This window comes from Anolis carolinensis, unplaced genomic scaffold (assembly GCF_035594765.1).
Source record: "Anolis carolinensis isolate JA03-04 unplaced genomic scaffold, rAnoCar3.1.pri scaffold_15, whole genome shotgun sequence".
Classification (NCBI taxonomy): domain Eukaryota; kingdom Metazoa; phylum Chordata; class Lepidosauria; order Squamata; family Dactyloidae; genus Anolis; species Anolis carolinensis.
In genome coordinates, this window is record NW_026943826.1 from 474486 (window position 1) to 618664 (window position 144179).

The following is a 144179-nucleotide window of genomic DNA, read 5'->3' on the forward strand; positions in this document are numbered from 1 at the left end:
TGGGGGAGAGCAAGGGGCCCAGCCCTGGCACCGTGGGGAACACTGAGGACCAAGAGGCTGCTCTCAGGACACCTTAGGGGCCTTTTGCAATGTCCTTCCATGGGGGCCCTTTTATGGGGGGCCAGGAGGCCCCCTCCCTTCCCAGCTTGGTTCTTGCCATCAGGCAGAACACAGTCCTATTTAAAAGGGCAGGGTACCCTATTTAGAATGGTGTTAGTAGGATGTTAGTAAGTGAGTTAAGGTATTGATATTTTTATTTCTAAGTTGCAAGGACATCTTAAAATGCCCGTAACGTGTGCTGCCCCCCGCGATGCCAGGGCGGGCCCCCCCGCTGACCCCCAAGCTGTGACCCCTACGGCCCGTATAGGAAGACCCATCATCTGCCTAGAACAAAGGGAGGACCCGTCCGTTCCCGAGTGGGACTTCTTCGATGCCACACGCGAGGGGAACCGTGTGCAAAGGTAACCCTTTTTTTAATGCAAAGATAGACATTAAATGCCTACCCTTACACCAATTACCCTGAAAACGACCTTTTTTGGGAGGCAGGCGGTGTCCTTGCGAGGGTGTCTTCAAGCATCTTCCGTCCTCTGTCTCTCGACCTTTTGTTTCTTTCTTCACGTTGACTTGAATTCAGCGCTGGGAGAAGAGTGAGTGGGAAGAAAGCATTCAGAAAAAAAACCAGGCATTGTCTTCTATCTATTTTGCAAGGCCAGGAAGGCAGTTCCCATCTTGCCTCCTGTACCTGTAACATGCTATGCTAATAATATAATATGTATTATGTATATATAGTATATCGTATATAATATACAATATAATAGACAATGATATATAATAATATATTGAATATACATACAATATATTATATTATTATTATAATATTATATGATAATATAATATTATTATTAATATATAATAGTATTATTAATATAGTATATTATTAATATAATATTATTATTAATATATTATATTCAATATAATATATTGAATATACATACAATATAATACAATATAATATTAATTATGTTATGTATTACCTGTAATATTTCTAATAACATTACAGTATGATAGTGTAGTACAATATAGTTATATATATTGCTATTATTGTGAATGCTAATACTTTCTATGTACATATAAAATTATATATAATATATAATCAATATCATTATATTGTGTTATTATTATATTTTATTACATTACAATATTATTATCAATATTATATGTATATACATTAAATCATATTATTATAAATTACATTGTCCATTATATACAAATATATACACACACACACACACACACACACATATATATATATAAAATTTTCAGCATAGCATGTTATGGGTCTTAAGGCTGGAAATAAATCAGATTGGTAAAAAAATGCAATTATTATTCTACTCCTTTCCTCTAGAAAGCTGTCTGAATTTTCAAAAATGTTGCCATGTGTTGTCAAAGGCTTTCATGGGTTGTTGTGAGTTTCTGGGCTGCCACCTCAAAAAGCAGGGCCTGCTAACACCTCCAAACTCAGGATTCCCCCAGGCAGGAAGCAGCCAGGCCTTGAAACTGCAGGCCATTCAATGCTAATCAAGGTGGTCAATAACAGCATTCACATTTGCCTGCAACAGACAAGGGTTCTTTCTCCCACCCTGGACATTTTGCAGACATATAAAAGCCTCACCACTCCCTTAGTTTCCAGCCATAGATGTGGGCAAAACGTCAGGAGAGAATGCTTCTGGAACAGCCCGGAAAACTCACAACAACCCAAAAATTAAGCCTTTTTTTTCTTCTCTGGAAAAGACCTTGTAATTTATTTATTTTTTGATATAATATATATTATATATTAATATAGTACAATGTAAGAAATAATAATGGGTTTCCAGAAGCATTCTCTCCTGACGTTTCACCCACATCTCTGGCAGGCATCCTCAGAGGTTGTGAGGTCTGTTGGAAACGAGGCCAGTTATATATAAAAGCCTCACCACTCTATCTATGGTTTCCTGCCATAGATGTGGGCGAAACGTCAGGAGAGAATGCTTCTGGGGCATAGCCATACAACCTAGAAAACTCACAACAACGCAAAATTTTAGCCTTTTTCTTCTTCTCTGGAAAAATCTTGTAATTATTATTTTTTTTGGTTGGATATAATAAAATATATTAAAATATTAATACATAAAATAGAAGTGAAAAGAAATGATCTGGATAAGAAATAAATCAGATTATAATAAATAAAAAAGAACAATATTCACCTGGTCCCTTTAGAAAAAGCTGTGGAAATTTTCAAAAATTTTGCCTTTATTTCTTCCATCCGTTTCACAAGGCTTTGCCATTTCTGAGGGAATAATAAGAAGAGATTAAGGAAAAGCCTATTAAACATTAAATTAGGTTATGATTTTACAAATTAAGCACCAAAACATCATGTTATACAACAAATTTGACAGAAATAGTTCAATACGCAGTAATACTATGTAGTAATTACTGTATTTAAGAATTTAGCACCAAAATATCACGATGCATTGAAAACATTGACTACAAAAATGCGTTGGATAATCCAGAACGTTGGATAAGTGAGACTACTGTATTTGTAAATATTTTTTCCAAATATTTTCCTTATTTTTGGCAAATATTTCCACAAATATTTGTATGATTTTTTGGGTGAATATTTTGTGAATATTTTATTTCAATGTTTGTGAATGTTTTCATGATTGATTTTTTCTGAATGTATTTGTGAATATTTTTATGAATATTTCTGCAAATATTTTTCCCCAAATACTTTGCTTATTTTTGGCAAATATTTCTGCAAATATTTTTTTATTTTATTAATATTTTTATGATTTTGTAAATATTTCAGTGAACATTTTTTCCCCTGAATATTTAACTGTACAGTAGAGTCTCGCTTCTCCAAGTTTCTGGATTATCCAACCCATTTTTGTTTTCAATATATCGTGATATTTTGGTGCTAAATTCGTAAATACAGTAATTACAACATAACATTACTGCATATTGAACTACTTTTTCTGTCAAATTTGTTGTAAAACATGATGTTTTGGTGCTTAATTGGTAAAATCATAACCTAATTTGATATTTAATAGGCTTTTCCTTAATCCCTCCTTATTATCCAAGATATTCGCTTATCCAAGCTTTAGCTTGAATAAATGAGACTCTACTGTATTTTCTATTTCAAGGCTTTGTGACATGAGACGATTTGAGGCAAAAAATAATGAAATATTAATAAATGAAATAGTTTTCTTCTTTCTGTTTCACAAAGCCTTTATCCACCCTTATCTTGTGCTATTTGATGCCATTTTTGATAAAATTAAGATAAGACTAATATATAAAATAGGCATTTTCCTCTTTGTATTTCAATTTTGAGGAGATTCCTGAGGTAAAGAATCCCCAAAATAACAAGGAAAGCGACATAAAATGAAGTGGGATTGGAAGAGAAGCCTTTCCTGAGGTAAAAGTGATTCCCAAAAGGAAAGGCGTCTCTTTAAACTCCAGATTCATTTCAAAGGAAGTCAAATGAACCAGGTGAGCCTGGAAAAAGGGGCCCTTATTCACCCGCTTCAGAAACGGAGCCTGTCTCTTCGGGCCTTCTAGCCGCGGCTGCCTTTTCTTTCTTTCTTTCTTTCTTCCGACCCAGGTCTTCAGAATGGCTCCCAAGCCAAGCTGCCTTCTCTCTCGGCGTCCCGAGATTGTCTGAGGCAAATTTTACAATTTACAGCCTCCAAAACGGCCGGTTTTTTTTTTTAGCCTTGGTCCCACCCCTTCGCCATGTGTCGCCGCCCGATTGGACGATTCTCCTGCTCGCCAATTTGGGCGCGAAAACAGGGCGCTGCTTGACGCATGCGCACTCCGTTGTGATTTAAAATATATGTTAGCCTCCCAATCCGGCCGCCTTTTTAGCCTTGGTCCCACCCCTTCGCCATGTGTCGCCGCCCGATTGGACGATTCTCCTGCTCGCCAATTTGGGCGCGAAAACAGGGCGCTGCTTGATGCATGCGCACTCCGTTGTGATTTAAAATATATGTTAGCCTCCCAATCCGGCCGCCTTTTTGGCCTTGGTCCCACCCCTTCGCCATGTGTCGCCGCCCGATTGGACGATTCCCCTGCTCGCCAATTTGGGCGCGAAAACAGGGCGCTGCTTGACGCATGCGCACTCCGTTGTGATTTAAAATATATATTAGCCTCCCATTCCGGCCGCCTTTTTGGCCTTGGTCCCACCCCTTCGCCATGTGGCGCCGCCCGATTGGACAGTTCTCCCGCACGTCACAGGCTGAGACAGGTCAAATTGGGCGGGAAAGAAATAACTATTGGTTTTCCAGAAGCATTCTCTCCTGACGTTTCGCCCACATCTCTTATGCAACTTATCATTTAGCACTGGTATGTGACAGAATACGAATAATATAACATGCTAGTGGTGTATTATAGACATTGTGGTATATGATTAATATAGAACAATCTAAGAAATAATAATTGGTTTCCAGAAGCATTCTCTCCTGACGTTTCACCCACATCTCTTATGCAACTTATGATTTAGCACTGGTATGTGAGATAATACTAATAATATAATATACTCGCGGTGTATTATAGATATTGTGGTATATGATTAATATAGTACAATCTGAGAAATAATAATTGGTTTTCCAGAAGCATTCTCTCCTGACGTTTCGCCCACATCTCTTATGCAACTTATGATTTAGCACTGGTATGTGAGATAATACTAATAATATAATATACTCGCGGTGTATTATAGATATTGTGGTATATGATTAATATAGTACAATCTGAGAAATAATAATTGGTTTTCCAGAAGCATTCTCTCCTGACGTTTCGCCCACATCTCTTATGCAACTTATGATTTAGCACTGGTATGTGAGATAATACTAATAATATAATATACTCGCGGTGTATTATAGATATTGTGGTATATGATTAATATAGTACAATCTGAGAAATAATAATTGGTTTCCCAGAAGCATTCTCTCCTGACGTTTCGCTCACATCTCTTACGCAACTTATGATTTAGCACGGGTATGTTACATAATACTAATAATATAACATACTAGGGGTGTATTATAGACAATGTGGTATATGATTAATATAGTACAATCTAAGAAATAATAATTGGTTTCCCAGAAGCATTCTCTCCTGACGTTTCGCCCACATCTCTTATGCAACTTATGATTTAGCACTGGTATGTGAGATAATACTAATAATATAATATACTCGCGGTGTATTATAGATATTGTGGTATATGATTAATATAGTACAATCTGAGAAATAATAATTGCTTTCCCAGAAGCATTCTCTCCTGACGTTTCGCCCACATCTCTTACGCAACTTATGATTTAGCACGAGTATGTTACATAATACTAATAATATAACATACTAGGGGTGTATTATAGACAATGTGGTATATGATTAATATAGTACAATCTGAGAAATAATAATTGGTTTCCCAGAAGCATTCTCTCCTGATGTTTCGCCCACATCTCTTACGCAACTTATGATTTAGCACGAGTATGTTACATAATACTAATAATATAATATACTAGTGGTGTATTATAGACATTGTGGTATATGATTAATATAGTACAATCTAAGAAATAATAATTGGTTTTCCAGAAGCATTCTCCCCTGACGTTTCGCCCACATCTCTTATGCAACTTATGATTTAGCACTAGTTAGATTATGTAATACTAATAATATAACATACTAGGGGTGTATTATAGACATTGTGGTATATGATTAACATAGTACAATCTAAGAAATAATAATTGGTTTCCCAGAAGCATTCTCTCCTGACGTTTCGCCCACATCTCTTATGCAACTTATGATTTAGCACTAGTTAGATTATGTAATACTAATAATATAATATACTAGGGGTGTATTATAGACAATGTGGTATATGATTAATATAGTACAATCTGAGAAATAATAATTGGTTTCCCAGAAGCATTCTCTCCTGATGTTTCGCCCACATCTCTTACGCAACTTATGATTTAGCACGAGTATGTTACATAATACTAATAATATAATATACTTGGGGTGTATTATAGACATTGTGGTATATGATTAATATAGTACTATCTAAGAAATAATAATTGGTTTTCCAGAAGCATTCTCCCCTGACGTTTCGCCCACATCTCTTATGCAACTTATGATTTAGCACGAGTATGTTACATAATTCTAATAATATAACATACTAGGGGTGTATTATAGACATTGTGGTATATGATTAATAGAGTACAATCTAAGAAATAATAATTGGTTTCCCAGAAGCATTCTCTCCTGACGTTTCGCCCACATCTCTTATGCAACTTATGATTTAGCACGAGTATGTTACATAATACTAATAATATAATATACTTGGGGTGTATTATAGACATTGTGGTATATGATTAATATAGTACTATCTAAGAAATAATAATTGGTTTTCCAGAAGCATTCTCCCCTGACGTTTCGCCCACATCTCTTATGCAACTTATGATTTAGCACGAGTATGTTACATAATTCTAATAATATAACATACTAGGGGTGTATTATAGACATTGTGGTATATGATTAATAGAGTACAATCTAAGAAATAATAATTGGTTTCCCAGAAGCATTCTCTCCTGACGTTTCGCCCACATCTCTTATGCAACTTATGATTTAGCACGAGTATGTTACATAATACTAATAATATAACATACTAGGGGTGTATTATAGACATTGTGGTATATGATTAATGTAATAAATAATAATTGGTTTCCAGAAGCATTCTCTCCTGACATTTCGCCCACAATGTAACTTTATTGGTATCTATTTTTATTTCTGAAATTTCCCACCCTCGACTTATACTGGAGTCAATGATTTCCCAGTTTTTTGGGGTTTTTTTGGTGGTAAAATTAGATGCCTCGGTTTATATTCGGGTCGGCTTATACTCGAGTACATACGGTAATGTAATTTTATTGGTATCTTTTTTTATTTCTGAAATTTCCCACCCTCGGCTTATACTGGAGTCAATGATTTCCCAGGTTTTTGTGGTAAAATTAGATGCCTCGGCTTATATTCGGGTCGGCTTATATCCGAGTATATAGGGTATTTGAAGAATATTCCATGGAGAGGCCTTCGTCCTCATCCTCCTCCTCCTCATCCTCCTCCTCCCTCTGCATTGAGGGCAATGCGGGGAATTTTCCAGTCCGTCTGCAATGCGCGCATTTCACCACTGGATGGAGACAAACACACACAGCGGCTTTTTCCTCATTCACTTTCTCTCCGCCTGCAATGCGCGCATCTCACCACTGGATGGAGACAAACACACACAGCGGCTTATTCCCATTCATTTTCTCTTCGCCTGCAATGCGCACATTTCACCACTGGATGGAGACAAACACACACAGCGGCTTTTTCCTCATTCACTTTCTCTCCGCCTGCAATGCGCGCATCTCACCACTGGATGGAGACAAACACACACAGCGGCTTATTCCCTATTCATTTTCTCTCCGCCTGCAATGCGCGCATCTCACCACTGGATGGAGACAAACACACACAGCGGCTTATTCCCTATTCATTTTCTCTCCGCCTGCAATGCGCGCATCTCACCACTGGATGGAGACAAACACACACAGCGGCTTATTCCCTATTCATTTTCTCTCCGCCTGCAATGCGCGCATCTCACCACTGGATGGAGACAAACACACACAGCGGCTTATTCCCTATTCATTTTCTCTCCGCCTGCAATGCGCGCATCTCACCACTGGATGGAGACAAACACACACAGCGGCTTATTCCCTATTCATTTTCTCTCCGCCTGCAATGCGCGCATCTCACCACTGGATGGAGACAAACACACACAGCGGCTTATTCCCTATTCATTTTCTCTCCGCCTGCAATGCGCACATTTCACCACTGGATGGAGACAAACACACACAGCAGCTTCTTCCCCATTCACTCTCTATTGAACTACAGTAGAGTCTCACTTATCTAACACTCGCTTATCCAACGTTCTGGATTATCCAACGCATTTTCGTAGTCAATGTTTTCAATACATTGTGATATTTTGGTGCTAAATTCGTAAATACAGTAATTACTACATAGCATTACTGCATATTGAACTACAGTAGAGTCTCACTTATCCAACGTTCTGGATTATCCAATGCATTTTTGTAGTCAATGTTTTCAATGCATCGTGATATTTTGGTGCTAAAGTCATAAATACAGTAATTACTACATAGCATTACTGCATATTGAACTACAGTAGAGTCTCGCTTATCCAACGTTCTGGATTATCCAACGCATTTTTGTATTCAATATTTTCAATGCATCATGATATTTTGGTGCTAAATTCGTAAACACAGTAATTACTACATAGCATTACTGCGTATTGAACTACAGTAGAGTCTCACTTATCCAACACTTGCTTATCCAACGTTCTGGATTATCCAACGTATTTTTAGTTAATGTTTTCAATGCATCGTGATATTTTGGTGTTAAATTCGTAAATACAGTAATTACCACATAGCATTACTGCATATTGAACTACTTTTTCTGTCAAATTTGTTGTCTAACATGATGTTTTGGTGATTAATTTGTAAAATCATAACCTAATTCAATGATGGGCAAGCTTTTGCGCTTGGTGTGTCAAAATTCACCAAAAAACCTTGCATGACTTGGGTGGTGTGTCACTTCGAGAAAAAAAACACCATAATTTCACAATATGTATAGTTTAAATAACAAAAATATATAATTGTAATATATAACTGTATTTAATAAATTTTTAAAAAAATCAGATACATTCGCAAAAATGACAATTACAATATTGACAAAATAATCAAAATATTCACAAAAATAATTATAAAAAATATTAAGTCAGAAAGGAGTTCACTCAGTTTTGATTGTGAAACTCAGCTTTACTTGGCATCAAACACGCAACATACATCGGCTCTAAAACTGAAGGATGTGCAAATATAAATGGACTGGCATATTTGCTGGGTAAGAAGAAGAAAAGTTCTATGCCTGCCATAGATGTGGGCGAAACGTCAGGAGAGAATGCTTCTGGAACATGGCCACACAGCCCGGGGCAACTTTGGGCTTCCCTCCAGCTGTTTGAACTATTTCTACAAATATTTTTGAGTATTTAAATGAATATTTTTGAGAATATTTTTTAAAAAAGGTTTGTTATTCCTGAAATTATTTTTGAAAATATTTCAGCAAATATTATTGTGATTATTTTTGCAAATATTTAAATAATATTTGAGCATTTTTATGATTGTGAAAATTTTATTATTATTATTACAGTAGAGTCTCACTTATCCAAGCTAAAAAAAAACTTGGTTATGATTACAGTGGAGTCTCACTTATCCAAGCTAAACGGGCCGGCAGAAGCTTGGATAAGCGAATATCTTGGATAATATGGAGGGATTAAGGAGAAGCCTATTAAACATCAAATTAGGTTATGATTTTACAAATGAAGCACCAAAACATCATGTTATACAACAAATTTGACAGAAAAAATAGTTCAATACTCAGTAATGTTATGTTGTAATTTACGAATTTAACACCAAAATATCACGATATATTGAAAACATTGACTACAAAAATGGCTTGGATAATCCAGAAGCTTGGATAAGCGAGGCTTGGATAAGTGAGACTCTACTGTATTTCTGAATCATTTATTATTATTTTAATGAATATTTGTTTTATTTATTTTATTTCCAATATTTATATCACGCCCTTCTCACCCGAAGGGACTCAGGGCAGCTTACAACACTGGCACCATTAGATGCCTATTCAAAACCAATCAGCAATACATAAAATCAGTTAAAAGCAATGAAATACAATATAAAATTACAGTATATAAATTTTAAAAATATATATGCTCAGCTCCGTTCATCCAAAAACCTTGTGCCTTATCCATAGGTCAGTCTGTGTCATCTTTATCGTTTATTTGTTAAAAGCCATGTATTTAGGGCTCTTCTAAAGCCCAAAAGAGTTGGGACTTGACTGATCTCTCTGGAGAGGGTGTTCCACATATTTCTCTATTTTGTAAATATTTTAATTATTTCTGTGAATGTTTTCATGATTGTTCTACTGGGTGTTTCATTATTTTTTTGAATATTTTTGTGTTTTATATTTTTGTCAATATCTTTACGAATACAGTAGAGTCTCACTTATCCAAGCCTTGCTTATCCAAGTATCTGGATTATCCAAGCCATTTTTGTAGTCAATGTTTTCAATATATCATGATATTTTGGTGGTAAATTAGTCAATACAGTAATTACGACATAACATTACTGCATATTGAACTGCTTTTTCTGTCAAATTTGTTGTAAAACATGATGTTTTGGTGCTTCATTTGTAAAATCATAATCTAATTTGATGTTTAGTAGGCTTTTTCTTAATCCCTCCTTATTATCCAAGATATTTGCTTATCCAAGCTTCTGCCGGCCCGTTTAGTTTGGATAAGTGAGACTCCACTGTAATCATAACCATATTTGCAAAAATATAAAATATTCATCAATATATTCACAATTTTTTTTTGCAGAAAGGATTTTGAAATTTTTAAAAAATTAATTTTTTTAGAAACTGCAAAAATGAATTTTAAAATATGTGAAAACCAGGATTTTAGAAATGACGCTGTTGTGGTCCTCCGTCCATAGGTAACCTGTGGTACCGGCAAGGCATCAGGCCCAGCTCATGGTACCCGCAAGGCTCATGGTGGATGAGTGGGAGTGAGAGAGAAAGACCTATCATAGAATCATAGAATCGTAGAGTTGGAAGAGACCACATGGGCCATCTAGTCCAACCCTCTGCTAAGAAGCAGGAAATCGCATTCAAAGCACCCCCGACAGATGGCCATCCAGCCTCTGCTTAAAAGCCTCCAAGGAAGGAGCCTCCACCACGGCCCCGGGGAGAGAGTTCCACTGTCGAACAGCCCTTCTCACAGTGAGGAAGTTCTTCCTGATGTTCAGGTGGAATCTCCTTCCTTTCCTGTAGTTTGAAGCCCTTGTTCCCTTGTGTCCTAGTCTGCAGGGCAGCAGAAAGGAAGCTCCCTCCCTCCTCCCTAGGACTTCCCTTCACGTATTTGTACATGGCTATCATGTCTCCTCTCAGCCTTCTCTTCTGCAGGCTAAACATGCCCAGCTCTTTCAGCCGCTCCTCATAGGGCTTGTTCTCCAGACCCTTCATCATTTTAGTCGCCCTCCTCTGGACGCTCTCCAGCTTGTCAACATCTCCCTTCAACTGTGGTGCCCAAAACTGGACACAGTGTGATTCCAGGTGTGGTCTGACCAAGGCAGAATAGAATAAGGGGGAGCAGGACTTCCCTGGATCTAGACGCTATTCCCCTCTTGATGCAGGACAGAATCCCGTTGGCTTTTTTGCCGCCGCATCACATTCCTGGCTCATGTTCCCCTTCCTCCCCACGAGGACTCCAAGGTCTTTTTCGCACACACTGCTGTCAAGCCAGGCATCGTCCCCCATTCTGTATCTTTGATTTCCATTTTTTCTGCCGAAGTGAAGTCTCTTGCATTTGTAAGATGCTCTCCACTGTTGGAGGCAGGGGTGCGAATCATGTCATTGGCCCGCCTTGATTAGCACTGAACGGCTTTGCAGCTTTAAGGCCTGGCTGCTTCCTGCCTGGCTGTGGATTAATGCCCAGGGTGGATGAGTGGGAGTGAGAGAGAAAGACCTCTCCTCTGTTGGAGGCAGGGGTGCGAATCATGCCATTGGCCCACCTTGGTTAGGACTGAACAGCTTTGCAGCTTTAAGGCCTGGCTGCTTCCTGCCTGGCTGTGGATTAATGCCCAGGGTGGGTGGGTGGGAGTGAGAGAGAAAGACCTCTCCTCTGTTGGAGGCAGGGGTGCGAATCATGTCATTGGCCCGCCTTGGTTAGCACTGAACAGCTTTGCAGCTTTAAGGCCTGGCTGCTTCCTGCCTGGCTGTGGATTAATGCCCAGGGTGGGTGGGTGGGAGTGAGAGAGAAAGACCTCTCCTCTGTTGGAGGCAGGGGTGCGGATCTTGCCATTGGCCCGCCTTGGTTAGGACTGAACAGCTTTGCAGCTGCAAGGCCTGGCTGCTTCCTGCCCGGGTGTGGATTATTGCCGATGGTGGGTGGGTGGGAGTGAGATGGAAAGATCTCTCGTCTGTTGGAGGCAAGGTTGTGTTTCTTGCCATTAGCCCGCCTTGGTTAGCACTGAACGGCCTTGCACATCCACATCTCTCATCCTAGACATCATTCCACAAGGATATATATAAACCCCTCCGAACAAAGGATTCCCCTATGCAGGGAGCAGCCAGGCATTGAAGCTCCAAGGCCATTCAATGCTAACCATGTTGGCCAATGGCAACATTCCCATTGTTGCCTCCAGTAGAGAAGAGTTCTTTCTCCCTCCCGCTCACCACATCCATGCAAGGAGCAGCCAGCCTTTGCAGCTGCAAGGCCGTTCATTGCTCACCAAGATGGGCCAATGGCAACATCCTCACCCTGGCCTCCCACAGACAAGAATTCATTCTCTCTCCCACCCTGGACATCAGGGATATAAACCCCACCCAACAACGGATTCCCCCAGGTAGGGAGCAGCCAGCCTTTGCAGCTGCAAGGCCATTCTGTGCTCACCAAGTTCGCCAGTGGCAACATTCCCATTCTTGCCTCCAACGTTCAGGTGCAAGCCTCCAAATCCTCTGCAACCTCCAACCTTCCAACTCCTTCTTCCTTGTCAATATTTATGCTCCTAACAATGCAAAAGCCCCTTTCTTTGAACAACTTTGGAAAGAGATGGAAGATATTGACTACAAATCTTTTTAATACTGTATATATATTACCGTAGCTTGGGGACCCGGCAGTGCCTGGGTTATTAGGCGGCCTTGTTTGTTTTAGGATGATAGGTCATATCACTGAAGTTTGGTCCAGATCCGTCATTGCCTGGGTTCAGTGTTGTTTGGATAAGGGCGAACTACAACTCCCAGATTCCCAGGACAGGCAGCCCCAAACCCTTGCACCCCCCAACCCTTGGTTTGTGTGCCAAGTTTAGTCCAGAACCGTCGTTGGCTGAGTTCAGTGCTCTCTGGATTAGGGTGAACTACAACTCACAAAATCAAGGTCCAGTACCACAAACCATGGGGTTTCTCTGTGCCAAGTTTCGTCCTAGGCCATTGTCAGTGGGGGTCACAGTATAAGTACTGCAAGTCCCATCATCTGTGGCAAGTGTGGCCCGGATCCATCATTGGTTGGGTCCACAGTGCTCTCTGGATGGAAGTCAAGTACAACTCCTGTAAATCATGGTGAATTCTCCCCAAACCTCTTGTTCCTCTGTTAACCGTGTGCCATAAGAAAGGGTAGGAAAGGGTAAAGGGAGAAGCAGTGGGAGGGGTCATGCAAATTATGGAACTCCTGGCTGTCCATTCAGGAGGAAAAACGTCTAGGGTGAAATGGTCCCTGCATGATCGCCTTGCCTTGGGTTCCAAAAACTTCTGGAATAGGGTAGTAGAGCTTTCAATCGTAGCTTTCTGGAGGTTCTTTCCCCCAGAAGAAAACGACTATACCTTCTTCTCTGATCGACACAAGAGATTAAATCATTCTTTCAGATAAATACCCATCCAGAAAAGACAGCAAAAAATGAATGAATTACAGGAGATTAAAGAAAAGGAAAGACAATTTAATAAAAGTTGTAACAAATGTAAAACTCCCAACATGAGACAAACAACTTCATCAACAAGGCTTCTTCCCAGTGTGTGTCCTTTGATGTGAACGCAGACTTCCACTCTCAGTGAAGCTCTGTCCACACTCCAGACATGTGTAAGGTTTCTCCCCAGTGTGAGTCCTCTGATGTGAAAGTAGATATCCACTTCTAGTGAAGCTCTGTCCACATTCCAGGCATTTATAGGGTTTCTCCCCAGTGTGAATCCTTTGATGTGAAACTAGATTTCCCCTCTGAGTGAAGCTTATTCCACACTCCTGGCATGTATAGGGCTTCTCCCCAGTGTGAGTCATTTGATGCGAGCGTAGACTTCCATTCTCAATGAAGCTCTTTCCACACTCCAAGCATGTGTAGGGTTTCTCTCCAGTGTGAGTCCTTTGATGTGAACGTAGATGTCCCCTCTGAGTGAAGCTCATCCCACACTCCTGGCATGTATAGGGTTTCTCTCCAGTGTGCGTTCTTTGATGTCTATGTAGACTCCCACTCTCAGTGAAACACATTCCACACTCCATACACTTATAGGGTTTCTCCCCAGTGTGAGTCCTTTGATGTGAACGCAGATTTACATTCTGACTGAAGCTCTTTCCACACTCCAGGCATTTATAAGGTTTCTCCCCAGTGTGAGTCCTTTGATGTGAACGCAGACTTCCACTCTCAATGAAACTCTGTCCACACTCCAGGCATATATAGGGTTTCTCCCCGGTGTGAGTCCTTTGATGTGAAAGCAGATGTCCGCTCCTAGTGAAGCTCTGTTCACATTCCAGGCATTTATAGGGTTTCTCCCCGGTGTGAGTCCTTTGATGTGAAAGTAGATTTCGCCTCTGAGTGAAGCTTATGCCACACTCCAAACACTTATAGGGTTTCTCCCCAGTGTGGGTCCTTTGATGTGTCTTCAGATGTCCAAGCTGACTAAAGTTCTTTCCACATTCAATTCCGTTATAATCTTTGTTCTCCATTTTTACAGTGTTATGTACATATATATAATTGTAATATGGACACTTGACTCTTGTTTTTTCCCTTTCTGATCTAAAGAGAGATCAGCACCTTGAGAGGATTTATTTTTCCTATAGGACTGTTTTTCTTATTGCTCTTTGGTTTCCAAATTCCTCAATATCCACTAGAAGCTGGTTTGTTTCTCATCACGCCAGAGGACCCTCATGTTCTGGTCAAGAAAGAAGAAATAAAAAGTTAAACATGAAGCCTCAAACCTTCAACATTATCCTCTTTCCCCTTTATGGATCATGCAGAAAATGCAAATACCAAGAAATAGAGGCATTAAGTGTCTGAAGGACATATACTGAAACCAGCAAAAGCAATGAACACGACAGAGACAAAAGTCGATCCTGGTTCAAAGGTGATTCAGCAAACACAGAGCAAGGAAGGAAGGAAGGACGAAGGGAATGAATGGTGGCTGGAAGGTATGTGGGAAGGACACAAGACATGAAGGAATAAAAGAATGACAAGAGTGGAGAGAAGGAAATGAAGGAAAGAGTGAAGGAAGGCAGGCAAAAAAGAACAGAAGAAAGAAAGGCAATAGGGAAGAAAAGGGAGGGAGGGGAACTGCTTTCTATGTTAGAGGGTTACACCAATTTCATTGGGTCAATCCCAAATGTGGTGAAAGGAATGGAAGAAAGAATGTGTTTCAGTGAATAACCAGCACGTGATCAATGCTAATTTCATAACAGTAGAGTCTCGCTTATTCAACACTAGCTTGGGTACCCGGTGTTGCCCGGATGATTTGAAAGGAGCCTTGTTTGCTGTTGGATGTTCGGTAATATCAGTTTGATCATATGTTCCACTATGTATTTGCATCCCAGATTCCCAGGGCAATCTTAATAATAATAATAATAATAATAAAACTTTATTTATACCCCGCCACCATCTCCCCATGGGGACTCGGGGCGGCTCACAACGTTACAAAAGTAACAGCATTAAACAATATACACAGTTTAAAACACAAGAAGATGATAAAACAGAAGTTAAAACAAAGGTTTATATAATAGTAATAATATCAAACAACCACCAATGCAAATCCGTCAACTTCAAAGGTGGGGGGGGGGGGGGGGGCGCTATAGCAGCAATATAAGATAAAATCATTAGATTAAAATACCCCGATGAAAGGAGCCTAATAACATTCAGGACAGAATTATAATGAGGCTGGTCTTCTTCTTGAAACACCTGGCAGGATTTACAGTTGGTCATGTTGAGTCCGTGTGGCAAGTGTGGGGTTCAGAGTGCTCTTAGATTGCAAGTGAACTATACATCCCAGTCCCTGCAAGTCCTCTAAATCATGGTGAATTCTCCCCAAGTATCTCTAGTATGTTTAGTTGCTGATAAATTCCTCTGTTTCATATGTGCCATAGGAAAGGGTAGGAAAGGGGATGAATCCAGACATGGAAGAGGAAGAAGAGGAGGAGGAAGATGGAGATCAGACTTTACTCAAATAATGTTAACGGGCTAAACTCACCACAGAAAAGAAAAAAAATATTTAATATCATTAAGAAAGGAAGATATGACATATTGGCATTGCAAGAAACGCTCATCTCCCAAAAACATGTATCACATCTGACTCAAAAATCAATTGGACAAGAATATTACTCCTCAGCCGTCGAAAAAAAACGTGGAGTACTAATTTATGCAAATCCAAGACTCAATACACAATTAGCATTTAAAGATGAAGATGGAAGAATAGTAGGAATTATATTACAACTTGATAGCCAAAAGATTCTAATCTGTAACATATATACGCCAAATGGTCCCAAAACAGCATTCACAACAAAACTTTCAGAATTAATTATGAATCAAGAATACGACGAATCGATAATGGGAGACTTTCATGGAATAATGGATAAGAATTGGGACAAAAAAGATAAGGAGAAGAAAAGGAGGGCTTACAAGTTATATGTACATACAATACATTATACTATTAGCATAGCACAATACAAGTACTATATATTAATTTATTTATTATTTATTTATTTACAGCATTTATATTCCGCCTTTCTCACCCCGAAGGGGACTCAGGGCGGATCACATTACACATATTAGGCAAACATTGAATGCCTTTTAACATAGGACAAAGACAAACAACAACATAGCTCCGAGCGGGCCTCGAACTTATGACCTCCTGGTCAGTGATCCATTGCAGTTAATTGCAATGGCTTGCTCTCCCATCTGCGCCACAGCCCCGGTATAGTACAATATATTGTACTATAGTGGTATAGTACTATAGTGGTATAGTACAATATACTGTACTATACCACTATACTATTATATTATTAGTAATATTACATATAATATATTATATTGAATTGGATCATTATTATATTATATTGTATTACATTACAACACTATTATCAATATTATATGTATATATATGACATTATATATTATTGTATATTATATTGCATATTATATACAATATAATATGTGTGTGTGTGTATATATATTATCGGCATAGCATGTTGCTCGGGAGAAGGGCCCCCAACTGATGTCGCAGGAGACAAGGTGGAACTGTCTTCCTGGCTCCCATTCTTCTCTCTGGCCTCAGAGCGTGAGTTGGTGATGAGATGAGCGGCCTCCAACTAACAGACAGATTTTGTACCGATAGAATATATATAGATATCTTAGGCAGAGAGAGATTGAGCAGACGTATTCCATCTGCACAATTGTGAGTAGAACGTGAGTAGATCAATAGGTACAGCTCCTACCGTGTTTCCCCAAAAATAAGACAGTGTCTTATATTATTTTTTGCTTCCAAAGATGCGCTAGGTCTTATTTTCAGGGGATGTCTTATTTTTCCATGAAGAAGAATTCACATTTATTGTTGAACAAAAAAAATGAACATTTATTATATACAGTAGAGTCTCACTTATCCAACACTTGCTTATCCAACATTCTGGATTATCCAATGCATTTTTGTAGTCAATGTTTTCAATATATAATGATATTTTGGTACGAAATTCGTAAATACAGTAATTACTACGTAGCATTACTGCGTATTGAACTACTTTTTCTGCCAGATTTGTTGTATAACATGATGTTTTGGTGCTCAATTTGTAAAATCATAACCTAATTTGATGTTTAATAGGCTTCTCCTTAGCCTCTCCTTATTATCCAACATATTCGCTTATCCAACGTTCTGCTGGCCCGTTTATGTTGGATAAGTGAGACTCTACTGTACTGTACAGTAGTTTTCATCACAAACCAACATAACCAAACCAGACAAACTGTGACTCCTGTCAAGAATTTCTTGTTATTACCATTATTTCCATGTACAACTGGTATGTATATTTACCAATCTTACATGCTCTGGTGTTTTGTTTTGCGGGCGCCAGGCATGCTTCCAAACAAAAACTTTGTGAGGTCTTATTTTCGGGGGAGGCCTTATATTTAGCAATTCAGCAAAACCTCTGCTAGGTCTTATTTTTGGGGGATGTCTTATTTTCGGGGGGGGGGGGGGAAGGGTATTGGCGGGAAGGTAACCTTGGCGCTCCATGCCGTCCTGCCCGTGGCCATGTGCCCTTGGAGACGTCTACGGACAAAGCCGGCTCTTGGGCTTAGAAGGGGAGACGCCCCCCCCCCCCCCCCCGAGTCGGACACATAGGAGCAGGCACGGGCCCTCTTCGGCCTTCCCCCTTCGCTCCCTCCCTTCAGGCGTTTTGACTTCAACTCCCACAATTCCTAGCAGCCTACCGACCGCAAGGAACTGTGGGAGTTGAAGTCCAAAACGCCTGAAGGAAGCGAGGGAGGGGAGGCCGAAGAGGGCCGGTGCCTGAGCGAGGCCGTTCCTGGCTTGGCTCCTCTTCCCTCCCGACCCGAAGACGAAGCCTCACCTGGCGCCCCTTCCCGTCCCTTCGGAGCTTCGCAGGCGGGAAGGAAGGAACGGAGAGAACCGAGGGGAGCCGGCCGGGCCTCCGCGTCCTCTCTCCGCCAAGAGCGAGCCGGCGGGAGGGGGCACTTCCGGCTCCGAAGGCGGAGTCTGCCCGGCAACAGGGAGGGGCGGGACCCGGATGGCGCCCCAGTCCCTGATTGGCGGTATACGAATCCTTCATTGGTCAAATTAAAATATTGGTAGGGTTTCTACTAAAAACTCCCAGTGTTCAGTGCCATGGCCCCAAAATATGTTTGTATGCATGCAGTGTTCATATGTGGCCACAGGAGGGCGACTATAGATCCCAGCAACTGCAACTCCCAAATGTCATGGTCTATTTTTCCCAAACTCCACCAGTGTTCACATTGGGGCTTATTGAGTATTCGTGCCAAGTTTGGTCCAGATCCATCATTGTTTGCGTCCACCACAGTTCTCTCTGGATGTAGGTGAACTACAACTCCCAAACTCAAGGTCAATGCCCAACAAACCCAGTATTTCCTGTTGGTCCTGGGAGTTCTGTGTGCCAAGTTTGGTTCAATTCTAGCGTTGGTGGAGTTCAGAATGCTCTTTGTTTATAGGTGAACTATAAATCCCAGCAATTACAACTCCCAAATGTCATGGTCTATTTTTCCCAAACTCCACCAGTGTTCACATTGGGGCATATTGAGTATTCGTGCCAAGTTTGGTCCAGATCCATCATTGTTTGCGTCCACCACAGTTCTCTCTGGATGTAGGTGAACTACAACTCCCAAACTCAAGGTCAATGCCCACCAAACCCAGTATTTCCTGTTGGCCATGGGAGTTCTGTGTGGGAAGTTTAATTCAGTTCCATCGTTGGTGGAGTTCAGGGTGCTCTTTGATTGTAGGTTAAATATAAATCCCAGTAACTACAACTCCCAAATGGCAAAATCAATTCCCCCCTTGCATGTCAGATATTTCATAACAACAGCAAAATAATAATAATAATAACTTTATTTTTATATCCCGCCCCATCTCCCCGGAGGGACTTGGAGCGGCTGACATGGGGCCATGCTCGACACAATACAATAACAGCAATAAAACAATAAAACAAGATCGGCAATAAAACAATGTCGCATCAATAAAAACATAACATCAATAAACAGTTATAAAAGTCAGCGCACGGCATAAAATGGTTAAAAACAGGGCTAAAAACACAGATCTGGGCCAAGGGGAAAAACTTCAGCGTGGTAGAGGGTGTTTAATGACCGTTGTGAAGTCACAACGGAAATAATGTGATGGTTGGAGGTCAACACAACATGAGGAACTGTGTTAAGGGGTCACGGCATCAGGAAGGTTGAGAACCACTGGTCTATTGTATTTGGCCTTCTTGGTGGGGCACATAATTCTGTTTTGACATAACTCCACACAAATGCAGGGAAGAAGGGCAATGGTTGGATATTATAAAGCCAGATCTCTGGATGGAAGAGCAACAGATAGGAAGGGAGGGAGAGGCGCTTTGTGTCCCGCTTGTGATCACAAAAGGAAGCCAGCTGGTGTGAAGAATCATCGCTTTCCTGGAAAACTTGCAGAAGTTGCCACAGCGGTCCATTAACACCTCCCAACAAAGGATTCCCTCAGGCAGGAAGCAGCCAGGCTTTGAAGCTGCAAGGCCATTCAATGCCAATCAAGGTGGCCAACTGCATCATTCACCCTCGCCTTGAGCAGACAAGAGCTCTTTCTTTCTCCCACCTAGGACATCATCATTCCACAGGGATATATATATGAACCTCACTTGCCTAGTTTCCAACAGACCTCACAGTCTCTGAAGATGCCTGCCAGGAATGTGGGCAAAACGTCCGGAAGGAATGCTTCTGGAACATGGGAAACTCACAGCAACCCGCCTAAATCATTGTTTCAACAATGCTTTTTTGTGGACCTTGGTACCATCTATTTATTTATTTACAGCATTTATATTCCGCCCTTCTTTCTCACCCCGAAGGGGACTCAGGGCGGATCACATGACACATATAGGCAAACATTCAATGCCTTTTTAACATAGAACAAAGACAAGACAAACATAGGCTCTGAGCGGGCCTCAAACTCATGACCTCCTGGTCAGAGTGATTCATTGCAGTGTTTCATTGCAGCTGCTCTCCAGCCTGCGCCACAGCCCGAGCCCAGTAGTCAATTCTGGATTACATGGCAGTGTGGACTCAGACAATCCAGTCCAAAGCAAATAAGACGACCCTTTGCTTGATGCGCCTTCAGAAGGAGACCTACAAGCCACTCTCAACACCTTTGAGGGTGAACATTTAATCAACGTTTTAGAAAAATGAAGCGCAGCAAATGCAAACGCCGCGACACCTGGAGGTCCAAAGGACGGGTCCCTTCCCGAAGGGGCAGGACCTCTTGGAGTGGCGCTTTTGACCCAAAACGTCCATGGAAACTCACCTGGTTCTTCTCAAAGAGCTCCGCTTGGACGGTTTTGGAATGGGTGTCCTGGCTGCTGACCGCCTGCCTCCGTTTCCGGGCCAGAAATTCCTCCCGGCCTCAATCTGCGCCCACAGCTGCTTGTTCTCCCGCTCGGTCTCCAGGCGTTCCCGCTTCCCTCACTCAGCTGCATCTGTGGCCTGGAGGCGCTCCATCTGTAAGGAATGAAATTGAAGGATTGGGGTCTGGCTGAGGGCCTATTAAGGTCCGGCAAAGCTGAAAACACCATCCCAGGAGTGTAATCCTGGCCGTTCCAATGGTCACTGCACATTCGTCCAAGTCTCTCTATTGCACCAGTTCTCTAAAGCAGGGGTCCCCAAACTAAGGCTTGGGGGCCGGATGCGGCCCTCCAAGGTCATTTACCTGCCCCCCGCCCTCAGTATTAAGACTTAAAAGGTAAAGGTTTTCCCCTGACGTGACCGACTCTGGGGGTTGGTGCTCATCTCAATTTCTAAGCCAAAGAGCCGATGGCGCCATTACCTTCCCGCCTGAGTGGTACCTATTGATCTACTCACATGTGCATGTTTTCGAACTGTTAGGTTGGCAGGAGCTGGGGCTAACAGCGGGCGCTCATTCCGCTCCCGGGATTTGAACCTGGGACCTTTCGGTCTGCAAGCTCAGCAGCTCAGCACTTTAACACACTGCGCCACCACCAGGAGCTAAATGCGTAAATACAGTAATTACAACATGACATTACTGCGTATTGAACTACCTTTTCTGTCAAATTTGTTGTATAACATGATGTTTTGGTGCTTAATTTGTAAAATCATAAACTAATTTGATGTTTAATCCCTCCTTATTATCCAAGATATTCACTTATCCAAGCTTCTGCCAGCCCGTTTAGCTTGGATAAGTGAGATTCTACTGTAATTGAATATATTGTGTATACATATAATATTGATACTAATATTATAATCTAATACAATATAATACTAATAATTATACAGACTAATAATTGGTCTACAGACATCACACTCAACTCCTGGAGCGTTTCCATCAGCGTTGCCTCAGAAAAACCCTGCCAATCTCTTGGGAAGACAGGCGGACAAATGTCTGCGTGCTTGAGGAAGCAAAGACCACCAGCATTGAAGCGATGCTCCTCCGCCATCAACTCCGCGGGACTGAAGGCCACGTTGTCCGGATGCCCAAAGATCACCGTCTCCAAAGCAGTTACTCTACTCCGAACTCAAGAACGGGAAACGTAATGTTGGTGGGCAGGAAAAGAGATTTAAAGATGGGCTCAAAGCCAACCTTAACAACTGTGGCATAGACACTGAGAGAGAACTGGGAAGCCCTGGCCCTTGAGCGCTCTCATTGGAGGTCAGCTGTGACCAGCAGTGCTGCGGAGTTCGAAGAGGCACGAATGGAGGGCGGAAGGGAGAAACGTGCCAAGAGGAAGGAGTGACCGGGACCGATGTCCTCACTGCGGAAGGGAGAACGTGCGGGTCAAGAAGAGGTCTCTTCAGACACCCACGGCTCCATCCCCAAGAGAGCGAGGAGGAGGACCACCATCCTCGGAGATCCATTCGGACAGCTAAGCTGGGCCGGAACCGTTGAGGGCTTGATAGGCGAAGGCCGGCGCTTGGACTGGTGCCGGGTGGCCGGGCCGGGCGCCCCCTCACTCCCTCCCTCCCTCCCTCCCTCCCTCTCGGAATGCCGCCCTGGGGAGCAGCCCGGCTGCCTCTGGCGGGACCACTGGGAGCTTCCGAACAGTCTCCAAAGGCAGCCCCGCCCGCATGGAGCGCCTCACGGTCATCTATTTGGGATGTAACCCGAGCGGCCAAGGCGAGCTCCCCACGGCCCGGGCGCCACGTGGGGCGAGTGCGAGGGAGGGAGGGAGGGAGGGCCGAGCGCGTGCCCTTGTTTCCCCTTGGGCTGCGAAACCAGTACGGAGTGGGTGTGCGGGTGCCTCGGGCACGGCCCTCGAAGCGAGCTCAAGCCGCGTGGAAGAGAGAGACGCCCCCGCGGGAGCCAGGCGGGCCCGCGTTCTCACCTCGGAGCGCGACGCCGCCCGCCCGCCCGCCCGCCTTGCGCGCCAAAACCCCGAGAGAGAGAGAGAGCAGAGGAGGCCGGGGAGAGGGCGCGCAGTGCGCCTGCGCAAGACCAGCCCCGGCAAGAGGCGCCCAGGTGCAGCAGGGGCGGGGGAGGGAGGGAGGAGGGGGGGCACGAGGAGCAGCCAATGGGAGCCCGGCAAGGCGGGCGGGTGGGCGGGGGGGGCGCCCACGTGACCAAAGCCCTGGCTCTGCCCGCCGCCTCCTGGCTCAGTGCGGCGCGGGAGGCCGAAGGGGCAGCATCGCCTCGGCTCGCCTTTCCTCGCTCGCTGGCTGGCTCCTCAGCGGCTCCGGAGGCGAGCGTCCCCGCTTATTCGAGGGGAAGGAGAAAGGGGTGAGTGGCATGCGTCTAAGGGGGACAAGCCCCTCCCTGCTGGAGCCCCCTCCCCATCCCTGCCCCCGCCAAGGGGGAGCCCCCTGAGCATGCGCAGAGCGCCCTCCCGCAGCCCCTGGCCCAGGGCAGCCTAGCACGAGGCGGACGCCAAGCCCACCCCGTCAATCTCTCTCTCTCTCTCTCTCTCGCTCTCTCTCTCTCTCAATGCGGCAAGGACCTCCGCAGAAGGAACCACCGTGGCGTTTCTTATATTGTTATTACAGTATTACGTTCTGTTACATTATTATTTGTGACATTGTTGCATGGTATTGTTATAATATATATTACAATATATAATCTATATACTATGTAGCAATAATAAACTAAAAAGTATTATATATTATAATGTACTGTAGTATATATATATATTACATTTTTATCTTGTATTATTTTATAGCATATAGGTAATATAATGTTGTATATTATCTATATAATATAAAATAATACAATATAATAATAACGTAATACAGTAGAGTCTCACTTATCTAACATAAACCGGCCGGCAGAACGTTGGATAAGCGAATATGTTGGATAATGAGGAGGGATTAAGGAAAAGTCTATTACACATCAAATTAGGTTATGATTTTACAAACATCACGTTATACAACAAATTTGACAGAAAAAGTAGTCATGCTATGTAGTAATTACTGTATTTACGAATTTAGGACCAAAATATCACGATGTATTGAAAACATTGACTACAAAAATGCGTTGGATAGCATTGGATAAGCGAGTGTTGGATAAGTGAGACTCTACTGTATATGTATATATTACAGTACATTATAATATACATATGGTATATATATAATGTATTTTGGCAAACACTAATATATACATTATATTACATATACATATAATATATGTGATACTTTACATTACATATAATGTATGTAATATTATATATATACAGCAGAGTCTCACTTCTCCAACGTTCTGGATTATCCAAGCCATTTTTGTAGTCAATGTTTTCAATACATCGTGATATTTTGGTCCTAAATTCGTAAATACTGTAATTACAACATAACATTACTGCGTATTGAACTACTTTTTCTGTCAAATTTGTTGTATAACGTGATGTTTTGGTGCTTAATTTGTAAAATCATGACCTAATTTGATGTTTAATAGGCTTTTCTTTAATCCCTCCTTATTATCCAACATATTCGCTTATCCAATGTTCTGCTGGCCCGTTTATGTTGGATAAGTGAGACTCTACTGTATTATATGATAGTGTTTGCCAAAATATAATATGATATATGATATAGTATAGTATATTTAGACAAATGGTATAATATAATATTAATATATATGTGTGTGTTTATATAGATATAGATATATATACTGGCTTTGGTTCCCGTTGGTGCCCGGGTTATTTGAGAAGGGCCTGGTTTGTTTTTGGATGAGAGGTCATGTCAGTTTGGTCATGTGTTACGCTATTTCTTAGACAAAAACTCAGTCTTTGCTTTTTTTTTTATGAATGCTCCCATTAGAAAATGTATAAGGACGTGGGTGAACTACAATTCCCAAAAATATATTGGGTCAATCCTCCCAAAACTCCCCCAGTATTCCCAGTTGACCATGTTGGGTCTGTTTGCCAAGTTTGGTCCAGATCCATCACTTGCTGGGTTCAGTGTTCTCTGAATACGGGTGAACTACAACTCCCAAATTCCCAGGACAATCACCCCAAAACCGTGCCAGCATTCACATTTGCCCGTGCTGGTCCTGTGTGCCAAGTGTCGTCCAGATCCATCGTGGCTGGAGTTCAGGGGGCTCATCCCAGTGCCTACAAAGCACTGGAAACAACTAAACTTCCTTCAGCAAACAACTAAAACCTGGATGTTTCGGTTGGCCTTTGGTGAGACAAGCATTAGATAGCTAACCCCATGCGGTATTATTTGGTATTTATTAGGTCCCTATTTTATTATCTATACATTTTATCTCATCATCGTATTCTTGCATAGATGTTTCAGTTCCTCCTCCTATGTGTGCAACAGAATTGTATTTGATGGTTGACTGATATTATCAACTATTATAATACCTTTGTTTTATATTGCATTTTGTTTTCATCTTAATATATTGTGAATTGTATGTATGTTGTTTTTATCTGATTATGCTGTCCGGGCTGCGCCCCGTGTAAGCCGTCCCGAGTCCCCTTGGGGAGAGGGTGGCGCGGTATAAATAAAGTTTTATTATTATTACTTACTTTGCCCGGCCACGTGTTGCTCTGGTTTATCGGAATCATTTGTTGGCCAGGTGGAAGAGCAGTGAATAGCCTTGCAGCCCCAAAGCCTGGCCATTTTCTGGAGTAGCTGGAGTAGCACCCTCAGTCAAAGAGCCGCTTTGAAGCCTGGCTACTTCCTTTGTAGGGGAATCATTGTTTGGCAATCATTGAATTGCACTGAATAGTCTTACAGCTTAAAAGCCTGGCTGCTTTCTATAGAGGGCATCCTTCGTTGGCCAGGTTGAATGGGATGGAGTAGCCTCGTGGCTTCAAAGCCTGGGGGTTTTTCACCTAGGGGAAATCTTGGTTGGCCAGGTTGAAAAGCACTGAATAGCCTTGCTGCTTGCAAGCCTGACCGTTTTCTACCTTGCGGAATCCTTGGTCGGCCAGGTTGAATAGCAATTAATAGTCTTGGTGTGGCAGGTATGAATGGTGCAATTAGGCACCTTGATTAGCATTTAATGGCCTTGCAGCTTCAAAGCCTGGTTGCTTCCTGCCTGGGGGAATACTTTGTTTGGAAGTGTTAGCTGGCCCTGATTGTTTCCTTTCTGGAATTCTCAATTTCCCTGTTTTCAGAGTGTTGCTCTTTATTTACTGTCCTGGTTTTAGAGATTATATTGTACTGTATTATTATACCACAGTAATTATTTCATATTATATTTATAATTTTATATTATCTGCTTACGCAGCTGTATAAAATCCACACTGAAGTGGATTATATGGCAGTGTGGACTCAAGATAATCCAGTTCAAAGCAGATAATATAAATGGGTAATATAGCTGTGTGGAAGGACCTTGAGTCTACACTGCCATATAATCCAGTTCAAATCAGATAATCTGTATTTTATAAGCCGTGTAGATCAGACCTAAGTGCCTACTGTGCCTGTGCCCTGGGTGCCATTTGGCTGAGGGAGTTGCTAGGATACAAAGGGGCGGGGCCTAAAGGCGGGGGGGGGGGGGGCTAAAGGTAGCAGAGCCTACCTTTCTAACTGGCAGTTAGGCCGAGAAAGGCTCTTCCTCGTCCTCTGTAATTTGGACTATTTTTTAAGGTTTTTTTGATTGAAAGACATATTTTGGATGACTCTGTCTTTTGTGGCCAAAGTTGGTGTGATTTGGTTCAGTGGTTTTGTTGTTTACTCCATAGTAAAATGAACATTACATTTATATATACAGTAGAGTCTCACTTATCCAAGCCTCACTTATCCAAGCTTCTGGATTATCCAAGCCATTTTTGTAGTCAATGTTTTCAATATATCATGATATTTTGGTGCTAAATTCATAAATACAGTAATTACAACATAACATTACTGTGTATTGAACTACTTTTTCTGTCAAATTTGTTGTATAACATGATGTTTTGGTGCTTAATTTGTAAAACCATGACCTAATTTGATGTTTAATAGGCGTTTCCTTAATCCGTCCTTATTATCCAAGATATTCGCTTATCCAAGCTTCTGCCGGCCCGTTTATGTTGGATAAGTGAGACTCTACTGTATTATATTATAGTGTTTGCCAAAATATAAGATAAAATATAGTATAGTATATGTTGACAAATGGTATAATATAATATTAATATATATGTGTGTGTGTATATAGATATATATACTGGCTTTGGTTCCCGTCGGTGCCCAGGTTATTTGAGAAGGGCCTGGTTTGTTTTTGGATGTGAGGTCATATCAGTTGGGTCATATGTTACTCTATTTCTTAGAAAAAAAAACTCAGTCTTTGCTTTTGTTTTTTTTATGAATGCTCCCATTAGAAAATGTATAAGAACGTGGGTGAACTACAATTCCCAAAAATATATTGGGTCAATCCTCCCAAAACTCCCCCAGTATTCCCAGTTGACCATGTTGGGTCTGTTGTAATTATTATTTCAACGCTTATCAATCATGGTGAATTCTCCCCAAACCTCTCTCTCCAGTATGTTCAATTGCTGATCAATCCCTCTGTTTGCTGTGTGCCATAGGAAAGGGTAGGAAAGGGTTAAGGGAGAGGCAGTGGGCGGGGTCATGCAAATGGAGAGGGAAAGGAACACTAGAATGTGCTCGCCGTAACCTGCAATGTCCTGGGAAAGAGTGACTTGGTGGCTCCTCAGCACTGGGAACAACAGTCTGTTTGTGGAGACCGAGGGCTGTCTGTGTGAGCGGACACTTGTGCCACATATACACAGACAGATTTGCAGCCCAACATATTATGTATTCACGGCCATTTGATTGAACTAGATCCTCTTGCCAGTTGATTGGGACCGTTTTAAGGACAGCCTTCCCTTGTTTTAAGTGTTTGAAGGGATAGTTCTAATGCACCGCTTTGTTGAATTCTATTTTAGTATTTGTATGTTGTGGGCTAGAAATTGCCCTGGGTTTTAATATCGTGAGCTGCTTTGTGTCTCAATTGAGATAAGAGAGGGATGATGGTGATGGTGATGGCATCTTCAGGGGTTGTGCGGTCCATTGGGAACAAGGCAAGTGGGGTTTGTATATATATATCGGTGGAATATCCAGGGTTGGAGAAAGAACTCTTGTCGTTGGGCCATTTGGAAATGCTAAAAAGGCCCATAAATTCAAAGTGAAGCATGCAACAAGGAGGCCAGAAAAGAGTTTATAGAACTGGCCAGAAATGGATGAATAATTTAATATAATAGCTTTTAATGGATTTGTCTGGCTTCAGCTGCTTTTTTTTCAACAGTTCAGTGTTTCATATGGACAAGTGATTGCATATGAAGGGCAACAGGATTTGGACTGTATTTTTCATGATTCAATCTTTGGTTCCATTTCATTGTTTATAGGTTGTGGGTTTTATACTGTACTATCTTGGGAACGGGGCCCCTGGTGGCACAGTGTGTTAAAGCGCTGAGCTGCTGAACTTGCGGACCAAAAGGTCCCAGGTTCAAATCCCAGGAGTGGAATGAGCGCCCGCTGTTAGCCCCAGCTCCTGCCAACCTAGCAGTTCGAAAACATGCCAATGTGAGTAGATCAATAGGTACCACTCTGGCGGGAAGGCAACGGCGCTCCATGCAGTCATGCCAGTGGCCACATGACCTTGGAGGTGTCTATGGACAATGCCGGCTCTTTGGCTTAGAAATGGAGATGAGCACCAACCCCCAGAGTCAGACATGACTGGATTTAACGTCAGGGGAAACCTTTACCTTTTATTATCTTGGGGACCTGGCGGTGCCTGGGTTATTAGAAGGGGGCATTGTTTGTTTTGGGATGGTAGGTAATATCACAGAAGTTTACTCCAGATCAGTCGTTGGCTGGTTTCAGGGCTCTTTGGATAAGGGCGAACTACAACTCTCAGGTTCCCAGGGCAATCACCCCCAAACCAGGCCTGTATGCACAGTTGTCCATGTTGGGTATGTGTGCCAAGTTTGATCCAGATCTGATTTATTTATTTATTTATTTATTTACATCATTTATATTCCGCCCTTCTTTCTCACCCCGAAGGGGACTCAGGGCGGATCACATTACACATATAGGCAAACATTCAATGCCTTTTAACATAGAACAAAGACAAACAAACATAGGCTCCGAGCGGGCCTCGAACTCATCACCTCCTGGTCAGAGTGATTCATTGCAGTTAATTGCAGCTGGCTTGCTCTCCCGCCTGCGCCACAGCCCGGGTTCAGTACTTTCTATATGCAGGTGAACTACAACTCCCAAAACCAAGGTCCATTCCCACTAATCCCTGCAGTATGCTCAGTTGGTCATGGGGCTTCTTTGTGCCAAGTTTGGTCCCAGTCCATTGTTGGTGGGCATCACAGTATCAGTGAAGGACAAGACAAACTACAGTTAGGTGGATCTGTAATTGGCTAAGCGAACGAACCCAAAGGGTGCTCAACAATGCATCTTCTTCATCCTGGAAAGAAGTCACGAGTGGAGTGCCATCAGCAGGGCTCCGTCCTGGGCCCGGTTCTGCTCAGGAGTCCTCATGGACAAGTTAAACATGAGCCAACAATGTGATACGGCAGTTAAAAAACCAACGGGATTTTGGCCTGCATCAATAGGAGTCTAGTGTCTAGATCCAGGGAAGTCGTGCTCCCGCTCTATTCTATTCTGCCTTGGTCAGACCACACCTGGAATCACACTGTGTCCAGTTCTGGGCACCGCAGCTGAAGGGATGTTGACAAGCTGAAATGTGTCCAGAGGAGGGAGACTAAAATGATGAAGGGTCTGGAGAACAAGCCCTATGAGGAGCGGCTTAAAGAGCTGGGCATGTTTAGCCGGCAGAAGAGAAGGCTAAAGACTAGGACACGGAACAATGGCTTCAAACTACAGGAAAGGAGATTCCACCTGAACATCAGGAAGAACTTCCTCACTGTGAGAAGGGCTGTTCACCAGTGGAACTCTCTCCCCGGGGCCGTGGTGGAGGCTCCTTCCTTGGAGGCTTTTAAGCAGAGGCTGGATGGCCATCTGTCGGGGGTGCTTTGAATGCGATTTCCTGCTTCTTAGCAGGGGGTTGGACTAGATGGCCCATGTGGTCTCTTCCAACTCTACTATTCTATGATTCTATGATTCTATGATTCTTCCAACCCTATTTATTTATTTATTTATTATTAACATTGAGGCGGGGAGGCCATCTGTCAGGGGTGCTTTGCTTGTGCTTTTGGTGCACAGAGGCAGAAGAGGGTTGGACTCAATTGCCCAAAGGGTCTCTTCCAACCCTCTTTATTATTATTGACACAACAACATTGTATAACACAGCAAACAAGATAGATATGCTGGATTTCGTATCACAAAATCACAAGTTGAGTATTATTATTATTATTATTATTATTATTATTATTATTATTATTATTATTGCTTGGCAGCCAACTATAGTCCAGCCCTCCAGTGGTCCGAAGGATCATGAACTGGCCCCCTGTTTAAAAAGTTTGGGGACCCCTGCTCTACTGTAATAACAATAATGGAAGTCCATGGACCTTCTGCTTTCATGCAGCAAAAGCACAATCAAAGCACCCCAACAGATGGCCATCCAGTCTTAACAACAACAACAACGGTTGGAAGAGACTGCACGGTCCGTCTAGATTATGGTGTTGGGGAGCGAAGGGGTTACGTTGCTTGTCCATTGGCACTGCGGTGTTTCTGGAGGGAGCTGGCTGGAAGCGTGTCTTCCTGCTCCCTGAGCAGATTTAAAGTCGTGCCTTGGAAGAGCCTTGGCAGAGCGCCCAAAGGAAGGGAGGGAGGGAGGGAGGGAGGGAGGAAGGAAGGAAGGAAGGAAGGAAGGAAGGAAGGAAGGAAGGAAGGAAGGAGGAGGCGGCACTGCCGGGGAGGCTGGTGGGGACGAGGGAGAGGGCCTTCCTTCGTGGGGGTGGCCCCTCAACTCTGGAAGTCTCTCCCCAGGAAGATCAGACCGGCACCTTCCTTGTCCACCTTCCGCAGAGATCTAAAGACGTTGATTTAGTCTACGTCATCAAGTCTAGATACTCGGCCCCAATGATAACTCACTACCCGGTACGGCACTTTATCACGGTTCCTTGTCCGATTGATGAGGCTCGGATGCGATGCCCCTTTTTAAGAAGGCAAACCTTGCAGAACCCCCTAGTCATGGTTTTCCAATAAAGGAACTAGGAGGCATTATGTCGTTATAATGATTTAATTTTACTGATCTGTGTTTTAATCTATGTTGATTGGGCTTGGCCCCATGTGAGCCTCCCCGAGTCCCTTTGGGGAGATGGAGTCGGGGTACAAAAATAAAATTATTATTACTATTATTGACACAAAGACATAGTATGACACAGCAAATGAGATGTCTATGCTGCATAAAATCACAAGTCAAACACTTCCCAAGTGTTTAGGACTGTGTGATTTATTATTATTATTATTATATTATTATTATTATTATTATTATTATTATTTCCTGGGTCACGGGTGCAAATTCTTTGCTTTTGGCTGAACAAGAGGAAAAAGCCACGTTCCAGCCTCCTCCTCGCTGCTGATTTCAGGCTGCAACGTGCAAAGGCTCCCTCAGTGAGTGTGGGTGGATTTCACTCAGCTGGCGCCAGGACTCGCCCTCCACTCTGCTCTCTCTCAATTTCCTCCCATTTAGAAGAAGCAAGACACTGATCTGGAAATGGGCCCTTGAGGTTAGATTTCCGTCCTGATTTCCTGTCAAGGAAATATACATTTGGGTAGATGCCTGATTCTTAACGACACCCCCGGTGGCCACGGTCCCACAACGTGCCTCGGCCCCAGAGGGGTGCTGCGGGGGCGGAAGTGCAATGCTGGGCCGTTTGTGCCGGGCGCGGAGGGGCACCGGGGTGCGTGCGAGGCCTATATATAGAGCCATTGTTCAGCCTGGGAGCTGGTGAGTCAGTGCGCACTGAGAGACGCACAACACGGGGGGGGGGGGGGTTTGGGGTTGTGTGCGCCAGAACCGACACAACGAGGGCTCAAGGGGCTGGGCCAGGAGACGGTGCAGAGTGGGTCAAGCTGGGCCCCGTTGTGGGATATGTAGCCCTATCTGAAAAATGTGCACCACGATAAAGGTTCAAACCATAGAACACAATATGTATATTAGAGCATCATATACATAATAATGTTAACAATAATACAAATAATAATACAACTGATAACCAAATTCTGTCAGCTGTCGTGGCATACAGTCATAACTTACAAAGATTTATAGACTGCAATCATCCAGATTTAAATGCTACACAGAGCAGTTTTCAGTATAAAACATATATCAGACATACAGTAGAGTCTCACTTATCCAACATAAATGGGCCGGCAGAATGTTGGATAAGCGAATATGTTGGATAATAAGGAGGCATTAAGGAAAAGCCTATTAAACATCAAATTAGGTTATGATTTTACAAATGAAGTACCAAAACATCATGTTAGACAACAAATTTGGCAGAAAAAGTAGTTCAATAGGCAGTAATGCTATGTAGTAATTACTGTATTTATGAATTTAGCACCAAAATATCACGATATATTGAAAACATTGACTACAAAAATGCGTTGGATAATCCATAATGTTGGATAAGCGAGTGTTGGATAAGTGAGACTCTACTGTATATCAACAAGGCTCCAACTAAAGTTGGTTAGCGACACAGTATATGTACATCCAGTCTCTCCAAATGCATGTAATATTCTGTAAAACTCAATATATCAGTGTGCAAATCAATTGGCTCAAACTTGGCTTGGAGTCAAAACAAATCAAAGTCTCTGTAGTCTTGGAGCAGTTCTGTAGGACTCCTCAGGTTGTAAATGCAATAGGCCGTAGCTTCAGTTTGCTGATGTGTAGCCCTCCCAGCAAGGCTCCCCTAAAAGTCCCAAACATTGAGAAGCTGGTCCTTCCCATTTTGCGTAATGTATCGGCAGCATCTAATCTAGGCTTGACTTGCTGATTGAGAAGTACTACATGCGCAAACTTGTGCCCTCCAGGCGTTTTGGACTTCAACTCCCACAATTACTAACAGCTGGTAGGCTGTTAGGAATTGTGGGAGTTCAAGTCCAAAACACCTGGAGGGCCGACGTTTGCCCATGCCTGGTTTAGATGCTTTGTCTCCGTCGTTCTGAATACGAGCATGGCTTTGATTTCTTCATAGGAGTCCAGAGGAGCCCCCAGGTGGCGCAGTGGGTTAAACCGCTGAGCGGCTGAACTTGCTGACTGAAAGGTGGGAGGTTCGAATCTGGGGTGCGGGGTGAGCTCCCTCTGTTAGCCCCAGCTTCTGCCAACCTAGCAGTCTGAAAACATGCAAATGTGAGTAGATCAATAGGTACCTTTCCAGCGCTTCATGCAGTCATGCCAGTGGCCACATGACCTTGGAGGTGTCTACGGACAACGCCGGCTCTTCGGCATAGAAATGGATATGAGCACCAACCCCCAGAGTCGGACACGACTGGACTTAACTTCAGGGGAAACCTTTACCTTTAACTTAATATGATATAATAATAATTATAATAATGATGCCAGTGGCCACATGACCTTGGAGGTGTCTACGGACAACACCGGCTCTTCAGCATAGAAATGGATATGAGCACCAACCCCCAGAGTCGGACACAACTGGACTTAACTTCAGGGGAAACCTTTACCTTTAACTTAATATGATATAATGATAATAATAATAATAATAATAATTATAATAATGATGCCAGTGGCCACATGACCTTGGAGGTGTCTACGGACAACGCCGGCTCTTCGGCATAGAAATGGATATGAGCACCAACCCCCAGAGTCGGACACGACTGGACTTAACTTCAGGGGAAACCTTTACCTTTAACTTAATATAATATAATAATAATAATAATAATAATGCCAGTGGCCACATGACCTTGGAGGTGTCTACGGACAACACCGGCTCTTCAGCATAGAAATGGAGATGAGCACCAACCCCCAGAGTCGGACATGACTAGACTTAACTTCAGGGGAAACCTTTACCTTTAACTTAATATGATATAATGATAATAATAATAATAATAATAATAATAATAATGCCAGTGGCCACATGACCTTGGAGGTGTCTACGGACAACGCCGGCTCTTTGGCATAGAAATGGATATGAGCACCAACCCTTCATGTCTTCATGTCAGGGAAACCTTTACCTTTACAGGAGTCCAGCATGCACTCCTTGTCAATGATGCTTCACTCTTGTCTTAAAAATCCAATATTCAGGTCTCCACTTGACTCCAAAACTAAAGAGAATGAGTTGGAGTCTTCTTCACTGTAGGCTTTGAAGCAGAGGCGGGGTGGCCATCTCCTACTCCGCAACATGGGGGTCCTCCTGGACAATTCGTTGACACTTGATGATCAGCGGTGTCCGGGAGGGCCTTTGCAGAGTTAAATCATGTGCATCAGCTGCAACCGTACCTCGAGAAGCCTGACTTGGCCAGGATGGTTCATGCCTTGGTGACGTCTAGACTGGATTACTGCAATGCGCTCTACATGGGGCTACCTTTGAAGTCAGTCTGGAAACTGCAATTCTGGGAGCAGCCATACGATGGTTTCAAGCAGGCAGCTTGAACTGCATCCCTAGGGAGAGTCAAGGTCGAGTTATCCCTTGGCAGATGGGAATTCCAGTCGTGATCAGGATAATGAGGTTGTTAGAAAGAAAGCAATATGTCAGCAGAGACAAGAAAGGTAGGTTTTGAGAAGGAGCAGACGGTTGCTAATGAGAAAGGGTTTTGAGCAAACTTCCCACGGGAAGAGGCCTTGAATTCAGCTTTAAGAGGAACCGCTTCTGAGAGAATTCAGAGGTGGTAACTTTGCTCTTCAAGAGTGTTGTTGCAGTTTCATGGCCCCGAGTCCCTCTGGGGAGATGGTGGCGGGGTATAAAAATAAAATAATAATAATAATAATAATAATTATTATTATTATTATTATTATTCTTGTTTCATGTTCCTGTGGACTTTCAAGCCAAGTTCATGTAGCTTTGTATCTTGAGTTTTGTTCCAGTTCTTGTTTTCACTTTTGGAGAATTTTGGATTATCCAGTCATTGTTCCTGAAAGTTTTGTAGTTTGGATCCCTTGTTCCAGTTTTGATCCTGTTCCTTGTACTAGTTTGATACCTCATTGAAATTTATTCTTGTGTTTGATTTTCTTGGACCCTTTCTTCAAGACCCTCAAGTATCTTGTACCTGGTGGACTAGAACCTTCTTTCATCTTTCATGTTCCAACGTGCTTTTCGAACAGTCGGTCCGTTTTCATCACCATCCATTCTTAACTATTTACTGCCTTAACCCTCAGCACTTGACCCTATTCCTGATTCTCATTGCCTTGCGTTTTGGCACATGCCCGCCTTCCCTGCAGTTTCTTAATAGCCACAACGTTTAGTCCTGATGCTTGCTATGTATTTTATAAATGTTATTTTACTGTTACTGCTTTAATTATATATGCTGTCGTATTGTTTTATCTGTTGATTGGGCTTGGTCCCCAAGTGAACCACTCCGAGTCCCCTCGGGGAGATGGAAGCGGGTTATAAATAACATTTTATTATTGACGCAAAGACAGAGCATGACACAGCAAACGAGATATATATATATGTGCTGGATTTCATATCACAGAATCACAAGTCGAACACTATAGAGAAACAATCCAAAACAAAGTCTATACCGGCTCGGTCCGGTCATCGCCCAGGATAAAAAGGACCGCGGTGGATGCTGCTGATTCTGAACATCCATCGACAAGTGGGTTGCAAAATCAAAATGCAAATGGACAGTCACAGAAGTGGCAGAAATATACGATGCCAAAAAGTTTATTATTATTATTATTATTATTATTATTATTATTTTATTATGACACAGCAAACAAGATAGATATGCTGGATTTCATATCACAAGTTGAACACTTTCCAAGTGTCTAGGACTGTGTGATGTATTTTCGGACGATGCGCGCAGATCCCAGCAGGGTGGCCTTTTGCAGTTGGCAGATCGTGATATTGTCAATGTCTGTTGTTTCCAAATGCCGGCTGAGATCTTTTGGCACGGCACCCAGTGTGCCCATCACCACCGGGACCACCTGCACTGGTTTCTGCCAGAGTCTTTGAAGTTCGATCTTGAGGTCCTGAGAGCGGCTGAGTTTTTCCTGTTGTTTTTCGTCAATGCGACTGTCACCTGGGATGGCGACATCCATGATCCAAACCTTTTTCTTTTCCACAACTGTGATGTCTGGTGTGTTGTGTTCCAGAACTTTGTCAGTCTGGATTCGGAAGTCCCACAGTTTCTTTGCGTGCTCATTTTCCAAGACTTTTGCAGGTTTGTGATCCCACCAGTTCTTTGCTGCTGGGAGGTGGTACTTGGGGCATAAGTTCCAGTGAATCATTTATTATTATTATCTGTCAGGATGGATTGTATTGTATTCTGCGTGACAGAAGGGGTTGGACTGGATGGCCCTTGGAGTCTCTTCTGGCTCGAGGGTTCTATGATTCTATCAAATATCTTCTATCTAGCCATCGGCTTGGACTGGATGGCCTTTGGGATTCCCTCCAGCTCTAGGATTCTATGGCATATAAGCTGTGCGTGTGCATTTGTGTTTCTCTCCTCGGTTCCATGCTGGTTGTGGGTCCGTGCCCCTGGCTGCGTTGTGCCTTTGGGAACATGGCGCGTGGGATTTGGCTCCTCGCTGTCGCGTCCTCCTCCTCCTTGACCTGTTGCAAGTCGTTCTCATGATTCCCGGCAGCGTGCCGAAACCCGCACATGGTGCACCGTGCTCGTTAGTGGCGCTGATTATTAGCGGTGCCACATGGCTTTCTTCTCTTCCTCCTTCGCACCTCCCACCCGCTGCCAGGCTCCCCGGCGGTAAAAAGCAGGCGATGGTGCCAAGGAACAGCGCGCGTGTGTGCAAACCGAGGGGGCGGAAACGCTTGGCACACGGGCTCAGAGCATGGCGCTCGAACCGCCCGCCCTTGTCGGATGGAGAAGAAAGAAGGGAGCCCAGTTGGTTAGAATCACTCAGTCTCTTTAGGTTAGCACAGAGAGTGAGGAATCCCAGTGAGTGAGAAGTGTAGTTCTGCCAGGGCCCCACAGCCAGGGCTGTAGCCAGAAAAAAGTTTTGGGAGGGGTTGTGAAAATTTCAGGGGGGGGGTTGAACCCCTAGCACACACCTCTCCCCGCTACAAACCTGTCAATATCTGCTTGAAATAGTGCCTGGAGGGACTCTTAATGTTTTGCGTCTCATAGACTTAGCATGGGGATTTGGTTAACCAGTTAAAATTCATGAGTAAACCAGTTTTTTTTTATAGCCTGAAAAATTTCGGGGGGGGGGGGGGTTGAACCCCTAAAACCACCCCCTCGCTACAGGCCTGCCCACAGCCTTCTCTGCCCAAGGGTGCCGGGGCCTCACCAAACTATAAATCCCCCAAAGGAAACGTTTGGATGCGCGATAGTTCTGTACAGTTGGACGGCTTTGATGTCAGGGCCGCTGTCCAAGGTCCTGCCTCGGCCGATTCCGCTTGTGCTCCTTGCTGAGCCATTTTCTCCCAGCAGAGGGCGCTATTCAGCACCAGCACCACTCGCACACTCGCCTGTCTCTCCCTTTCCCTGTGGCACACTCACCTCCCTCTCTCTCTCTCCCTCTCTCTCTCTCTCTCTCTCTCTCTCTCTCTCTCACTTGCAAAATCACCTGTCTCTGTCTCACACACCCCGTGTTCTCGTTCTCTGCCTTACACACTCATAGAATCATAGAATCGTAGAATCGTAGAGTTGGAAGAGACCTCGTGGGCCATCCAGTCCAACCCCATTCTGCCAAGAAGCAGGAAATCGCATTCAAAGCACCCCCGACAGATGGCCATCCAGCCTCTGCTTAAAAGCCTCCAAGGAAGGAGCCTCCACCACAGCCCGGGGCAGAGAGTTCCACTGGTGAACAGCCCTTCTCACAGTGAGGAAGTTCTTCCTGATGTCCAGACGGAATCTCCTTCCTTTCCTGTAGTTTGAAGCCCTTGTTCCCTTGTGTCCTAGTCTGCAGGGCAGCAGAAAACAAGCTCCCTCCCTCCTCCCTAGGACTTCCCTTCACGTATTTGTACATGGCTCTCATGTCTCCTCTCAGCCTTCTCTTCTGCAGGCTAAACATGCCCAGCTCTTTAAGCCGCTCCTCATAGGGCTTGTTCTCCAGACCCTTCATCATTTTAGTCGCCCTCTTCCTCTGGACGCTTTCCAGCTTGTCAACATCTCCCTTCAACTGTGGTGCCCAAAACTGGACACAGTGTGATTCCAGGTAACGTGGTCTGACCAAGGCAGAAGAGAATAATGGGAGCATAACTTCCCTGGATCTAGACGCTATTCCCCTCTTGATGCAGGACAGAATCCCGTTGGCTTTTTTAGCTGCCGCATCACATTGTTGGCTCATGTTCCCCTTCCTCCCCACGAGGACTCCAAGGTCTTTTTCGCACACACTGCTGTCAAGCCAGGCATCGTCCCCCATTCTGTATCTTTGATTTCCATTTTTTCTGCCAAAGTGGAGTATCTCATCTGTCTCTTTCTCACAGACAGTCACCTCTCTGTTTCACATTCACTTTCACACTGTCTCCGATACAACCACCTGTATTTCCATTTCTCTGGTTTGCTGTGTGTTTTCCAGGCTGTCTGGCCATGTTCCAGAAGCATTCTCTCCTGATGTTTCACCCACCTCTATGGCAGGCATCCTCAGAGGTTGTGAGGTCTGTTGCAAGCGAGGCCAGAGGGGTCTCTCTCACAAACACATACTTCCTTTGTCTCTGCCACACTCACTCCTTTCCCTGCCTCTCCCAACACTTATTCTTTGTATCGGGACCTGCCTGTCTTCGTCCCCCAGATCACTCAATCCCAACTAGGACATACAATTTGCTGCCTGATGTATTTGTGTGAATTTTATATGTTGTACACCACTTTGAATCCCACCCATAGGAGAAAAGCGAGATAGAAATGAATTAATCATAATAATACAGTAGAGTCTCACTTATCCAACATAAACGGGCCGGCAGAATGTTGGATAAGCAAATATGTTGCATAATAACAATTTAAAAAATAATACAAGTAGTAAACATAAATACACAACATACGATCTAACAATGAAAAATAAAACTAGTAGCCCACCCACCCATGCTGAGTTATTTCAACTTTATTGATTGTTTGATGGTTGATTTATTTTTGTTACAATATTCTTGTTTTTCTGTGTTTCTGTTATTGTTTATGCACTATTGTTTAAGTATCATGTGTGTACTTAGTGTGTTCATATTTATATTTTAACTATGTTGGTTGGGCTCGTCCCCATGTAAGCTGCCCCGAGTCCCTTCAGGGAGATGGAGGGGGGGGGGTACGAAAAATGAAGTTGTTGTTTTTGTTGTTGTGATTATTATCATTCACACATAGCCTCGTCTCCCGCGCCAGCACTCTCGCAGGCATGAAGATGCAAACTGGGGGGACGGACACAAGGAAGGGGCCCCTGTTTGGTGTATGACTCCCCTTGGGCCCCTGTGCCCTGTTGTGTGTCCGCCCATCCGTCTGTCCCAAGGCCAGCTTCCTTGTCCGGCCAGGCAGGCAGGCAGGCAGCGCTCCTGGGCGGCTGGAGAGGTGACCTTAGTGCCCTTGGGGCTGGAACTGACCTGGGCCAGCGTCCAGCAGGTTTGGGCCAGAGCGGAGGGAGGGAGGGACGGACGGAGTACGAGGGGACGGACAGGCAAGGAAGAGGAGCGGCCCTCCCTTTAGTCTCCCTGAGACAGCCATGGGATCCCGCAAGCGCAGCTTCACCTTCGGGGCCTATGGAGGGTGAGTAGGGCTGTGCCGGGGATGATGGGCCCTGTGCTCTGGGTTCCGGCCCCATGGAGGATTCTGCCACATGCAGCCCCAAAGTCTGCCCTTGTGTATCCCCAGAGAGAGGGTTGTGCACAAGGTGTGTGCCTGTGAGGCTTCTCTTCTTTTTCTTCTTTTTGCTACAGGCTTGATCTCCCCTCTCCTGCCTTTACTTTCCACCCCAATATTTGAGGGATTTTGTGGGGAATGTGGGCCCACGAACCCTCCAGCGCCTCAGAATCGCCCCTTTAACGGTTTGCGTGAATTCCAAAAACTGCCAATACGGTTTTGGCATCACTTTGTGTTTATGTACGTGTGTGTTTGTGTAATATTCCAAGATAACATAAATACAGTAGAGTCTCACTTATCCAACATAAACGGGCCGGCAGAATGTTGGCTAAGCGAATATGTTGGATAATAAGGAGGCATTAAGGAAAAGCCTATTAAACATCAAATTAGGTTATGATTTTACAAATGAAGCACCAAAACATCATGTTAGACAACAAATTTGGCAGAAAAAGTAGTTCAATATACAGTAATGCTATGTAGTAATTACTGTATTTATGAATTTAGCACCAAAATATCACGATATATTGAAAACATTGACTACAAAAATGCTTTGGATAATCCAGAACATTGGATAAGTGAGTGTTGGATAAGTGAGACTCTACTGTATTTATAATTTATGTGTTGCTGTGAGTTTTCCGGGCTGTATGGCCATGTTCCAGAAGCATTCTCTCCTGACGTTATCTCAGGGAGACTCAAGGAACTACTGTGATTGACAAAGGGACAGGCCTTGGGCTATGATTTGAATTTGCGTGTTTTAATTTGATGTTTTAATAATTGATGTTTTAATTGTTTATTTTTGGAGATGTATGTTGTTGGCATCGAATTGTTACCTGTCGTAAGGCCACCCTGAGTGAGGTGGGCAGGACACAAATGTGGGAAATGAATAAACAGCCAGGCTTTGAAGCTGCAAGGTCATTCAGTGCTAATCAAGGTGGCCAATTGCAACATCCACACTTGCCTTCAACAGACAAGCATTCTTTCTCCCACCCTAGACATTATTCCATAGGGATATATACACTCCACTTGCCTTGTTTCCAACAGACCTCTATGCAGAGACCCTCACTGATTGACTTTGCAATTTCATGGCTACTCAGTGGTAATCAGGGTGGCCAATGGCAACACTCACGTGTGCCTCGGGCAGACAAGTTCTTTCTCCCACCCTGGACATTATTCCACAGATATATATATACAGTAGAGTCTCACTTATCCAACATAAATGGGCCGGCAGAATGTTGGATAAGCGAATATGTTGGATAATAAGGAGGCATTAAGGAAAAGCCTATTAAACATCAAATTGGGTTATGATTTTACAAATTAAGCACAAAAACATCATGTTAGACAACAAATTTGGCAGGAAAAGTAGTTCAATACGCAGTAATGCTATGTAGTAATTACTGTATTTACGAATTTAGCACCAAAATATCACGATATATGGAAAACATTGACTACAAAAATGCGTTGGATAATCCAGAACGTTGGATAAGCGAGTGTTGGATAAGTGAGACTCTACTGTATATATATATATATATATATATATAAACCCCACTTGCCTAATTTCCAACAGACCTCTATGCAGAGACCCTCACTGATTGACTTTGCAGCTATAAGGCTATTCAATGCGTTATAATGTGTTTTAACAATGTTATTAATGGATTTGTGTATATTGTTTTGTTTTTATGATTGCATTTTGGGCATTAAATTTTGCCAATTTTTGTAAGCTGGCCTGAGTCCCCTCGGGTGAGAAGGGCGGGGTATAAATGTTGTAAATAAATAAATAAATAAATAAATGATGCCAATCAAGGTGGCCATTGACAACATTCACACCTGCCTACAAAAGACAAGAGTTATTTCTTTCTCCCTCCCTGGACATTATTCCACAGGGAATATAACCCCCCACTTGCCTTGTTTCCAACAGACCTCACTCCCTCAGAGGATGCCTGCCATAGATGTGGGCGAAACGTCAGGAGAGAATGCTTCTGGAGACATGGCCATACAGCAACTCACAGCAACTCAGTGATTCCAGCCTTCGAAAGCACATTTATAGTCTAACTTGTGCAAATCTAAGTGTATTCGGTCTTACTTGGGGGGAGGCCCGTGCCCTTGTTTGCACCCACGCTGCGGTGTGGCTGACAGTCTTGTAATGCATGTCAGTCCTTCCAGAGCGTGAATCTGTGACTTCATGAATTCCTTTGCAAATCTAATCCTTTGGTTTCTCCTTCTGGGTTGTTTCAAATGCCTCGCTGGCCCCCTCAAGTCCCATTGCAGGGAGGAAGGTGGGACGAAAGCGAATCAAAGAGTGATGGTCGCCCTGGAATGCCCCCCTCCCCCTTGGGACCCTGGGGACAAAGTGGCCTTTCTCTTGCCATGCTTTCTCAGTGGGAGGAGGCCGCGACCTCTGGCCGGTTGGTGGCCCACAGCTCAGGCCCGTAGCCCACGCCAGGCATTCCTCTCAGGCCGCACTGGCCGAATTTGACAGCGCTCTGTTCCAATAATAATAATAATAATAATAATAATAATAATACTTTATTTATACCCCGCCACCATCTCCCCGTGGGGACTCGGGGCGGCTTACATGGGGCAGAGGCCCAAACAGCACAAGGACAAAATATAAGCAACATAATACAATCACAATATAAAACAGATAAAACAGTAATGCAATATATCAATTAAAACAACAATACAGGGTAAAAAATTACATTAAAAACACATAAAAGGCAAGGCCGTGATAAATACAGGATAGTAATACAGTGGGGCTGTGCTGGGGGGATTATGGGAGGTGTGCTCCCTATCTGAAACACCTTGAGGAAAGGTGAAAGAATTATGTTTTATACCTGTGTTGCTGTCAGTGTTTTCCGGGCTTTCTGGCCATATTCCAGAAGCATTCTCTCCTGACGTTCGTCCACATCTATGGCAGGCATCCTCAGTGATTGAGGGATCTGTTAGAAACTCAGTAAGTGGGGTTTATATCCCTGTGGAATGATGTCCAGGGTGGGAGGAAGAAAGAACACTCTTGTCTGTTTGAGACAAGTGTGAATTTTGCAGTTGATCACCTTGATAAGCATTGAATGGCCTTGCAGATTCAAGGCCTGGCTGCTTCTTGCATGGGGGAAATCCTTTGTTTGGAGTGTTAGCTGGCCCTGATTGTTTCCTGCCTGGAATTCCCCTGTTTTCTGAGTGTTGTTCCTTATTTATTTATTACTAGCTGTGCCCTGCCACGCGTTGCTGTGGCCCATTCGAATTGCACTGAATAGCTCCAGTTTTTGGGGTTTTTTTAGGCCCTGTGGAGGTTCGTGACATGATATTTTGTGGTTTCTCGAGGCGTGGATGATGGATTGTGTTGTGAAATTTCGAGGTTGGGGGGTGTTTAGTTTTGTTGTTTTGCTCGGTGCCACGATTCCATCACTCTTTTATATATATAGATTCTGATTTTAGAGGTTTTTAATACCGAGAGCCAGATGCTGTTCACGTTCATGGTTTCCTCCTTCTTGTTGACATTGTCCACATGTTTCTTGTGGATTTCAGTGGCTTCTCTGACATGGTGGTTGTGAGAGTGGTCCAACATTCCTGTCTTCTCCAGTGATGTTCTGTGTCCAGGTTGGTTCATCAAGGCTCTGCTCTGGCTGACTTCTCTGGTTGAGCTTGTCTGTAGACCTTTCGTGTTCCTTGATTCATGTTTGGGCAATGCCGCTGCGTTTGGGGGTCTCCCTGTAGACTCGAAAATCTATATGAAAGGCATTAGAGACTAACTCAACCAGAGAAGCCAGCCATAGCAGAGCACCACACGAACCAACCTGGATACAGCATATTATTGGAGAATATTTATTAGCGACATTTATAGGCCGCCCTTCTCACCCCGAAGGAGACTCAGGGCGGCTTACAAGTTATATTTACATACAATATATCATATAATTAACATAGCACAATATAAGCATTATATATTACTATACTGTACTATAACACTATATTGTAATATTATTAGTAATATTGCATGTAATATAAATATACAATTATAACACCGTATTATTATTATTATTATTGTTATATTGTATTACATTATACATTTTTCAAGTAACCCAGGCAACACCAGGTCCCCAAGTTAAGTACTGTATATACTCAAGTATAAGCCTACTTTTTAAGCCGTTTTTTAGGCTTATACTCGGGTGAGGGTCCTGGTTGGCTTCTATTTAGGTCAGCTTATGCTCAAGTATATATGGAACACTAGCTGTGCCCGGCCACGCGTTGCTGTGGCAAAGTGGTGGTGGTATTGGTTAAAAATTGTTGTGTAATTTTTATTTGACGTTATTTGCAATTTTTTATTAATTTTATTGTAAGTTATATTTTTATTTATTATATTTTATTTTCTTGTATTATTTTTAGTTATTATCTGTTATTATAGTATTTTATTGTATTAATTTTTAGTGTTTTTTATTATTTTTTATTGGGTTGCTAGGAGAACAATTTGGAGGAGCTTAGCCTTCTAACTGGCAGCAATTGGATAAAAGCAATTATTCCTCTCTCTCTCTAATTAGGACTTTATTTTTCTTTTCTTTTTGTTGTATCAACCTAGAGGCGTGGATGAGGGGTTGTGTTGTCAAATTTCGAGGTTGAGGGGCCTGTAGTTTTGTTGTTTTGTGGGTCGCAGTGATGCCATCACTCTTTTATATATATAGATTTATTATTTTTCTCTATTATTATTGGTATTATTACATTTATTACAGAAAACGTTCTTTCTCCCACCCTGAAAATCATTCCACAGATAGATACAGTAGAGTCTCACTTATCCAACGTTCTGGATTATCCAACGCATTTTTATAGTCAATGTTTTCAATATATCATGATATTTTGGTGCTAAATTCGTAAATACAGTAATTACAACATAGCATTAATACGTAATTAATTTCTGTCAAATTTGTTGTATTACATGATGTTTTGGTGCTTAATTTGTAAAATCATAACCTATTTTGATGTTTAATAGGCTTTTCCTTAATGCCTCCTTATTATCCAACATATTCACTTATCCAACATTCTGCCGGCCCGTTTACGTTGGATAAGTGAGACTCTACTGTATTATTATATTGTATGACACTATACATTTTTCAAGTAACCCAGGCAACGCCAGGTCCCCAAGTTAAGTACTGTATATACTCAAGTATAAGCCTAGTTTTTCAGCCGTTTTTTAGGCTTATACTCGGGTGAGGGTCCTGGTTGGCTTATATTTGGGTCAGCTTATGCTCAAGTATATATGGAACATTTATTATTTTTCTCTATTATTATTGGTATTATTACATTTATTACAGAAAACGTTCTTTCTCCCACCCTGAAAATCATTCCACAGATAGATACAGTAGAGTCTCACTTATCCAACGTTCTGAATTATCCAACACATTTTTGTAGTCAATGTTTTCAATATATCATGATATTTTGGTGCTAAATTCGTAAATACAGTAATTACTACATAGCATTAATACGTAATGAACTACTTTTTCTGTCAAATTTGTTGTATAACATGATGTTTTGGTGCTTCATTTGTAAAATCATAACCTATTTTGATGTTTAATAGGCTTTTCCTTAATGCCTCCTTATTATCCAACATATTCGCTTATCCAACATTCTGCCGGCCCGTTTATGTTGGATAAGTGAGACTCTACTGTATAAAAACTCCACTGTTCTAGTTTCCAATAGACCTCACAACCTCTGAGGATGGCTGCCTTAGATATGGGCCAAGTGTCAGGAGAGAATGCTTCTGGAACATGGCCAGGCAACCCAGAGTATGTTTTGTGTGCATATGCGTGTGTTTACATTCCTGGCTTTCCTCCCTTTGGTGTGTGTGTGTGTTTGGGGGGGGATATTTCCCCCTCCTCCTCCTCTGCTGACCCCAAACACAGAGACCGGTTCCCAGTCTGGCCGGACGGGTTTGTGGCCGTGCGGGCCAGGCCAAAACAGCCCTTGTTTACGGGCTCTTCTGCACATGGAGCCCCTGCGGGTGTTTTGGGAAAGAAGGAGGGAAGGCGGCAAGTGGGCCGTGGGCAGGGGAGACAGGACCCCAAGGCGGGGGGTGGGGTGGGCCCCACTCGTGGGGAAAGAAACCGGTGCAGAGAGGGAGGGGGCCCATTGTGTTGGGGAGGGCTTTTCTGGCCAGAATCACTGGGTTGCTGCAAGTTTTCCAGGCCGTCTGGCTATGTTCCAGAAGCATTCTCTCCTGAGAAACTAGGCAAGTGGGGTATATATATATATATATCGCTGTGGAATAATGTCCAGGGTGAGAGAAAGAAAGAACTCTTGTTTGTTTGAGCCAAGTGTCAATAATAATAATAATAATAATAATAATAATAATAATAATAATAATAATAATCCTCAAAGCACAGCAGACAAAAAACCAGTACAAGAAAACCGCACTACAAACTAGAGCTGACAGCTGGCACAACAAAACACTGCATGGAAAGTTCCTTGACAAAATTGAAGGAAAAGCTGATCAGGAGAAGACCTGGCTCTGGCTCACGAATGGGACCCTGAAGAAGGAGACAGAAGGCCTGATCCTTGCAGCCCAGGAAGAAGACATCAGGACAAAGGCCATTAATAATAATAATAATAATAATAGAAGACCTGGCTCTGGCTCACGAATGGGACCCTGAAGAAGGAGACAGAAGGCCTGATCCTTGCAGCCCAGGAAGAAGACATCAGGACAAAGGCCATTAATAATAATAATAATAATAATAAGGCTCACAAATGGGACCTGAAGAAGGAGACAGAAGGCTTGATCCTTGCAGCCCAGGAGCAAGACATCAGGACAAAGGCCATTAAGGCCAAGATCGAAAAATCAGCTGATGACCCAAAATGCAGACTGTGCAAGGAAACCGACGAACCCATTGATCACATCCTCAGCTGCTGTAAGAAAATTGCACAGACAGACTACAAACAGAGGCACAACTATGTGGCCCAAATGATTCATTGGAACGTATGCCTCAAGTCCCACCTCCCAGCAGCAAAGAACTGGTGGGATCACAAACCTGCAAAAGTATTGGAAAATGAGCACGCAAAGATACTGTGGGACTTCCGAATCCAGACTGACAAAGTTCTGGAACACAACACACCAGACATCACAGTTGTGGAGAAGAAAAAGTTTTGGATCATTGATGTTGCCATCCCAGGTGACAGTCGCATTGACGAAAAACAACAGGAAAAACTCAGCCGCTCTCAGGACCTCAAGACTGAACTTCAAAGACTCTGGCAGAAACCAGTGCAGGTGGTCCCGGTGGTGATGGGCACACTGGGTGCCGTGCCAAAAGATCTCAGCCGGCATTTGGAAACAATAGACATTGACAAAATTACGATCTGCAAACTGCAAAAGGCTACCCGACTGGGATCTGCACGCATCATCCGAAAATACATCACACAGTCCTAGACACTTGGGAAGAGTTCGACTTGTGATTTTGTGATATGAAATCCAGCATATCTATCTTGTTTGCTGTGTCATACAATATAATAATAATAATAATAATAATAATAATAATAATAATAATAATAATAAAACTTTATTTATACCCCGCCACCATCTCCCCGTGGGGACTCGGGGCGGCTTACATGGGGCAGAGGCCCAAACAACACAAGGACAAAATATAAGCAACATAATACAATCACAATATAAAACAGATAAAACAGTAATGCAATATATCAATTAAAACAACAATACAGGATAAAAAAAATTACATTAAAAACACATCAATGTTGCAATGAATCACCTTGATTAGCATCGAATAGCCTTGAAGCTTCAAGGGCTGGCAGATTCCTGCCTGGGGGAATCCTTTGTTGGGAGGCACTGCCGCAGACTAGCTCAACCAGAGAAGCCAGCCATAGCAGAGCACGCGATGAACCAACCTGGACACAGCATATTAGGCCCGGGCTGTGGCGCAGGCTGGAGAGCAAGCCAGCTGCAACCAGCTGCAATGAATCACTCTGACCAGGAGGCCATGAGTTCGAGGCCCGCTCAGAGCCTATGTTTGTCTGGTCTTTGTTCTATGTTAAAAGGCATTGAATGTTTGCCTATATGTGTAATGTGATCCGCCCTGAGTCCCCTTTGGGGTGAGAAAGAAGGGCGGAATAGAAATGCTGTAAATAAATAAATAAATAAATAAATATTATTATTATTATTTGAGGACACGGAAATGCTGGACCACTCTCACAACCACCAGGTCAGGCTACACAGAGAAGCCATTGAAATCCATAAGAAGCACGTGGACAATTTCAACAGAAAGGAGGAAACCATGAAAACAACAACAATAATAACAACAGCAATTACAACGACTACTTTATTCTTGAATCCCACTACTCCTACTTTATTCTTGAATCCTGCCCCATCTCCCCGAAGGACCTCAGGGCGGCTCACATGGGGACCAAGCCCAGCGATGCAATTTAAAATACAACAGCAAAATGCATTTCAAACAAATAAACATATAAAACCAAAGACATTATACAATACAACAAAAAAACCATAGTCAAAACTGACCAATAGCCAGGCTCAGTGAGCGCATTCAAAATTGGAAGTAAGGTAGTAGAACTCAATGAACACAATCTGGCTCCCAGTATTAAAAAACTCTAAAATTAGGACAGTAAACAAAGAACAACACTCAGGAAACGGGAATTTCAGGCAGGAAACAATCAGGGCCAGCTTACACCTCCTAACAAAGAATTTCCCCACACAGGAAGCAGATAGGCCTTGAAGCTGCAAGGCTACTCAGTGCTAATCAAGGTGGCCAATGACAACATTCACACTTGCCTCAGGCAGACAAGAGTATTTTCTTTCTCCCACCCTGGACATCATTCCAGAGATATATGAACAAACCCCACTTGCCTCGTTTCCAGCAGACCTCACAACCTGTGGGGATGCCTGCCATAGGTGTGGGTGAAACGTCAGGAGAGACTGCTTCTGGAACATGGCCGTTCAGCTCGGAAACTCACAGCAACCGAGGGCTGCATTGTTCACCTGCTCCCACCTTGGCTCCCTTCCTTCCTTCGTTCCTTCTTTTTTGGTTCTTTCCATCCTATCCTTCCTTCTTTATCTTTTCTTTCACTCTCTCCTGTCTTTCTCCCTTCTCCTTCCCTTTTTCCTTTCTTTCCTCCTTCCTTCCTTCTATTAATTTCACGCCAGTTCTTCACCTCTCATCCCTTTTCCCATTTTCTTCTCTTTCCTTCCAGGGCAGATAAGACAACCACGTATCCCGTGACCCTGCGGTGAGTCCTGTATACACTTCCTATTTATTTATTCATTTACTTACTTACAGTATTTCTATTCCGCCCTTCTTTCTCACCCCGAAGGGGACTCAGGGCGGATCACATTACACATATAGGCAAACATTCAATGCCCTTTAACATAGAACAAGGACAAGACAAACATAGGCTCCGAGTAGGCCTCGAACTCATGGCCTCCTGGTCAGAGTGATTCATTGCAGCTGGCTTGCTCTCCAGCCTGCGCCACAGCCCGGGCCTAAAATATGTCTTTCAATCAAAAAAACCAAGAAAAATTTCCTAGGAAATGGGGTCTGTCCGTCCCCCCCAAACCCCACCAGAAGGTGAACCACATCTCCCCTAAATCACTGTCAGTTCCTCCCAAACCCCTCCAGTATTTTCTGTTGGTCGTGGGGGTCTGTGTGCCACGTTTGTCATTCGCGTGGGTCCCAGTGTCTGTGGAAGTCGGAGCTGAGTCCATTGAAGGTACTGCAAATCCCATCATCTGTTGTCCATACTCCCTCACACATTTTTTTGCGATTAATAACTATGCTTTAATTGGGTTCTTGTGCATTTTCCGGGCTGCCTGGCCATGTTCCAGAAGCATTCTCTCCTGATGTTTTGCCCACATCTATGGCAGGCACCCTCAAAGGTTGAGAAGTATATTGGAAAACTAAGCAAGGGAGATTTATATATCTGTGGAAGGTCCAGGGTGGGAGAAAGAACTCTTTGTCTGTTGGGGGCAGGTGTGGATGTTGTAATTAATCCCCTTGATGAGCATTAATAGCCTTGCCAGCTTCATTCCTGCCTGGGGGAATCCTTTGTTCGGAGGTGTTAGCTGGCCCTGATTGTTTCCTGTCTGTAATTCTTTTGTTTTCAGAGTGTTGTTCCTTATTTATTTATTCTGATTTTAGAGTTTTTGAATACTGGGAGTCAGATTGTGTTCCTTTGCATGGTTTCCTCCTCTCTGTTGAAATTCAACGCCTTGTCCTTGGCCTTGCAGCTCTTCTGGTGTCTGTGGTGGAGTCTCCATTGGCCTGCAGAGCCCAGTTTAGGGGGTTCTTTTCACCTTGGAGGAGATGGGCTTTGCGGGTTCTTGTGCACGGTCTGCCAGGGCTTGGATTGTGCTATTTTTTACTTGGGTGATGGTTGGAGTTTTTATGAAGATATCTATCCACGTGTGTAGGTCTTCTGTAAACCGTGTGGCCCAATTGTTGATTGGGTTTGTGGATGGCTACATCATCTAGAAGTGGCAGTCTTCCTTCCTTTTCTTTTTCCATGGTAAATGGGATGTTTGGGCAGATGCTATTGAGGTGGTCCAGGAACTGGTTGAGTTCTTCTTCTCCATGGCCCCAAGATCCACAAATCTGAACTATATCGTTGGCTTTTTTGTGCTGTTTCCAGGGCTTGTTTTTCAAAGTGTTCCATGTAGAGATTTAATAATAATAATAATAATAATAATAATAATAATAATAATAATAATAATAATAATTTATTTTTATACCCCGCCACCATCTCCCCAGAGGGACTTGGGGCGGCTCACAGATATAAAACAAGCATAGTAAGGTTTTCCCGTGACGTTAAGTCCAGTCATGTCTGACTCTGGGGGTTGGTGCTCATCTCAATTTCTACGCCGAAGAGCCGGCGTTGTCCATAGACACCTCCAAGGTCATGTGGCCATTGTCATGATTGCATGGAACGCCGTTACCATCCCGCTGCAGCGGTACCTATTAATCTACTCACATTGGCATGTTTTCAAACTGCTAGGTTGGCAGGAGCTGGAGTTAATAGCGGGCGCTCTTTCCACTCCCGGGATTTGAACCTGGGACCTTTTGGTCTGCAAGTTCAGCAGCTCAGCGCTTTAACACACTTCGCCACCGGGGCTCCCAAAAGCATACTATGGTATCAAATACAAAAAACACACAAATAAAATTAAAAGGCATAAAATAAAATCACAGTCATTATAAAACACATGATAAAACACAGATTTGCTATTTCCGGCCTGAAAGGACATGGATAATAGGGCCTCCCTATTATCCGAGCAGTTCCAGTTATTCGACATTCGGCCCATCCGTTTATGTCGAATAACCGGAACTCTACTGTAAATAGGGACACTGTTGGGAATCGAGGAGCCGTTAAGCTCAAATCACCCTCTTTAGCAAGGAAGGAGGAAATAATAGTGAAGCCTCATCAAAGCATGCATAGAACTGTGTCCCTAACTCTTTTCTAGCTTCCTATCTAAACATAGAGACTTAGGCAGTGCAGGATGACACATTTGCAACAGACACCACATTGAAGCTTTTTTTTTTTTCATATCAGGAGCGGCTTGAGAAACTGCAAGTCGCTTCTGGTGTGAGAGAATTGGCCGTCTGCAAGGACGTTGCTCAGGGGACATTGCCCGGATGTTTTGATGTTTTACCATCCTTGTGGGAGGCTTCTCTCATGTCCCCGCATGGAGCTGGAGCTGATAGAGGGAGCTCATCCGTGCTCTCCCCGGGTGGGATTCGAACCTGGCATCCTTCAGGTCAGCAACCCAACCTTCAAATCTCCAAATTGAAGCTGATCAGAATATCCTCGGTGCTTGGCTTGCGGTTGCTGATTTTTCTATGAAGTGAGTTGAGTCCTTGATGTAGTGCGTGGTGAGCACAATATGGTTTGTAGCTGTGTGGCCAGAAATGTTGCCAGGTCACATGTGGGGAATCCAGTGGCACTCAATATGGGTCAGAGCGGGGTGGAGTCCTTATGGGTTTTGGGGAGTCCTTAGAGCCTAGGTGGGAGGGCTTCCGATTTGCACAGTTGTTGGCGTATGTCGAGGCTAATGGAGGAGTTCTTGATCAGAGTGTTAGTCGTTCTGGCGAATTTGTTGGTTAGGTCTCGTTTTAGTTTTTTGCATATGCTTTAATTATGTTCAATTTGTAACAATGGAAACCCATCCTGCCTATCAGATATTTACATTACGATTCGTAACGGTAGCAAAATTACAGTGATGAAGTCACCATGAAAATAATGTGATGGTTGGGTTGGAGTCACCACAAGATGAGGAACTGGATGAAGGGATCCCAGAAGGGGCCGGGCATGGCTGGGGCTTTGGGGGTCTCTCGTCCAAAGGAGGGGCTTTCAAGGCCCCGTCTCCTGGCGAAGGATGATGCCCTTCCGCACTTGGCTGCCTTGATTTCTGTGTTTCGTGGTTCTGTCTGAATGCGCTCCCGGGACTCGGCTGATGAGTTCGGAGGGGCTTTTTGGGTGGCGAAGCGCCGGGTGTCTCTCTCTCTCTCTCTCTCTCTCTCCTCCTCACGGTCTGCTGGGTGGACGGAGCATCTTGCCAAGTCTGAGCAAAGGCCGGAGGGCCAGAGCGAGGCCGAGGCCGCGGCAAAAGGGCACCCGGGCGTCTTCCTCACCCTCTCCGGCCTGTTTCGGGGCCTTTCGGGGGGGACGCGATGCCCTTTGGCGCTCTGTGCCGCAAAGTGGAAAATCCGTGTTTGGCTTGCTTTCTGCTGAATTATTCAAGTCAGGCATCAATAATGGATGCCCAAGTGAGTCACCCGGTTTATTTAAATGCAGTATGGCATCATGGGCTCATCTGCAACAGCGGGTCTCCACCTTCCTAATGCCGTGAACCCTTAACACCGTCCCCCGTGTTGTGTTGACCCCCAAACATCACATTATTTTCGTTGCTACTTCATAACTGTAATCTTGCTACTGTTATGAACTGTAATGTCAGTATGCAGGAGGTATTTTCATTCACTGGACCAGATTTGACACAAATAATAATAATAATAATAATAAAACTTTATTTATACCCCGCCACCATCTCCCCGTGGGGACTCGGGACTGCTCACAATATTACAAAAGTAACAGCACAAATACATTAACAATACACACAGTTTAAAACACAAGAAGATGATAAAACAAGTTAAAACAAAGATTTAAACAGCAGTACTAATATCAATAGTAATACAGTAGAGTCTCACTAATCCAAGCTAAACGGGCCGGCAGAAGCTTGGATAAGCGAATATCTTGGATTATAAGGACTGATCAAGGAAAAGCCTATTAAACATCAAATTAGGTTATGATTTTACAAATTAAGCACTAAAACTTCATGTTATACAACAAATTTGACAGAAAAAGTAGTTCAATGCGCAGTAATGTTATGTTGTAATTACTGTATTTACGAATTTAGCACCAAAATATCACGATATATTGGAAACATTGACTACAAAATGGCTTGGATTATCCAGAATGTTGGATAAGCGAGTGTCGGATTAGTGAGACTCTACTGTAATATCAAACAACCACCAATGCAATTAAGTCAACTTCAAAGGTGGGGGGACTATAGCAAACACCCAATATTCCCAAATTTGAACACTGGTGGAGTTGGGGGCGGGATGATTTTGTCATTTGTTAATTGTAGTTGCTGGGATTTATAGTTCACCTACAATCAAAGAGCATTCCGAACTCCACCAACGATGGAATTGAACCAGTCTTGGCACACAGAACTCCCACGACCAACAGAAAGTACTGGAGGGATTTTGTGGGCATTGGCCTTGAATTTGGGAGTTGTAGTTCACCTACATCCAGAGAGCACTGTGGACTCCAAACAATGATGGATCTGGACCAAACTTGGTACAAATACTCAAGATACCCAAATCTGAACACTGATGGAGTTTGGGGAAAATATACCTTGACATTTGGGAGTCGTAGTTGCTGGGATTTATAGTTCACCTACAATCAAGCCGCCCCCTGAACCCCACCAACAATAGAATTGGGCCAAACTTTGCACACAGAACCCCCATGACCAACAGAAAATACTGAAGGGATTTCGGTTCCTAAGAACATCAGAAATATGTGTTTCCTGGTGGTATTTGGTGACCACTCTGACACCCCCCTCACGACCCCCCCCCCCCGGTAGAATTTACGATCTACACCATAAAATTAAAGCAATTTAAATGCCGAGTCTCAATTCTGTGGGATTGTGGGAGCTGTACTCTGACTCAGCCTTCTCTGCGAAGAAGAGAGTTGATGCCTTGCTGGCGGTCAAAGTTGGCGTTCCTCCGTATTTGTGTGTTCGTAGAATGCATCAAGGGATGGTGGTGCTCAGGCCCGCATCTCCCTCTATTTGGAGTTTATTTTTATTTCGGAGCGCCTCTCCGCCGGGCGCCCGCCCGCAGATGGACTTTGCCCTCCCCGTTCCCGGGCAACGCTGCTCTCTGCCCGGAAGCGCTGGCTTTGCCTTTCGTGGGCAAATGATGATGCTGATCTCAAGGGACGGATCCCTCCATCCCTTCCCTCTCGGCTGTCTTCGTTCGCAGCGCTCAAGATCTCTCTTGAGGTTGGGCTGCCTGTGTCTGCACCCAAGACCTTGAATCACGATTTTTGGTGGGGGGTTCGAAGGGCCCCCAAAGGCCCTGGACCTGGTCAGAATCCGCACTATGGTTTGAGCCTTGGGCCTTGAGACCTGGCTTGGAATCACTGCTTCGTGGTGGAAACCCGTAGCATGGCTTTGGGTAAGTCTGGCTTCTTCCCCTCAGAGGCTCTGGACACATCTTACCAAGTTCTTGCGACCCCAAGGAAGGGTGGGTCAGGTGGCCTTCATGGTGGGTCAGGTGGCTTAAGGTCCTGCTGGTAAATGACAGATCCGTCAACGGTAAAACAACATTTACCCGGGACTTGATCCTGGAGGAAAAGGCAGATCTGGCTTGCATAACCGAAACCTGGCTGGATGAGCTGGGGGGCGGGGGGGGCATCAGTCTCACCCAGCGATGTCCACCAGGCTAAGGGGTGCATCAGCCGGCCAGATCCAGGGGGCGGGGAGTTGGGATTGTGGTGGTCTATCAGGAATCCATCCCCTGATCAGATGCCCCGTTCCACAAAATCATAGAATCATAGAATAGTAGAGTTGGAAGAGACCTCATGGGCCATCCAGTCCAACCCCATTCTGCCAAGAAGCAGGAAATCGCATTCAAAGCACCCCCGGCAGATGGCCATCCAGCCTCTGCTTCAAAGCCTCCAAAGAAGGAGCCTCCACCATGGCCCCGGGGAGAGAGTTCCACTGGTGAACAGCCCTTCTCACAGTGAGGAAGTTCTTCCTGATGTCCAGACGGAATCTCCTTCCTTTCCTGTAGTTTGAAGCCCTTGTTCCCTTGTGTCCTAGTCTGCAGGGCAGCAGAAAACAAGCTTGCTCCCTCCTCCCTATGGCTTCCCCTCACATATTTGTACATGGCTCTCCTGTCTCCTCTCAGCCTTCTCTTCTGCAGGCTAAACATGCCCAGCTCTTTAAGCCGCTCCTCATAGGGCTTGTTCTCCAGACCTTTGATCATTTTAGTTGCCCTCCTCTGGACGCTTTCCAGCTTGTCAACATCTCCCTTCAACTGTGGTGCCCAAAATTAGACACAGTGTGATTCCAGGTGTGACCAAGGCAGAAGAGAAAGAGGGGGAGCAGGACTTCCCTGGATCTAGACGCTCTTCCCCTATTGATGCAGGACAGAATCCTATTGGCTTTTTTAGCTGCCGCATCACATTCCTGGCTCATGTTCACCTTCCTCCCCACGAGGACTCCACGGTCTTTTTCGCACACACTGCTGTCAAGCCAGGCATCGTCCCCCATTCTGTATCTTTGATTTCCATTTTTTCTGCCGAAATGAAGTATCTTGCATTTGTCCCTGTTGAACTTCATTTTGTTAGTTTCGGCCAATCATCTCTCTAGTCCACAATCGTCTCGGTTCGAATGTGTCCCCTGAAAGTGGGGAACCAGGATGGTTTGGGGATTCTGCTTGTGTACCATCCACCCCGCAACACCTTGCAGAGGTGGCATCTAGCTTGGCGTTGGTCTCTCAGCGACTGGCAGTCCTGGGGGACCTTAATATCCACGCAGAGGCCACCCTGTCTCGGGCAGCCCAGGACTTCATGGCTGCTATGATGACCATGGGACGGTCCCTAGTGATATCTGGACCCACTCATCAGGCGGGACACACTTTTAGACCTAGTATTTGTAACAAACGGTGGAGATGTTTGTGTGGAAGAGCAAAACAACCCTCCATTGTCATGGACCGACCATCATCTGGTTGTGTTGTCGAAGGCTTTCATGGCCAGGATCACAGGGTTGTTGTATGTATTCCGGGCTGTATGGCCATGTTCCAGAAGTATTCCCTCCTGACATTTCGCCCACATCTATGGCAGGCATCCTCATTAGTTATAATGTTGTTGTTTTATTTCGTCTTATATTGTTGTTACACATTTTAATGTATTACATATTAAACTGTGTGAGCCGCCCTGAGTCCCTTTGGGGAGATGGAGGTGGGATACAAAAATAAAGTAGTTATTATTATTATTATTATTGACACAAAGACAGAGTATGACACAACAGACAAGATCTATATGCTGGATTTCATATCAAAAAATCACAAGTCGAACACTTCCGAAGTATTTAGGACTGTGTGATGTATTATTATTATTGTTATTGGTCACTATAAGGCAGAAATGAATTAAAAGGGGGAAACGATATATCCCTTTGTAGGTTGTCATGCTTTGTTTTGGGACTGAGCCAAAATAGCATTGCTATTATTGGTAATAACTAGCTTTAGCCCCCGGCGTTGCCCGGGTTATTTGAAAAAGTCAGTGTTTTAATTGCACGAAATGCATAAGGTTGTGGGTGAACTACAACTCACATCATGGCAAGTTAACCCCCAGAAACTCCATCTGTACTTGAAATTTGTTACGTTGGGCAAGTTTGCTCTGGAGGCATCATGAGTGGAGTTGAGTGTGCTCTCTGGCTATAGGGTGAACTACAACTCCCATGATGATGAGTCATTCCCCGCAAACAGGTTGAGTGAGTCCTGGGGGTTCTGTGTGCCAAGTTTGGTCCAGGTCCATCATCGGTGGAGGTCACAGTTTCACTGGTTGTGTGTGAACTATAACTCCCAGGAAGGAAGGTCAGTTCCCTAACCCAAACCCAAACCCCTCCACGGATCACATTTCGGCATATCGGGTCCAGACCCATCAATATTTGGGTTCCCAGTGCTCTCTGGATAGAGGTGAACTACAACTCCCCCAAATCAAGGTGAATTTTCCCCAAAGATCTTCCATCCTCGGTAGAGTTCAGAGTGCTCATTGACTGCAGCTGAACTATAAATCCCAGTACCTACAACTCCAAAATGTCCAATTCCCCTCAAAACCAACCAGTAGTCAAATGTGGGTGTATCGGGTCTGCATGCCAAGTGTGGTCCAGATCCATCATTGTTGGAGCTCATCGTGCGCTCTGGATGTAGGTGAACTACAACTCCCATAATTCCCTCCCAAAGACCTCCAGTATTTTTTGTTGGTCATGGAGGTTCTGTGTGCCCAATGTGGTCCAGGCACATTATCGAAGGGGGTCACAGTGTTCTGCCTTGATGTAGGGTGAATTACAACTTTCACCTGTGTTCAGTGATCGAACCTAACATCCCCAAAAAACCACCGCAAAAGGGTCCCCAAGCTAATAACAACAACAATAATAATGTTGTGTTTTCCTCTCTTAAAATGCACTCACACGAGGCCGATTTCCGGGGCCATTCTGAGCCTTTTTGTGGGCGCCACCCCACACCCCAAAAGCCCCTTTTATTGTTCTCTGGTTGCAATTCCTATGCAAGGGGAATGGGGGATATCCCGTCACGTTTCTGTCAAACCTGGGAAGGGAAATTAAAAGGGAACAGGAGCAGGGAGGGATTGGCTTCCCCCTCCAGCTGTCATTGCCTCCAGACAAACACACGCAGCTGTGCCGGGGACCTGGGCTCATTTACATCTCTTGCATATGCAGATGAGGCAGCATCGCCTGCTTTTTGAGACGGAAATGGGTTGATTTCAAAGAGGGCTTTTTCCACAATACAATTCCAATGCGTGCCAGTGCAAGGCTCCTATGGGTTGTTGTGTGTCTGGCCATGTTCCAGAAGTATTCTCTCCTGATGTTTCACCCACATCTACCGTGTTTCCCCGAAAATAAGACAGTGTCTTATATTATTTTTTGCTCCCAAAGATGTGCTAGGTCTTCTTTTCAGGGGATGTCTTATTTTTCCATGAAGAAGAATTCATATTCATTGTTGAACAAAAAAAAGAACATTGATTCTATACTGTACAGTAGTTGTCATAACAAACCAACATAACTAAACCAGACAAACTGTAACAAATTTCTTGTTACTATCATTATTTCCATATACAACTGGTATGTAAGCCGCCCCGAGTCCTTCTGGGGAGATGGAGGCAGGGTATAAAAATATAATATTAATATTGATAATAATAATAATATACATTTACCAATCCTGCATGCTATGGTGTTTTGTTTGGCGGGCACCGGGCATGCTTCCAAACAAAAACTTTGCTAGGTCTTACTTTTTGAGGATGAGGCCTTAAATTTAGCAATTCAGCAAAACTTCTACTAGGTCTTATTTTTTGGGGATGTCTTATTTTCAGGGAAACAGGGTATGGCAGGCATCCTCAGAGGTTGCGAGGTACCTGTGATCCCGGCCATGAAAACCTTCAACAACACAAGACTCTTATGGATTGCAGTCCCCATCTTCCCTACCCACCCGGGGTGAGGGTGATGGGAATTGCAACCCAAACTGGGTTTCGCACCCACAAGATGCTGGGGTTCATGGGATTTGGGGCGCACTGGCCCCCTTGGAGAAGACCCCTCCCACCCTGGCCTCCTCCTCCTCCAAGAGGGATCGCGAGGCCTCGTCCCCTTCCCTCCGCTCCCTTCGCTGCCTGCCTGCCGTTTGTCACCATAATTGTGCGTTTGCCTGGCGGTAATTGCCAATCAATTACCGAAGAGGAGCCTGGGTGGTAAATGCCTCCCATCCCGTTGCTATAGGGACTGTTTCGGAGGAGCAGCCGCTCTGCTTTCCTCTCCCAGACCGGCTCCGGCTGTTCAACATCCAAGCGCTGCGTGTACGCGGGGAGGGACTCCTGCCGGACAGAGCTGGCAATATCGACCTATAGAAACCCCCCTTGCCTAGTTTCCAACAGACCTCTCAACCTCTGAGGATGTGGGCGGAACGTCAGGAGAGAATGCTGCTTCTGGAAGCAGGGCCAGACAGCCCGGAAAATGCACAACAATTCCACCTATATACCCTGTTTCCCCTAAAATAAGACACCCCCAGAAAATAAGACCTAGTAGAGGTTTTGTTGAATTGTTAAATATAAGGCCTTCCCCGAAAGTAAGACCTAGCAAAGTTTGTGTTTGGAAGCATGCCCAACTGACAGCACACCAGAGCATGCAGGATTGGTAAATGTACGTACCATAGAGTGTTGTACATGGAAATATTGGTAGTAACAAGAAATTCTTGATAGGATTCACAGTTTGTCTGGTTATGTTGGTTTGTGATGACAACTACTGTACAGTATATAATAAATGTTCATTTTTTTGTTCAACAATAAATGTGAATTCTTCTTCATGGAAAAATAAGACATCCCCTGAAAATAAGACCTAGCGCATCTTTGGGAGCAAAAAATAATATAAGACACTGTCTTATTTTTGGGGAAACATGGAAGGAAGGCTTTCATGGCCGAAATCAATGGGTTGCTGAGAGTTTTCCGGGCGGTCTGGCCCTGTTCCAGAAGCATTCTCTCCTGATGTTCCGCCCACATCTAAGGGAACTTTGGCCTATAGAGGGACCAAGTCCATAAGGACCTTACTGGAAATCCCACAGAGCCAGGCCCGGCCACACGGACCAAGGACATTAGCCCTTCTTTGTATTGGGCTAAATATGGGCCGAGGATCAGGCCCGGCCCACGAGGATAATAATAATAATAATAATAATAATAATAATAATAATAATAATAATAATAAAACTTTATTTATACCCCGCCACCATCTCCCCAATGGGAGGAGAGGATCCCTGCAGAGCCATGGCTGCCGGTCAGAGTTGACAGTGTATGGGTCTGGGCGGGGGCCACGGGTCCTCCCAGTTGGATCCCAGTAGCATGTTTAGGGAGAACTGGGGGAGAGGCAATGGCTGGTGAGGGCGCAAGGGAATGGCTCAGTTCGTAAGGATGCGATTGGGAACGCAGCAGTATTGGGAGACAGGTGGGCTCCAGGTGTGTTACAAGGCGCACGGCTGTTTGTGGCAGGTGTTTGCCTGGAGAGAGCCCGTGGCCAGAGTTGGCACCAGAGTTGACATCTGGGTTCAGAAAACCCAGATTGTGCCAGAGGTGAGGAAAGCAGCACAAACAGCTGCAGCTTTGCAACAGTTGGAACATCTGGGAGAAAGAAATACCCTGTTTCCCCGAAAATAAGACATCTCCTGAAAATAAGACCTAGTAGAGGTTTTGCTGAATTGCTAAAAATAAGGCCTCCCCTGAAAATAAGACCTAGCAAAAATTTGGTTTGGAAGCATGCCCACCAAACAGAACACCAGAGCATGCAGGATGACCTAGTGCATCTTTGGGAGCAAAAATTAATATAAAACACTGTCTTATTTTCGGGGAAACACAGTAGTAAACCCTGTCGGAAAGCAGGGAAGGGCCTCCTGCTCGGACCGGCCGTAACGGGACTGCAGCACCCATCGCCCACTGTCAGAATGCCTGACTTGATCATGATTACCTTTATTTAAGTCCTTCTCCCCCCCCCCAAATTAAAAACGTACAGGCAACAATGAATAAATCCAGATGGAAAGGGGACCCCAGAGGCCATCCAGTCTGACCCTGCTTCATCCATCATATGCGGCCTAACATAATCAGGATTTCTGTTGTCAAAGGCTTTAATGGCTGGAATCACTGGGTTGCTGTGAGTTTTCCAGATGGGCCATGTTCCAGAAGCATTCTCTCCTGATGTTTCTCCTACATCCATGGCAGGCATCCTCAGAGGTTGTTGAGGTCTGTTGGAAAGGAGGCAAGTGGGGTTTATATCCCTGTGGAATGATGTCCCGGGTGGGAGAAAGAACTCTTTGTCTGTTGGAGGCAAGCGTGAATGTTGTCAATGGCCAGCTTGATTAGCATTGAAGCCTGGCTGCTTCTTGCCTGAGGAAATCCATACAGCCCGGAACACTCACAGCAGCCCAATAATTGTAATATTGTATTACAATATTGTAAGCTGCCTTGAGTCCCCCCGGGGAGAAAGGCGGGGTAAAAATGATGTAAATAAATAAATAGTGACAATTTTTATTTACACCCTGATTTTTCCCCGTGACTGGCATACATTAAAGCAGTGACTCTTTAAACGCATACCGCCAACATTAAATAAATAGCAGTTGGAAAGGGAACCCCAGAGACCATCTGATCTGACCTTGAGGCCAATACTGCATGTTTCCCATCCTTTCCAGGCCCAAGACGCCCTGCCTTTCCCCCAGGATGGCAATGGCTATAAAAAGCATGTAATCCAATAGAGAGGGGCCCCTGGTGGCACAGCGTGTTAAAGCGATGAGCTGCTGAACTTGCGGACCGAAAGGTGCCAGGTTCAAATCCCGGGAGCGGAATGAGTGCCCGCTGTTAGCCCCAGCTCCTGCCAACCTAGCAGTTTGAAAGCATGCCAATGTGAGTAGATCAATAGGGGAAGGTAACAGCGCTCCATGCAGTCATGCCTATGGCCACATGACCTTGGAGGTGTCTACGGACAACGCCGGCTCTTCGGCTTAGAAGTGGAGATGAGCCCCAACCCCCAGAGTCGGTCACGACTGGACTTAACGTCACGGGAAAGCTTTACCTTTACCTTAATATGATATAATAATAATAATAATAATAATAATAATAATAATAATAATAATAATGCCAGTGGCCACATGACCTTGGAGGAGTCTACGGACAACGCTGGCTCTTCGGCTTAGAAATGGAGATGAGCACCAACCCTCAGAGTCAGTCACGACTGGACTTAACGTCAGGAGAAACCTTTACCTTTACCTTAATATGATATAATAATAATAATAATAATAATAATAATAATAATAATAATAATAATAATAATGCCAGTGGCCACATGACCTTGGAGGCATCTACGGACAATGCCGGCTCTTTGGCTTAGAAATGGAGATGAGCACCAACGCCCAGAGTGTGAGTAGATCAATAGGTACTGCTCTGGCGGGAAGGTAACAGCGCTCCATGCAGTCCTGCCAGTGGCCACATGACCTTGGAGGCATCTACGGACAATGCCGGCTCTTCAGCTTAGAAGTGGAGATGAGCACCAACCCCCAGAGTCAGTCACGACTGGACTTAATGTCAGGGGAAACCTATACTAATCCAACAGAGAAGGGAGGGGGCACCTCAGGGGCCATCTAGTCTGACTCAAACCAGCCTTGCCCCTTGTAGAGCGTTTCCATGCGCAGGAAGGGTCGTTCCTAACCACGGCAGCCTTTGTTCACGTCCCGCTTTGTCCCAAGGCCGGGCGCACCCACATGTGTCTTTTTCTCCCTCTTTCCCGCAGGAAGAGCGATGGGACCCCCCCGGCCTCCCTCGGCGGACCCTTAGGGGGGCTGCACACGTCCCTGCCGACCCCAAAAGCCCCTCCCCTCCCTCCCAAGGTAAGAGGCCTCCCAATAAGTTACATTTCCGAACCGGAAACCATCCCAACAACATCCAAATCAGGTCTTTTGTAAGACCAGTGGGTCTTAGTTGCACGAGCATCTGTCCTTTGTGGATTTGGGGTTTTGTTGTATAATGCATCTTACCCAGTGTACTTTTACAACCTCTCCATTTCAATCCATGTTTTTATTAGTTCGTGTCATTTGTTTTTAATGGCTAATGTTTAAATTTTTATAATTGTGCATGTCTTTTGTCTATTGTGTTTTATACTGCTATTGTTTTTATTCGGGCTTGGCCCTATGAAAGCCGCCCTCAGTCCCCTTTGGGGAGATAGAGGCGGGGGATAAAATTAAAGTTGTTATTATTATTTTATTATGACACAGCAAACAAGATAGATATGCTGGATTTCATATGACAAAATCACAAGTCGAACACTTCCCAAGTGTCTAGGACTGTGTGATGTATTATTATTATTATTATTATTATTATTATTATTATTATTATTATTTTATGACACAGCAAACAAGATAGATATGCTGGATTTCGTTTCACAAAATCACAAGTCGAACACTTCCCAAGTGTCTAGGACTGTGTGATGTATTATTATTATTATTATTATTATTATTATTATTATTATTATTATTTTATGACACAGCAAACAAGATAGACATGCTGGATTTCATATCACAAAATCCCAAGTCGAACACTTCCCAAGTGTCTAGGACTGTGTGATGTATTTTCGGATGATGTGTGCAGATCCCAGTAGGGTGGCCTTTTGCAGTTGGCAGATCGTGATTTTGTCAATGTCTATTGTTTCCAAATGCCGGCTGAGATCTTTTGGCACAGCACCCAATGTGCCCATCACCACCGGGACCACCTGCACTGGTTTCTGCCAGAGTCTTGGAAGTTCAATCTTGAGGTCCTGAAAGCGGCTGAGTTTTTCCTGTTGTTGTTGTTATCGTTATTATTATTACATGCTTCCGGTCCCTTTAATTCCCTTATTTTCTTGGAATCCTTGTTTCAAAACGTGATTTCCAAACGCAATGCCCGCTTGGCGCCGGTCCTGCCTTCTCCGCGGTCAAAATGCAAGCGGCAGAACGCCCAGCGAGGAGCCATTCATCTCTGTTTCGGAGGACGGGAAATGCAAAAAGGGGGCCCTTTGTGCACGGCTGGAGTCATGTAAACCCCCCGCGTGTGCGTGCATGCGTGCTTGTGTGTGTGTGTGTGTGTGTGTGTGTGTGTGCAATTCACTCTCACAGGCAGGCGTTGGAGGCCTTTGCTCCTCGCTGCAAGAAAGGGGAGGCGTTCCAGATGCGTTGCCTTTCCAGTCTTACCATCGGGTTTCCTTAGCCAGGCCTTGTGGCTGAGAGAGCGTGACTCCCCAGGCCATCCAGCCCTGAAACCCCCGTCCGTGCCCCCCCCCCCCGGCATCTCCTTGGCCAGGGGCCCCCGTGACGTCCCTCCGAGGCCGAGAGAGTCAAAGGCCGCCTTGTTCTGGGCCTCCCTCGCCAGTGGCCGGCCCGGTGGTGCCAACGTCAACATTGGAGCCAAGGAAACACCCAGAGCAGCGTTTCCCCCCTTCGTTTTGGAGAACTGTGCTGAGAGGAGGGGGGGGGGGGGCTGCCTCGGGAGTTGTAGTTTCTCAGGGCCGTTTCCCGTCTCCGCCCGAGAGGGCCGTGGGCCTCACCAAACTACAGCTCCCGGGAGCCTGTGGCTGTTAGATTGGGCTCCATTCTACAATGCAGGTACACCTTTCGGAAAAACTACAACTCCCAAGATCATGTGGCTTTTAGTGTGTGCTCCATTCTACAATGCGGATGCACCCTTTGGAAAACTACAAATCCCAGTATCCTGTGGCTGTTAGATTGGGCTCCATTCTACAATGCAGGTACACCTTTCGGAAAAACCTACAACTCCCAAGATCATTTGGCTTTTAGTGTGTGCTGCATTCTACGATGTGGATGCACCCTTTGGAAAACTACAGCTCCCAGGATTTCTTTCAGCTCTGGACTGAGGAGCCCTCAGTGGCCTAGTGGGTTAAAGCCTCGTGACGTGAAGGTTGGGTTGCTGACCTGAAGGCTGCCAGGTTCGAATCCCACCCGGGGAGAGCGCCGATGAGCTCCCTCTATCAGCTCTAGCTCCATGCGGGGACATTTATTTATTTATTTATTTATTTACAGCATTTATATTCCGCCCTTCTTTTTCACCCTGCAGGGGACTCAGGCCGGATCACATTACACATATAAGGCAAATATTCAATGCCTTTTAACATAGAATAAAGACAGACAGACATAGGCTCCGAGCGGGCCTCGAACTCATGACCTCCTGGTTAGAGTGATTCATTGCAGTGATTCATTGCAGCTGCCCTCCAGCCTGCGCCACAGCCCGAGGAGACATGAGAGAATCCTCCCACAAGGATGGTAAAAACATCAAAAAAAAAATCCGGGCAATGTCACCTGGGCAACGTCCTTGCAGACGGCCAATTCTCTCACTGCAGTTGCTCCTGATACGGAAAAAAAATAAAAGCACTGTACTGTTGAGCTTGGAGATGGACGCAGGGGAGTCACACGCTCTCAGCCGCAGTGACCCACCGCCACCAGAAAACCCTATGGTAAGATTTGGGCAATGCTCCCCTGCGGGGAGCATTGCCCAAATCTTACCATAGGGTTTTCTGGTGGCGGTTGGGGTGGTGGTGGTGGGTCAATGCTCCCCAGTGAATCCTGAAAACCGAGGAAAGGAGCAAGAGATGAACAGTTGGTGTCAAACTTTCCTCCGGGTTGGATGCAAGGGGAGCGCTGCCTGCCTGCCTCCTGCCTGTGCCTCCCCCCTGGAGTCCTCCGGTTGCCATGGCGACCCCAGCCAGTGGTCCAGGGCTGCTCCCCTCCTCCTCCCCCCTCCCTCCTGCCATGCCCCCCCCCCCCCCCCACACACACCCAGAGAGGGAGGGGCGGCTGCCTGTGCTGCTGCTCCTGCTGGGGCCTGGCTCCCCGCCCAAAGTGTACACACTCGCACACATCCACATCCTGGAGGCAGCCGGAGGAGGAGGAGGAGGAGGAGGAGGAGGAGGAGGAGGAGGAGGAGGAGGAGGAGGAAGCCGCGCTGGCGCTCCCACGGAGCCCCCCCTGGGACCCCCGTGGAGGAGGGGGGGGAGGAGGGCACCCCATGGAGCCACACGCCGGGCGGCCCCCCTTGCCCCCCAGGAAGGAGGTGGAGGAGGAGGATGGGGGCAGCAGCGTGAGTACAGAGCCCCCCTTGGCCCCCGGCCCCCTCCCCCCTATGGACCCCCATCACCTCCCCATTGTTGACCCCTTGCATCCGGGGAGAGAGGGTCTCCGGAGATTGGCATGTGTCCTTCCTTTTCAGTACTGATAGGTGGGAGAAGGTAATTTGTATCACTGTTTATCCCTCTATCAAAGAGAGATTGTTGTTGTTGTTGTTGTTATGTGTTGTCGAAGGCCTTCATGGCCGGAATCACTGCCTTGCTGTGAGCTTTCTGGGCTGCCTGCCCATGTTCCAGAAGCATTCTCTCCTGATGTTCCGCCCACACCTATAGCAGGCATCCCCAGAGGTCGTGAGGTCTGTTGGAAACTAGGCAAGTGGGGGGGGGGGGTATATATATCCCTGTGGAATGATGTCCAGGGTGGGAGAAAGAAAGAACTCGTGTCTGTTGGAGGCAAGGGTCAATGTGACAATTGGTCACCTTGATTAGCAGTGAATAGCCTTGTAGTTTCAAAGCCTGGCTGCTTCCTGCCTGAGGGAATCCTTTGTAGGCAGGTGTCAGCTGGCCCTGATAGTTTCCTGCCTGGAATTCCCCTGTTTTCTGAGTGTTGTTCTTTGTTTGCTGTCCTGATCTTGGAGTTTTTTTAAAAAAATACCAGGAACCAGATTATGTTCATGTTCATGGTTTCCTCCTTTCTGTTGAAATCGTCCACCTGCTTCTTGTGGATTTCCATGGATTCTTTGTGTAGTGGCTTTGAAGCTACAAAGCCATTCAGTGCTAATCAAGCTGGCCATTGGCAACATTCACACCTGCTTCTGGCAAACAAGAGCTCTTTCCTTCTCCTGCCCTGGACATCATTCCACATGGATATATATATATATATAAACCCCACTTGCCACGCTTCCAACATACCTCCCAACCTCTGAGGATGCCTGTCAGAGATGTGGGCAAAACGTCAGGAGAGAATGCTTCTGGAACAGGGCCAGACAGCCCGGAAAGCTCACAGCAACCCAGAGAAATGAAAAGACAGGTGGTTGTGCCAGAGACAGAGATAAAGTGAATGTGATAATAATAACAATAACAATAATAATAATAATAACAACAACAACAATAATAATACGAAATCCAGCATATATATCTCGTTTGCTGTGTCATACTATGTCTTTGTGTCACTAATAATAGTAGTAATTATAGTAATAATAGATTTGCATGTGTCATTCTGTTTCAGTCTTGATATGTGGGAGAATGTATTATGTCATTGTTTAGTTATTGTTTAGAGATGTGGGAGAAACGTCAGGAGAGAATGCTTCTGGAACAGGGCCAGACAGCCTGGAAAGCTCACAGCAACCCAGAGAAATGAAAAGACAGGTGGTTGTGCCAGAGACAGAGATAAAGTGAATGTGATAATAATAATAATAATAATAATAATAATAATAATAATAATAACAACAACAACAACAACAACAACAACACGAAATCCAGCATATATATCTCGTTTGCTGTGTCATACTATGTCTTTGTGTCACTAATAATAGTAGTAATTATAGTAATAATAGATTTGCATGTGTCATTCTGTTTCAGTCTTGATATGTGGGAGAATGTAATATGTCATTGTTTAGTTATTGTTTAGAGATGTGGGAGAAACGTCAGGAGAGAATGCTTCTGGAACAGGGCCAGACAACCCGGAAAGCTCACAGCAACCCAGAGAAATGAAAAGACAGGTGGTTGAGCCAGAGACAGAGATAAAGTGAATGTGATAATAATAATAATAATAATAATAATAATAACAACAACAACAATAATAATACGAAATCCAGCATATATATCTCGTTTGCTGTGTCATACTATGTCTTTGTGTCACTAATAATAATAGTAATTATAGTAATAATAGATTTGCATGTGTCATTCTGTTTCAGTCTTGATATGTGGGAGAATGTAATATGTCATTGTTTAGTTATTGTTTAGAGATGTGGGAGAAACGTCAGGAGAGAATGCTTCTGGAACAGGGCCAGACAACCCGGAAAGCTCACAGCAACCCAGAGAAATGAAAAGACAGGTGGTTGAGCCAGAGACAGAGATAAAGTGAATGTGATAATAATAATAATAATAATAATAATAATAATAATAATAATAATAATAATAATAACAACAACAACAACAATAATAATACGAAATCCAGCATATATATCTCGTTTGCTGTGTCATACTATGTCTTTGTGTCACTAATAATAATAGTAATTATAGTAATAATAGATTTGCATGTGTCATTCTGTTTCAGTCTTGATATGTGGGAGAATGTAATATGTCATTGTTTAGTTCATGTAGTGTCTATCTCTGTATCAATGAGATAAAAAGCTTAAGGAAGGGGCCTGGGGCCAGGAATTGTGGGAGTTGAGGTCCAAAACACCTGGAGAAAGGCCCAAGGTTGCCCACACCTGTAATAAAGCGTAAAGCCAAAAAGGCCCCCGATGCAGCCAGCCAGTGACTTCTTTTTCCCTTTTGCAGAACGCCGACTTGTTTGAAATGATTGAGAAGATGCAGGTGAGTCCGTCCTCCTTTAGGGCCCGTCCTGACTCGAACCCGGGACGCGCGCAAGCAGTCTGGGGCGGGTTGGAGGTTTCTTTGACCCCGGAGCCGGGGCTCTTGTCGGGGAGACTTCCTGGAAAACGCGTCCTGCAAGAAACTCCCTCTGACTCACACGGCGCCTGGGATTTACCACGCTCCTACGTTTGTGTGTGTGTGGGGCCCCGGAAACTGAGGATTGGCCTCACCATTTGTTTTCCTGCCCTCTGTATTCTGAGCCGAGAACTAAAATCCTGGGACCCATTCTTCATCCCCTCCTAATGAATACGGTGTCAGAAAGGATTTTCTTCCTTCTGTCCGACACTAACCCTGCAGTTACTCATAAGGTGGCCCTTTTTGCCCCGGCAGCTCAGAAAATCCGGGCAAAACTGATCTCCGATGTCGCGGTTGACTGTGCTGGGGATGCTTTTAACTAATAGTGGTTTTTATATCCAAGGTGTTCCCTGCTTGGATTTCAATAATGCTGTACTTACTTGGTTTTATCTTGTTTGTATTATGTTGGTGCTAATCCATGAAATATGCAGTATTTGAGGGGCATATCCTGACATTGATATTTGCAGCATTTTAATGTTTTAATCTATATATATAAAAGAGTGATGGCATCACGGCGACCCACAAAACAACAAAACTACAGGCCCCCCAACCTCGAAATTTGACAGCACAACCCCTCATCCACGCCTCTAGGTTGATACAACAAAAAGAAAAGAAAAATAAAGTCCTAATTAGAGAGAGAGGAATAATTGCTTTTATCCAATTGCTGCCAGTTAGAAGGCTAAGCTCCTCCAACTTGGTCTCCTAGCAACCCAATAAAAAATAATAAAAAACACTAAAAATTGATACAATAAAATACTATAATAACAGAAAATAACTAAAAATAATACAAGAAAATAATAAAATATAATAAATAAAAAGATAACTTACAATAAAATTAATTTAAAAAATGCAAATAACATCAAATAAAAATTACACAACAATTTTTAACCAATACCACCACCACTTTGCCACAGCAACGCGTGGCCGGGCACAGCTAGTGATTTATATAGGGTTTTAATGGCATGTTTTATATTGTATTTGATGGTCTGGCTTTTGTGTATTTGTTTGTTTGTCTTGCATGCGAAAGGTCTATGGCAGGGGTCCCCAAACTAAGGCCCGGGGGGCAGATGCGGCCCTCCAAGGTCATTTACCTGGCCCCTGCCCTCAGTTTTATAATATCTTTTTGTATTATTTTTAATAATATAATATATTGTATATACATATAATATTGATAATAATATTATGTTATACAATGTAATACTAATAATAATACCATATAATAATATTAATTATATGTTATATATTACATAACATATGTAGTATAGTGGTATAATTCAATATAGAATTATATAATGCTAATATTGTGCTATGCTAATAATATAATATATTGTATGTACATACAGCTGCTCTGAGTTCCCTTTGGGGTGAGAAGGGTGGGATATAAATGTAGTAAATAAATGCAGTAAATAAATAATTAATTTTAGGCTTAGGCTCGGGCAAAGTCTGAAATGACTTGAAGTCACACAACAACAACAATCCTAATTAACTGGACTATTTCATTGGCCAGTAGCAGGCCCAAACTTTCCATTGAAATCCTGATAGATAGAATTGTTTTCATTTTTAAATATTGTATTGTTCTTTCGTTGTTGTTGTTTCACTACAAATAAGATATGTGCAGTATGCATAGGAATTTGTATTTTTTTTCCAAATGATAATTCGGCCCCTCCACAGTCTGAAGGATTGTGGACCGGCCCTCTGCTTCAAAAGTTTGAGGACCCCTGACCTATGGTCTAAGCCAGGGGTCCCCAAACTAAGGCCCGGGGGCCGGATGCGGCCCTCCAACGTCATTTACCTGGCCCCCGCCCTCAGTTTTATAATATAATATTTTTATATCAGTTTTAATAATATAATATATTGTATATACATATAATATTGATAATAATCTTATGTTATACAATATAATACTAATAGTAATACCATATAATAATATTAATTATATGTTATATATTACATATTATAGAATAGTATAGTGGTATAGTTCAATATAGTAATATATAATGCTAATATTGTGCTATGCTAATAATATAATATATTGTATGTACATACAGCTGCTCTGATTCCCCTTCAGGGTGAGAAGGGCGGGATATAAATGTAGTAAATAAATGCAGTAAATAATTAATTTTAGACTTAGGCTCGGCCAAAATCTGACATGACTTGAAGGCACACAACAACAACAACAACAATCCTAATTAACTTGACTATCTCATTGGCCAGTAGCAGGCCCACACTTTCCATTGAAATCCTAATAGGTTTATGTTGTTTAAAATTGTTTTCATTTTTAAATATTGTATTGTTCTTTTGTTGTTGTTGTTGTTGCACTACAAATAAGACATGTGCAGTATGCATAGGGATTTGTTTGTATTTTTTTCCAAATGATAATTCGGCCCCTCAACAGTCTGAAGGATTGTGGACCGGCCCTCTGGATAAAAAGTTTGGGGACCCCTGGTCTAAGCATTAAATAAATTTGGATTTTGGATTATTATTTTGTTACTACGCTCCTACGTGTCATATTCCCCGGGCAATGAGTCTCCGTGTGTGAGGCTGCTGGGTGGGGAGGGTCCTCTGCACGTGCTCAGAGGCAGGCCTTCCTTGTGGGTGTTCTCCAGAGGGAGCTTCCGAAAGCCACCTGCCGCCTCTCCCTCCCTGCCCTTGGCTCCCGGCCGGCCCGGTTGCTCTCCCTCCCGCCATGGCTCTTGTTGACTCTGGCTCCTCCGCTCTTTCCCCAGGGAAGCAGGATGGACGAACAGCGGTGCTCCTTCCCCCCCACACTCAAGGTGAGTGCCTCCGCTCGTGAGTGCGTGCGTGGGCAAGTGCAGTGCTCCAGGGATACGTAGCGCGGCCCCTGCCCAGTCTCCCTCCTACGGCTCTGCTCTAGTGGGCACTCGCTTGAGTCCCCGTCAATGCCGGGTTATTTGAGAAGGGCCTGGTTTGTTTGTGGATGTGAGGTTGTATCAGTTTGGTCATATGTTATGTGCTGTCGCAGAAAAACACTCATAAGGATGTGGGTGAACTACAATTCAGTCCTCCCAAAACTTCCCCAATATTCACAGTTGGCCATGTTGGGTCTGTTCGACAAATTTGGTCCAGATCCGTCGTCGGCTGGGTTCAGTGCTGTCTGGATAAGGTTAACTACAACTTCCAGATTCCCAGGGCAATCGCTTGCAAACCCTGCCAGTACTGGCAAGTGGCCATGTTGGGCCTGTGTGTGTCTGTGCCAAGTGTGGCCCCGATCCGTGGTCGGCTGGGTTCAGGGCTCTCTGGGTAAGGGTGAACTACAACTCCCAGACCCGAGGTCAGTCACCCCCAAGCCAGGCCTGTAGGTGCATATGGCCATGTTGGGTCTGTGTGCCAGGTTTGGTCCAGATCTGACGTCAGCTGGGTTCAGTGCTTTCGGGATGCAGGTGAACTACAACTCCCAAAACCAAGGCCCATTCCCCTAAACCCCTGCAGTATATTAAGTTGGTGACAGGGCTTCTCTGTGCCAAGTTTGGTCCCGGTCCATTGTCGGTTGGGGTCACGGTATCAGTGAAGGTACTGCAAGTCCCATCATCCATACAAGTTTGGCCCAGATCCATTGTTGATGGGATCCACAGTGCTCTCTGGATGTAGGTCAAGTACCACTAGCAATCATGCCTGCATTTCCAATGTGGGATGGTTTATGTAGTTTGTCTGTTTGTGGCTTAGTAACCTGAGCCAAAGCTGCCTTCCAGAGTTGATGGCACCAATTTAGGGGTTTTGCATGTGAAGTGGGAAATGGGAGTGGGCTTCCTGGAGACATACAGGACGTTATTTACACCTTTACAATTTGGGGTACATAAGGGGAGACTTTCCTTTGTTCTCTCTCTTGATCCTGCCATGCGGCCTGCTGTTACCTTTTGCTAAGAGACATGTAGTATCCTGATGGAGATAGACTATATTTTTGTGTCCTGAACTATATTCTTTGGAACTAAGATGTTTTTACCTGTATGACCATCATTGTACGAGATTGTGAGTAAACATCCTTTTGCTATTTTACTTTTGGTGTCTCTGATGTTTATTAGCGAGTGTGTATAGCGGAACCAGCAGCGTCCAGTTAACACCATGTGCAAAAGACTCAGACCAGGCAGAGGAATTAAAAGAATAAAGAAAACTTTACTTGTTGAGTTGAAGTCAAATAAACAGTTCAGCAATCGTACAATGTCCTTGTAGTTGCATAGGATCAATAACTAATCAATCAGCATTCAATATACCCAGCATAGCATATTTAAACTGCTACTTGACCGTAGCTAGAGAGCCTGTCTTTTCTGTGCTCTCCCTGCAAGTCCAGATTCCCAACTGACAAACCCAGCCATCTGCCAGCAAACTGATACATTGTTTGAGGTGTGGCTTGCCTCTGCATAAGCTCAGCTCCCTTTTTGCAGAGATCTTTTGCAAGCAACTTTGCAAGGATTTCTTTACACACACATAGCAATTTGGTGCAATAATGTTTACTTTATGCGCCTTTTAATCTATCTTGTGTTGCAGACGGAAGAGGACTACATCCCCTACCCCAGCGTCCACGAGGTGAGCTCTGCAGATATTATGTCTTCATGGTGCGGTCACTCCAAATACCAGCAGGCATCGTTGCTTCCAGGGGACCCTTCTGGGTCAATGGCCTTATTATTATTATTATTGTTGTTGTTGTTGTTATTATTATTATTATTATTATTATTATTATTATTATTATTATCATATGTATTTATATCCCACTTTACCTCCCTGAGGGGGACTCAAAGCGGCTTGATGTAAAAGCATTAGGATACATTTATTTATGTATTTATTTACAGTATTTATATTCCTCCCTTCAGGGTGGATCACAATGCACATATACATGGCAAACATTCAGTGGCATTAGACATACGACATAGATAGACAGACACAGAGGCAATTTAACATTTTCCAGCGTCCGGCTTCATGAGGGTATGCTCCATTCCGGCCACAGGGGGAGCTGCCACTTCACCGTCTGCTTGTGACACCGAGTCCATGATGGAGTACTTCCTCATTCCTTCTGCGCGCTGCTGGCAATTTTATTTATTTATTTACAGCATTTATATTCCACCCTTCTCACCCCGAAGGGGACTCAGGGCGGATCACATTACACATATGACATATGACATTACCCATGACTTGTAGCACCTTAACTTCCTTCTTGTTTACAAGTTCCACTCAATGCACTTTGCCCAGCTCATTTTATATTTTTATTGCTGTGTTTCTCAAGTGTTTTATAATGATTGTGATTTTTAATGCCTTTTAAATTTATTTGTGTGTTTTTGTATTTGATATTATTGTATGTTGGTTTTATATCTGTAAGCCGCCCCGAGTCCCTCTGGGGAGATGGTGGCGGGGTACAAAAATAAAATAATAATAATAATAATTATTATTATTATTATATATAGGCAAACATTCAATGCCTTTTAAACATAGGACAAAGACAAACAAACATAGGCTCCGAGCGGGCCTCGAACTCATGACCTCCTGGTCAGAGTGATTCATTGCAGTGATTCATTGCAGCTGTTCTCCAGCCTGCGCCACAGCCCGAGCCCATTTTATGGTGTCATAAATTAAATTAGCCTCCCCGCATAAATCGGTACCTACATTTCCTACTTGACGGATGCAGCTGTCTTTCAGGCTGCTTAGGTCAACAGCGAGCTAGGCTATTCATGGTCAGGAGCTCAGTCCAACCCGGGCTTCGATCCCATGACCTCTCTGTTAGGAGGGCCGAGGTTTGCCCATGCCTGGCCCTGCCGGTCTTGCTGCTTGCTTAATGGGGACTTTGCCCCCCACCCGCTCTGCCCGCAGGTCCTGGGCCGGGAGGGGCCCTTCCCGCTGATCCTCCTGCCACAGTTTGGGGGCTACTGGATCGAGGGCACCAACCACGAGTGGAGCCCCGAAGCGGAGCGGCCGCCCCCGGCCCCCAAGGCCAAGCTGGAGTGCAACCACACGGCCCGCCTCTACCGCAAGCACTTCCTGGGAAAGGTCAGGGCTCGGGGCGGCACCTGCGGAACTCGCCGCCACAGGGTTGGGGTTTGAGAAGGGTTCAGAGGGAAGGGGTGGCGGGTAGCGGGGCAACACAAGGGTCTTTGTGGGGCTGACCCTCCTGCTTTTGTGGCCCCTCCCCTCCCCTCCCCCAAACCCACCCCAGGAGCACTTCAACTACTACTCCATGGACGCGGCCCTGGGGCACCTCGTTTTCTCGCTCAAGTACGACGTCATCGGGGACCAGGAGCACCTCCGCCTCCTCTTGCGGTGAGTGGAGCGGCCAGGGAGCCGGAGGGAGAGGGGACGATGGGGGTCGGAGTGGGCCCCAAGGAGTGATGGGAGATGGAGTCCAGACAAGGAGTCTCTATGAATCTCTGGGAAAAGTGCAATGCTGGGGGAATACAGGGAAGGGAGAGGGGACGATGGGGGTCGGAGTGGGCCCCAAGCATGCCGTCTCTCCAGAGATCTGGGGAAAGTGTGGTGCTAGAGGGAGGAACACGAGGGAGGGAGAGGGGATGATGGGAGTCAGAGTCCAGACAATAATAATAATAGTATTGTATTATTATTATTATTATTATTATTATTATTATTATTATTATTATGCTCTGCGGAAAGTGCAATGCTAGGAGAATACGTGGGAGGGAGAGGGAATGATGGGAGTTGGAGTCCAGTCAAATAATTTCTACAATGCTCTGGAGAAAGTGCAATGCTAGAGGAATACAAGGAAGGGAGAGGGGATGATGGGAATCGGAGTGAGCCCCAAGCATGGCGTCTCTCCAGGGATCTGGGGAAAGTGCGGTGCTAGAGGGAGGAACATGGGAGAGGGGATGATGGGAGTCCAGACAATAATAAATAGTGTTGTTGTTGTTATTATTGTTGTTATTATTATTATTATTATTATTATTATTATTATTATTATGCTCTGCGGAAAGTGCAATGCTAGGAGAATACATTGGGGGGGGGAGGGAGTGATGGGAGCTGGAGTCCATAATAGTAGTATTGTATTATTATTATTATTATTATTATTATCAACACAACGACATTGTATGGCACAGCAAACAAGATTATTATTATTATTATTATTATTATTATTATTATTATTATTATTATTATTATGCTCTGTGTAGGGAGAGGGGATGATGGGAATTAAGAGTCCAGACAAAGGGTTTCTATGAAGCTTTGGGGAAAATGCAATGCTAAAGAAACACAAGGGAGGGAGAGGGAGTGATGGGCGTTGGAGTCCAGGCAAGGAGTTTTTCTACGAAGCTGGAGAAATGGGAGGGAAATGGAGTGTGGGAATGTGATCCCGAGCAAGAGGCTCTTGCCTGAGCTTGAGGGGCGTTGCAGTTCAAGAGAAGCAAAGGGAAGGGGATGATGGGACTCGGGAGCCTTAACAAGGGGAAGTGGATGGAGAAGAGGGGTTGGGGGCACTGGGGGCGCCTGACAAGCCCTTCTTCCTCCCTCCTCCCCCCCGAAAGGACCAAGAGCCGGACGTTCCACGACGTGATCCCCATCTCCTGCCTGACGGAGTTCCCCAACGTGGTGCAGATGGCCAAGGTGAGGCCCACCCGGGGGTTGGGGGGTTGGGGGGTTGGTTGGCCCCCCCCGCCCGCGCCCTCGCCGCCTTGGCCCCCGCTGAGCCTTTTGTCGCTTTCAGCTGGTCTGCGAAGACGTCAACGTGGACCGCTTCTACCCCGTCCTGTACCCAAAGGTAAGGGGTCTGGGGGGGAGGCTGGAAGGGTGCATCCCGCCTGGGTGACCGTTTGGGGTCCCATTCAACTCAGAATGGGTTGCAAAGGGTTTAGATAACAAACTTCGTTCAGTCTGTGATCTAGACCAGGGCATCTCCACCTTCCTAGTGCGGCCACTCCTTAATGCAGCTCCTCATGGGGTGGTGACCCCCAACTATCACATTATCCTCCTTGCAAATTCACAACTGTCATTTTGCTCCTGTTACGAATTACAATGTAAATACCCGATAGACAGGATGGGTTTCCATTCACTGGACCAAATTTGGCACAATTTATTTATTTGTTTATTTACAGCATTTATATTCCGCCCTTCTTTCTCACCCCGAAAGGGACTCAGGGCGGATCACATTACATATATAGGCAAACATTCAATGCCTTTTAACATAGAACAAAGACAAGACAAACATAGGCTCCGAGCGGGCCTCGAACTCATGACCTCCTGGTCAGAGTGATTCATTACAGTTAATTGCAGCTGGCTTGCTCTCCTGCCTGCGCCACAGCCCGGGCCCACAAATACCCAATACGCCCAAATTTTAATACTGTGGGGTTCGGGGGCAGATTTGTGTTGTAGTTATAGTTGCTGGGATTTATAGTTCACCTACAATCAAAGAGCATTCTGAACTCCACCAGTGGACCAAACTTGGCACACAGAACTCCCATTACCAATAGAAAATACTAGAAGGGTTTGGTAGGCATCGACCCTGAGTTTGGGAGTTGTAGTTCACCTCCATCCAGAGAGCACTGTGGACTCAAACAATGATGGATCTGGACCAAACCTGGCATGAATACCCAATATGCCCAAATGTGAACACTGGTGGAGTCAGGGGGAAATAGACCTTGGCATTTGGGAGTTGCAGTTTTTGGGATTTATAGTTCACCTACAATCAAAGAGCCCCTTGTACCCCCCAGGGATAGAATTGGGCTTTTGGTAGGAAGGGGTTCCTAAGACCATCAGAAATACGTGTTTCCTGGTGGTCTTTGGCGACCCCTCTGACACCCCTCGTGACCCCCCCCCCCCCAGGGTCCCGACCCCCAGGTTGAGAAACGCTGATCTAGAATATTGGTAATAATCTTCCAGGGATGGGACAGGTGGACCAGTTGATAAATATTATCATTAATAACCATAAGAATAACATCTCTTTTCCAGGCTTCGCGGCTCATTGTGACGTTTGACGAACACGTCATCAGCAACAACTTCAAGTTCGGCGTCATCTACCAAAAGCTCGGCCAGGTGTGTCTAGGTGTACACTCGCTTTATTGGGTTACTAGCTGTGCCCGGCCACGCGTTGCTGTGTCGTTGTCTGGTGGTGTTGGTGAGAACTTGTTGAGGTAGTGGTGCTATTGAATGTCTGTTGTATGGTTGTCTTTATGTTTAGTATGCATTTGGTTGTTTGTGTACTGTGCAAGTGGTGTGGGTAGAGGGGGTCTATGTATTTTATAGGCAGTGTGGAAGAGGCCAAGTGGGTAGAGCTTAGCCTTCTAACTGGCAGCAATTGGATAAAAACAATTATTCCTCTCCCTCTAATTAGGACTTTATTTTTCTTTTCTTTTTCTTGTATCAACCTAGAGGCGTGGATGAGGGGTTGTGTTGTCAATTTTCAAGGTTGGGGGGCCTTTAGTTTTGTTGTTTTGTCGGTCGCCGGGATTCCATCACTCTTTTATATATATAGATTTCCTCTCTTGATGCGGATAAACTACAACTCCCATATTCTAAGGGCACCCCCCCCTCCAAAACCAGGCCTGTATTCACAGTTGACCACGTTGTGTCTGTGTGCCAAGTTTGGTCCAGAACTTGTGTCAGCTGGGTTCAGTGCTCTCTGGATAAGGGTTGCTGATCAATTCCTCTGTTTGCTGTGTGCCATAGGAAAGGGTTAAGGGAGAAACAGTGGGTGGGGTCATGCAAATTCCACACCAGTGGAGAGAGAAAGGAACCCTGGGATGTGGCGCTCGCTGTAACCTGCAATGTCCTTGGAGGGAGAACTTTTTGTGGCTCCTCAGCACTGTGGATTGTAGCTGTTTGTGGAGGCGGGAGCCTGTCTGTGCAAGTGGACACTTCCGCCACATACACACATACAGATTTTCACTTTTATTATGTGGATACATACATACATTCATACATACATATAAATGTTCAAAGTTTTAACGATGGTCATGTCCAAGGGAAAGCAACACCGCCATCTAGTGGACTGGTATGGGATTGTCAGTAGGAGCAACATTATTCTATACCAGGGGTCCCCAAACTTTTTAAACTGGGGGCCAGTTCACAGTCCCTCAGACCATTGGAGGGCCAGACTATAGGTTTTTTTAAAAACTATGAACAATTTCCCATGCACACTGCACATATCTTATTTTGAAGTAAAAAAAAAACGGGAACAAATACAGCCTCAATGTTAATAATAATCATAATCATGATAAAAAATAATAAAGAAGGTTGGAAGAGACCCCTTGGGCCATTTAGTCCAACCCCCTTCTACCTTTGTGCACCAAAAGCACAAGCAAAGCACTCCTGACAGATGGCCACCCAGCCTCAATGATAATGATAATAATGATAATAATAATAATGATAATAATAATAATAATAAATCACACAGTCCTAGACACTTGGGAAGTGTTCGACTTGTGATTTTGTGATATGAAATCCAGCAAATCTATCTCATTCGCTGTGTTATGCTGTGTACTTCTATCAATAATAATAATAATAATAATAATAATAATAAAGAGGGTTGGAAGAGACCGCTTGGACCATTTCGTCCAACTCCCTTCTGCCGTTGTGCACCAAAAGCACTAGCAAAGCATCCCTTAATAATTAATAATTAATTAAATAATAATTAAACTACCATTATAAACAAGCAAAGAGGAGGAGGGAGCCACCACCACGAGGGCCGGATAAATGGCTTCAATGGGCCGCATGTGGCCCCCGGGCCTTAGTTTGGGGACCCTTGTTCTATACAGTTTATATCAGAGTAATGCGCACAGCGTAGCAGCAGATGAATGATGTCAGTGGAGCGCAAAACGAAGGAACATCAGAGACGATGTTAAAAAGTATTTACAAAGTTTACTTGACAAGACAAACAGACTTGCAGACAATGGACATAAGACTTTCAATCTAGACAAACAGCACAGATCTTCTCAGCAGGCAGAACAGAACCCATCGGATGCAATCAGCAATATACAAACACACTTGTAGTCTGGACACTCCTCTCTGGCTCCAGCCACATATCCAAGGTCAATACAGCTTCTTACCAAATTCACTCTTTACACACTGTAGCATTGGATGATGCAAATACATGCTAGACACAAATTTCATTTAAACACTATCTATACACAAATCCCACATTAACAGTTTACACATAATAAAAGTGGAAGATAGGTATGCGTGTGTGTGGCTGAGGTGCCCACTTCCACAGACAGGCTTCCGCTTCCACAAACAGCTCTAACTCCCACTACTCAGGAGCCAGCCATGGCCCTCCTCCAATGGCATTGCGGGTTATAGCGAGTGCCGTGAAGATGCCCATGTCCTCCACAAACACCGTCCTGCTGACCTCCCAAGCGTGGGCTTTCATTCTGGACAACTTCATCCTATATTTTCTGTTTTTCCTCCACCACAGACATCCCAGTGTTTATTATTCTCTCCATTGGTGTGGAATTTGCATGACCCCGCCCATTGCCTCTCCCTTAACCCTTTCCTATTAATAGCATTAATGTTTGTGATACCATCTATTAATCGAATCCTATTGAGTCAGTCCCCCAAACCCCTGCATTATGTTCACTTGGCCATGGGGCTTCTCTGTGCCAAGTTTGGTCCTGGTCCATTGTTGGCGGGGATCACAGTTTCTCTGGAGAAAGGTGAACTATAGCTCCCAAAATCAAGGTCCATTCCCCCAAACCCCTGTAGTATGTCCACTTGGCCATGGGGCTGCTCTGTGCCAAGTTTGGTCTTGATCCATGGCTAGTGGGGGCCACAGTGCTGTGTTTTGATGCAGGGTGAACTACAACTTCTGTTCTGTTGAGTCAGTCCCCCAACCCTTTGGAATAAAGACAAGGTGGATGGAAATTTATTTATTTATTTATTTACAGTATTTATATCCCGCCCTTCTTTCTCACCCCGAAGGGGACTCAGGGCGGATTACAATGAACACATATATGGCAAACATTCAATGCCAACAGACAAACAACATTCAGTTTTAGACAGACACAGAGGCATTTTTTTAAACATCTTTCCAGCTTCACGATTCCGGCCACAGGGGGAGCTGTTGCTTCACCGTCCATTGGTGGCTGTTCTTCCTCTTCTTTTCCTTGTGAGCAGTTTTATGGTGTTGTAGATTAGTTAAATTAGCCTCCCGAATAAAGCGTAACTAAATTTTCCCTACTTGACAGATACAACTGTCTTTCGGGGCTGCTAGGTCAACAGCAAGCCGGGGCTATTTTTTTTATTTTATTTTTTATGGTCGGAGGCTTAACCCAACCCGGGCTTCGAACTCATGACCTCTCAGTCAGTAGTGATTTATAGCAGCTGGTTACTAGCCAGCTGCGCCACAGCCCGGCCCCTCCCAGAAAGGGAGGTTCAAGGGACCCAAACACGCCCAAACCCCTAACCGACCTCTCTCCGCAGACGTCGGAGGAGGAGCTCTTCAGCACCATGGAGGAGAGCCCGGCCTTCGTGGAGTTCCTCGAGCTTTTGGGCCAGAAAGTGAAACTTCAGGACTTCAAGGGGTGAGGGGCGCCGGAGGGGGGGGGAGGAGCCGCCAGGGAGGGAGGGAGGGGGGGCTCACACCCGGCCTTCTTCTCCGCAGGTTCCGGGGCGGCCTGGACGTGACCCACGGCCAGACGGGGACCGAGTCGGTCTACTGCAACTTCCGCAACAAGGAGATCATGTTCCACGTCTCCACCAAACTGCCCTTCACGGAGGGGGACGCCCAGCAGGTGAGGAAGAGGCTGCGCCCCCCGTCATCCCTCGCCCCGTTACAGCCACACAAATAACAACAACAACAACAACAATAATAATAGAGCACCTGTTGGGGGGTCTCCAGATGAGGGAGTTGGGGTCTGCTGGTGGGGAGTGGCCATCAGACCCCTCCGGCGTTGCAACAACAGCAGGTGCTCATTGGGCAAGATTGGCCATTTGCTGTGCAAAGGGGTCTGCTGGTGGGGAGCGTCCCTTCGCTGTTTGGACTGAGCAAGAGTAGCCCCTCTGGTCAAGAGTGATGGGCTGCTGGTCAAGCAGGGCCCTCCCCCACTGACCAGTAGTGACCGCTCCCCCCCCCCCCCCCAGCTCCAGCGCAAGCGGCACATTGGCAACGACATTGTGGCCGTGGTCTTCCAGGACGAGAGCACGCCCTTCGTGCCGGACATGATCGCCTCCAACTTCCTTCACGCCTACGTGGTGGTCCAGGCCCAGGGGCCCCACAGCGGGAGCGGCTTCTACAAGGTGAGGGGTCCCTCCGGGGAGGGAGGGAGGGCCGGCCGTGGGGGGCGCAGTCCAAAAGGCAGAGGCCGCACGGGCACTCAGCCCCTCCCCTGGTTTTGCTTCAGGTCTCTGCCACCGCCCGGGACGACGTGCCCTTCTTCGGACCCCCGCTGCCCGACCCGGCGGTCTTCCAAAAGGTCAGCAGCCCCACGCTCCTCTTCCAGCGTCCCCTCTTCCGCACCTCCCCTGCACCGGGTCCCGCAGTCCCAAACATGGATCCTGGACCAGAGGCAAACGGGGAGGGTGCCGCTTTCACCACTGTGGCACATGATTTTCTCTTGCGATTTCCTCTCATTTGGTTTCCAACAGTTCTGTGTTTATTTCTGTTTTGATCTTTACAAACCATAGGTTTTAGATTGCAAGTTGTGTTGTACTGGGCTGTATTAGGCCCATAACCCTTGTTGGGCAGGTGGGCTTATTAACAAAAGACCCTCCCGATTTTTTTTACCGGGTCAGGAGCGACCTGAAAAACTGCAAGTTGCTTCTGTTGTGAGAGAATTGGCCGTCTGCAAGGACGTTGCCCAGGGGACATTGCCCGGATGTTTTTGATGTTGTTCTTTATACTTCCTTCTTTGCTTCCACGCTGGGCTTCTTTCTCATGCAGATAAACAGCTTCCCTCGCACACAGCCTCCTCTCACACCAAACTTACGCAGGAGCTTCACGCAGGAGCTTTACACACTGGATTTTTTTTCCATGTCAGGAGCGACTTGAGAAATTGCAAATTGCTTCTGGTGTGAGAGAATTGGCCGTTGGCAAGGACGTTGCCCAGATGTTATGATGTTTTTACCATCCTTGTGGGAGGCTTCTCTCATGTCCCCGCATAGGGAGCTAGAGCTGACAGAGGGAGCTCATCCACACTCTCCCCGGGTTGGATTCAAACCAGCAACCCTTAGGTCAGCAGCCCAACCTTCCCCATAAATGTAGAGCAGAGTAACCTATTAGCAGCAGCGTGAGCCAGCACCAGTAACCAAAAGTGACAGGAAGAACAAAAACACACAGACGAATGTTATCTCTTCTTTTGGAGGTTTTTCTTTGTAGCAAAATAATATGGTTTTACTATTTGCAAAAACAAGGTTTCGATAATAACACAAATAAAGTTCTTTGTTTCCACTCTGGGCTTCTTTCTCACACAGATAAACAGCTTCGCTCTCACAGAGCCTTCTCTCACATGAATATGTTTAGTATCATGACATTCTCATTTAACAGGAAGCAGGAATCAATAATAATAATAATAATAATAATAATAATAATAATAATAATAATAATAATAATAATAATAATGGTGCTTTCTCCAGTCCAACTCCCAATTCCCAGGATGCCATTGCTCCGTTTTGTTTTTCCAGGGCCCCGAATTCCAGGAGTTCCTCTTGACGAAGCTGATCAATGCGGAGTACGCCTGCTACAAAGCGGAGAAGTTTGCCAAGCTAGAGGTCGGTTTGCAAATCATTTTTTGGATGTTGGGTTTGTTCACATGCTGTCTTGAGGCATGTGCTGGTTGACTTCCATGATTTAGTATTTCTACTCTTATTTTATAAAAACCTTGACTACTTTGTAAAATTACGAATAATTCCATTAAGATGTGTCTCAGATGACAGGATTTGTTGATGGCTCAGTCTCCCCATTGTTGAACAATGAACATTTGTCTATGTTTTTCAATCCAATATTGTGTTGACTTGCAGCTCATATTTATTATGTAGTTTGCCATCTGTGTGTAATATATACAGATCCTTCCTTTGGATCTTGTTGTTTAACTTCAAATCTTTTCGCTTTGGTACACACCGATATTCTGCCGCATTCCGTTTGCTTTCCTTTTCGTATTAGCATTTTGGGTGTAGCTCTCCTTGATTCCTTTAATAACTAGGAAAAGAGAGAATGAGTTAACAACCATATTCAACCAACAACCGAACTTTGACATCCATATACACCAGGGGCAAACTTTGTCACCATCCTGTTGTGACATGCGGATTCTCAACATTGTCACAACTTTCTCTGAGGCATCATGAAGATGAACATGTGCAATTTGCCATATTTGTTCATCCCCTTTCAAATGGGTGCTCCCCCAGTGATGGTGGTGGTGGTGATGCCGTCCTTTTTCCTTCCCTTTGCTCAGGAGCGGACGCGGACGGCGCTGCTGGAGACGCTCTACGAGGAGCTGCACCTCAACAGCCAGTCCATGATGGGCTTGGGGGGCGACGAGGACAAGATGGAGAACGGCAGCGGCGGAGGAGGAGGAGGAGGAGGAGGAGGAGGGGGCTTCTTCGAGTCCTTCAAGGTGGGCTTTGGAAGGTCCTCGCAGAGAGAGTCCTGGTTTCCAGGCCTTGGCCCTTCGGGTGATCCTTGCCTGGAAGGAATCCTGTTATTCCAAGCGAGGTCTGGCCAAAGCAGAGAGAGAGCAGCGGGTGGGACACTGACTTCCTTTCATCTTGATGCTGGAACTCCTCTGGAGGCAGCCTAGAATCACATTGGCCTTTTCAACTGCAGCGTCACTCTCCTGGCTCAGTGGAGATTATATTATTCCAAGTGGGGTCTGGCCAAAGCAGGCTCTTACTTCCCTTAACCTGGACACTAGCCAGGAGTGTGCTCCATCACACCCTGGCTCATGGGATAATATTATTCCAAGTGGGGTCTGGCTTCCCTTGATCTTGACACTAGACTCATTGGTGTCAGCTGAGAATCGCCTTGGCCTCTTCTGCTGCTCCATCACACCCTGGCTCATGGGATAATATTATTCCAAGTGGGGTCTGGCTTCCCTTGATCTTGACACTAGACTCATTGGTGTCAGCTGAGAATCGCCTTGGCCTCTTCTGCTGCTCCATCACACCCTGGCTCATGGGATAATATTATTCCAAGTGGGGTCTGGCTTCCCTTGATCTTGACACTAGACTCATTGGTGTCAGCTGAGAATCGCCTTGGCCTCTTCTGCTGCTCCATCACACCCTGGCTCATGGGATAATATTATTCCAAGTGGGGTCTGGCTTCCCTTGATCTTGACATTAGACTCATTGGTGTCAGCTGAGAATCGCCTTGGCCTCTTCTGCTGCTCCATCACACCCTGGCTCATGGGATAATATTATTCCAAGTGGGGTCTGGCTTCCCTTGATCTTGACACTAGACTCATTGGTGTCAGCTGAGAATCGCCTTGGCCTCTTCTGCTGCTCCATCACACCCTGGCTCATGGGATAATATTATTCCAAGTGGGGTCTGGCTTCCCTTGATCTTGACACTAGACTCATTGGTGTCAGCTGAGAATCGCCTTGGCCTCTTCTGCTGCTCCATCACACCCTGGCTCATGGGATAATATTATTCCAAGTGGGGTCTGGCTTCCCTTGATCTTGACATTAGACTCATTGGTGTCAGCTGAGAATCGCCTTGGCCTCTTCTGCCGCTGCATCACACCCTGGCTCATGGGATAATATTATTCCAAGTGGGGTCTGGCTTCCCTTGATCTTGACATTAGACTCATTGGAGTCAGCCGAGAATCGCCTTGGCCTCTTCTGCCGCTGCATCACACCCTGGCTCATGGGATAATATTATTCCAAGTGGGGTCTGGCTTCCCTTGATCTTGACACTAGACTCATTGGTGTCAGCTGAGAATCGCCTTGGCCTCTTCTGCCGCTGCATCACACCCTGGCTCATGGGATAATATTATTCCAAGTGGGGTCTGGCTTCCCTTGATCTTGACATTAGACTCATTGGTGTCAGCTGAGAATCGCCTTGGCCTCTTCTGCCGCTGCATCACACCCTGGCTCATGGGATAATATTATTCCAAGTGGGGTCTGGCTTCCCTTGATCTTGACATTAGACTCATTGGAGTCAGCCGAGAATCGCCTTGGCCTCTTCTGCTGCTCCATCACACCCTGGCTCATGGGATAATATTATTCCAAGTGGGGTCTGGCTTCCCTTGATCTTGACATTAGACTCATTGGTGTCAGCTGAGAATCGCCTTGGCCTCTTCTGCCGCTGCATCACACCCTGGCTCATGGGATAATATTATTCCAAGTGGGGTCTGGCTTCCCTTGATCTTGACACTAGACTCATTGGAGTCAGCCGAGAATCGCCTTGGCCTCTTCTGCTGCTCCATCACACCCTGGCTCATGGCATAATATTATTCCAAGTGGGGTCTGGCTTCCCTTGATCTTGACACTAGACTCATTGGAGTCAGCCGAGAATCGCCTTGGCCTCTTCTGCTGCTCCATCACACCCTGGCTCATGGGATAATATTATTCCAAGTGGGGTCTGGCTTCCCTTGATCTTGACATTAGACTCATTGGTGTCAGCTGAGAATCGCCTTGGCCTCTTCTGCCGCTGCATCACACCCTGGCTCATGGGATAATATTATTCCAAGTGGGGTCTGGCTTCCCTTGATCTTGACATTAGACTCATTGGAGTCAGCCGAGAATCGCCTTGGCCTCTTCTGCCGCTGCATCACACCCTGGCTCATGGGATAATATTATTCCAAGTGGGGTCTGGCTTCCCTTGATCTTGACATTAGACTCATTGGAGTCAGCCGAGAATCGCCTTGGCCTCTTCTGCCGCTGCATCACACCCTGGCTCATGGGATAATATTATTCCAAGTGGGGTCTGGCTTCCCTTGATCTTGACATTAGACTCATTGGAGTCAGCCGAGAATCACCTTGGCCTCTTCTGCCGCTGCATCACACTCCTGGCTCATGGGATAATATTATTCCAAGTGGGGTCTGGCTTCCCTTGATCTTGACATTAGACTCATTGGTGTCAGCTGAGAATCGCCTTGGCCTCTTCTGCCGCTGCATCACACCCTGGCTCATGGGATAATATTATTCCAAGTGGGGTCTGGCCAAAGCAGACACTAGACTCATTGGAGTCAGCCGAGAATCACCTTGGCCTCTTCTGCCGCTGCATCACACTCCTGGCTCATGGGATAATATTATTCCAAGTGGGGTCTGGCTTCCCTTGATCTTGACACTAGACTCATTGGAGTCAGCCGAGAATCGCCTTGGCCTCTTCTGCTGCTGCATCACGCTCCTGGCTCATGGGATAATATTATTCCAAGTGGGCTCTGGCTTCCCTTGATCTGGACACTAGACTCATTGGAGTCAGCCGAGAATCGCCTTGGCCTCTTCTGCTGCTGCATCACACTTCTGGCTGATGGGATAATATTATTCCAAGTGGGGTCTGACTTACCTTGATCTGGACACTAGACTCATTGGAGTCAGCCAGGAATCGCCTTGGCCTCTTCTGCTGCTGCATCACGCTCCTGGCTCATGTTTGGATCCTTCCCTGTCTCCCTTTGCAGCGCGTGATTCGCAACCGCAGCCAGTCGATGGACGCGGTGGGCCTGAGCGGGAAGCGCCCCAACACCGTCCCCGCCAGCCACAGCGGCAGCTTCGGGCACAACAACCCGGACGTGGCCAAGACGGCCGGCATTGTAAGCCACTCCCTTCCCTTCCCTTGCCGCCCGGCTTTGACCCTCGGCCGCTTCCGTGGGTGACCGCCCGCCCGCACTCCCCGTTGACCGCTCTGCCGCCGGTCACCCAAAGATTTGCTATAAGGTAGAGCAGGATGGGCAAACTTTGGCCCTCCAGGCGTTTTGGACTGCAACTCCCACAATTCCTAACAGCCGGCAGGCTGTTAGGAATTGTGGGAGTTGCAGTCTAAAACGTCTGGAGGGCCAAAGTTTGCCCATGGCTGATGTACAGAGTTATACAAAATTATCCCCAAATCCCTTGGCAGCCATGGCCAGTTGTTGGAGAAGTCATTTTCTGTATTTTTTAAAAATTGTATTATAATAACAATTTATTAATAAAATTGTACTATAATAACAACTACTAGGTGGAGCCACAGTGGCTCAGTGGGTTGGACCCTTGTGCCAGCTGAACTGCTCTGCCAGCAACCTAACCTTGAGGTTGGCGGGTCAAATTCGCAAGAGTGACTGGGTGAGCTCCCGCCTGTCAGCTCTAGCTTGTGGGGAAATGAGGGAAGGCTTCTGCTCGGCAGGATGGTCACACATCCAGGCTATATCCTCTGGGCAATGTCTCTTTAGACAGCCAATTCTCTCACACCAGAAGCCACTTCAAGTATGTTCCTAAGTCAGGTAAGCTCCCATCTGTCAGCTCTAGCTTATGGAGAAGAGAGAGAAGCTGTAGATGGCCAATTCTCTCACACCAGAAGCCACTTGCAGTATGTTCCCAAGTCGGGTGAGCTCCCATCCGTCAGCTCTAGCTTGCAGGGACACAGGAGAAGCTTCCCAGCGGGATGGTAACACATCCATGCAACGTCCCCTGGGCAACGTCTCTATAGGCGGCCAATTCTTTCATACCAGAAGCCACTTACAGTATGTTCCCAAGTCAGGTGAGCTCCTGCTTGTCAGCTCTAGCTTTTGGGGACATGAGAGAAACCTCTCTCCCAGCAGGATGGCAACACATCCTGGCAATATCCCCTGGACAACGTCTCTGTAGACGGCCAATTCCCTCACTCCAGAAGCCATACTTCCAGTATGTTCTCAAGTGGGGTGAGCTCCCGTCTGTCAGCTCTAGCTTGCGGGGACATCAGAAAAGCCTCCCAGCAGGATGGTAACACATCCAGGCAATGTCTCTCTAGATGGCTGATTCTCTCACACCAGAAGCCACCTGTAGCATGTTCTCAAGTCGAGTGAGCTCCTATCTGTCAGCTCTAGCTTGCAGGGACATGAGCAAGGCCTCCCAGCAGGATGGCAACATATCCGGGGAATGTCTCTGTAGACGGACAATTCTCTCACTCCAAAAGCCATACTACCAGTATGTTCTCAAGTGGAGTGAGCTCCTGTCTGTCAGCTCTAGCTTGCAGGAACTTGATATAAAAAAACCTATTTATTTATTTATTTATTTATTTCCAACATTTATATCCAACTATCCAAAGATTAGGTTGTCTATTTTTTCCCAGTCCTGGGTGAGAAAAATAGACAACCTCACCTACAGAAAAATGGAGAAAGACATGGTTCTCCACACCAAAAGACAAAAATTCGACAAATATCCAAAGATTTCCCTGGAAATGGCACCAGAAGGGAGTTTGGCCGTAATGCCTTTGAACGGCCACTGGGTGGCGGGAGAGCTCCACGGTCTGGAATTGGAACCATTGAGAAAGTTGGAGAGACAGAGACAGAGACAGACAGAGAGACAAGGAAGGAAAGAAGTGGAGCCAGTCTTCTCCTTGAAGCCTTTGGACTACAGCTCCCAATAGGGGTGGGAGGGGGTCTGGGAATTGCAGGGAGAGGATGGGAGTTGTAGTCCAACAAGTACCCCCCCCTTCCCTTCCCGGGTGACAACAACAACAACAACAAAGGCCCAGCGCCATTTTCTTTGCATGACTTCTCTCTCTTTCTCTCTCTCTGTCTCGTTCCTTTGTTCTCCCCCCCTGCCTGTCCTCTCTTCTCTTCTCTTCTTCTTTTTCCCCCTCCCTTTATTATTTTCCGCTCGCTTGCCAGTCATTGCTTGTCCCAGGGAAAACGCCAAGTAGGTACGGACGCCGAGGCAGCGCCATAGGAATAGGAACCATAGAAGAGGTGGCTGCTGTCTTCCTCCGTCTCTCTCTGTCCGTCCGTCCGTCCGTCTGTCCGTCCCCTCCATTCCTCCCTCACTCCACTCCCTCCTCCCTTCCATCTCTCTCTTCTTCCAGAAGCATTCTCTCCTGACGTTTCACCCACATTGAAGGCAGGCAACCACCGAGGTTGTGAGGTCTGCTGGAAACTAGGCAAAGGCAACAACAACAACAACAACAATAATAATAATATTGAATATTATAAGATTGAACTTCAAAGACTATGGCAGAAACCAGTGCAGGTGGTCCCGGTGGTGATGGGCACACTGGGTGCCGTGCCAAAAGATCTCAGCCGGCATTTGGAAACAATAGACATTGACAAAATTACGATCTGCCAGCTGCAAAAGGCCACCCTGCTGGGATCTCAATCTGAAAATACATCACACAGTCCTAGACACTCGGGAAGTGTTCGACTTGTGATTTTGTGATATGAAATCCAGCATGTCTATCTTGTTTGTCATAATAATAATAATAATAATAATAATAATAATAATAATAATAATAATAAAACTTTATTTATACCCCGCCACCATCTCCCCACGGGGACTCGAGGCGGCTCACATGGGGCAAGGCCCAACTAGCACAATTTACAAAAACAACAGCATAAATACATTGAAAAATATAAAAAAACCACAGTAAGACAATAAAACAAGAGTTAATACAGCAGTATTAACTCTTGTTAATAGGGAGGTGTGTGTGTGTGTATGTATATATACACACATACATATGTACATATATACAGTAGAGTCTCGTTTATCCAATCTTCGCTCATCCAACGTTCTGTATTATCCAACGCAGTCTGTCTTTTAATAGCCAATGTTTTTGTAGTCAATGTTTTCAATACATTGCAATGTTTGGTGCTAAGTTCGTACATACCCTGTTTCCTCTAAAATAAGACATCCCCAGAAATTAAGACCTAGTAGAGGTTTTGCTGAATTGCTAAATATAAGGCCTTCCCCGAAAGTAAGACCCAGCACAGTTTTTGTTTGGAAGCATGCCCAATGAACAGAACACCAGAGCATGCAGGATCGGTAAATGTACGTACCATAGAGTATTGTACATGGAAATAATGGTAGTAACAAGAAATTCCTGATAGGATTCTCAGTTTGTCTGGTTATGCTGGTTTGTGATGACAACTACTGTACAGTATATAATAAATGTTCATTTTTTTTGTTTAACAATAAATATGAATTCTTCTTCATGGAAAAATAAGACATCCCCTGAAAATAAGACCTAGAGCATCTTTGGGAGCAAAAATTAATATAAGACACTGTCTTATTTTTGGGGAAACACAGTACAGTAATTAATTACATAACGTTACCGTGTACGGAACTGCTTTTTCTGTCCATTTGTTGTAAAACATGATATTTTGGTGTATGTAAAACCATAACGTAATTTGACGTTTAATAGGCTTTTCCTTAATCCCTCCTTATTATCCAACATTTTTGCTTACCTAATGTTCTGCTGGCTCGTTTATGTTGGATAAGCGAGACTCTGCTGTATATATTTATATATAATGAGTGGGCCAACGGCAGCATTCACACTGGCCTCGTTTCCAGCAGACCTCACAACCTCTGAGGATGCCTGCCATAGATGTGGGCGAAACGTCAGGAGAGAATGCTTCTGGGACAGCCCAGAATACTCACAGCAACCCAGTGATCCCTCCTTCCTCCTTCCATTCGTGGCCAGCTGTCCTCCCTTCCTGTTTTTCTTCCTTCCCTCCATCTAAGACCCCCGGTTCCCCCCCCTCCTCTGGGCCCTTTTTGCTTGCACCCCTTCGCGAAGCCCCTTGGGATCCCCTCCTGTCACTCACAGGCATCAACATGAGCCCAGCCCCGCATTGCAAGATCCCCAAATCCCCCCCCCCCAAAAAAACACCAGACGGGCGCTGTCTTGGCTCTTGCTCCCTTCCTGGGGATGATGGGACATGGCTTTGCCCCCAGGGATGATGGGACACAGCTGGGAGTCCAGTGGTCCCCACGATCCCTGCGGCCGGAGAGACGTCCCGGGGAGGTGGGCTGCCCTGAGTGCTTGCCCCCCCCCCCCCCAACGCCCTTCCTTCTTTCTCTGAGGCCTCGCTTCTCTTCCAGTCCCTGATCGTCCCGGGGAAGAGCCCCACGCGGAAGAAGTCCGGACCCTTCGGTTCACGACGCAGCAGCGCCATCGGCATCGAGAACATCCAGGAGGTCCAGGAAAAGAGGTGCGCACCCCACCCCAGGCACCCCGGTGCCTCGCCATTAAAGAGGTCCCCCCTTTGTAATATTTCGGGGTTGAAATCGCCTTGGAAAGAACCCATGGAGCCCCTGCCCCTATCGCACCCATTGGCAGGGATGGGTTGTGTAGTCCAGCCATCATCATCATCATCATCTTCTCGCACCAGTGGTGATGGGTTTTGTAGTCCAGCCATCATCATCATCATCATCTTCTCGCACCAGTGGTGATGGGTTGTGTAGTCCAGCCATCATCATCATCATCATCTTCTCGCACCAGTGGTGATGGGTTTTGTAGTCCAGCCATCATCATCATCATCATCTCCCACCAATAGTTTTGTAGTCCAGCCATCATCAACAACATCTCCCACTAGTAGTGATGGGTTGTGTAGCCCAGCCATCATCATCATCATCATCATCATCATCATCATCATCTCCCACCAGTAGTGATGGGTTTTGTAGTCCAGCCATCATCATCATCATCATCATCATCATCATCATCTCCCACCAGTAGTGATGGGTTTTGTAGTCCAGCCATCATCATCATCTCCCACCGTTTTGTAGTCCAGCCATCATCATCATCATCATCTCTCACCAGTAGTGATGGGTTGTGTAGTCCACCCATCATCATCAGTATCATCTCCCACCAGTAGTGATGGGTTTTGTTGTCCAGCCATCATCATCATCATCTCCCACCAGTAGTGATGAGTTGTGTACTCCAGCCATCATCATCATCATCATCATCTCCCACCAGTAGTGATGGGTTTTGTAGCCCGCCATCATCATAATTTCCCACCAATGGTGATGGGTTTTGTAGCCCAGCCATCATCATAATTTCCCACCAGTAGTGATGGGTTTGTAGCCCGCCATCATCATAATTTCCCACCAGTGGTGATGGGTTGTGTAGTCCAGCCATCATCATCATCTCCCAACAGTAGTTATGGGTTTGGCAGTCCAGCCATCATCATCATAATCTCACACTATAGTGATGGGTTGTGTAGTCCAGCCATCATCATCATCATCATCTCCCACCAGTGGTGATGGGTTTTGTAGTCCCGCCATCATCGTCATCATCATTTCCCACCAGTGGTGATGGGTTTTGCATCAGATCCCAGCCATCCGATCCCGTGGCTTTTACTTGCCCCCCTTGGGACGGGCACCTCAGGCCTGTGGGTCTCCGTCTCCCGTCGTTCCCACTGGCCGTGCAGTGACCGCCATGCCTTTCCCCCCAAGGGAGAGCCCGACTGGCCCCGAAAAGACTCCGGACAGCGGCCACGTCTCCCAGGACCCCAAATCGGAGGATTCGTCCAACCAGAGCTCCCCCGAGATGCCCACCACCAAGAACAGGTCGGCCCCTGAGCGTGGTCGTGGGGGTGGGGGTATCATTGTCGTTGTTATATTTGTTTACATCCTTATGATGCCTGTCTGTTTGCCCCACTGCAGGCCGGCCCCCAAAGCGGAGCCCCCCCACGGCTGCTCCCGCTCCTCCTCCTCCAGCGCCAGCAGCTTCGGCAGTGGGGCGGAGGGGCCCCCGGGCAGCGGCCGCGACGAGGAGGACGACGATGCCACTGGCGAGGTAGGGCTCCTGGCACCAGGAGGAAGCGGGTGGCCTTTGGGTGGGGGGTCCGGCTGCCACCTCTGACCCCCCCCCCGCCCCCTTGTGCCCCCCGCAGGAGAGCCACTCCTCCTCCTCCGAGGCCCCCCACAAGCGGGGCTCCTTCGTCTACAGCACTTGGCTGGAGGACAGCCTCAGCACCGCCAGCGCAGGGAGTTCCCCCGGTAAGATGTCCTTTGGGAAATGAATGACTGATGCCGCATCCATTTGGCAAATGTGTGGAGACCACCTTTGGAAAACCACTAGTCAAGAAAAGCATGAACTTGTTGGAAGTCAGTCCTTTGAACAAGTGATATTCATAAGCGTTCGTGTCATGGCACACAGGTTACTCAGCTGTTAGACTGAAGAACCATGTCTTTGACCTCCCAAGGACAAAGACATGCCACTACAAAAATATATTTGGTTGTTTGTTTTTTTTGAAGTTGAAGTTGCAGTTGCACCAGAGATATACACTCCCTGGAAACCTCGTAAAGGTAAAGGTTTCCCCTGGCGTTAAGTCCAGTCATGTCCGACTCTGGGGGTTGGTGCTCATCTCTATTTCTAAGTCGAAGAGCCGGCGTTGTCCGTAGACACCTCCAAGGTCATGTGGCCATAGGCATGACTGCATGGAGCGCCATTACCTTCCCGCCAGAGCAGTACCTATTGATCTACTCACATTGGCATGTTTTCAAACTGCTAGGTCGGCAGAAGCTGGAGCAACAGCAGCCGCTCACTCCGCTCCTGGGATTTGAACCCGGGACCTTTCGGTCCGCAAGTTCAGCAGCTCAGTGCTTTAACCACTTCGCCACCGGGGTTCTTAGTTTTATTTATTTATTTATTTATTTACCTTATTTATACCCATCCTCTCTCTACCCCGAGGGGGACTCAAGGCAGCTTACAAACGGCGCTTGTTAGTGCCTTAAAACATAAACATAACATGTGATAAAAATAGATTAATAATAATAGTAGTAATAAATTTTATTTGTCCCCTGCCTCTCTCCCCAAAGAGACTCAACACAGTCCATAAAATGCAGCGAGGCGTATAGATAATACATACAAGTGAAACAATAAAAACCATAGAATTACAACCACACACATACAGAATCACAATGTAAAACATTAAAATTAATCAAATGCAGCCATACCCTGTTTCCCCAAAAATAAGACATCCCCAGAAAATAAGACCTAGTAGAGAATTGCTGAATTGCTAAATATAAGGCCTCCCCTGAAAGTAAGACCTAGCAAAGAGGTGGGATCGAGAGAGGCACCTCCCCAGAGGTGGTTCAAAGGGGGAGATATAAATAATTGAAATAAATAATTGAAATAAATAAATAAATAAATATGCTTGGACAGGTAGACTGGGCCAGAACCACCCTTAAGGGATTTAGTTTAACATATAATAATAATAATAATAATAATAATAATAATAGTCTTTAGGTATAGTTGTACTCCCTGAAGTCCATAAGTCATACTTCTCTATTGAAGTCCAAACAGCAACAGACCTCCACTGAGGTCTGATGCAAACATGCCTCCACCTCCACTGAGGTGTAAAACAGACATATTTATTTATTTACAACATTTCTACCCCGCCCTTCTCACCTGAGGTGGGGACTCAGGGCGGCTTACAACAACCGGCAAAATTCAATGCCAAACAGATCAATAAAACAGCAACACATTTAAAACCATTAACAACTATTCATAAAATACAACACATAAAATACACAAGTCAGCTAAAACATATAGTTACTTAAAACCACTTTCCCACAGAACCATTGCACATAAACCTAAATTCAGACCATGTCAATATATTGCTTATTCATTAAATGCTTGCGCACAAAGCCATGTCTTCACTCAACACATTGGAGTCCATAATCACTCTGAATACAAAAATGGAGTCCTGAGTCTGAACATGCTCGGTACTACTGACAAATCAATATAAACGTAGAATACAGGTTAGCAAATATATACATTAACAAATAAATAGGGAAAGGTTTGGGAGGTTGCGATTTCCAATAAGGTGAGGGTTTGGGGTCCCATCGGCGGCCGGAGAGAGGTCAAAAGGGGACCAAAGTAAAAAATAAAAATTATTATTATTAAAGTGGGAAGGAATGAAGAAGAGCGCGGAGCACAAAGGAGGTCAGGACAAAGGATGGGGTTTTCTGGAAGGAGAGCCAAGGGTATGGGTCTGTAAATATAAATATAAATGCTATAAATAAATAAATATGGGTCTGCCATTGCCCGGCAAAGGTGGACATGGCACCGGTCAGCTGTGGCATGGCCTGGCCAGCTCTCCATAAGGGCAGGGAGACTGTCGGGAGACCAAAAAGGACAATTAATGATGGTTAATTGCTTTGAGTGACGCCAGGGTTGGACTCCTTCCGTAATGATCACCCTTAATGAGTGTTTATGGGGCCGCCGTTCAGACGGAGGGATTAAGGGGAGGCCGAGGCAAGAGCCGGCTTGCGCTGGAGGCCTCGGTCGGTCTCAAAACCCCCTTGATGTCTCCGCCTTTGTGTCGAGAACCCCAGTCATGTCTTCCCTGTGTTTCCCCCATCACCGAGCTGCAATACATCTTGCCAACCAGAAGGCTGAGAGTTCGGGGTGAGCTCCTGACCTTTAGCCCAGCTTCTGCATACCTAGCAGTTTGAAAACAAATGTGCGTGGATTGTTATTTTTCAATGAAGACTTTTTAAGAAAAAATCCCTGCGTGCATATTGTAAACTAAGAGGTTCCAAGGGAACGTATATCTTTTGGGCAACTGCAACTTCAAACTTCAAAGAAACAACCATCCTCTGCTAGCCGAATCTGTTTTTGTAGCCCTTGGCAGGTCAAAGACATGATTCTTCAGTCTAACAACTGAGTTACCTGTGCGCCATGACATGAATGCTTATGGGTATCACTTGTTGATTTCTAACAAGGAGGCATTTAGGCTGATCAGAGAAAGGGAGAAGTTTACCTTAAAGACCATTCTTTGGCAAAGAGATGGAGCAACAGCACCCCCTGGTGGCCGGAACCCAGCACAGCCTCCAAAAATGCCGAAAGATGGGAAGCCTGTATTTATTTATTCATTTATTTACAGTATTTATATTCCGCCCTTCTTACTCACCTTGAAGGGGACTCAGGGCGGATCACAATGCGCATATACATGGCAAACATTCAGTGACATTAGACATACAACATACAGACACAGAGGCAATGGAACATTTTCCAGCTTCCGGCTTGATGAGGGTATGCTCCATTCCGGCCACAGGGGGAGCTGCTGCTTCACCGTCCACTTGTGACACCGAGTCCTTGATGGAGTACTTCCTCATTCTTCCGCACGCTGCTGGAAGTTTTCGTGGTGTCGTAATTTAGTTAAATTAACCTCCCCACTTAAAGCGGTACCTAAATTTCCTACTTGATAGATGCAACTATCTTTTGGGTTTGCTTAGGTCAACAATGAGCTAGGCTATTTAACGGTTGGGCATGTAATCCGACCCGGGCTTCGAACTCATGACCTCTCGGTCAGTAGTGATTTATTGCAGCTGGCTACTAACCAGCTGCGCCACAGCCCGGCCCCTTGTCTGTATATACCTTGTCTGTCTTGTCATTGTCTCGTGTTCTGTGATCTGCCCGAGTCCCCTTTGGGCTGAGAAGGGCGGAGTAGAAATGCTGTAAGTAAATGAATGAATGTTTCCCAGGCCCGTCCCCGCAGCCGGACCCTCGGAAGTCTGCCGACCCCTCGTGTCCGGAGATCAAGATCCAGCTGGAGCAGACAGAGCGGCCTCCCTCCAACGTGGTGAGTCGACCAGAAGCCTGCCTTGGGACTCTATTGCCCATGAATCCCCAGGGCAGGCTGATGGGAGATATTTGGGGAGGGGCTGGGAGGCCGTCTTTCCGTAAACCCTTTGCATGCGATGGGGAGCCGGCCACTCATTCCTGCCCCCAGACTTATTTGTGGTGTCCAACCTCTTCCTTTTTCTCTGCCTTGTCCGTCTGTCCATCCAGAGTTGCTAGCCTGCCGTGGATGTTCCTCCCCACAAAGCAAATCATAATAAGGTCAGCGAGCCCATCTCCTGCTTCTCGGGTTGTGGATCATGGGTTTATAATAATAATATAATAATAATAATTTTATTCTTGTACCCCGCCCCATCTCCCCGTAGGGACTCGGGGCGGCTCACATGGGGCCTTGCCCAACATCACAATATAAAAGCAAATCAAAACACATAAATTTACAACAATAAATCAACAATATCAGTAAAACCATCATAAAAACAATATTGCAGAAAAAAGCGTTAAAAACAGATATAAAACACAAGTCTAGGCCAAAGGGCGAATGTGTCAAATCGGGGGGAGGTAGTTACGTAATTGAACATAGTCATTAAAGTACTAGAAATGACAATAATGACAATAAGAAGGCAAATCAGTGGGTCTATTATTATGTAGGCAGACAACTTGAACCAACAGAATTTATTCATCAAAGGCTTTCCGGAAAAGCCAGGTTTTCAGATTCCCCAGAGGGAGAGGGAGAGCGTCCTTCTGAAGCAGTGATTCCCAACCTGTGGTCCGCAGACCTCCGAAACATACATCCACCTCCACTAAGGTCTGATGGAAACATGCATCCACCTCCACTGAAGTGTGATGCAAAAAGGCATCCACCTCCACTGAGGTGTGATGGAAACATGCATCCACCTCCACTGAGGTGTGATGGAAACATGCATCCACCTCCACTGAGGTCTGATGGAAACATGCATCCACCTCCACTGAGGTGTGATGAAAACATACATCCACCTCCACTAAGGTCTGATGGAAACATGCATCCACCTCCACTGAAGTGTGATGCAAAAAGGCATCCACCTCCACTGAGGTGTGATGGAAACATACATCCACCTCCACTGAGGTGTGATAGAAACATACATCCACCTCCATTGAGATGTGATGGAAACAGGCATCCACCTCCATTGAGGTGTGATGGAAACAGGCATCCACCTCCATTGAGGTGTGATGGAAACAGGCATCCACCTCCATTGTGGTGTGATGGAAACATACATCCACCTCCATTGAGGTGTGATGGAAACATACACCCACCTCCACTGATATGTGATGGAAACATACATCCACCTCCACTGAGGTGTGATGGAAACATACATCCACCTCCACTGAGGTGTGATGGAAACATACATCCACCTCCACTGAGGTGTGATGGAAACATACATCCACCTCCACTGAGGTGTAAAGCATACTGACTACAAAATGGAGTCCTGAGTCTGAATATGCTCAGTACAATCACATGCCTATAATCCCTCCCACATTAAAGAGATACAGTCAAACTGGCAAATCAACATACACATAGAATACAGGTTAACAATCTATCTATCTACCTATCTATATATACATACATTAACAAATGCCAAGTGAAAGGCTTGGGAGGTTGCGATTTCCGCCGTGTTCTGCCCTGACTTTCTCCCCCAAACTCTGCAGCACAGGGTGAAGAAGCGCAAGGCCGGACCACGCCTCGCCAGACCCCTAGGATGACCCTCCTGCGCCTCCCCATTGACCCCCAATGCGTTCCTCCTTCCAGGAAGACCTCTTGGGGTGCCGTTGACCCACCGGACCTGGCGGGACTGGACTCCACCGGGGCCGTTCCTTGGCGCCACCCTCAACCCTCGATCCAAGCCTGGCCCCCCTTTTTCCATGAGCTGTGCTCCAGACCCCCCCCCCCCAAAACCACCCCTCTGTCCGGCTTGACCCTTCGAACCAGTGGACATCACGGCTGCTTCTTCCTGTTAGGGAAAACTACCCTTGAATATCGCAGAGTGTCCAAAAATCAAACAGGATACAGAACGTTGAGCATTCAGCTCACAGCATGCAGAGCGCGAGTTGCCCGTGTGATTCGGCTACAAAGAATTCAAGGCCGAGGTGCAGAGGCCGATCCTGAAAATATCACAAAAGGTTTATTTACAATCGCGAAGAATAACTGCATTTCTTGACCATCAAGGGCAGTGTGGGGCCGAACTCCAGCTCTTCCAAGACGGACAGATTCCCAGGAAGGAGACTGGACACTCGGACGTTACAGAGCCGGAACCAGTGGCCAGACGGCTTCCCTAATGTCCAGTTTCAGAGGCATGACCCTTGGGAATGATCTCCCACGTGTCTTGGTGCCAACGATCCCGTCTGTCCTTCTGTCCCTCTTGACCGCTGGGTGCCAGGCTGCCTCCAGTGACCTTTGACGCCCTTTGGCCCCAATTTGCCCACAGGTGCCAATCAAAAGAGCCATATCCCTCCCTTTGACCGCTGGGCACTGAGGCCGTGTGAGAACAGGGAGGAGATCCGTCCATCCGTTAGGGACAATCGAATTCTCCCAAAGGGATGCCAGCAAGAGAGGCCGCTCCGTCCCCTTGACCATTGGGCTCCAGCGTCCAGCAAGCCATCCAGTGACCATTCGTGGACTGATCTGTGGATATGCTTTGGCCCTGAGTGCCAACCGACTCCCTTTTTATCATTCCGTCCACTCGTGACCGTTGCGTCCCAACGTCCGGCAAACCACCGCTAGCAACCACATGGAGAGGTATCTCTCCACCATGGATGCATCTTCATCTTTTGCCATCCATTCATCAGTGGCGCAGCGGGTCAGACCACTCAGCTGCTGAACTTGCTGACCAAGTGGTCGGCGATTCAAATCCGGGGAATGGGTTGAGCTCCCTCTGTTAGCCCTAGCTACTGCCAACCTAGCAGTTGGACAACATGCAAATGTGAGTAGGTCAATCGGTACTGCAAGTAGCTGAACTTGCAGACCAGAAGGTCGGAGGTTCGAATCCAGAGAGCGGGAGTGAGCTCCCGCTGTTAGCCCCAGCTTCTGCCAACCCAGCAGTTGGAAAACATGCAAATGTGAGTAGATCAATAAGTACTGAAAAATAAAATTATTGTTATTATTATTACTGCAAGAGTAGCTGAACTTGCAGACCAAAAGGTTGGCAGTTTGAGTCTGGGGAGCGGGGTGAGCTCCCACTGTTAGCCCCAGCTTCTGCCAACCCAGCAGTTGGAAAACATGCAAATGTGAGTAGATCAATAAGTACTGAAAAATAAAATTATTATTATTATTATTATTATTACTGCAAGTAGCTGAACTTGCAGACCAAAAGGTTGGCGGTTTGAGTCCGGGGAGTGGGGTGAGCTCACGCTGTTAGCCCCAGCTTCTGCAAACCTAGCAGTTCAAAAATATGCAAATGTGAGTAGATCAATAGGTACTGCTACAGCAGGAAGGTAACATTAGCTCTTCATGCAGTCATGCCAGTGGCCACATGACCTGGAGGTGTCTACGGACAACGCCGGCTCTTCATCTTAGAGCACCAACCCCCAGAGTCGGACACAACTAGACTTAATGTCAGGGGAAAACCCTGACCTTTACCTATATAATACATAATATTATAATTAACATATTATCATACAATTTATATTTTGGGAAAGTGTGTTGTATGATATGTAATATAGCAATGTCACATTATATATGTGTGTGTATATATATAGAGAGAGAGAGAGGGAGAGAGAATATATAATATAATGCATATATAATACAATTCTTTCCTAAAACCCATATATTATATGGTAACTAGCTGTACCCGGCCACGCGTTGCTGTGGCAAAGTATGGTTTCTCCTGACATTAAGTCCAGTTGTGTCCGACTGCACACTGAAGTGGATTATATGGGAGTGTGGAGTCAAGATAATCCAGTTCAAAGCAGATAATATAAGATTATAAATGGGTTATATAGCTGTGTGGATGGGCCTTGAGTCTACACTGCCATATAATCCGGTGCAAATTAGATAATCTGTGGAAGAGGCCAAAGTGAGGCCTAACTCTGCCTGTCCCCTGGGCTGAGTGGGTTGCTAGGAGACCAAGTGGGCGAAACTTAGCCTTGTAAGTGGCAGCAATTGGATAAAAACAATTATTCCTCTCCCTCTAATTAGGACTTTATTTTTCTTTTCTTTTTCTTGTATCCACCTAGAGCCGTGGATGATGGGTTGTGTTGTCAAATTTCGAGGTGGGGGGGGGGCTGTAGTTTTATTGTTTTGTCCGCTGCCCTGATGCCATCACTCTTTTATACAGTAGAGTCTCACTTATCCAACATAAACGGGCCAGCAGAATGTTGGATAAGCGAATATGTTGGATAATAAGGAGGAATTAAGGAAAAGCCTATTAAACATCAAATTAGGTTATGATTTTACAAATTAAGCACCAAAACATCATGTTAGGCAACAAATTTGGCAGAAAAAGTAGTTCAATAGGCAGTAATGCTATGTAGTAATTACTGTATTTATGAATTTAGCACCAAAATATCACGTTGTATTGAAAACATTGACTACAAAAATGCATTGGATAATCCAGAACGTTGGATAAGCGAGTGTTGGATATGTGAGACTCTACTGTATATATAGATATGTTAATTATTGCATATTAATTAATACATAATTATTACAGGGGAAACCTTTACTATGTTAATTATCGGAGCAGTACCTATTGATCTACTCACCTTTGCATTTTCTCAAACTGCTAGAGAGTCGGGCACGACTGGACTCAACTCCGGGAGAGAACCTTGACCTTTCTGACCGTCCGCTCACGGAGGTCCAGCAAGCCGCCCAGACCACAGGAGACCCCTTCGGCCCCGATTCGCCTGGTCCTTTGGGACTCATTGGCACTCGCTCTCTCTCTGCGATTTTGCTGTACAGGTTTTTGTTGGTGTGTCTCTGTCTGTCTGTGCTTTTTGCAATCTGGACGTGCAAAACACTGTGAAGAAGGACCCCTTGGTGGGGGGACGCGGGTGTCGGCCCCTCCCCTCGCCTGGCTTCAGTCTTATTTTTGGAAGATGTGCAAGAAGCCCACCCACCCCCCACCCCCCCTTAAACCCAGGCTGACCTTCCTTCTCCCACTTCTTCTTTTTTTCAATTTTTGAAACCCATCCCAGAGCTGTGTTGGTGTTTCCGAGTGACAACCAGATGTATAAAATGAAACGGGGGTGGCGGGGTGGGTGGGGGGGATATATCTATTTATCGTTCAGAAGATTCTATTTGTAAAACAGGGGAAATGCTTTTTAAACATGTATAGGATGGGAAATAAAAGGAGAAATCAGTGCATTTTGATCCCTCGTTGATCAAGACGACGGGGGGGGGGGGGGGCTCCCTATACACCCCTCTCTCCTCCCTTTCATTATGATTGTGATTATTATTATTATTATTATTATTATTATTATTATTATTATTATTATTATTATTATTTATTGACAAGAGATATATATATATGTTGGATTTTATTATTTTATTATATTTTATTTATATATGGATTTTATTATTTTATTTGATATTATTATTATTATTATTATTATTATTATTATTATTATTATTATTGACACAACAACATAGTATGACACAGCAGACAAGATAGATATGCTGGATTTCGTATCACAAAACCACAAGTCGAACACTTCCCAAGGGTCTAGGACTGTGTGATGTATTATTATTATTATTATTATTATTATTATTTTATTATGACACATTCCCATTCGTGAGCCAGAGCCAGGTCTCTCCTTATCAGCTTTTCCTTCAATTTTGTCAAGGAACTTTCCATGCAGTGTTTTGTTGTGCCAGCGGTCAGCTCTAGTTTGTAGTGCGGTTTTCTTGTACTGATTATTTGTCTGCTGTGCTTTGAGGAGTTTCTGATTTTTGACTTCAATCAAAGCAGGTTCTTCTCTTTGCTTTCCATATTCTGCCAGGGCATGTTCTTCTTCTTTGACTGCTTGTTTTACTTGTAAGAGTCCTCTGCCCCCTGATCTTCTAGGCAGATAGAGCCGGTCAACATCACTGCGAGGGTGCAGTGAATGATGGATGGTCTTGAGTTTTCTTGTTTTTCTGTCCAAATTGTCCAGTTCCATCTGTGTCCAGTTTATAATGCCAGCCGTATATCTTATGACAGGTATGGCCCAGGTGTTTATGGCCTTGATGGTGTTGCCTCCCTCCACTGAGCTTGCTTTTGAGAATTTTTCTGACCCTTTGTGTGTATTCTTTGCTGACCACAGTCTTCACATGTTCATGCTTGATGTTGTCCAGCTGTAATATGCCCAGATATTTATAGGCCTCTGGCTGGTGACACTTTATTGTTTGGCCATTAGGCATATTTATGCCCTCACTTTCAATGATTTTTCCCTTCTTCAATGCCACTGTTGAACATTTGTCCAAACCAAACTCCATGCTGATATCAGTGCTAAAAATTCGGACAGTGTTGGTCAGAGACTGGATTTCAGTTTCCGTTTTCCCATATAGCTTCAGGTCATCCATGTACATCAGATGCGAAATTTTGTGAGAATTCTTAGATGTTTGATAGCCGAGATTTGTTCAGTCAACATCACTGCGAGGGTGCAGAGAATGATGAATGGTCATGAGTTTTCTTGTTGTTGTTATTATTATTATTATTATTATTATTATTATTATTATTATTGCTATTATTATTATTGTGATTATGATTACTACTGCTATTATTGGATTAATGGAAGGAATGCCATGTTGTTTTTCCAGAAAGGGGTGAGCCGGGTCCGCATGATGGGCCTTGCAGTCCTTCCTTGACGACGTGTGTGTGTGTGTGTGTGTGTGCACATGTGTCTTTGTGTGCAGAACTTTCCCCCTGATGCTTTGGAGCAAAAGGAAGGATCCGTGCAAGTGAAAGGCAAGAAAGAGGGAGGAAGGGAAGAAAGAGCCTCTCAGGCCTCCTTTGTCCCGCATCTGGGCTCCTGGGTTTAGGAATTTCGCTCACGTTCTCAGGAAGACGAGCATGCAAGGGCCTCCATCCGGAAATGCTTCTCCCGTTGCAAGGAAGCCAGGCAACGAGGCAAAGTGCATTTTTACGTCCAATAATAATAATAGGCATTTAGGAGACTTTTATGATTATTTTGCATGGACTGGATTTAGGTAAAATTCATGTCCAAAAATGATGATGGTAATAACACTATGCAACACGATTTTTTTCTAATATTATATTATGTTATATATATCTATATCTATATTGTAGCTAGATTATATAAAAATATTGTCATAGTCTAATATATGCATAACTTATTTATAATATATAGGTATATAATATTATAGGAGCTCCGGTGGCAAAATGTGTTAAAGCTCTGAGCTGCTGAACTTGCTGACCAAAAGGTTGCCAGGTTCGAATCCGGGGAACGGGGTGAGCTCCCGCTGTTAGCCCCAGCTTCTGCCAACCTAGCAGTTCAAAAACATGCACATGTGGGTAGATCAATAGGTACTGCAAGAAGCTGAACTTGCAGACCAGAAGGTCGGCAGTTTGAATCCTGGGAGTGGGGTGAGCTCCCGCTGTTAGCCCCAGCTTCTGCCAACCTAGCAGTTCAAAAACATGCACATGTGGGTAGATCAGTAGGTACTGCAAGAAGCTGAACTTGCAGACCAGAAGGTCGGTGGTTTGAATCCAGGGAGCCGGGTGAGCTCCCGCTGTTAACCCCAACTTCTGCCAACACAGCAGTTCAAAAACATGCACATGTGGGTAGATCAATAGGTACTGCAAGTAGCTGAACTTGCAGACCAGAAGGTCAGCAGTGTGAATCCTGGGAACGGGGTGAGCTCCCACTGTTAGCCCCAGCTTCTGCCAACCTAGCAGTTCAAAAACATGCACATGTGGGTAGATCAATAGGTACTGCAAGAAGCTGAACTTGCAGACCAGAAGGTTGGCGGTTTGAATCCGGGGAGCGGGGTGAGCTCCCACCGTTAGCCTCAACTTCTGCCAACACAGCAGTTTGAAAACATGGAAATGTGAGTAGATCTATAGGTACTGTTCCGTTTTTCCATGGCCACATGACCTTGGAGGAGTCTATGGACAACGCCGGCTCTTTGGCTTAGAAATGGAGATAAGCACCAACCCCCAGAGTCACTGGACACGACTGGACTTAAGGTCAGGGGAAAACCTTGACCTTTTTAATGATTGGGTTGGGAATCTTGGCCCGGGTTCTGTATTGGTTCTGCACTGCTGTTTTGCCTGGGGATGATGGGCATTGTGATCCCCAGAAGGAGCGCCTGGCCCTGTGAATAGGGCGAAGGGAGCTTTAATGGGGGGAAGTCCCAGCATTGATTTCCCAGCGTGGATTTTGGGAAAGAGAGAGAGAGAGAGAGAGAGAGAGAGGTGAGATCAGGGGTCGGAGGAGGACACGGCTGTGGCTTTTGCAGGAACGAGGCCTGGCTCTGCTTTGCTTCGGGGCTTGGACGGGGCTTCTGGGATCCCTTTCCACCCCAACAATATTACATCTCTGAGCGAGGGCAGTCGTGCCCGGTGAATGGAACTGGCCCCAGAGGGTGGAAGCCACAGGCTGTGGTGGTTTTGGGCCGTGCGCTCGTTCGCTCGCTCGCTCTTCCCTCCAGACATCCATCCGCTCCCAGGCTTGGGTTTTAGAGACAACAACAACAACAAGGAAGCCGGGAGGAGAAAGAGCTCCCCGGACCGGGTGGCCCTTCCGACCCCCAAGTCTGGCCTGAGGTCTCAGGAGAGGCTCTTCGAAGGGGTTAGGAGTGGGTGGGCCGCTGTTCTTCAAGGCAGGCTCTCCAGCAGGAAGGGCATCTTTCAGGAGTGCTTTAGTTGTACCTGGCAGAACGGGGCTGGACTAGATGGCCCTTTGGGGTCCCTCCTGGCTCTCATGGATTCCAGGCTGCACTGGGTGCCTCGTTGTCCATAGACTCCTCCAAGGTCATGTGGCCACAGAAAAACGGAACAGTACCTATTGATCTACTCACATTTCCATGTTTTCAAACTGCTAGGTTGGCAGAAGTTGAGGCTAAGCCGAAGAGCCGGCGTTGTCCGTAGACGCCTCCAAGGTCATGTGGCCACGGGCATGTCTGCATGGAACGCCATTACCTTCCCACCAGAGCCGTACCTATTGATCTACTCACATTGGCATGTTTTCAAACTGCTAGGTTGGCAGAAATTGGGGCTAAGCCGAAGAGCCGGCGTTGTCCGTAGACACCTCCAAGGTCATGTGGCCACGGGCATGTCTGCATGGAACGCTGTTACCTTCCCACCGGAGCCGTACCTATTGATCTACTCACATTGGCATGTTTTCAAACTGCTAGGTTGGCAGAAGTTGGGGCTAAGCCGAAGAGCCGGCGTTGTCCGTAGACACCTCCAAGGTCATGTGGCCACGGGCATGTCTGCATGGAACGCCGTTACCTTCCCACCGGAGCCGTACCTATTGATCTACTCACATTGGCATGTTTTCGAACTGCTAGGTTGGCAGGAGCTGGAGCACCAGCGGGCGCTCACTCCACTCCCGGGATTTGAACCTGGGACCTTTCGGTCTGCAAGTTCAGCAGCTCAGCGCTTTAACCCGCTGCGCCACCGGGGCTCCTCCAGATGCCCGTTGGGGGTCCCTTTTTTCCTCCCAGGCTGAAGATCCTGACACAGGCGTCCCGAAATACCGCCTTTGGCCAGCTCCGTGCTTGGCTCCGAAGGGCCTTCTGCTAGTCTTGGCTCCGTCCAGGAGGCACTTCCCGGCGGCTTTGGCCCCAAATCCATGTCCAGCTTGGACGGTCGGTCCGTCCTTCCTTCCTTGGGAGATGACCTCACAGAGAGAGGACCAGGAGGGAAAGGCCTTGTTTGTTGGTTTACGGGGTGGCCTGGCCGGAGGGGAGCCCCGTGGCCAGTTAGGGTGTCCTTGGGAGAATCGTGCCGTCATGCATTTACTGGACCAAAGCAAAAAGAATGGGGAGGAGGCAGACGTGGCATCGTTCAGTCTTTGGAGAAGAAGGATCGGATTCACACAGACTGGAAAGACTGGGAAGGATTTCCTGGCTGCAAAGGTGTTCGTGGGGTGTGTTTTCGACCTTCTTTGGAGGTCTCATAGAATCATAGAGTTGGAAGAGACCTCACGGGCCATCCAGTCCAACCCCATTGCACCAAGAAGCAGGAAATCACATTCAAAGCACCCCCGACAGATGGCCATCCAACCTCTGCTCAAAAGCCTCCAAAGAAGGAGCCTCCACCACAGTCCGGGGCAGAGAGAGAGTTCCACTGCTGAACAGCCCTTCTCACAGTAAGGAGCCTCCGGTGGCCTAGGGGATAAAAGCCTTGTGACTTGAAGGTTGGGTTTGCTGACCTGAAGGCTTCCAGGTTCGAATCCCACCCGGGGAGAGTGCGGATGAGCTCCCTCTATCAGCTCCATTCTCCAGACCCTTAATCATCTGAAGACAAGGAGGGTGGGCATCTCTCAGAAGTGCTTTGCCATTGCAGAATAGGGTCAAGGTAGGGCAGGGGCTCTCAGCCTCCCTCATGGGGTTCCTCATGTGGTGGTGACCCCCAACCGTGAAATTATTTTCGTTGAGGCTTCATCACTGTCATTTTGCTCCGGTTATGAATCGGAGCCCCGGTGGCGAAATGTGTTAAAGCGTTGAGCTGCTGAACTTGCAGACCGAAAGGTCCCAGGTTCAAATCCCGGGAGCGGAGTGAGTGCTCAGCTCCTGCCAACCTAGCAGTTCAAAAACATGCCAATGTGAGTAGATCAATAGGTACCGCTCCGGCGGGAAGGTAACAGCGCTCCATGCAGTCATGCCTATGGCCACGTGACCTTGGAGGTGTCTATGGACAACGCCGGCTCTTTGGCTTAGAAATGGAGATGAGCACCAACCCCCAGAGTGTGAGTAGATCAATAGGTACTGCTCCAGCAGGATGGTAACGGCGCTCCATGCAGTCACGCCTATGGCCACATGACCTTAGAGGTGTCTATGGACAACGCCGGCTCTTGGGCTTAGAAATGGAGATGAGCACCAACCCCCAGAGTCAGACTGGACTTAACCTTTACCTTTTTATGAATCATCATGTCAATATCTGATGTGCAGGAGATATTTCCATTCACTGGACCAAATTTGGCACAAATACCCGATGCACCCACATTTGAATGCTGGTAGGGTTAGGGAGGGATTGATTTAGTCATTTGGGATTTCTAGTCAGCCTACAACCAGAGAGCATCCTGAACTCCACCAATGATGGAACTGAACCAGTCTTGGCACACGGAACTCCAACTGGAAATACTGGAAGGGTTTAGTGGTCATTGAGCTTGAGCCTGGGAGTTGTAGTTCACCTACATCCAGAGAGCACCGTGGACTCAACACAATGGCGGATCTTTCTTTTTTTATTCTCTCTTTCTCCGGGCTGGAAACCTTTTCTGCTTCCACTAAACCTCAGCAAAGTTTTCCTTGGCCTTTTCCCGATGGGTGGGCGGTGTGTGTTCCATTTGAAACAGCCACGAAAATGCCAATATTAACTGCAAGCTGCTATTAGGGCGGCGATGGCGGAATGATAATAGGCGGCGTCAGAGATTTGAGAATAGCCGGGCGGTCCTTTGCGGTCGTGCCAAAGCCCAGTCCCGAGGAGGTGGCCATGGTGATGGCCGGGGGGTCTGCTCTGGCCCCCTCCCCACTGACCCGCCCCATCTGGACCGGGCAAGGCTTCCCGCTTGGCTCCTCGGCTTCCTTGACTCCTGCCTTAATGGGCCCTTTGGCACCGCTCCCCAATCCCTCTTCATCCCATAATAACAGGCCCAGAGAGGAAGCCTGGGCCCCATCCGCTGCTTAATTGCGCCTTGTTTATCCCCAGCCTGGCTTCTCACGACACAGCTCTTTGGCTTGGATCCCATCGGGGAGACGGGATGCAGAGTCCCATCATCCAGCCACACTGCTTTAGTCACACCGATCTATTTATTATTATTTATTTACCCTAATATTATTAATATTATTTATTATTATTTATTTACCCTAATATTATTAATATTATTTATTATTATTCATTTACCCTAATATTATTAATATTATTTATTATTTATTTACCCTAATATTATTAATATTATGTATTATTATTCATTTACCCTAATATTATTAATATTATTTATTATTATTCATTTACCCTAATATTATTAATATTATTTATTATTTATTTACCCTACTATTATTAATAATATTTTTTTATTATTTATTTACCCTAATATTATTTATTATTATTTATTTACCCTAGTGGCACAGCGTGTCAAAGCGCTGAGCTGCTGAACTTGCGGACTGAAAAGTCACAGGTTCGAATCCAGGGAGCGGAGTGAGCACCCGCTGTTCGCCCCAGCTTCTGCCAACCTAGCAGTTCAAAAACATGCAAAAATGAGTACATCAATAGGTACCGCTCCTATTGGCGGGAAAGTGACGGCGCTCCATGCAGTCATGCCAGTGGCTACAAGACCTTGGAGGTGTCTACGGACAACGCCGGCTCTTTGGCTTAGAAATGGAGATGAGCACCAACCCCCAGAGTGTGAGTAGATCAATAGGTACTGCTCTAGTGGGAAGGTAATAGCACTCCATGCTAGGCCAAAGCCAGCACTTTTAATTGTGCTCGGTAGCAGACTGGCAGCCGGTGGAGCTGGCGCAACAGGAGGGTTGTGTGCTCCCTGTACGTTGCTCCAGGGGTCAACCCGTTGGACCATTTGGAGCTTCTGAACAGTCTCCAAAGGCAGCCCCATGTAACATGCATTGCAGTAATCCATTTGGGATGTAACCAGAGTTTGGACCACTGTGCCCAAGTCTGGCTCCTCAAGGTACAGGTGGAACTGGCGCACAAGTTTTAGTTGTGTAAAAGCTCCCCTGGCCACCGCCGAGACCTAGGCTTCCAGGCTCCGCAATGAGTCCAGAACTCCCAAGCTGCAAACCTGTGCATTCAGGGGGAGTGTGCCCCATCCAGCACAGGCTGTAACCCTGTCCGGCCTTGTGACTGACCAGGAGGACCCCCATCCAGGAAAGACCCCTTCTTGTCTGGATTCAGTTTCAATTTGTTCGCCTTCATCCAGACCAGGGGTCCCCAAACTAAGGCCCGGGGGCCAGATACAGCCCATCGAAGCTATTTATCCGGCCCCCACGGCACAAGGGCAGAAGGGGGTTGGGCTAAATTACCCAAGGGGTCTCTTCTTACAACCATTATTATTATTATTATTATTATTATTATTATTATTATTATTATTTTTTATTAAACATTGAGGCTGGGTGGCCATCTGTCAGGGATGCTTTGCTTGCGTTTTTGGTGCACAGAGGCAGAAGGAGTTGGATTAAATGGCCCAAGGGGTCTCTTCCAACCCTCTTATTATTATTATTATTATTATTATTATTATTATTGACACAACGATGTTGTATGACACAGCAAACAAGATAGACATGCTGGATTTCGTTTCACAAAACCACAAGTCGAACACTTCCCAAGTGTCTAGGACTGTGTGATGTATTTTCGGATGATGCTTATTATTATTATTATTATTATTATTAACATTGAGGCTGGTGGCCATCTGTCAGGGGTGCTTTGCTTGCACTTTTGGTGCACAAAGGCAGAAGGAGTTGGACTAAATGGCCCAAGGGGTCTCTTCCAACCCTCTTTATTATTATTATTATTATTATTATTATTATTATTATTATTATTATTACTATTATTAAACATTGAGGCTGGGCGGCCATCTGTCAGGGGTGCTTTGCTTGTGGTTTTGGCGCACAAAGGCAGAAGGGGATTGGACTCAATGGCCCAAAGGGTCTCTTCCAACCCTCTTTTTATTGTTGTTGTTGTTGTTGTTGTTATTATTATTACTGCTTGGTGGCCAACTATAATCCGGCCCTCCAATGGTCCGAAGGATTGTGAACCGGCCTCCTGTTTAAAAAGTTTGGGGACCCCTGATCCAGACCATCACAGCGGCCAAGCACGGGTCCAGGGCCTGGCCAGCCTCCTTAGCAGCAGGTGGAAAGGAGTGATCGAGTTGGTCGTCACCTGCATACAGATGAGGTCGGTCTCCAAAATTCCGGATGATGGCTCCCAATGGCTTCATGAAGATGTCCAACAACACGGGGGACAATACTGAACCCTGCAGGACCACCCAGGGCAACAGCGGCAGGGCCAAGCAGACGTTCCCCAGAAACACCTTCTGGGAGTGAAGCAGAGCAAAGCGCTCCCTCCAAGGCCCATTCCCACAAGGTGTCCCAGAAGGATGCCGTGCGCTATGGGCATCGAAGGCGGCCGAGAGAGGGGGCTCAGGGACACTCTCCCCCGTCTAGGTCCCGGCGTAGGTCCTCCACAAAGGCAACCAAGGATGTCTCCGAGTCCGGCCTAAAGCCAGGCTGTGCCGGATCCAAACCACCCGTGCCTGCCTACCAAGAAGGCCTGGAGTTGCGAGGCCACTGTCGGCCGCTTCTTCCTGGCTCGGGTGCAAATGGGACCTTTAAAGCCAACCACCCTCGGGCGCTGGCCTTGGCAAATGCGTCCTTTTGCTGCTGGTCTCCAGCTGGTTGGCTGAAAAGTCCTTTTTTTGCGAAAGGACCACACAGATGGGTTTTGGGGAAGAGCGACCCCCTCCTTCCTCCTTTGTAGCTTTTGGAGGATGCCTTTTTGGAGGGTGGTGAGGCTTCCCATCCAGCGAGGCTTGCGGCATCTTTTGCTTTGTTCTGGCCTCTGGAAAGTGTGACGCTGTGAGAACGCTGGGAAATACACCCAGGCCGTGTATGCGGCGGTTCTGGAAATTTCAATCTAGGACCCGTTTCGGGTTTCTTTCCTTGGAGGAGAAGGATTCTTTCTGGGAAACGGCTTCTTGCGCTTTCTCGGCTCCAAAAGGAAGGAGTGAATCACACCCAAAAAGACCGGAAAAACCAGGACTCCACTGGCCCAGCTTCACTGGGAACGTCCTTCAGCATTGGGCCCCAATGCCGAGCACCGCCTGTTTCCGATGCAAATTTCCAATAATGCCCATTTTATAATAGCCCCATTCTTGAGGTGTTGCCAATGTTATTTTGCACTTTATTGTCCATTTCAACCGTGAAATACCTTCCCCATTCCGGCACATTCTGTACTGGGTTTTATGAATTAGTCTCCTGTTTTAATATTGTATGCTTCATGTCGATTATATCTATTGTTTTACTGATAATTGAGGTTTGGTATTGGTATAATTGTTTTATTGTTGTATCATTGATATTTGATTGTTTTATCGGGCTAGGCCCCATGTAAGCCGCCCCGAGTCCCTTCGGGGAAAAATAAAGTTATTATTATTATTATTATTGTATGACACAGCAAACAAGACAGATATGCTGGATTTCGTATCACAAAATCACAAGTCGAACACTTCCCAAGTGTCTAGGACTGTGTGATGTATTTTCGGATGATGCACCAGATCCCAGTAGGGTGACCTCTTGCAGTTGGCAGATCGTGATTTTGTCAATGTCTATTGTTTCCAAATGCCAGCTGAGATTTTTTGGCAAGGCACCCAGTGTGCCCATCACCACCGGGACCACCTGCACTGGTTTCTGCCAGAGTCTTTGCAGTTCAGTCTTGAGGTCCTGAGAGCGGCTGAGTTTTTCCTGTTGTTTTTCGTCAATGCAACTGTCACCTGGGATGGCGACATAATGATCCAAATCTTTTTCTTTTCCACAACTGTGATGTCTGGGGTGTTGTGTTCCAGAACTTTGTCAGTCTGGATTCGGAAGTCCCACAGTATCTTTGCGTGCTCATTTTCCAAGACTTTTGCAGGTTTGTGATCCCACCAGTTCTTTGCTGCTGGGAGGTGGGACTTGAGGCATAAGTTCCAATGAATCCTTTGGGCCACATAGTTGTGCCTCTGTTTGTAGTCTGTCTGTGCAATTTTCTTACAGCAACTGAGGAGATGATCCATGGTTTCGTTGGTTGTTGTTGTTGTTGTTGTTGTTGTTGTTATTATTATTATTATTATTATGGAGGGGTGGCAGGCCTCTGACCAAGAAGTGAAGAAATGACTTGTGATGGGATTCAGTATCCCTGGTGTGCGGACACGATGACCCTGATGGGTTGGCCGAAACCTTTAGTGTCCCTTATGTATTCCCAATTGAGCCCAGTGTCCCGAACCCCAGGCTCCCATGGGAATAAGAAAGGGAAATAGCCTTTCAAAAGACAGCGAGTGGCATGGTTCCCTTGGACTGGAAACTCCTGCCACGAAAAAGGCTTGAGGTGGAACCACCGTCCTTATCTTCGCTGCTTCGAACCAGCAAGTTCTACCTAAAGTCGCAAAGACTCCCAGGACTCCCATTCAGCTTTCAACCAAAAGCGGCTCCTTCTCTTCATTTACAAGATGTATAAAACTTTCGTGTCCCGTGAAAGTTGTCCACAAGCCAATGCATAACATTAAATGGAAAACAACAACAACAGCAACAATAATAATGCATTTCCCTCTCTCTCTCTCTCTCTGCAAGCCACCCTCATCTTTTGGAAAGCCTTTCCCAGACTTGTGCAAATCCCAGTCTTCTGCCCTGGCTGGGGACGATGGGTGACCTGACTAAGGCATGGGCTTGGATCTCCTTTTAATATCCTGTCTTCTCTTGGCCTCTTTTCCCGCCCGTGTTTGTCCTCCTTTGAGGACGAGGAGGCTCCAGGCCTTCTTGCAGGACTGGACGACAGCGGGTCCTTCCCGCGGGATATTTTGGGACCGCGGTGTTTGGGTTTTTCTGCCGAGGACTAAAGGGCCTTTGTGTTTCCTTGCAAAGTCTTGCAGCGCTTTGTGAGCCGAGGCCTGTTGACTCCACGGCGGTGGTCAGAGGCGGCTAAAATAAGCGCAGAGGCCTCCGTCCATCCAAAGGAAGGAAGGAAGGCAAACAAGCAGAGACCCAAGGTGCCCTCCTGCTCTTCTTCCTCCCTCGTGTCATCACCAGGCAGAGCCCTTTCTCGCTTTGCACGCAGCCCCCAAAATGGCATTGCAAGCCCTGCGCACAAGGGAGGTCCTGCTCATGGTCTTTGGGAAATTCAGCCAAGGAAAAACAACATAACAACAACAACAATAAGCAGTGCATTGGACACTCCAAGCAGGCACTGCAATCTATCCATAAAGTAAAGGTAAAGGTTTCCCCTGATGTTAACTCCAGTCATGTCTGCTCATCTCCATTTCTAAGCTGAAGAGCCGGCGTTGTCCGTAGACACCTCCAAGGTCATGTGGCCACTGGCATGACTGCATGGAGCGCTGTTACCTTCCCGTCGGAGCGGTACCTATTGATCTACTCACATTGGCATGTTTTCAAACTTCTGCCTGTCCCCTGGGCTGAGTGGGTTGCTAGGAGACCAAGTGGGCAGAGTTTTGGTCTTTGGGAAACTCAGCCAAGGAAAAAGTGGGTTAACAATAGCAGTGCACTGGAGACTCCAAGAAGGCACTGCAATCTATCCATAAGGTAAAGGTCAAGGTTTCCCCTGACGTTACGTCCAGTCATGTCTGACTATCCTTGGTGCTCATTTCCATTTCTAAGCCAAAGAGCCGGCGTTGTCCGTAGACACCTCCAAGGTCATGTGGCCACTGGCATGACTGCATGGAGCGCTGTTACCTTCCCTATTGATCTACTCACATTGGCATGTTTTCAAACTTCTGCCTGTCCCCTGGGCTGAGTGGGTTACTAGGAGACCAAGTGGGCAGAGTTTGGGTCTTTGGGAAACTCAGCCAAGGAAAAAGTGGGATAACAATAGCAGTGCATTGGACACTCCAAGAAGGCACTGCAATCTATCCATACACACAATACAAGTGAAAATATGTATGTGTGTATATGGCTGGGGTGCCCACATTCACAGACATGCTCCCGCCTCCACAAACAACTCTACCTCCCACAACGCAGGAGACACCCGTGGCCCTCCCTCCAGTGACATTGCAGGTTACAGCGAGTGCCAAGAACCCTTCGACATCCTCCACAAACGCCATCCTGCCCACCACCCAAGGGAAGGCCTCCTAGATTTGATGTGCTTCCTCCACCACAGACATCCCAGTGTTTCTTACTATAGCTCCCACTACTCAGGAGACACCCATGACCCTTTCTCCAATGACATTACAGGCTATAGCAAGCGCCATAAATTTGCCCAAGAGCCCTGCCAATATCCTCCACAAACGCCATCCTGACCACCACCCAAGGGAAGGCCTCCTAGATTTGATGTGCTTCCTCCACCACAGACACCCCAGTGTTCCTTGCTCTCCACTGCTGTGGAATCCATGAAGTCAAGAGCATAGGTATAAATCCATAAGCATGAAACAGGAACAGAGGCATTAATCCATCAATTAAGATCACAGGAACTTTTCCAAGACAAAACTATTTCAGGAATATAGGCAACTTGATAGCTAAATATGAACTTGATTTTAATGCAATGTTGTCTCCTCTGAAGAGACTAGGAAATCATCACTTAATTTAAGTCCTTTAAACTTGAACACACCCATCTGTATTTTAGAATGTGTTGTATGAATGTCCAATGTAAGTTAATAATTTTTAACTGCTTTATAGTGTACTAGCTGTGCCCGGCCACGTGTTGCTGTGTCGTTGTCTGGTGGTGTCTGTATTTTATAGGCAGTGTGGAAGAGGCCTAAGTGAGGCCTAACTCTTCCTGTCCCCTGGGCTGAGTGGGTTGCTAGGAGACCAAGTGGGCAGAGCTTAGCCTTCTAACTGGCAGCAATTGGATAAAAACAATTATTCCTCTCCCTCTAATTAGGACTTTATTCTTCTTTTCTTTTTTTGTTGTATCAACCTAGGGGCGTGGATGAGGGGTTGTGCTGTCAATTTTCAAGGTTGTGGGGTGTTTAGTTTTGTTGTTTTATCGGTCGCCAGGATTCCATCACTCGTTTTTATATATAGATTGTACAATTTTTATATATGCGTTTTATTGTAAGTCGCCCTGAGTCGCCTGTTGGGTGAGAAGGGCGGGATATAAATATTGTAATAAATAAAATGAATAATAATAAAATTGGCATGACCCCGCCCCCTGCCTCTCCCTTAACCCTTTCGTATGCCACGCAGCAAACAGAGGAATTGATCGACGGAACATATGTGCCCTGTTTGGCCTTGCAACTGACCAGCAGGACCTCTTGTCTTGTCTGGATTCAATCCCAAGTTGTTCACGCTCATCCTGACCCTCACAGCTTCCAGGCACCAGTTCAGAACCTCAACGGGCCAGTTTGAAGCACAAAAGCGGTGTTGCTTTTCGTGCCGGGAAGGCATGTTTCGGGAAGGCTTTTCCGAGGTTTTCCTGGCTCCACTCGTCCTCATTAAAATGAGGAATCGCTTTGTGGGAAGAGGCAGAAGCCTCGGAACAGAGGCCTATTCTTTCCTGTTCAAAGGGGCGGCCGTTGCCCTCCGTCCGCCCGCCCGTCCGTCCACCCGTCCGTCCACCCGTCCGTCTGCCCGACTTCCAAGAAGAGGATCCCCAACGGCAGCCCTTTCCCGACACAATCACGCTCGTTCTGCTCACGGCCGACAAACAAGGAAATCAATCACACGGAGGAGTCTGGATCCCTTTACAATAACAGCGAGGAGAAGAAGCCTTCTCTTTCAGCTTTGGGTCAAGACCGTCCGTCCGAGATGGAGGTTTCCCAAGTCCTGTAGTGTTTGTCCTTCCAATTGCACAAAACGATAACACATTTCCCCGTCTGGAGGAAACGCAGCCAGGAAAGATAAACACCGGCCCCAACATCCTCCCATATCTATAATAAAAGGGGAAATACGTATGTCGCTTTCATTCCGAGGCAACTTCATCATAGATTTCCTGTTTTTCCTCCACCACAGATACCCCAGTGTTTCTGGAGTGAAATTTGCATGACCCCGCCCACTGCCTCTCCCTTAACCCTTTCCTATTCTTTTCTCTAGCACATAGCAAACAGGAATTGATCAGCAACTGAACATACTGGAGAGGTTCATTAGGGGAAATTCACCATGATTTGTAGAGACTGGGATGTATAGTTCACCTACAATCTAAGAGCACTCTGAACTCCGCCAAAGATGGGATTGGACCAGGTTTGGCACCCATGACCAGCAAAAAATACTGGAGGTCTTTGGGGAAAATTCACCTTGATTTGGGGGAGTTGTAGTTCATCTGCATCCAGAGATCACAGTGAACCCAAACACTGATGGATCAGGACCCGACTTGGCACACAGACCTGACAGGCCGAAATTTGATTACTGAATGGGTTTGGGTTAGGGAACTGGCCTTCCTTTCTGGGAGTTGTAGTTCACCTACAACCAGGGAAATTGTGACCTCCATCCATGACGGACCTGGACCAAACGTGGCACACAGAACCCCCAGGACTAACTCAACCTACTGGAGGGCTTTGAGAGGACTGACTCATCATCATGGGAGTTGTAGTTTACCCTACAGCTAGAGAACACATTCAACCCCACCCATGATGCATCCAGAGCAAACTTGTCCAATGTAACAAACTTTAAGTCCTGATGGAGTTTCTAGGGGTGAACCTGGCATGATGTGGGGGCCGGACTGTGGCGCAGCTGGCTAGTAACCAGCTGATATAAATCACTACTGACCGAGAGGTCATGAGTTCGAAGCCCGGGTCGGGTTAAGCCTCCGACCCTAAAAAAAAAATAGAAATAGCCCCGGCTTGCTGTTGACCTAGCAGCCCTGAAAGACAGTTGCATCTGTCAAGTAGGGAAAATTTAGGTACGCTTTATGTGGGAGGCTAATTTAACTAACCGACAACACCATAAAACTGCTCATGAGGAAAAGAATGAGGAAGAACAGCCACCAATGGACAGTGAAGCAACAGCTCCCCCTGTGGCCGGAATCGTGAATCTGGAAAGATGTTAAAAATGCCTCTGTGTCTGTCTAAAACTGAATGTTGTTTGTCTGTTGGCATTGAATGTTTGCCATATAGGTGTTCATTGTAATCCGCCCTGAGTCCCCTTCGGGGTGAGAAAGAAGGGCGGGATATAAATACTGCAAATAAATAAATAAATAAATGTGAGTTGTAGTTCACCCACAACATTATGCATTTTGGGCAATTAAAACACGGACTTTTTCAAATGACCAGTTTGCAGGAATTGAAGTCATCTGAGGACAGAGGAGGAAGAGGAACGGGAAGCCGGGACCTTTAACAAGCAGGTGGGAAAAGTGGGAGGGCAGAGGAATAACTGGGATTTCTGGTTGACAAGGACACATCACAGATGACTTTCCAAAGGGAACAAGCCACGTGGAGAACTGTGTTCAAAGAAGAGGCTCTCTAAGCATCGGTTCAGCCAAAGATTGCCTTTATTTCCCTTCCCAAAGAAGTCCTGCTGAAGTTTCCCCCTCCACCGCAGAAGGATGAGAAAGAGGCCGGTCAAGGCATTTCGGGTGAAGCCAAGGCTGGACTTCCCTTCGGCCACAGATTCGGCCTTTTGCAAAGGAAACCCTCGTCCCCGCAAACCTGAAGCAGGTCCCAGCATTGACCCCTCTTCATTGCAAAAGGGCATGACTAGTTTAAAGGCTGCAATGCTGCAAACAGTTCAGCCTTTGGGTTGCTGTGAGTTTTCTGGGCTGTCCGGACAGGTTCCGGAAGCATTCTCTCCTGACGTTCCACCCACATCTATGGCAGGCATCCTCAAGAGGTTGTGAGGGTTGTGTTGGAAACTAGGCAAGTGGGGTTGATATACAATAGAGTCTCATTTACCCAACACTCGCTTATCCAACGTTCTGGATTATCCAATGCATTTTTGTAGTCAATGTTTTCAATACATTGTGATATTTTGGTGCTAAATTCGTAAATACAGTAATTACTACATAGTATTACTGCCTATTGAACTACAGTAGAGTCCCACTTATCCAACACTCGCTTATGCAACGTTCTGGATTATCCAAAGCATTTTTGTAGTCATTGCTTTCAATACATCGTGATATTTTGGTGCTAAATTCGTAAATACAGTAATTACTACATAGCATTACTGCATATTGAACTACTTTTTCTGTTAAATTTGTTGTATAACATGATGTTTTGGTGCTTAATTTGTAAAATCATAACCTAATTTGATGTTTAATAGGCTTTTCCTTAATCCCTCCTTATTATCCAACATATTCGCTTATCCAACATTCTGCCGGCCCGTTTATGTTGGATAAGTGAGACTCTACTGTATTCCTGTGGAATGAGAAAGAACTCTTGTCTTTGGAGGCAAGTGTGAATGTGCTAACACCTCCCAACAAAGGATTCCCCCAGGCAGGAAGCAGCCTGGCTTTGAAGCTGCAAGGCTATTCAATACTAATCAAGGTGGCCAATTGCAACATTCCCACTTGCCTCTGATAAGTGGGGGCCCCATCTACACTGTCATACCCTGTTTCCCCTAAAATAAGACATCCCCAGAAAATAAGACCTAGTAGAGATTTTGCTGAATTGCTAAATATAAGGCCTCCCCCGAAAGTAAGACCTAGAAAAGTTTTTGTTTGGAAGCATGCCCAACAAACAGAACACCAGAGCATGCAGGATCGGTAAATGTATGTACCATAGATTGTTGTACATGGAAATAACAAGAAATTCTTGATAGGGTTCACAGTTTGTCTGGTTATGCTGGTTTGTGATGACAACTACGGTACAGTATATAATAAATGTTCATTTTTTTTGTTCAACAATAAATGTGAATTCGTCTTCATGGAACAATAAGACATCCCCTGAAAATAAGACCTGGAGCATCTTTGGGAGCAAAAATTAATATAAGACACTGTCTTATTTTTGGGGAAACACGGTACAATCCAGCTACTGAATCCCAAAGATCTGGTGACTTACATCTTTGCAGAACTGCAGCCAGGCTTTGCTGTTGCAAGGCTATTCAATGCTAAGAAGACCAAAACAGGGATGGACGGGTTGGGATGTTTTGTACGCGGCTGAGCCCTTGGCCCATGAACCCCAACCAGGAAAAGGAAAAGAGACAGAACACCCGCCACCCAAATCATCCCCTTGGCTTCCTCCAGTCAGGGGAGAAGCGTGCCAAGGGCCCTCCCTGCGGAGCGGAACCAGCCCCGCTCTTATCGGATAAATGTCCCCAGGCTTCCGAAGTTTGGCTTGGCACGGATCCTGGAACGTCGTCCGAAGGCCGCCTTCCCATCAGGGTGACAGATGCTTCCAGCTGTTGTTTGGGCAGGCGGCCTCTCCTTGGGCCGGGTGGCGGGGGATCGGGTCCATTGCGGAAGGAGGACCGAGGCTCATGTCCGTCAGAAGAGGCTGCGTGCCAGGAGCAAGGCCAGGGCGGAGGCCGAGGCGGGGAGGGGCCCCCAGGGTCCGCGCGGAGGGGCCCCCGACCGGCAGTGGTCCCTGTTCTCCCCGATGCAGGCGGCAAAGGCCATGACGTGCGGGATGTAGTTCTGCTCGTGGACGCCGTGCAGCAGGTGCGCCATGGGGCCCTTGGCAAAGACGGCCACGTCCTCCCCGCCGTGCGTCTCCATGCGCAGGGGCACCGCCGACTGGGCCTGGTAGTTGGCATCGGCTGCGGGAAAGAAGAGAGGTTGGGACGTGGGGGGGGGGGGGGCTTCGGAGCAGACCCCCAGGGCGCTAAAGGCCAACACAACCAATGCACCAATGACATCGTGTCATATGCCCTGTTTCTCCGAAAATAAGACATCCCCAGAAAATAATTAACCTAGTAGAGGTTTTGATGCATTGCTAAATATAAGGCCTCCCCGAAAGTAAGACCTAGCAAAGGTTTTGTTTGGAATTATGCCCGCCAAACAGAACACCAGAGCATGCAGGATCGGTAAATGTACGTACCATAGACAGTTGTAAAAAGTAAAGGTAAAGGTTTCCCCTGACGTTAAGTCCAGTCATGTCCGACTCTGGGGGTTGGTGCTCATCTCCATTTCTAAGCCGAAGAGCCGGCGTTATCCGTAGACATCTCCAAAGTCATGTGGCCACTGGCATGACTGCATGGAGCACTGTCACCTTCCCTCCGGAGCAGTACTTATTGATCTACTCACGCTCTGGGGGTTGGGGCTCATCTCCATTTCTAAGCCAAAGAGCCGGCGTTGTCCGTAGACACCTCCAAGGTCATGTGGCCATAGGCATGACTGCATGGAGTGCCGTTACCTTCCCGCTAGAGCAGTACCTATTGATCTACTCACACGCTGGGGGTTGGGGCTCAACTCCATTTCTAAGCCGAAGAGTCGGCGTTGTCCGTAGGCACCTCCAAGGTCATGTGGCCACTGGCATGACTGCATGGAGCACCGTTACCTTCCCGCCGGAGTGGTACCTATTCATCTACTCACATTGGCATGTTTTCGAACTGCTAGGTTGGCAGGAGCTGGAGCTAACAGCGACCGCTCATTCCGCTCCCGGGATTTGAACCTGGGACCTTTTGGTCTCCAGCTCAGTGCTTTAACGCACTTCGCCACTGGGAAATACATGGAAATAATGGTAGTAACAAGAAATTCTTGATAGGCTTCACAGTTTGGTTATGCTGGTTTGTGATGACAACTACTGTACAGTATATAATAATTTTTCATTTTTTGTTCAACAATAAATGTGAATTCTTCTTCATGGAAAAATAAGACATCCCCTGAAAATAAGACCTGGAGCAAAAATTAATATAAGACACTGTCTTATTTTTGGGGAAACACGGAATTTGCACAATCATCGCCAAAAGTAATTCCTTTTCCTTTTCTATCTATACACATAATAAATGTGAAAACCTGTATGTGTGTATGTGGCGGAGGTGTCTACTTACACCAGTGGTTCTCAGCCTTCCCCTTCGTTCCCTATGTTGTGGTGACCCCTCCACCATAACATTTTTAGTTGCGACTTCATAATTGTCATTTTGCTACCGTTACGAATCGCAAATTGTAAATATCCAATCAGGGGCGGTTCAACCATGAGGCGAAGTAAGCGGTTGCTGAAGGCGCCATTCTCGACCAAACTTGGCACAAATTCTCAATATGCCCAACTGTGAACACTGGTGGACTTTGGGGAAAATAGACCTTGACATTGTAGTTGCTGGGACTGTAGTTTCTGGGAATGGATGGGTCCATTCCAACTCCAGGGTCCTTTGATTGGGAGTTGTGGACAGGTGTTTCTGCAAAGGAGGAGGAGGAGGAGGGGGGATACTGGGAAAGCAAGCCTTTGGCCACTCACTGAAGTTGGTGGAGGAGACGTTCTCCCTCTCTCCGCCCACGAGGCGGAACCCGGGTCCGTTGCCGTAGAGGATGGAGGTGAAGGGCTTCTTGTCCACGTCGCTCTCCTTCGGGGCCAGGCCTGAGCAGAAAGGGAGGAGTGGAAGAAGCAGAAGACCAGGGTGGGGAAGAAGAGGAAAGCAGAATGTACTATTTATTTATTTAACATGTTTATCTCCCACCTTTCTCTATGCCTTACAAATAGCACTTGCATAGTGCCTTGGACATAAAAACATATACTTGAAGTAAAATTATATTGGAGCCCCCAGTGGCTCAGCGAGTTAAACTGCTGAGCTGCCAAACTTGCTGACCAGTAGTCTCCAGTTGCTAGTGAAGGCCACATTCCAGAAAGGAGGCCAGATGCTGAAGACAAGCCTTTCGCTAGGGAAGCAAGGTCAGGAGCTGAGATGAGCTCAGAGGATGAAACTCCAGGTGGACAGACTAATGAGCTGATAGATAGGAGACTTGGTTTTCGTGAATGCAGAGCTGCCCAGCAGAGTTTATGAAGGTCACAGCGTTTGTTAGCCAAAAAGCTGTTACCAGGTTCTCAGGGAAAACAGCATGATTTCATGTCTATATTAGAGAGACCAGCAGGATTTTTCAGCAGCCTGGTCAACGCTGGAGTTTGAGAAGCAACACCCACGGTCAAGTCTTAGCTCAGCCTGCTAAGGGAACTCTACTTTCATATTTTGTGCTTTCAAGTTAAAATGATTATTCCTGGATTTTTGTACTGGATTTTCATGCTGCCTTTTGTATCCTACGCTGAATGTCGTCTTGTCTTGGATTTTGAAACAACTCTTGAATCTGAGTCCAACACACATGCGCAGTGGTCGGAGAGGACGCCCTTCCCATCTCGCCCATCCGCCCATGGCTGCTTGGCCATGTTCCAGAAGCATTCTCTCCTGATGTTTCACCCACATCTATGGCAGCCATTCTCAGAGGTTCTGAGGTCTGTTGGAAGCTAGGTAAGTGGGGTTTATATTTCTGTGGAAAGTCCAGGTGGGAGAAAGAGCTCTTGTCTGTTTGAGGCTAATGTGAATGTTACAATTGGCCAGCTTGATTAGCATTTAATGGCCTTGCAGATTCAAAGCCTGGCTGCTTCCTCCCTGGGAGCATCCTTGGTTGGGAGGTGTTCGCTGGCCCTGATTGTTTCCTGTCTGGATTTCCCCTGTTTTCAGAGTGTTGTTCTTTATTTAGGCTTTTCCTTAATCCCTCCTTATTATCCAACATTTTCGCTTATCCAACGCTTTTATTTTTCAGTGATTGATTTGGGGGGGGGGGGTAAAATTCTGTTCGCCTACACTTGAAAATTACCTTGGGCCGGCCCTGCCTCCATCCCCCCACCCAATCCCTTTGCCCATCCGGTCTTACCGAAGATGGTGTTCCCACGCGGGGTATATCCCCCAAAGGTGAAGACATGCGAGTGGTCGGCGGTCACCACAGTCAGGGTGTCCTGGGTGGACGTCATGCGGTCGGCCAGGCCGATGGCCTTGTCCATCTCCACAGCTTCATGTAGGGCCTGCTTGGCCTTGCCCTCGTGGTGGCCGTGGTCAATGCGCCCGCCTGCAGAAGGAAGGAGGAAGAGGAGGAGGAGGAGGAGGAGGAGAAGGGGAAGTGGATCCCTCCATGGAAGATGGAGAGGAGACCATGGAGCCATCATCAGATATCTCCAGGCCCGAACGCCAACCAAGTGGCCAACAAAGAGATCCCACCAAAACATTGGGAAGAATGCCTGGACCGTCATAGAAAGGACTCTCCGCCTTTGGAGGCCTTCAGATCCCTGAAGGGGCTGGGGGTGGACTAGGTGGCTTCCAGCCAAGGATTTGGAAGCCAAGGTGGGCTCTCCATCATCTCTGGCGGCCTTCAAACCAAGTCTGGGTGGACTAGGTGGCCTCCAGGGTCCTTTCATGTGAGGACTGAGAGGTCTCCAGCGGTTAGCCAAGGATTTGGAAGCCAAGGTTGGCTCTCCATCATTTCTGGCGGCCTTCAAACCAAGTCTGGGTGGACTAGGTGGCCTCCAGGGTCCCTTCATGTGACAAGCTGAGAGATCTCCAGCGGTCAGCCAAGGATTTGGAAGCCAAGGTGGGCTCTCCATCATCTCTGGCAGCCTTCAAACCAAGTCTGGGTGGACTAGGTGGCCTCCAGGGTCCCTTCATGTGACGACTGAGAGGTCTCCAGCGGTTAGCCAAGGATTTGGAAGCCAAGGTTGGCTCTCCATCATTTCTGGCGGCCTTCAAACCAAGTCTGGGTGGACTAGGTGGCCTCTAGGGTCCCTTCATGTGACAAGCTGAGAGATCTCCAGCGGTCAGCCAAGGATTTGGAAACCAAGGTGGGCTCTCCATCATCTCTGGTGGCCTTCAAACTAAGTCCGGGTGGACTACGTGGCCTCCAGGGTCCCCTCATGTGATGGTTGAGAGGTCTCCAGTGGTCAGCCAAGGACTTGGAAGCCAAGATGGGCTCTCCATCATCTCTGGCGGCCTTCAAACCAAGTCTGGGTGGACTGGATGGCCTTTGGAGGCCCCTTCCACCCCTAGGTTTCAAGGTACCCACCCGGAGGAGGGTAAGCAGAAGCTTCCTCCGTCCTCCCCTTCCTCTCACCTTCCACCAGCAAGAAGAACCCAAGGGGGTTCTTCTGGAGGACCTTGAGGGCCACGTCCACCATCTCGGTCAGGGAAGGGTCCGTCTCCTTGTTCCGGTTGAGTTCGTACATCAGGTCGATGGGCTCAAAGAGGCCTGAAGAGAGAGGAGGGGGGATTTGGGCAGGCGGGGGGCCGGAATACGGGTCCAGCACTGCCCTCCACCAGAATCCCCGAGACTCACCCAACAAGTAGTCTACTCGGCTGGGGTCCAGCTTCATCAGTTCAGTCTGGTTCCAGACATAGTGGGCCTTCTGCGGAAGGAGGACATTTTGCAATGGGGAGACGAGCCCCATTACCCCCCCAAATCTCCCCTATGGGTCCAACCAAAATACTGTCACGGAATGGCCTTGCCACGCAAGGGGGCCTTGAGCAGACTGACCACACGATCTAACCAAATTTGGGAAATAAAATCTGTTCCTGGCTTGAAAGTGTGATTTCCTGTCCCATTGTGTGTCCCTGACTCTGAAAAGAATCGTTCTATTCCAGAAACTTTGTTTGCGTCTCACAAACTGTGTCGAATTAATTGAGACTCAACGAGATAAAAAAACGAGAGCGAACTGTTCTATCGCAGGATGTCCTTCCCGCAAAGATAAAGTTTCCTCCGTGTCATCAACTTTCAGGATGGAACCAGTTGGGAAATGGCATTGATAACCCAGGACCACAAACCACGTTCCAGAATATAATACGTAATAGTCGTAATGGTCATAGTGATGGCCGTGACCCCGCTGACCTTCTCGCTGGGCTTCTTCCTCCTCCACTCCTCCACGAGGTTCCTGCCGTCCAGCCGCGTCCCCCGGTATTTCTCCTCCTCCGGATATTCCACGTCGCTGGTGTTCTTGGGGAACATGTACTTCCGACCGCCTCCCATGATCACCTGCGAAGAGGAGGCCAAACACCCATCGTCCACTTAGAGCGGCTCGTAATGGAAAGAACTGCCACCGACACCTCCTCAATATACTGTCTGTTTTATCTTCTATATATATAAAAGAGTGATGGAATCCTGGCGACCAACAAAACAACAAAACTAAAGGCCCCCCAACCTCGAAATTTGACAACACAACCCCTCATCCACGCCTCTAGGTTGATACAACAAAAAGAAAAGAAAAATAAAGTCCTAATTAGAGGGAGAGCAATAATTGCTTTTATCCAATTGCTGCCAGTTATAAGGCTAAGCTCCGCCCACTTGGTCTCCTAGCAACCCACTCAGTCCAGGGGACAGGCAGAGTTAAACCTCACTTAGGCCCATAAAATACAGATTATGTCAGGGGTAAACCTTTACCTTAACTACCACCAATTCCTCAATACTTTATTTCCCATACCACCATACTTCGCCACAGCAACGCGTGGCCGGGCACAGCTAGTTTTTATATACAGTACTAACTGTGCCCGGCCACACGTTGCTGCGGCTTCTGGGAATCATTGGTTGGCCAGGTGGAATAGCAGTGAATAGCCTTGCAGCCTCAAAGCCTGGCCGTTTTCTTCTTATGGGAATCCTTGTTTGGTGAGCTGGAATGCAACGGAATATGCTTGCTGCTTGGAAGCCAGGTTACCTGCGTTCGAGGGGAATGGTTTTTTGGGCTGCTAGAATTGCAATGAATAGCCTCACTGCTTCAAAGCCTGGCTGCTTGCTACCTAGGGGAATCTTTGGTTGGTCAGCTTCAATAGTACAGAGTAGTATCGCTGCTTCAAAGCCTTTGACCAAGGTTAATCCTTTGTTGGTCTGGTTGAATTGCACTGAATAGCCTTGCAGCTTCAATGCCTGGCTGTGTTCCACCCAGGGGAATCCTTGCTTGGTGAGCTGGAGTCGCACTTTCAACCAAAGAGCCGCTTTGAAGCCTGGCTGCTTCCTTTGCAGGGGAATCCTTGTTTGGCCAGCTTCAATTGCACTGAATAGTCCTGCAGCTTCAAAGCCTGGCTGCTATCTACCTAGAGCATCCTTGCTAAGCCAGGTTGAATGGGACAGAGTAGTTTCATGGCTTCAAAGCCTGGGGGTTTTCTATCTAGGGGAATTCTTGGTTGGCCGGGATGAACAGCAATGAATAGCCTTGCTGCTTGCAAGCCTGGTCGCTTTCTATCTTGCGGAATTCTTGGTTGGCCAGGTTGAATAGCAATGAATAGCCTTGCTGCTTGCAAGCCTGGTTGCTTTCTATCTTGCGGAATTCTTGGTTGGCCAGGTTGAATAGCAATGAATAGCCTTGGTGCGGCAAGTATGAATGCTGCAATGAGTGACCTTGATTAGCATTGACTGGCCTTGCAGCTTCAAAGCCTGGCTGTGTTATACCCAGGAGAATCCTTGTTGGGCGAGCTGGAGGGAAGCCCCTCCAAGAAGAGCAGCCCTGGCAATTGCAGAAAGTGGGGCGGCCTTGGCGGGACCCCCCCCCCCCTCCCCGAACAAGACAGGAGCCCATCCTTCCTCATTGGCCATCTGTTTGTTTGCTCTGCGTTCCCCTTTTGCCCCGAATATTTTCGGCTGGCAATTCCAGGGAGGAAGGATGCACACAGGCGTAGGTGTCTGTCTATTCATAATCCCCATAATTATACACCGACCCCTTTGGCTTGCCCGGTGTGTAATTAGGGGCAAAACTAAATATTATTCCTCAAAGGGAGCATTAAGCGGGCGTTAGGGTCCCTATTGATGTAATTTGGGGCAGGGGGCGGGGATCCGTCAAAGGCAACGGGCAGGAGAAGGGTGGCATCTGTTTGCCCTGCGGTGGCCCGTGGCATCTCTGAAGGCCGCTGGAAGGAGCACCGGTCAGCAGGCCGGGCTATTTACTGCTGGGGAGTTGTGTGGGTTCCGTGCCAAGGCCTGCCAAGGAGCGGACTCTAACTCCCATCAGCATGAGCCGGCCGATGTGCCCAGCGAAGGGTCGGCAGAGGGAGCCCGTGCTTCCCTTTGGGCCTCCGTCCAGCCTGGCCGCAGAAGCAGGACAATGGCCATTGATTGCCCCCTTTTCCTGGCCTGGCGCAGGCACGCAGGCCTGGCCGCCTGGCCCAGATCGAGGCATCAGAGCTCAGCAGGGGCTCATTTATTCAAGATCCCCCCTATTTATTTATTGATCGTGTCAGTAGCGAAACGAGGATACAAGTTAGAATCTATTGAAAACACAAACAAAAAAAAATATGTTGTCGAAGGCTTTCATGGCTTGTTGTGTGTTTTTCAGGCTGTCTGGCCGTGTTCCAGAGGTATTCTCTGCTGACCTCACAACCTCTGAGGTTGCCTGCCATAGATGTGGGTGAAACGTCAGGAGAGAATGCTTCTGGAACATGGCCAGGCAGCCCAGAAAACACACAACAACCCCAAAGTTTAAAAAAACTTGGCCTGATACTAAATGTCCTTTGACCAGAATCTGGCCACTCGAAATGCCTTTTACCATCTATATACAGTAGAGTCTCACTTATCCAACACTCGCTTATCCAACATTCTGGATTATCCAACGCATTTTTGTAGTCAATGTTTTCAATACATCGTGATATTTTGGTGCTAAATTTGTAAATACAGTCATTACTGCGCATTGAACTATTTTTTCTGTTAAATTTGTTGTATAACATGATGTTTTGGTGCTTAATTTGTAAAATCATAACCTAATTTGATGTTTAATAGGCTTCTCCTTAATCTCTCCTTATTATCCAACATATTCGCTTATCCAACGTTCTGCCGGCCCGTTTACGTTGGATAAGCGAGACTCTACTGTATATAAAAGAGTGATGGAATCCTGGCAACTGCCAAAACAACAAAACGAAACACCCCACAACCTCAAAAATTGACAACACAACCCATCATCCACGCCTCTAGGCTGATACAACAAAAAGAAAAGAAAAATAAAGTCCTAATTAGAGGAAGAGGAATAATTGTTTTTATCCAATTGCTGCCAGTTAGAAGGCTAAGATCCGCCCACTTGGTCTCCTAGCAACCCACTCATCCAGGGGACAGGCAGAGTTAGGCCTCACTTAGGCCTCTTCCACACTGCCTATAAAATACAGATTATCAGATTTTAACTTGATTAGATGGCAGTGTAGACTCAAGGCCCTTCCACACAGCTATATAACCCATATAATCTTATATTATCTGCTTTAACTGGATTATCTGGACTCCACACCTTTACCCTTTACCTTAACTACCACCAATTCCTCAATATTTTATTTGCCATACCAGGATACTTCGCCACAGCAATCCGTGGCCGGGCACAGCTAGTAGAATCATAAAACCATGAGGTCATCTAGTCTGGCCCCCAATTGGATCAATGCAAGAATGGAATGAAGGGTCAGGCTTGATAGTCTCAAGGGGGACCCGATGGTTCTGTGATCCAAGAAAGGTTCTGGATGAACTGACCACTGGCTTGACCCTCCGCCAGATTCGCCATGACCCCTCTTTGCCCACATAGGGAATGGCAGGCCTTCCTGCAGCCCCTCCAACAAGACAGAAGGGAGAGTGTGTTTCCTCTATGCAGACGATCGTGCCATCACTGCCCAAGCAGGGAGCTTTGAAATGTTGGAACAAAAACTCTCCGAAGCTTGAGGTGCTCTTACTGCCTATTACAGGGAAACCCAGCTGATCCCTAACCCACGGAGTCCACGACATGTGAGTGTGGAGAAGAGCAAACCACGGACCACCGACTACAATGCAGCCTGAGCCCTCCCACATGCACCTTCTTACAGCAACAGGCAGCTTCTGATCAAAGGACATTTAGTTCATGCCAAGTTTTTAACTTTGTATTTTTAGATACATGCCAACTGTACCCTCGCTTTGCTTCTGACATGACAGATAGATAAATAAATACCAAGGAGAAGAGAAATTCTCACCGAATGCCCCTCTGGGCCCAAGACAAAGACAACAATGAAGAGGAATGAGATAATCCTCGGAAGGCGAGGCATTATGTTTCCACTTCCTTCGTTGGGCTTTTCAGCCTCTCAAAGGAGGTCCGAGGAGCAACGGGTCTGCAGCCCGAACCACGCGACTGACCTCGATGTCGGGGACGTTCTCGATGAGCTGGTGGGCGATGTCCTTGCAGCCCTGCTGCAGGGCCTCCACGGGCATCTCGTTGTCCGAATACCACTCCCGGTCGGCCGAGTGCGCATAGGCCGCGCTGGGGGTGGCGTGGTTGACCCTCGTGGTGGTCACGATGCCCACAGACTTGCCTGCGGGGAGGAGACAGGGCAACCGTCGTGGGATCAAGAGAGGCTGACCAGAGATGGAGATGGTCCATTCCCACCAACCCCTGCAGTAGGTTCAGTATGTTCTGTGCCAAGTTTGGTCCCAGTCCAAATATCACCGAAGGTACTGCAAGTCCCATTATCCGTGGCAAGCGTGGTCCAGATCCATCATTGGTTGGGTGAACAGTGCTCTCTGGATGTCGGTCAGGGGCGGTTCAACCATTAGGCGAAGTAAATGGTTGCTGAAGGGGGCGCCTAGGGGGTGCCTAGGGGGCGCCATTGAGGCACCTCTGCTTTGAACTGGGATATCTGAGTCCACACTGCCCTATATCCCAGTTCAATGTTTGGTGCTAAATTTGCAAATATAGTAATTCCTACATAACATTACCATGTATTGAACTGCTTTTTCTGTTGATTTGTTGTAAAACATGATGTTTTGGTGCTTAATTTGTAAAATCATAATGTAATTTGATGTTTAATAGGCTTTTCCTTAATCCCTCCTTATTATCCAACATTTTTGCTTATCCAATGCTTTTATTTCTCAGTGATTGGTTTGGGCGGGGGGGGCGCCAAAATTCTATTCACTTACACTTGAAAATTACCTAGGGCCGGCCCTGATGTCGGTCAAATACAACTATTGTAAATCATGATGGGACATGGGAATGGAATGGACTGGACTCTCCACGGGAATGCATCCCATAAAACTGGGTGGACTTTCAAGCGAAACGGACTGGACTTTCAAGGGAAATCTAATGGAGGGTTTGGCCCAGAAAATGACCGTTGCGAGGCCACCCTCCCCTTTCCATCTACACGAGCCTTCTCTCTCTCCCTCCCTCCGTCCCAGTCACCTTTGGCCCATTCACTGGGTCAAACTGGGAGCCCAGTTGGGCATTCACCGGAGGGACGGACTCCTGGTTAAACATTTCTCCGGCCGGTGGAGCGAAGTGCAAGCGGGTTGGATGCCTTTCTGCTGCCTTTCGGGACTCGAACTCGGGACAGGGCCCCTTTGTGGCCGGTTTGGGGGCATTTCGGGGGAAGGAGCCGGAGGCCTATTTTTACCTTTGGTTCAAAGAAAGAGTCCCTGTCTGTCTCTTTGGCCAGGGCTTTAAATAGACCTGAGCGAGGCTCCCAATGCGGACACAGAGAGAGAGAGAGAGAGAGAGCTTTGATGGAAGGCATCCTGCAAAAAAGGGATGCGCTTGGGGTCAGGCATTTGCCGCCTGTTTGTTAGTTTGTTTGTTTGTTTTCCAAATAGGAAGCATCAGAGACCGTCTCTCCCGTCCGTCCCACAAAAGACCCCTTAAGGTCCAGTTTTAATCCTGTCTGTTTTATGTCGGGATGGGATTCGCTTGACCTCACAGAGGAAAAACACCCGTCTCTCTATATGTCCTTGTTTCAAGGAGCTAAAACACAGGCGGTCAATCAATTCATTAAAGGGCTGATTGATCCACCAATCGGTGTGGGATGCCAGCCAAAGGAAAGGCCATTCCCCATCTGTACACATCATAAAAGTGAGTGGGTGTGTATGTGGCACGGGTGTCCACATACACTTCCATACACATCATAAAAGTGAGTGAGCGTGTATGTGGCACGGGTGTCCACATACACTTCCATACACATCATAAAAGTGAGTGAGCGTGTATGTGGCACGGGTGTCCACATACACTTCCATACACATCATAAAAGTGAGTGAGCGTGTATGTGGCACGGGTGTCCACATACACTTCCATACACATCATAAAAGTGAGTGAGCGTGTATGTGGCACCGGTGTCCACATACACTTCCATACACATCATAAAAGTGAGTGAGCGTGTATGTGGCACCGGTGTCCACATACACTTCCGGACACATCATAAAAGTGAGTGGGTGTGTATGTGGCACGGATGTCCACATACACTTCCATACACATCATAAAAGTGAGTGAGCGTGTATGTGGCACGGGTGTCCACATACACTTCCATACACATCATAAAAGTGAGTGAGTGTGTATGTGGCACGGGTGTCCACATACACTTCCATACACATCATAAAAGTGAGTGAGCGTGTATGTGGCACCGGTGTCCACATACACTTCCGGACACATCATAAAAGTGAGTGGGTGTGTATGTGGCACGGATGTCCACATACACTTCCATACACATCATAAAAGTGAGTGAGCGTGTATGTGGCACCGGTGTCCACATACACTTCCATACACATCATAAAAGTGAGTGAGTGTGTATGTGGCACGGGTGTCCACATACACTTCCATACACATCATAAAAGTGAGTGAGCGTGTATGTGGCACGGGTGTCCACATACACTTCCGTACACATCATAAAAGTGAGTGAGCGTGTATGTGGCACGGGTGTCCACATACACTTCCATACACATCATTAAAGTGAGTGAGTGTGTATGTGGCACCGGTGTCCACATACACTTCCGTACACATCATAAAAGTGAGTGAGCGTGTATGTGGCACGGGTGTCCACATACACTTCCGCAAAGAACTATAACTCCCACTACTCAGAAGACACCAAAGGTCCAGTGACATGCAGGTTATAGCGAGCACCACAAACACATCCAAGAGCCCTGCCCGTGTCCCCCACAAACACCATCCTGCCCCCCACCCAAGTGACGGTTTTCATGTGCGGACAATTTCATCCCAAATGTCCAGTTTTTCCTCCAGAATGGACATCCCTTAATTTGCATGACCACGCCCACTGCCTGTCCCTTAACCCTTTCCTACCCTTTCCTATGACACACAGCAAACAGGGAGGAATTGATCAGCAACTAAACATATTGGAGGGGTTGTGGGGACCGACTCAACATGATGGAAGTTGTAGTTCACCCTTCATCAAGACACAACACTGTGACTCCCACCAACAACGGACCTGGACCACATTTGTCACACAGAACCTCTATGACCATCAGAACATACTGGAGGGATTTGGGGGGAATTGGGGGCCAAGGTACTGGGATTTATAGTACAAGGTACTGGGATTTGTAGTTCACCTGCAATCAAAGAGCACTCTGGACTTCACCGACAACGGGCCTGGACTTAACTTGTCACACAGAACTCCCATGACCTACTGAACCTTCTGGACGGGTTTGGGGGGAACTGGACTTCATTTCTGGGACTTGTAGTTCACCGGGACCCCCATCAACAATAAACCGGGACCTTGACCCATGCTTGGGTTCCCCAATGGGGAAGGAGGGAGGGAGGGAGGGAGGCTGACCGGCATCCTTGGCCCAGCGGAGGATGGAGGTGACGTGGTTCCCGGCGGTGGTGTTGCACTGGGCGCGGGTGACGGCCGCGCTGACCCCGACGGTGCCCTCGTTGGCCTTGACCCCGCACAGGTAGGCCGTGGCCGTCCCCGCGCTGTCCGGTACCTGCGCGTTGGTGTTGTAGGTCTGCGGAAAAGTCAAGCGGTCAAGCGGTCAGGTCGGGAGCCCCTGAAAGTTCAGGCCAGTTCAGAACAAAAGAACCATTTGATTTGCAAAAAGGGGGAAAAATCCAGACATTTTGCTGAGACTGAGACCTTAAAAGACTTTTAGGTATATAAGAATATTCGTATATTATATATCATATTATTATATATTTTATAATATATAACATTATATCATATATATTATTATCTAAAATATGCTATGTTATGTTATGTTAAAATATGCTTTATGTTATGACTGAGCCCCGGTGGCGAAGTGCGTTAAAGCACTGAGCTGGGGACCGAAAGGTCCCAGGTTCAAATCCCGGGAGCGGAGTGAGCGCCCGCTGTTAGCCCCAGCTCCTGCCAACCTAGAAGTTCGAAAACATGCTAATGTGAGTAGATCAATAGGTACTGCTCTGGCAGGTTGGCGCTCCATGCAGTCATGCCAGTGGCCACATGACCTTGGAGGTGTCTACGGACAATGCCGGCTCTTTGGCTTAGAAATGGAGATGAGCACCAACCCCCAGAGCGTGAATAGATCAATAGGTACTGCTCCGGCGGGAAGGTAACAGCGCTCCATGCAGTCATGCCAGTGGCCACATGACCTTGGAGGTGTCTATGGACAACGCTGGCTCTTAGGCTTAGAAATGGAGATGAGCCCCAACCCCCAGAGCGTGAGTAGATCAATAGGTACTGCTCCGGCGGGAAGGTAACAGCGCTCCATGCAGTCATGCCAGTGGCCACATGACCTTGGAGGTGTCTACGGACAATGCCGGCTCTTCGGCTTAGAAATGGAGATGAGCACCAACCCCCAGAGCGTGAGTAGATCAATAGGTACTGCTCCGGCGGGAAGGTAACAGCGCTCCATGCAGTCATGCCAGTGGCCACATGACCTTGGAGGTGTCTATGGACAACGCCGGCTCTTAGGCTTAGAAATGGAGATGAGCACTGACCCCCAGAGTCAGACATGACTGGACTTAACGTCAGGGGAAAACCTTTACCTTTACTTATGTTATGACTAACTATACGATTGTCATTATTCTCAGTATTACATTTAATTGCACTTTAATGACTATGTCAGCTGGGCAACTACCTGTCCCTGATGATTTTGACATATTTTGCACTTTGGCCCTGATCCGTGAACTCAACTCATGTTTTTAACACCTGATTAATATGTTGACCTTTTATAATTGTTTTTATCAATTACTGTTGTTTTATTGTTAATTGATTTGTTTTATTGCTTTTTTATATATTTATTTATTTACAGCAGCATTTATATTCTGTCCTACTCACCCCGAAGGGGACTCAGGGCAAATCACATTACACATATAGGCAAACATTCAATGCCTTTTAACATAGAACAAAGATAAACAAACATAGGCTCCGAGCGGGCCTCGAACTCATGACCTCCTGATCAGAGTGATTCATTGCAGTGATTGATTGCAGCTGCTCTCCAGCCTGCGCCCCATGTAAGCCGCCCCGAGTCCCTTCAGGGAGATGGGGAGGGGTATAAGAATAAAGTTATTATTATTATTATTATTATTATTATTATTATTATTATTATTATTATTATCTTTCTACTCTGTTCTCGTGTATAACTGTGTTTTATTTTGATGTATTTTTTATCTTCCGAAGAAGGATATTAAGTATGAGGAGACCTGCCATAGATGTGGGAGAAACGTCAGGAGAGAATGCTTCTGGGACATGGCCAGACAGCCCGGAAAACTCACAGCAACCTATTATTAGAAGCAGGAAATTGCATTCAAAGCACCCCCGACAGATGGCCATCCAGCCTCTGTTGGCTTTTAAACAGAGGCTGGATGGCCATCTGTCGGGGGTGCTTTGAATGCGATTTCCTGCTTCTTGGCAGGGGGTTGGACTGGATGGCCCATGAGGTCTCTTCCAACCCTACTATTCTATGATTCTATGATTCTATTATTATTATTATTATTACAAAGGCTAGGATGTTGGGGGTGCTTTGCTTTTGATTTTCCTGCCCTGAGGGTTGGACTAGATGGCCCTTGGGGTCTTCCACTGAAATACTGTGGCGTTTATGTTGGTCCGAAAGGTTGCTCATAAGACGACATGGGCCTTTCTTGGGTCTGCTCTGCAGGAGGAACCTTTCCTTCCAAAGCGCTGGCTTCTGGTTAACCGGGTGCCCTTTGCCAGCCTGGCCTTTGCTTGGCCCGGGACCGGCCTTCCCGGAACCGAGTGGGCCCTCCGGCCTCGTTCCACTTCACGGGCTTTGCAATTGACAGAAACCTGTTTTCTGTTGTCTTTGTTCAGGGTTGGCATCTCAAGAGGGAGCGGGTCCCACCAAGCGGAAGGAAGAGAGAGAGAGAGAGAGAGAGAGAGGCAAGCCATATTTGAATATCTGTGCCTTTGAGGGTTTTTCCCTCCCTCTCTTGATTTAGGTCAATCTTAAAACGAGCCTGTTGTTTATTCAAATAGGGTCTTGCTCTGAGGTTGAGAGAGTGTGACCTCTCCCAATTAGGATTCGAACTCGGGTTCTCTAGCGAGTCTTTTGAGATGACCAAATGCACCTCCACAGAAGGACTCAGCCTTTTAATTGCAAACGTTTGTCAGTCCCTGTTTGACGAGGAACAGCCTGTTTCACATTCAGAAGCCTCCCTCCCAGCCCATCCTGACCATTAAAAGCTGACTGTTTGGGGTTTGATGAGCATTTCATCATCATCATCATCATCATCACAAAGTCATGTCCCTTTCGACGTGAAATAATATTACAGCCATATTCCCAAAACAGGAAATACAGCAGTTCCTTGTAGATGCATTAATAATAATAATAATAATAATAATAATAATAATAATAATAATAATAATTTTCCGTGTTGGAAGCGAGTTGAGAGACTGCAAGTTGAAAGACTTCTGGTGTGAGAGAATTGGCTGTCTGGAAGGTAGTTGCCCAGGAGACACCCAGATGTTTTTTGATGTTTTTTTACCATCCTTATGGGAGGCTTCGCTCATGTCTCTCCATACAGCTGGAGCTGACAGAGGGAGCTCACCCACGTTCTCCCTGGGTTGGATTCGAACCTGGCAACCTTCAGTTCAGCAACCCAACTTTCAAGTTACTGCGCCACCGGGGGCTCATAATATTAATAATCAAAGCACAGCAGACAAAGAATCAGTACAAGAAAACTGCACTACAAACTAGAGCTGACAGCTGGCACAACAAAACATTGTATGGAAAGTTCCTTGATAAAACTGAACGAAAAACTGATAAGGAGAAGACCTGGCTCTGGCTCACGAATGGGACCCTGAAGAAGGAGACAGAAGGCCTGATCCTTGCAGCCCAGGAGCAAGACATCAGGACAAAGGCAATTAATAATAATAATAATAATAATAATAATAATAATAATAATAATAATAATAGAAGACCTGGCTCTGGCTCACGAATGGGACCCTGAAGAAGGAGACAGAAGGCCTGATCCTTGCAGCCCAGGAGCAAGACATCAGGACAAAGGCAATTAATAATAATAACAATAATAATAATAATAATAATAATAATAATAATAATAATAGAAGACCTGGCTCTGGCTCACGAATGGGACCCTGAAGAAGGAGACAGAAGGCCTGATCCTTGCAGCCCAGGAGCAAGACATCAGGACAAAGGCAATTCAGGCCAAGATCGAAAAATCAGCTGATGACCCAAAATGCAGACTGTGCAAGGAAACCGACGAAACCATGGATCATATCCTCAGCTGCTGTTAAGAAAATCGCACAGACAGACTACAAACAGAGGCACAACTCTGTGGCCCAAATGATTCATTGGAACTTATGCCTCAAGTCCCACCTCCCAGCAGAAAAGAACTGGTGGGATCACAAACCTGCAAAAGTCTTGGAAAATGAGCACGCAAATATACTGTGGGACTTCCGAATCCAGACTGACAAAGTTCTGGAACACAACACACCAGACATCACAGTTGTGGAAAAGAAAAAGGTTTGGATCATTGATGTTTGTATCCCAGGTGACAGTCGCATTGACGAAAAACAACAGGAAAAACTCAGCCGCTCTCAGGACCTCAAAATTGAACTGCAAAGACTCTGGCAGAAACCAGTGCAGGTGGTCCTGATGGTGATGGGCACATTCCGTGGTTAGCAAATGCTAGAAAACACTGCTTGCAGTGGTCAAGCCCGTGCAAAGTGTTGGAGATGTGCAGACCTTTGTCGCTTACCTTGGAGAGCGCCACGAACGGGAAGCGGTCCATTTCCAAGACGGACTCCTCTCCGTTCTGGTTCTGGAGCTGGCCCTTGAGGATGCGCGAGGCCGTCACCGTGGAGATCCCCATCCCTGGAAGGAAGGAAGGAAGGAAGGAAGGAAGGAAGGAAGGAAGGAAGGAAGGAAGGAAGGAAGGAAGGAAGGATATAAAATATTATTGCCATTCACAGCTTTTATAAATAATAATAATACAGTAGAGTCTCACTTATTCAGGACTCGCTTATCCAAGCCTCTGGATTATCCAACGCATTTTTGTAGTCAATGTTTTCAATACATCATGATATTTTGGTGCTAAATTCGTAAATACAGTAATTACAACATAACATTACTGTGTATTGAACTACATTTTCTGTCAAACTTGTTGTCTAACATGATGTTTTGGTGCTTCATTTGTAAAATCATAACCTAATTTGATGTTTAATAGGCTTTTCCTTAAATCCATCCTTATTATCCAACATATTCGCTTATCCAACATCCTGCCGGCCCGTTTAGCTTGGATAAGTGAGACTCTACTGTAGTAAGAAATAATAAATAATGCTAATACGTGATAATAATATAAATAATACACAATGATAAATAATAATAAGTAATCTCTCTGTGTTTATGTGCCTGTGTAAAATAATGATAACAAATAATAATAATAATAGTAATTGATAATAAAAATAAATAAATAAAAATAAATAAATAAATAATCTGTTTGTATGTGCCCGTGTAAAATAATAATAACAAAGTGTTGTCGAAGGCTTTCATGGCTGGGATCACAGGGTTGTTGTATGTTTTCAGGGCTGTATGGCCATATATACAACAACCCAATAATAACAAATAATAATAGTAATAGTAATCATAATAGTAATAAATAATCATAAATAGTAGTAATATTAATAGTAATAAATAATAACATTAGTAATAAATAATAATAATAATAATAAAGAAATAGTAGTAATAGTAAATAATAATAGTAATAAATAACAATAAAGAAATAGCAATAAAATACATGATAAGACATGTATAATAAGTATAAATGATAGTAATATATAAATAATAATAAATGATAAATAGTAATAATAATAATAATAATAATAATAATAATAATAATAATAATAATAGGAGCCCCGGTGGCGAAGTGTGTTAAAATGCTGAGCTGCTGAACTTGCAGACTGAAAGGTCCCAGGTTCAAATCCCGGGAGCGGAGTGAGCGCCTGCTGTTAGCTCCAGCTTCTGCCAACCTAGCAGTTCGAAAACATGCCACTGTGAGTAGATCAATAGGTACCGCTCCGGTGGGAAGGTAACATTGGCGCACCATGCAGTCATGCCTATGGCCACATGACCTTGGAGGTGTCTATGGACAACGCCGGCTCTTTGGCTTAGAAATGGAGATGAGCACCAACCCCCAGAGTCAGGGGAAACCTTTACCTTTTTACCTATAATAATAATAATGACAATAAATAATCTCTGAGATGACTCACCGTCCCCGAGGAAGAGGATGACGTTCTTGGCCACGTTGGTGTTGAGCTCCTGCAAGCGCAGGGCCTCCTGGAGGGTCTCCTGGGCCTGGTGCCGCCAGTACCGGGGGTCCTTCTCCTTCTCTGGATGGGGAAAGCAAGCCCTCTGAGGACGCCGGTCCTGTGGGGTGGCCTCTCGGCCGCCAGCCCCTCCCTCCCTGCGCCTCTCCCACCCTTGGGACCACTGCCCTCTTCTGCACTTTGGACTGGCGTTCTGGGATGCTCTGCTTGCCCAAAATGGGCAGGCAGAAAGGAATGGCTTCAATTGCTCAATCAAGATTTAATAATAATAATAACAATAATAATAATATGTAAAGCAAAGTGGAGAACCTGCTTTGATTGAAGTCAAAAATCAGAAACTCCTCAAAGCACAGAAGACAAAAAACCAGTACAAGAAAACCACACTACAAACTAGAGCTGACAGCTGGCACAACAAAACACTGCATGGAAAGTTCCTTGACAAAAAATCAGTACAAGAAAACCGCACTACAAACTAAAACTGACAGCTGGCACAACAAAACATTGCATGGAAAGTTCCTTGACAAAAAACCAGTACAAGAAAACCGCACTACAAACTAGAGCTGACAGCTGGCACAACAAAACATTACATGGAAAGTTCCTTGACAAAATTGAAGGGAAAACTGATGAGGAGAAGACCTGGCTCTGGCTCACGAATGGGACCCTGAAGAAGGAGACAGAAGGCCTGATCCTTGCAGCCCAGGAGCAAGACATCAGGACAAATTAAATCAAGGCCAAGATCGAAAAATCAGCTGATGGCCCAAAATGCAGACTCTGCAAGGAAGCTGATGAAGCCATGGATCATCTCCTCAGCTGCTGTAAGAAAATCGTACAGACAGACTACAAACAGAGGCACAACTATGTGGCCCAAATGATTCATTGGAACTTATGCCTCAAGTCCCACCTCCCAGCAGGAAAGAACTGGTGGGATCACAAACCTGCAAAAGTCTTGGAAAATGAGCACGCAAAGATACTGTGGGACTTCCAAATCCAGACTGACAAAGTTCTGGAACACAACACACCAGACATCACAGTTGTGGAAAAGAACAAGGTTTGGATCATTGATGTTGCCATCGCAGGTGACAGTCGCATTGACGAAAAACAACAGGAAAAACTCAGCCGCTATCAGGACCTCAAGATTGAACTTCAAAGATTCTGGCAGAAACCAGTGCAGGTGGTCCCGGTGGTGATGGGCACACTGGGTGCTGTGCCAAAAGATCTCAGCCGGCATTTGGAAACAACTGACATTGACAAAATCACGATCTGCCAACTGCAAAAGGCCACCTGACTGGGATCTGCGCGCATCATCCGAAAATAAATCACACAGTCCTAGACACTTGGGAAGTGTTTGACTTGTGGTTTTGCGAAACGAAATCCAGCATATCTATCTTGTTTGCTGTGTCATAATAAAATAATAATAATAATAATAATAATAATAATAATAATAATAATAGTATAGTGATTCCAAATTACTCACCAGGAACGAAAGCGAGGGCCAATCCCAGCTGCAATGTCAAAAGCAAGAGCGTCATGTTGATACCAAGGAGTGCAGAAGGGGCACAATTCGAACACAAACCCAGATGTTTCTGAATGAAGGCAAAAGAAAAGACAACAATGTATTATTATTATTATTATTATTATTATTATTATTATTATATCATCCTCAAAAGAGTTGTAGGACCAGCACAGCAAAGCTTGGACACAAACCTTTTGATGCTGAAAGTACAAGAAAAATGGGTCAGACTTGGACGAGTCATGTGCATGAGGAGCCCAAAACCTTATTATTATTATTATTATTATTATTATTATTATTATTATTATTATTATTATTATTACTACTACTACTATGGTATGACTACTACTAGAGTGTCATCAAGAGGACGTGAAAGCCCAGGCCATTTGGGCACTTTGTCAGATATGAGTGTTTGGCCTTCGGAGGCCTGTCATCGCATTAAAGCTGCAAATCGGGTTCTCGGATTAATTGTGGCGTCAATGCAAAGGGTGTTGTTGTCGCCGTTGTCATCCTTCTGGGAAAGCACAACCGCAACGCAGCTCCACTTCCTGGTCATTGATTCGGGAAGTCTTGCTTTCCCAAGGAAAAGCCTGAACCCTCTCCTCTGTTTCTTGCATTTGCAGGAATTGACCTAAGAGGGAGGGAAACGGGGCCTTGCAACGGCAGCTGGGACAACGGGAAAGCCGTGGCTGGGAAACGGGGAGCGTCCAGGGGGCCAGAGGGGCGCCAAACCGCATCAGCTCCTCCGTGCGGACGGGCCGAGGGCATTGGCTCCTGCCCAGGACACCTGTGGCTTTGTGGGCCGATCAGCGGCTAATTCCCGGGATTATCCCCGCTGAGCAACAGCAATACCCTGTGAGAAAGCCCAGGCTGGAGGCCGGCCATTTGGCAGGACGAGGAGGAAGGAAAGGCAAAGCAAAGCAAGGCAAGGATGGGATGGGTCCAGCTCTCGCATCCATAGGTCACTCTGGGGAAGACCATGGCTTTCACTAGGCGGACCTTCCTTCCTTCGTGGCCAGTGTGGTGTCTCTGCTCTTCACTCTTTGGTCCAGGTTGGCCATGGCTCTCCTCCCAACAAGGAAACGGCTCCTGATTTCCCGGCTGTAGGAATCTTCGCACCTAGAAATATAAAGTCTGTCCCTGCCTCCACGTTTTCTCGTTGCCATGATCTTGGTTTTCTTGACATTTTCTTGACGTTTTCTTGATGGGAAAGGCATGGGACTGAAAGGGAAGAGAAGGCATGGAAAGGAAAGGAAAGGAAAGGGAAGGCAAGGCAAGGAAAGGCATGGGAAGGAAAGGAAAAGCAAGGAGAGAAAAGGCAAGGAAGGGCATGGAAAGGTAATGAAAGGCAAAGCAAAGCAAGGCATGGAAAAGCAAGGCATGGAAAGGAGAGAAAAGGCAAGGAAGGGAATGGAAAGGAGAGGAAAGGAAATGCAAAGCAAAGCAAGGCAGGCAAAGACCAGGCAAGGATGGGAAAGGCATGGGACGGAAAGGGAAGAAAAAGCAAGGCAAGGCAAGGAAAGAAAAGGCAAGAAGGGCATGGAAAGGTAATGCAAGGCAAGGCAAAGCAAAGCAAGGCAAGGCATGGAAAGGAGAGAAAAGGAAGGGCATGGAGAGGAAAGGAAAGGGAAGGCAAAGCACGGCAAGGCAAGGCATGGAAAGGAAAGGAAAGGATGGGAAAGGCATGGAAAGGAAAGGAAAAGCAAGGCAGGGAAAGACCAGGCAAGGATGGGAAAGGCATGGAAAGGAAAGGAAAGGAAAAGCAAGGCAAGGCAAGGCAAGGAAAGAAAAGGCAAGAAGGGCATGGAAAGGTAATGAAAGGCAAAGCAAAGCAAAACAAAGCAAAGCAAGGCATGGAAAGGAGAGAAAAGGAAGGGCATGGAGAGGAAAGGAAAGGGAAGGCAAAGCACGGCAAGGCAAGGCATGGAAAGGAAAGGAAAGGATGGGAAAGGCATGGAAAGGAAAGGAAAGGAAAAGCAAGGCAGGGAAAGACCAGGCAAGGATGGGAAAGGCATGGGACGGAAAGGGAAGAAAAAGCAAGGCAAGGCAAGGAAAGAAAAGGCAAGAAGGGCATGGAAAGGTAATGCAAGGCAAGGCAAAGCAAAGCAAGGCATGGAAAGGAGAGAAAAGGCAAGGAAGGGCATGGAGAGGAAAGGAAAGGGAAGGCAAAGCACGGCAGGGCAAGGCATGGAAAGGAAAGGAAAGGAAAGGAAAGGAAAGGAAAGGAAAGGAAAGGAAAAGCAAGGCAGGGAAAGACCAGGCAAGGATGGGAAAGGCATGGGACGGAAAGGAAAGAAAAGGAAAAGGCAAGGAAAGGAAAGGCAAGAAGGGCATGGAAAGGTAATGCAAGGCAAGGCAAAGCAAAGGAAGGCAAGGCAAGGCATGGAAAGGAGAGAAAAGGCAAGGAAGGGCATGGAGAGGAAAGGAAAGGGAAGGCAAAGCACGGCAAGGCAAGGCATGGAAAGGAAAGGAAAGGATGGGAAAGGCATGGAAAGGAAAGGAAAGGAAAGGAAAAGCAAGGCAGGGAAAGACCAGGCAAGGATGGGAAAGGCATGGGATGGAAAGGAAAGGAGAGAAAAGGGAAGGAAAGGCAAAGCAAGGCAAGGCAAGGCAAGGCATGGAAAGACAAGGCAAGGATAGGAAAGGCATGGAAAGGAAAAGAAAAGCAAGGAAAGGCAAAGGAAAGGAAAGCAAGGCAGGGAAAGACCAGGCAAGGATGGGAAAGGCATGGAAAGGAAAAGAAAAGCAAGGAAATGCAAAGGAAAGGAAAGAAAAGGCAAGAAGGGCATGGAAAGGTAATGCAAAGCAAAGCAAAGCAAAGGAAGGCAAGGCATGGAAAGGAGAGGAAAGGAAAAGAAAGGAAGGGCATGGAGAGGAAAGGAAAGGGAATGCAAAGTACGGCAAGGCAAGGCATGGAAAGGCATGGAAAGGAAAGGAAAGGATGGGAAAGGCATGGAAAGGAAAGGAAAGGAAAGGCAAGAAGGGCATGGAAAGGTAATGCAAGGCAAAGCAAAGCAAGGCAAGGCAAGAAGGCAAGGCATGGAAAGGAGAGAAAAGGCAAGGAAGGGCATGGAGAGGAAAGGAAAGGGAAGGCAAAGCACGGCAAGGCAAGGCATGGAAAGGAAAGGAAAGGATGGGAAAGGCATGGAAAGGAAAGGAAAGGAAAGGCAAGAAGGGCATGGAAAGGTAATGCAAGGCAAAGCAAAGCAAGGCAAGGCAAGAAGGCAAGGCATGGAAAGGAGAGAAAAGGCAAGGAAGGGCATGGAGAGGAAAGGAAAGGGAAGGCAAAGCACGGCAAGGCAAGGCATGGAAAGGAAAGGAAAGGATGGGAAAGGCATGGAAAGGAAAGGAAAGGAAAGGCAAGAAGGGCATGGAAAGGTAATGCAAGGCAAAGCAAAGCAAGGCAAGGCAAGAAGGCAAGGCATGGAAAGGAGAGAAAAGGCAAGGAAGGGCATGGAGAGGAAAGGAAAGGGAAGGCAAAGCACGGCAAGGCAAGGCATGGAAAGGCATGGAAAGGAAAGGAAAAGCAAGGCAGGGAAAGACCAGGCAAGGATGGGAAAGGCATGGAAAGGAAAAGAAAAGCAAGGAAAGGCAAAGGAAAGGAAAGCAAGGCAGGGAAAGACCAGGCAAGGATGGGAAAGGCATGGAAAGGAAAGGAAAAGCAAGGCAAGGCAAGGCAAGGAAAGAAAAGG

General features: G+C 46.0%; 5 protein-coding genes across 16 annotated transcripts in view; 3 read left to right on the top strand and 2 right to left on the bottom strand.

Moving 5' to 3' along the window:
* Nucleotides 1–13613: 13613 nt before the first annotated feature.
* Nucleotides 13614–22987, bottom strand: LOC134294488 (zinc finger protein ZFP2-like). Of its 2 annotated transcripts, none has more exons than XM_062965760.1 (2): nucleotides 20962–22987; nucleotides 13614–14838 (listed from the first exon to the last, which is right to left on the bottom strand). In XM_062965760.1, the coding sequence occupies exon 2, from the start codon at nucleotides 14630–14632 to the stop codon at nucleotides 13688–13690; it is 945 nt and encodes a 314-aa protein (XP_062821830.1). In that variant the 5' UTR covers nucleotides 14633–14838; nucleotides 20962–22987; the 3' UTR covers nucleotides 13614–13687. The 2 variants fall into 2 exon arrangements, with proteins under 2 accessions (XP_062821830.1, XP_062821829.1); XM_062965759.1 differs by lacking the exon at nucleotides 20962–22987 and adding an exon at nucleotides 18512–18666.
* Nucleotides 22988–23227: 240 nt separating this feature from the next.
* Nucleotides 23228–102197, top strand: rap1gap (RAP1 GTPase activating protein). 11 transcript variants are annotated; one of them, XM_062965750.1, is made up of 26 exons: nucleotides 23235–23385; nucleotides 49107–49142; nucleotides 62521–62617; nucleotides 68344–68379; nucleotides 71241–71288; nucleotides 73018–73056; nucleotides 74332–74508; nucleotides 74675–74778; nucleotides 75990–76068; nucleotides 76169–76222; nucleotides 77410–77493; nucleotides 80875–80975; nucleotides 81056–81185; nucleotides 81535–81690; nucleotides 81795–81866; nucleotides 83074–83160; nucleotides 83841–84002; nucleotides 87006–87137; nucleotides 89172–89249; nucleotides 91375–91484; nucleotides 92728–92841; nucleotides 92938–93070; nucleotides 93168–93273; nucleotides 96769–96866; nucleotides 97076–97126; nucleotides 98549–102197. In XM_062965750.1, the coding sequence occupies exons 4-25, from the start codon at nucleotides 68362–68364 to the stop codon at nucleotides 97082–97084; spliced, it is 2091 nt and encodes a 696-aa protein (XP_062821820.1). In that variant the 5' UTR covers nucleotides 23235–23385; nucleotides 49107–49142; nucleotides 62521–62617; nucleotides 68344–68361; the 3' UTR covers nucleotides 97085–97126; nucleotides 98549–102197. The 11 variants fall into 11 exon arrangements, 10 of the variants coding, with proteins under 10 accessions (XP_062821821.1, XP_062821820.1, XP_062821822.1 ...); XM_062965751.1 differs by lacking the exon at nucleotides 49107–49142 and having other exon boundaries at nucleotides 23228–23385; XM_062965748.1 differs by lacking the exons at nucleotides 23235–23385; nucleotides 49107–49142 and adding an exon at nucleotides 50656–54640.
* A 15925-nt stretch (nucleotides 102198–118122) lies between these two features.
* Nucleotides 118123–144179, bottom strand: part of alpl (alkaline phosphatase, biomineralization associated) — a 30922-nt gene continuing 4865 nt past the window's right edge. Inside the window, exons 2-12 of the mRNA XM_062965757.1 lie at nucleotides 140452–140560; nucleotides 138921–139040; nucleotides 137411–137526; nucleotides 133026–133200; nucleotides 129616–129791; nucleotides 125386–125529; nucleotides 124837–124906; nucleotides 124615–124749; nucleotides 123388–123579; nucleotides 121979–122098; nucleotides 118123–120341 (exon numbers count right to left, since the gene is read on the bottom strand). Of these exons, the coding sequence (XP_062821827.1) occupies nucleotides 120070–120341; nucleotides 121979–122098; nucleotides 123388–123579; nucleotides 124615–124749; nucleotides 124837–124906; nucleotides 125386–125529; nucleotides 129616–129791; nucleotides 133026–133200; nucleotides 137411–137526; nucleotides 138921–139040; nucleotides 140452–140506 (1575 nt within the window). The 5' untranslated portion in view covers nucleotides 140507–140560 and the 3' untranslated portion in view covers nucleotides 118123–120069. The remainder of the gene's footprint in view (nucleotides 120342–121978; nucleotides 122099–123387; nucleotides 123580–124614; nucleotides 124750–124836; nucleotides 124907–125385; nucleotides 125530–129615; nucleotides 129792–133025; nucleotides 133201–137410; nucleotides 137527–138920; nucleotides 139041–140451; nucleotides 140561–144179) is intronic.
* The window catches only part of ece1 (endothelin converting enzyme 1), a 96060-nt gene continuing 73978 nt past the window's right edge, over nucleotides 122098–144179 (top strand). The window contains exon 1 of the mRNA XM_062965754.1: nucleotides 122098–122981. The gene's annotated coding sequence lies outside the window, so the exon portion shown is untranslated. The remainder of the gene's footprint in view (nucleotides 122982–144179) is intronic.
* The window catches only part of LOC134294487 (ribosome-binding protein 1), a 3375-nt gene continuing 2235 nt past the window's right edge, over nucleotides 143040–144179 (top strand). Inside the window, exon 1 of the mRNA XM_062965758.1 lies at nucleotides 143040–144179. This exon is cut by the window's right edge and continues 2235 nt beyond it. Within this exon, the coding sequence (XP_062821828.1) occupies nucleotides 143040–144179 (1140 nt within the window).

Excerpts from the sequence above, each read along its gene's own strand:
- LOC134294488 (XM_062965760.1), bottom strand. The coding sequence starts at position 14,632 with ATGGAGAACAAAGATTATAACGGAATTGAATGTGGAAAGAACTTTAGT.
- rap1gap (XM_062965742.1), top strand. The coding sequence starts at position 65,781 with ATGGAGCCACACGCCGGGCGGCCCCCCTTGCCCCCCAGGAAGGAGGTG. Across the intron at positions 76,223-77,409 it reads ACCCCGTCCTGTACCCAAAG|GCTTCGCGGCTCATTGTGAC; the intron begins GTAAGGGGTCTG and ends TCTCTTTTCCAG. Across the intron at positions 91,485-92,727 it reads CAGGAGGTCCAGGAAAAGAG|GGAGAGCCCGACTGGCCCCG; the intron begins GTGCGCACCCCA and ends TTTCCCCCCAAG.